The sequence below is a fragment of the Danio rerio genome, chromosome 15 (assembly GCF_049306965.1).
Source record: "Danio rerio strain Tuebingen ecotype United States chromosome 15, GRCz12tu, whole genome shotgun sequence".
Lineage (NCBI taxonomy): Eukaryota > Metazoa > Chordata > Actinopteri > Cypriniformes > Danionidae > Danio > Danio rerio.
Window position 1 is genome coordinate 10,251,229 of NC_133190.1, and position 144,179 is coordinate 10,395,407.

Below are 144,179 nucleotides of genomic sequence, written 5' to 3' on the forward strand. Positions count from 1 at the left end.
GTAGTTTTCAATCCTCATTATCCTGGCTCATCCATGTTGTATAATGATGTTGGGTAGAGGCCATTTAATTTAAGCCTTCAATCGTGCAAAAATCTGTTACAAAACAAACCCATATGCTGCTACGGGGTTAACACGTGTCTTATAAAGCAGATCTATGTCTTTTTGTAACAAAGAAAACATGTAAGAAATTATAGTCTGCCTCGATCCAGCATCCACTCCAAATTGTGTATTAAACCATGATTCTTTCCATACAAAGAGGTTAATGTGCATATAGATAATTCTTCTCAATCTCAATAATATGTAAATAGCATCTCTGGAGTGACAATTCATCACTTGTAGCATTGAAGTGACAGTAAGCAAACGGGTCATGCAAGGGTCACATTACTGCTGAAGATTCTGTTAACCCTTGTGTGGTCTTAGAATTGCGTATATTACAGGAGTGTTGGGGTGTGCATGTGTGTGTCCCAGTATTTTTTATGGTGTAAAAATGTAATTATGAATTATGTAAAAATGTATCCATAATAAGACATCAATTGTTTCCCAAATGTGTACATCCTTGATGAAAATAGAAAATGGTTAATTTTTAAAACGATGGGGTTACATTAGAAAAAAAAAAAAAAAAAAAATATATATATATATATATATATATATATATATATGTATATATGTATATATGTATATATATATATATATATATATATATATATATATATATATATATATATATATATATATGTATATATATATATATATATATATATATATATATATATATATATATATATATATATATATATATATATATATATAATATCAAGATTATATTGTAGGCGATATGGCGATATGCTGGGTCAGTTGGCGTTTCTGTGTGGAGTTTGTATTTTCTCTCTGCGTTCGTGTGGGTTTCCTCTGAGTGCTCCAGTTTCCCCCACACTCCAAAGACATGTGGTACAGGTGAATTGGGTAAGCTAAAATTGTCCGTTGTGAATGAGTGTGAATGGATATTTTCCAGAGATGGGTTGCAGCTGGAAGGGCATCCTCTGCGTAAAAATATATGCTGGACAAGTTGGCGGTTCATTCCGCTGTGGCGACCCCAGATTAATAAAGGGACTGTAAAATAACAGTATGGAATTTTTTTATATTGTGGCAAGTCTGTCTCTAGAATCTTATGGTAAGAGTTCATGTTTTATGTCAATATTTCTTACTCAATTTTTCATGAATTATTATTTCCCTCTCCAGTACTCATTAAGGTATTGGCTGGATCACGGGGTATCAGGATTTGGGATCTGTGATACAGATGCAGCTTTCTCAGCAAAGGTAAATGTCTGGAAACACATTAACGTATCTTGTTTGGTGAAAAAAAAGTGTGTGGGTTTTGTTTGGAAAAGTGATGTGAAGCAGGTTGTTTGGACACCCGGTGCCTATTTAAAAATCAATGTGTATTTATGATTCATAGACCCTAATGGAGTGGAACAAGCTGATGCAGGAGTTCAGCTCACAAGATGATGAAAGGTATCATGTGTTCCATAATGGTGATCAATTCCTAAAGAATAAAGTCTTGGTGTAAAATGGAAAATTGCGATGACTTTAAAGAAGCAGTTCACTTCCTGTTGATGGTGACCATTTACTTCCATGGTATTTGTTTTACCTACTATTGAAGTCAATGATGATAATCAAATGTAGCTTGTGCAATTTTTTTGTTTGTTTTAATTCAGTCCACATAAATAGTTTGCAACCATTTACTTTAAAAAAAGTTTAAGTAAATATATTGAATTATTTTTTCAGTGCATACAGGTAAGGAACAATTACAGGGAAGCAAACTACTCCTTAAATCCTTGTAATATTTAGCCTCTAATCTGAACTTCATAACACTGTATTAATAATGCATTTCAATAAATGTGCAGCGTAAACTGTTTTAATGCAGGTAATGATGATCTTATCTCATTCTTGCAGAATATTGATGGTGAGGCAAACAGGCAACACTCTTCCCGTGCTCAATGTGTCCAGCTTTGCTGGTTCACTAGTGGAGCTAGTAACAAAGTCCCTGATCCCTCCATCGCACCATCCGCTGTCTACCGCTGAGGTGGCGGAGGCCATAGAGGTCAGTCTGCAGATGCCACAGAGAGACTGGCCAAGCTGGACCGTGAGTGGACTATTCACTGATCTTACTTTAACACTTTGGTTGTGTTTACACTTGTTGTTCAGTTCTCTTGGTAATACATTTAGTCATTATTCACTTAGTGTTCACAGTGTATTTCAATTCAATTTATGTTTATATGTATGGCACTTTTACAATGTAGATTATGTCAAAGCTGCTTAACATAGAAGTTCTTGTAAATTGAAACAGTGTCATTCTAGTTTTCAAAGTAGAAGTTCAGCTTCAGTGTGGTTTAATATTATCTGCTGAAAGTCCAAACAATGAAGAGCAAAACCATCGATGTGCAGCTCATAATAATCTTAATGTAATAATAAAAAACTAACCTAAAGTTCTAAGAGAAAGAAAAAAGCTGATGTTATGGCATACATTTTGAGAGAGAATGAAATTTGAGAGCAAACATCCAAACATTGTGTGTTGGATTGAAGAATTTTATTGCATATGTATTGAATATATCGAGAGGCAATTTTAGGATTTTCATTTTAGGGGGGCCTAATATTACTTTTATAAGTAGCAATTTAATAGTAATACACTTAAAAATGTTTGTTTAATATGGATTGTATACTAGTATTCCACTGTACTACATAGGCAGGAACAGCCATTTGAGTGCTGAATATGCCAAACAGGTTCAACCCCCCAATTTACTGTTGTAAAAACCACTTTCTACATTCAAGTGCAATTATTGTTTCCATGTATTAAATAAAAGAAACTTTTCCAATTAAATGTCACACATATTAATATTTATTTTAAAACTTACGGGCTGATTCACATATTTCACGATCTGAATAATAATAATAAATAAGAAGTATTTTTTTTTTTAACTCTAGACAACACTTGATGATGCATCTGTCAGTGCCTCAGTAACAGTTATAACGAGTACATTCTCTAGGTGGTTCCGGCACTGTGTTTAATCCTTTCTATGCAAGTCTGCATGGTATAGTTGATGCCACACAAATTGTAAAGTGTTTAATATTGGTAGTTCATTTTGAAATAAAAATAGCAAAATGCTCGTTAAGAGTTACTTTTTTTCCTGCCTTTTACATATCAAATTAAAAGGGGACTGAGGCTATAATTTTGTCTACAGTTTATGAGCTAATCACAAAAGTTTTAGGGGGGTTCAGTAGAAATGTTGGGGGACTATAGCCCCCCTTAAATAGGCCTAGCGATGCCCACATAAGCATCAATGAGAAGTAAAGCCCTGGCTTGGTGAGTTGCCATTTCTATGTGGAGTTTGCATGTTCTCCCCATGTTGGCGTGGGTTTGAACTGAGTAAGATGAATTGAGTAAGCTAAACTGTCCATAGTGTATGTTATGTCCTTGTCCTCCAGGTTGGGAGTTGAGCTTTGGGCTAATGACCCACCTCGCTAAAATTAGATGTTATGAAACACCAATATGGTGCAGCTAAATATCAACTTCAATATAAACGAGCCTGGGAAAAAATAAGGATAATGCAGGCTTAAGATATGGACAGGCACAGCCACTGCGAAATTTTCTTAAAGACTTATACATAGTCCTTGTGACTATTACAGTTACAAAACTATAGGGAGAAGGAAAGAAATCACTTTTATATAGGGATGTGGTGAGCCTTGTTAAATCAGTAACTAAGCTGAATGAATAGATGAATGAATGAATGAATAAATGAATGAATGATTGAAAGAATGAATGAAAGAATGAATAAATGAAAGAATTAATTAATGGTCAGGTTTAAAATAAAATCCGGCTGAATTTTCATGCTTCTTTTCATGCACATCCGCACATTTTGTAAACATAGTTTTAAACAAAAATTCTGCAATAACGTATACTTCCTGTAATGTTTCTTTTAACTCTGTCTAATATACTTTTGTACTGTTGAATTTGTTATGCTGTACAGGAAATGTAGATTTGTGCATTTTTAACCCAGACTACAGCCATAGATTTAATCAGGAAATACTGACATACTGTATTGTGGTTAATCTTTTTGATAATCTCGTTTATGATCAGCAACACAAGGACTTGTTAATCTGATGGCGCTGACATGTTTACTGACACAAATACTTTTGACAGACACGTTTCAAGAAATAGATATACTACTTTGCAAATATTAGGACATAATTATAGAAAAACAGCAATATTGTATAAATGGGTTCTGACATTTAACCTTATGGCTTTGGGTCTTGTAATCTTGTAAAATGATCCTTTTAATCCAAACATAAGGAGAGTTTTGGTCCTAGTTAGTCTCATAGCCTGAGGTGCAGTATGTTTTCATCTTTAGTAAACTATGAACACACATTCCAGTTGGCGTTTCCAGTAACCAAGCTTCCACGAATAGTCGAATACTTAATGCAAGCATCATTGCTGCTGACTAATCATTGCTGTTCTTAACTTGTGGTTAGATGAGGTTTCTTAGTATGACATGTACACTACCATATATCATGCTCTCAGGCAAAATAAACTAAATATATTTTGTTTGTTAGGTTTATTTATTTAATTTGATTGCTGCTATTGGGGTAAATGGGAACTTAAACATATCATGATTATACCCAACTATTTCTGATATTTGATAACCCTTATAAAAGTACCTTTGCACCCTTTGATGGTCCATTTAAGTATTAGTAGACTGTCTGCTTAATATCTTGAATGCTCCTTCAACAGACATTTAATTAACAATAAGAAACTTTGCAAGTACAAGTCAACCGACATAAACCTTAACCCCAACAGTAACAGTCTACTTATAATCTAATGATATTAGTTGAGGTGTAGATGCAATGTAACTTAAATTCAACAAGCGGACCATCAAAATAAAGTGTGACCAAATATGCTTATCATGTTCACACTGAATTGCAAGGGATAGTTATGGTATTAACAGGTTTAAGGTATAGATAAATTATGAACAGTTAGTGGCATTGGTAGGTTTAAGGGTGCATTAATGTTATATACAATTCTAGTGATATGAAGATCAGGCTTAGAGCTAGGATTCGTGTTATGGGTTGGTTACATTTAGGGCCAGTGTTTTGTTATATAGTAAGATTAACCACAGCCATATCGCTCTGTAGATCAAGACTGGTTACTCAATAAAGCTAAGCAGGGCCTGCAGGAGGCGCCTAACCTGCGGTATGTGTGAGTCCTGATGCCACAGTAAAGTAGGGGATACTATACTGTCAGTGAGCGCCGTCTTTCGGATGAAACGTTAAACCAAGATCCTGACTCTTAGTGGTCTTTAAACAAATCCCATGATATTTCAGTCATTATTTCAGTCCTTACCCATCATGGCCTCCCAATCATCCCAATCCACAGAACTGGCTCTATCATTGTTTCTCCGCTCCCCATATAGCTGGTGTGTGGTGAGCGCGCTGGCGCTGTTGTCCTGTGGAAGTCATTCCAGCATCCAAGTGGATGCTGCACACTGGTGGTGGTGTGGAGAGACCCTCCTCAAGACTGTGAAGTGCTTTGGGTGTACGGCCATACACAATAAATATGCTATATAAATACACATTACATTACATTATGTTACGTTAAGGGTTGGTTAAATTTGTGAACATATGTATTAGTATTATTGGCAGGTCTAAGGCTTGGTTTAGGTTGAAGGTAGGTTTACTGGTTTGAATATGTTTTAAGTCTGGTTAAGGTTAGGGACATTATTAGTGGTAGGAATAGGTTTAGGGGTTACCTAATGTCAAATAAAATGGTTCAAATTAACAATTTGAATGTTATTAGTTAATAAAAATATGTTTTAAATTATTCATTTAAAAGAAAAGAACAATCCTGTACTTTATGTAACAATGTGACATGTTTTGATTAATGATAGGTTGGTGGAGGAGTACCAAGGGAGCTGAATAGAGCCATTCTACTTCTGATCATGACTTTACCTGGAACACCCATCATCAAATATGGAGATGAGCTCAGTTCAGCTCAGGTGAGATGAGAAATATTCCTCAGCACACCACTGATGTAGTTTGAAACTTCAATTTTTTATACTAAACTCTAAAACAGTATAGAATTTCTTCATTGGCATTTGATTATTCAAAGTATTTTTTAACAATCATGGAACCTTTCCACAGAACAAAGCTTTTTATTTTATAGTGGAAGACTTGAAACATTTTCACGCTATAAATGATACACAAAAGTACTTTTCTCTCTATTTACTCAGACTGACGGTTCTAAACTTTGACAACTTTTGTTCCTCTGTTGGACACAAAACAAGATATTCTGAAAAAGAAAGAAAAACAAACAGGTTTAGAACAAGTGGTGGATGAGTAATTAATGAATGAATTTACATTTGTGGGTGAACTATAAACTGAAAAGGGAACTGAAAGTGTTTCTTCTATGGCATCACTACTGCAGGCTAATTTTAAAGTCAGCATAAAACGGAAGTGAAGAAAAGTCCCTTTCCTATGTGAATTTACTGAAGATACTCGATTGTATATACAGTTGAAGTCAGAATTATTAGCCCCTCTTTCATTTTTTTTCTTTTTTAAATATTTCTCAAATTATGTTTAACAAAGCAAAGAATTTTTCACTGTATGTCTGATAATATTTTTTTTCTTCCGGAGAAAGTCTTATTTTTTTATTTCGGCTACAATAAAAGCAGTGTATATATATATATATATATATATATATATATATATATATATATATATATATATATATATATATATATATATATTTTTTTTTTTTTTTTTTTTTTTTTATAGTCTACAGAACAAACCACTGTTATACAATAACTTGCCTAATTATCCTAACCTGCCATTTAACCTAGTTAAGCCTTTAAATGTCACTTTACGCTGTATAGAAGTGTCTTGAAAAATATCTAGTAAAATATTATTTACTGTCATCATGGCAAAGATACTATGTAAATCAGTTATTAGAGATGAGTTATTAAAACTACTATATTTAGAAATGTGTTTTCTTTGTTTAACAGAAACAGGGGGGCTAATAATTAAGGGGGGCTTATAATTCTGACTTCAACTGTGTTCAATGTTATTTTTGTTTTGTTCTTTTTGTACCTTGTTATTTTGTTTTATTTTATTAAAATGTGTGTGTGTGTGTGTGTGTGTGTGTGTGTGTGTGTGTGTGAACACCTGCAAATATTGTTTTGCTACTGAAAATATTTTATGGTGCAACGTTTTACATCTTTGAGCCAAGCCATCTTTCTATTTTTGCAAGTCTATTGCATCACACCGAGGAAATACATTTCCACAAAATAATAAAGTGCACAGATACAGCGGAGAAAATAAATATTGAACACGCAACCATTTTACAAAGAAAACATATTTCTAAAGGTGCTGTTGATTTAAAAAGTTTTTTCTGGATGTTGGTAACAACCAAAGAAATCCAGATACGCAAAGAAAACAAATCTATTTACTTTACAAATTAAGTTTTATGGAATAAAATAAAAATTACACAGGAATAAGGTATTAAACACATAAAGAAAAGGAGGTGTAGAAGGGCAGTGAAAGCCCAGACAGCAGCTGAAATCTCTCAGAAGTTAATCAGCAACCCTCTGCCCTTTCTCTTCGTAAATTAATTTCAGCTGCTTCAGTCAAACGTCTACATTAGCAGGAGTAGACATTTTAGCAAGACAATTATCCAAAACACAAAAACTCTCAAATGTTTCAGAGAAAGAAGTTAAAGCTGTGGAACGGACCAACCAATTACCTGATCTGAATCCAAAAATAGAAAATACAAATTTAAGATCTGATAGACAGAACCACAGAACCATCACAATTTTAACACTCTGTTTAAGTCTGTGAAAAACTCATATGACTTCCTTATCCATATAAGAGTAGTGTTTAAGCTGCCATAACTAAAAAAGCTTTTTATATAAAGTACTAGTATTAAAACGTGGACCAGGGACGGCCAATAGGAGCGCATACTTTGGTCCCCTGGACTCTGCAATGGTTATGGAAATTCGAAATTAAACTAAAACGAACAACTACAATTGGCTTAAGATTGGCTATAAAAATTTTGGAATTGCAACCAGCACAACCTGGAAAGTAAAAAAAAAAGTATTTAATTCGTTTTGGTAGTTCAGTACTTTCTCCTTGTGTCATTTCATTGTTATTATTTATAACAAATTTTTCTGATTTTTTGTTTTGTTTTATTTGTATGTTTGTATAGTTTGTGTTTTTACCAAAATCTGGTTTATTTCCATGTCAGCAGCTCCTTTAGAAATACTATTCCCAGGAAAAATATGATATGTTCAATACTTTTTTACCCCAATGTGCACTGTTTATAACAAGTGAAAATAGTGAAAAGTGAATTGATTCTGAATGTTTATGTGAGACTTGTTTATGTATTAATGTGTGCATTTATTCCAAAATTCATCATCAGGGTTGGAACCGGCTCAATCAACCTCTAGCTCTTTTCCAATCCCTGAGTCAGTCTCGTGCCCGTGAGGAGGCTCTTCACTTTGGCAGATTCACCTTTCTATCCTTCAATACCAGCCTGCCATCCTCGTCTGGTCTCAATACTACAGACACACCTCTGTTAGCTTATCTGCGTTCCTGGGGCTGCGTTCACTTTCTTGTGCTGTTCAATTTGGGATCTGCACCTCACACCATGGACCCAGACTGGGCACCCAGTCTACCTGAAGGCGGAGTGTTTGTAACTAGCACAGGTCTTGACCGATTCGGCCCTGTGTCTCTAAATACAATCAAAATGCAACCACATGAAGCCATTGTCATCAAACTGTTCGAATCTGACAGCTCTTCCTGAGAAGAGATTACTGTGTAAAAGATCGTCTGGAGCCATATTTACAAAACATCTTAATGCTAAAAGTAGCTAGAAAATCTTAAAAATAATGGGCAGTCCTTAATTTAGGACTCATAACATTTTTTGCTTAAAGATTATTTCAGTTAAGACTATAGCTCCTAAAATCAGTGACGTGTTGGGGTAGCAAAGAGTCTCTAAGTCATAAGATCAAAATGCTAACTCTATTAAATTCCCTTTGCTGACAATCTGCTTTGGAGTTGTTTTTTTAACTTAGCCAACATTTGACCACAGTGAGCTTTTATTATGTCATCTCCTTAATCACAGAGTTATTCCCTTACTGTAATAAATATATTTTCAGATTCATTTTGTTTATTTATTTCAAACTACACCACAAACTGACAACAAAAATACTTTAAATATGTATATATACACTAAGGGTGCTTTCACATCTGTAATTCGCTTAATTTGGTCCAGACCAAGAGAAATAAATGATACATTGTTGCATCTTCTGCTGTCTTTGGGTCATTTTCACACCACACTGCTGGCTTTGGTCCGAACCAGTTTAAACGAACCAAAATGCAGTCATCTGACAAAATCCACATCTCTAATTGGCCAGATGTTGTTGAACATATTTCCTGAACTGCTTATTAATTGGTCAGAATTCACGTGCGGGAATATGCCAGTGAACTCCCGCAGGTAAACAAAACCTTTTACTTCGGAGGGACGACTGCGCTGGTTGATTGTATCCCTGTTTTAGACAAACTATACATTACGAAAATAAAGGACGGCCGCGGCTGGAAAACAGTGTTTAATGCATCGCTCGTCACTTCAGGAGGAGACGTGAATTAATTTAGCTAAACTGCGACATGGTCATCTTGCGTAAATATTACCAACGATCCATCAGGTAATGTTTTCCCCTCTCTCTCTATGTTGGTAAAGCACTGTCAACAAATATTTTTCCTCCACATCCCATAATGCACAGCGCATCGGCCTACGGCAGCTGAATTAGTCCAAAACGCGCAGTACTTTTTGCGGTTGGACCTGTTTTAGTACGAATCATATTCTCACCACAAACGAACCACTCCAGAGTTCGTTTCAAAGCTTACCGAGACCACCTCTTCAAGCAGGTCTCGGTACGCTTATTTAGTCCGCTTTTGGTGCGCACTCGAGTACGATTGCTGCATTCTCACCTGCCCAAACGAACTGTACCAAAAGGGGAAATGAACTCCTAGTGCGATTCAATCGAACTAAATAAGGCAGGTGTGAAAGCACCTGCGGCCTCGAGCCAATACACGCCTCCCAGTGCTGATACAGCCACATTGCACTGCTACAAGTGTGATATTGCGTTTATACAGCAGTTCGATGGCATAATTGGGCATATAAAAAAAGAAAATCAAACACAGAGAATCTCACAAGCCATGTTGTTAGAGGGAGTACTTTTTTTCACCGTTCATACACATCTGCAGCTGATGTCAGAACAGCAGCACCATACTTCTTTACAAGTGTAACTATTTGAATGATTCTCTAGAGTAATGTCTAAAATGATGACAAAACAGGTAATTTTTGCGCCCATTTTAAGATTATAAGGCTGAACGGCATTAAATGTCATCAGTCTACAGAGATTTCCCAGTATTTCTCTGCTTTATTCGGGATATTACATCAACTAACCCTGAAAAAGCCAAAGCAAAGCAAACACTACCAGATTACTATGGTATAAATACAGCACTACAACATATGTATAAAACGTGGTAAGAGAGAGAGACTGATTTAGCATGTCGCTTACCTGCTTTATAATGATTTGTTCAGCTGTAGTTTGTAACATACATTGAGAAAGCGCTGAGTTTTTCTCCCTCTAAGGCAAAGATCTCAAACTCAGTTCCAAGAGGGCTGCAGCTCTGCACAGTTTCCTGCAGTAAACTGCATAGTTGCAATCTAAACGACTAGATTCTCGACTAAAAAAGCCTCAAAAGCACATTATGTTGTCCAACAGCAACAATATTGTCAAACTGTTGAGTGTCCTCTGCTTGTCACTGTAAGTGGACAGAGTAATACACAAGGGTGAAGGGTAAAGAGGCTGTACGGGTCCTGTTATTTGCAGAATATCATGTGGCTATAAGATTCAAAAACCAGCTAGAACTGTTAAGTATATATTTATATTTATCTATTTGTATATGTATCTACATGCATCCATGTATCTTATGCTAATATCTATAAATAAAAAAATTGGCCATTTTTAATATAATTTTAATATACATTACCATTTTAATATATATTACCAGGCTATCCAGCGTTTCCTCTAGAGTTTCATCTAATTTCATATGTTTCATATTTAATCTTTCGACTTTTATTTTAATGGAATTTGATACCACATGGCGAACGGAAAGAAAAACCTGAATTTTGTGACTCGGTGGTCAATTAAGGTAATCAAATATCGCTGCATACATGGAAAACTCTTAATAAGAGTATTATCTTAATCATATTAAAGTCGGATTATTGGTGTCCATGTGAAATGTACTCAGTGAAACTCAGATGATGTCGCAAGCTGTCAAAGACAGCACATTACTCTGCCTTTCAGCATGCACCCTCAAATGATGTCTTTCCCCCTACATGCAACTTTTGTAAAGCATCTTCTTCATGTTGATGTATCAGAATCCTTGTAAAATACAGCCATACTTTAGAACGCTTAGTTTGAGCAAATTTGATGTGTGTGTGTGTGTGTGTGTGTGTGTGTGTGTGCGCAACATGAACAAATGCCTAAATGTCGTCGTCCGTATATCCCTCAAAGTTGTTTAAATGTTTGAGATGGTGTGACCAAAGTCCCTGTAAGAATCAGTCTTTGCTGTTACAACGCATACCTGTGGGTGCCTTTGATGTACCCCTTACGTCCTTGTCGCAGCACCAGTGGCAACCAAATTAGTCACTGAAATGCATATGCTGATTCAATGATCCTGCTTGTGAGAGACTCACTCTCAGCTCACATCATTCAAAAGAAAAGGTCCACATTGCCCGGCGATAATGTCAACAGACTGGAATGTTTTAGCAACTGGCTGAATGTAAAGGAGGACGAAGCAAAATTTTAAAATAATATATATATATATATATATATATATATATATATATATATATATATATATATATATATATATATATATATATATATATATATATATATATATATATATATTACAATTTGCAACACTGGAAAAAAAATAGAGAGGGACTTTCAAATTTTTTAAATCTTTTTCAAATATGAATATATATATATATATATATATATATATATATATATATATATATATATATATATATATATATATAATATTGATATATTATCAATGCAGTCAACCTTGCCCTCACTCTTAGCTTAAGGGCCTTGAAACACCCCATTTTCAGCAGGATGTTTTCACACCTCTAGTTTGGAAAAAGCCAGGAAAGTGGGTCTATCTAGCTCTGTTTGGGTGGGAGTGTCGGGGGAGGGAAAATGGGCAGGGTTTGAATAAAAATGGGAGTTGCCAATTGTGCACGTGCTTCTGACCGAGGAAAACCAAACACACATGCAGGGGAGAAAGACAGTGTGTTTAATGACGATGAAATGTTTGATACCGCACGTCGTATAAGACAAAAAAGCCTCTGCATTTCTCTGTAACTCAGATGCACTCAATAGGTCAGAAAGCCGCGTGTGTGTAGACTATCCTGTCACAAAATGCAGCAAAAATTCAACACGAAGGTCGGCAAAAGTTTGCTTACAGTGCTCACGTGTCTCCCCAAAGAGAGCAGCATTTACATTGGATCTTTCAATATTGTAGTGATATTAATGTACTGTAAACTAAGTAACTTAGAAATCATTTTGACTAAGGTCTGTCTTTAAACACAGAAAGAGTACTGTTGACCATACAAACTATAACTTTGCCATCTGAATGAACAAAGAAAGGTTACTGATTGCACACACGTACCAAATCTGTAGACAGGATAATCAACACATACTGGAGCTGAGTCTTTTTTTAAAGAAGACGAGCAGCAAATCCGGATCCCACCATTGATAAGAAATGCTCTCGAGTAAAAAATGTTCCAAACAAACGGTTTTCAGCCGCGCGTTGCGTACATGGATCCACGCGCTAGTCCAGCAGCTCTCTCATAGAGAGAAAACGAAACAAAACCTTCACATTATGAAAGCAACACTGGCGACCTGTATCCCTAAACAATTCTTATTCTTTTCCCACAACTTTTGGCAACACGACGTGTGTTGTCTCTCTGCCGTCTGAACACTGTTTCAGGTACAGTCTAAGAAAGCTAATATGCATATTAATGAAGTTGCAGAGCATACATATTGGTGCGCTCTGATTGGTTTGAGCCAAGCCTTACTTATAATTGAATGCAAGACACTCAGAAATGTAATACGGGACGCTCTGGTACAGACGTCTATGCTACACGCTGGAATACATGCTAAGATCTCATGGCCGTGATGCAGCTTCAAAAATTCGTTTCAAACCAGAAGTACGAATTTGCTCAAAATAACGTAAAAACAAATCAATTTTCACTTTTTAGTGTAATATATGTGTCCTAATAGTGGTTATAGCAGTGTGTGACACTTATATACTGTCAACATTTAAAAAAATTTGTTTTGGTGTTTCGTGACCCTTTAAAGGCACAGTTCACCAAAAAATGTAAGTTCTGTCATCATTTACTCACCCTTCACTTGTCCAAAATCTATTTAAGTTTCTTTCTTCCGTTGAACATAAAGAGGACATTTTGAAGAATGCTGATTGCAGGCACCCATCGATTTTAAAAGTAATTTTTACTTCAAGGGTCCCAGCAACCAGTATACTTCAAATGTCACATGTCTTCTTTTCTATTCAACAGTAAAAAAATAAAAAATTAAAGGTTTAAAATAACAGGAATAAGAGTAAAAATGGATTAATTACAATTTTTGGTTGGCTATCCCTTCAAGACTTCTCCCTGTTTCTTAAAAAAAATTACCTAGTGAATATGTTTTAAGAGAAAACATTTAGCTAAAATCTTTTGCTATCTCATATTAGCTGGCCTTAACTAAAATTAACTTACACTGGAATAAATCATTTGTTACAATGTACTTTTTGTGTAAATACATCTATTTACATTATACTTATGATTGATTAAAAACCTGCATGTAATTACATCTGTCTGTCTGTACATTATGAACACGCACAGTGCATAGTTTGATGGAAGTACACAGTAACCAAAGCCACAATGTTTTGTGAATACAGTTGCTGATGTTTAGTATTGGCTGTAACTACACAAACAGCTGATGGATCTCTGCTGCTTTATTATGTAAACCGTCCCTAGACATTACAGTATGTAACTCTAGACATGCTTTCCTTGCTTTGCATGTTATTTATAGGCAAATGGCCAACATGTCCATTTTGGTCTGGAATAAATTATTGGTTTATTTGAAATAATATAAAATAAAGTGTGCACGAATTTAGCACCAGTAGCTGTCATGTTTCTTCCAAACTGAAAAAATGCTTTGTCCTACGGTGTGTGTGTGTGTTTAACTCATCTTTCTATTTTAGTGTTCATTTGTTTACTTGCTCAACACAGGATGATTAGTAATAGAATATTCAGCCTGCATTATTGAGAATCTACAAATATATACTTCATACATACACTGTAAAATCGATTTGTGTTGAGACAACATGCAGGAAATAAGTTAGCTATAAATTATCACACATTTAAGTGGATTGAACATAAAACGTTAAAAACATAAAAAGTTGTTGCAAAAAACAAAAACAAAACTCAAGAATTGTGTTGTTTCCACTCATTTTAAATGAGTTTAAACTAACATGCTAAATTCCTTCATGTTGTCCCAACACAAATCGAATAAGTTAACTTAATAGTATTTTTTACAAATTTGAATTAAACATGAAACAACTAAGATTTCACGAAAAAAAAACAACAACTCACGAATTGTGTTGTTTCAGCTCATTTTAAATAAGCAGTTTGAGCAAACTGCAAACATTAGTTATAGAGTGTATATTTGACTGCAGTTTTTATGTAAAATGATTGATATGGGGCAGTATAAGGCCAACAATTTTTTTTCTCTTCACAATGATAATATTAACAAGGACACATTATCAACAAATAAAGAATTATTTTCATAAGTTCTTTGACTGAATAAAAACCACAAAACACATTAACAATATCTGTGATTTGCCTTCAAATACAATTACAGTACTTTACCTCTCTATCTCTACTTGGACAACGTGCAACAAAATATGGTTTAAGCAGTGTATTTCAGATTTACAAAAATGTAGAAAGTACCCTCTAATGGATTTTTCATTTGAAACTTCCAACCAAACACATCTGGAAAACACCTGTAAACATACAGACCAGGGGGGGGCCAAGTTAGAGCTATCACTCTGGTCCTCCAGGGCTCTACGTTGGCTCTGCCTAAACAATCTTTTATAATTGACCTAAGATTGGCAAACAAAATGCGGGACATTGCCACCTGCAGTAGCGGGGAACTTAAAATAAATCATCATCATCATCCTTAGCGCAACAATCAATTACTGGATCCTGGCTGCCTCAAGTAATTTCCACCAATGTTCTCTGTCCCGGGCAATAAAAAAAATAATAAATAAATAAATTTAATGCCAACCGTTGACGTTTTTGGCCATCAGAAGAGCTGAATGGAGTGAGGACCTAATTAAAAATGCTCAACTAAAAATGCAGTTCTCCTGTTACATCAGGTAAGTTCACGCTATGCTAAATCATACACATTACTCATTTTTAATTGCAGCAATGAATGATTTCAGCAAAAAACAGTTTCATATGGTTAATTAAACTGCGGACACTGAATGCTAAGAATGAAATGTAAAAATCTTAGTTTACACATACCTTGCCGTACAGGTGCAGTTCGCTCTCAGAATGCAGTAGTTTGCTTGTTGATGATTGCCCAGGCCTTGTACAGATCTGTCTTCCTCCCTTGTCTTTGGCAAGGCAGAACCTAGGTTTTTAGCACTACAAAGTTTTGAATCTGGTAATCATTGAACATTATTTCTTGCACATGACCACACAGAACAGCGTTGTAGGCATCCAAAGACTTGTAGGCCTTTAACTTCTCTCTTGTAAAAACACTTGGAGTTTCAATGAGATAGTTGTATATTTTGCGGCACTGGATGCTTGGCCATTTCGTCTCATCTAATATCCATTGGGAGGGTGCTATCGCAAATGGACCTGTCAGACGAACGCCGCTCACTTTATCGTTATTTTGCAGAATAACTGTGCTTATCACTGGGTGACAAGCTATTACAATACACTGAAGCATTATGTAAATAATATATTAACCACGTAATCAATATAACTTATCTCTAATACAATAACAAACCCTGTACCGAATCACATGTCATTTCCTCACTGTAAATGGTAGTGTAAACCCTGCCGGCCCTACACCACCCAACCCGCTCTGAGCTGGGATCAAACCGGTGACTTTCCACATGGGAGTCAGTTGCTCTAACAAGGAGGCTAAAGACCATGGCCTTTAGCGATTTTCGCTAGAGCACATTTAGAGGTCAGAGGAGTGAGGTTTACATGCAAAGCACTTACTAGCTTGCCTCCGTTACACGCACCCCCCTAAACCTCACTGCCATCGGGGTCACAGCACCAATGCAACCCCACCAGTCCTACACCACCCAACTCACTCTGAGCTGGTATCGAACCGGTGACCTTCCGCATGGGAGTCAGTTGCTCTAACAAGTAGGCTAAAGACCATGGCCTTTAGCGATTTTCGCTAGAGCACCTTTAGAGGTCAGAGGAGTGAGGTTTACATGCAAAGCACTTACTAGCTTGCCTCCGTTACACTCACCCCCTAAACCTCACTGCCATCAGGGTCACGGCACCAATGCAACCCCACCAGTCCTACACCACCCAACTCACTCTGAGCTGGTATTGAACCGGTGACCTTCCGCATGGGAGTCAGTTGCTCTAACAAGGAGGCTGAAGACCATGGCCTCTAGTGGATTTCGCTAGAGCACCTTTAGAGGTCAGTGAGGTTTACCTGCACAGCACTTACTAGCTGGCTTCTGTTACACTAGCGCTCAATTTTTTATTATTTTTTTTCTGCAGCCACAATGTGCACGCATCCTGATTGTTTACAAACCGGTAATTCACCTATTGGTTAGGTATAGGGAAGGAGGTGGGTGGGGGCATTTGATTGGTCGGTCGGTCAGTCAGATTTACACAAGAAGAACAGGCCGAATCGCACTTGTGAGAGAAATTTGTGATCTGAAAAAGCATACAGCAGCCATTGGTGTATTACCGAAAACAAAAACTGCAAAATAAAAAAAAAAATAGGTAGAAGCCTCCTAGAACTTATTTCGCTCTCTCCAGAAATTTATGTATGTTACGCAAATGTATCCATAATAATTAGATTGGTATTTTTAATGAGCTTAGGTTGAAACTTTTAGGGGTCAGTTGGCCATATTAAAGAGCAGCTTATATGGGCTCACTCATTCTCCATTTCCAAAAAAAAAAAAAAAAAATGAGAAAGAGACAAATTTGCTGGTTATAATTGCAAATGATACATTCATTCAATGTATAATTCAATTCAACTGAACACATTCATTCAATAACCTTCGGAGATAAAACATATTTTCTTACAAACTGCTCGTTATATATTGCAATACATATGAGATTGATCTAGAAAAGGAGAACAGAACATTCTGCTTTCATTCAAGAGCTTTATTTCTTTAATGCTTAATAAAGCCAGATCAGAGTGCTGGACTTTTATTGACTTTCATACCAAGTTTTCACTTGACAGGCTCTTCGTACAAGGAATTAATCAAGTCAGATGTTCATAAATCAGACTCTGCGGTTAAAAAACGATTTCTCTGTGAAAAACCACTTCGGCTTATATCATCTGGAGATGGTTTACAGTCTTCAATGCACACACATGGAAATTAATCAATAACTCAAACTCAAAAAAGACTTGTTTGACATTTTGAATGCATTTAGAACGCTGTGTTATGTATATATGTGCCAAGTTTAAATCAAATTAACATATTATATATTTAAATCAATGTGACTCTGAATGTGCCATGGTTGTTGGGACCAGACAGGCCAGTCTATTGCAGACAACTCTCTAGGGTTTACAGACAATAAGAGAAAGTATCCAATTAATTTTCTGTGGTTAAAAATGTCTTGTTGGTCTCAGAGGTCAGAGGAGCATGACCAGACTGATTCAGCTGATCCATCAAAAAGCAAAAACAAAAATCAGCTTTAAATTTGTTTGCAGCGTATCAGAGGATTGCATGCTGATACAGCTACTTCTCTAATGCAATTTTAAGAATGATTTCACTGCTTGTCTTTCAACTAATGCGATATATTTACTATCCTGTCCCTGTGATTTTCAATATCTTGGGATGACCAATCGACAATAAAGATTTTGCATTAATGAAGACAGAAGTCCCATAAATAGAGCTGACAGTAAATCAATTTATATCTTTGTGATTTGGAACCCTTCTATTTTGTTTCTGGATTTACTTGTGAATTATCAAGGAAGTGCTGAATCTTTGATTGAATTCATTAAGTGCACTTGTGTTGAAGAACTTATTAGACAAATGAACAAGTTTCAGTAGCATTTGGGTGATTCTAACATGCAAGGAGTATTTTTTTCCACTTCATTAGAATAAAAAAGGATGCTAGTATCTTGGCATTTAATCTTTTTTTTTTAATACACCACAAGCTAATTTTATTTCAACATAATTCAATTCAATTTATCTTTATTTCTATAGCGCTTTTACAATGTAGATTGTGTCAAAGCAGCTTCACATAGAAGATCATAGTAAAGTGAAACAGTGTAGTTCAATTTTCAGTGTTTAAGGTCAGTTCAGTTTAGCTTAGTGTGGTTTAAAAATCACTACTGAGAGTCCAAACACTGAAGAGCAAATCCATCTATACAGATCTCAAACCATGCAAGCCAGTGGTGGCAGCGGCGAGGAAAAAAATATCACCAATTGGCGAAAGTAAAAAAATAAAAAACCTCGAGAGAAACCAGGCTCAGTTGGGCAAAACCATTTCTCAACTGACCACTTAACTATTATTCGACCCAAAACAGCGGCACCTTAGTGAATATAAGAATTAGAATAATTAATATTAATAAATATTACACCTGCTCAATGAAAATCAGATGATTCACTACATTAATAAATCTGACATAACTTGATTCTAAATATCAAAAAGGGAGAAAATGATTAAGACATCAGTAGAAAGTAATACTGTGTTTAAGAGTCTTGCAGGTAACAATAGGTGCAATACTTATTTTTTCTTCCAAACACACCAGCACAACAGCGGCATTGTGATCCGGTCTTTAGCATGTTGTGTTACGATGCTGCTGACCTTAGTTCGGGACTCACCTGAGTAATTTATTTATTTTTTTTTCATTTTTAGTGTTAAGACATATGATACTGTTTGTGTTACTTATGTAGGTGTACAGTTTTTTTTATTTTATTTTTTTGTGTGACCACCGTTAAAAAGGACTGGATATCTATAAAGAATTTTGCACAGAATATATATTCAGATATTGCAGGAAAGGACATTGTGATGTTTTAAATAATAGTGTTGGAGATTTAGCTCCCCTTTAATCTTCTCATATTTATGAAAAACATTAGTTGAAGTTCAAAAGCAGCTGTGTCCTTAAAAAAGACGTGATAGTTTTATTAGAAACTGAATTGAAAATAACCTTATTTTAATAGTCAGTCGTGAACTGAGGTGGGCCGGTCTAAGGCTTGAAACTCCAAGGCTGAAAAGGAGTCCCACTCCGGCCCTGTCATGAATCCACCATAGACCACTGTGTATGTTTTTTCAGATCTCAAATTTCTCTCGCGAATTCCAGTCCATTCCATTCATGCTTGCTGTTCTCAGGTAAATCCGCCAGAAGCCACTGTTGACTGACTGTCTGAATAATTCCTGCCACCCACCCCCTACCCTAAACCCAACCGATAGTGTTTTCAAAAGCACTGATTGACATGCCCACCCACTTCACTAAACTCAACCGACAATGTTTTATAAAGCAATCCATAAAAATAAAAGCCCTTGCCAGATTTTTACCACATCCTCACCTTGTTATTTACTTGTTTATCTCATTTTTTTGCTTCTGTTTTTGTCTTACCTGCTTTCTGGAACCGTTCTTCGCCAGACTCAAAGCCCGTCGTTGTGGTCAACTCCTCTCTACTTCTCAAGTCTGCTGACATACATGGCAAGCTAACTGGACAAACTAGTAACAGCAGGAAAGGCGCCCATATGGAGGTAAGCGGTCAGTTGGTAAGCGAGAAAAAGAATGGCGTCACACCGCCCTGTATCGATCATTTTAAAGACCAAATGCAGCCATGCATACTTCTGGCTACACAATTCGTGATCTCCAGAAATGTATATAGGGCTACATTATCAGAATGAGTTTAGATTGTCAAAAAGATCAAAATGCATTCTGCTATTCTTAAGGCACGATTCTAGAAAATGTCATAGTTGCAGAAATTTGTAAACAAAAAAAATAAATCGTGTGGTCAATTGAATTCCTGTTTTAATAACTGAAAACCACAATTTTTTAAAATTATGGATCAGCTAAGAGGACGTCAACAGAAACCCACCTAACCACTTTCTTTAACTGAGATGCCCAGGAGAGCATATTTGAACACAAAACACATCACACAATCAGGCAAATGAGTTTCAGCAACTGCAGAAGATGGAAGAATTAGTGCACTTAAAAAGTTAGTTTTCCCAAAAATGAAAAGTGCTTTATTAAATATACCAGTATTAAATATACCACTAAGAGTACATTTTAAAAAGTAATATTAAGCCCCGGTTGAATTTGGCTGGAGGGAGGTGGTAATAAGGTATATTACCGCTATTTCCTCTTAATTATTGACCCTCTTGTGTTGTGTCAACCCCTTGAGACCTTCACTGTTAAAAATGCTGTCTTCCACAAAACTCCTTCATGCTCCAACTCGGATCGGTTAAGTTAACTTAATTGTTTTTAAAAATTTAAGTGGATTGAACATTTAAGTTGTTTAAAAAACAACTCAATAATTGCGTAGATTCTGTCTTTTCCTTTTTGCATTGCAATGACATGGTCTCCCAACAAATTACAGTACAAACAGTAAATGTGAATGCCGTCCAATCTCTTGCAATCAAACTTCTTAACGTGTAACCTACAATTTCGAATAATTATTATCAAAACTGTAGCCATAGTTTTCATGAGAAAATTTCTCCAGAGTACACTGTTATGAGTAAGCTATTTGACTGTTTTTGACACAAGGACTTGTCAGATATTTGTTTTGGGACAAGATGAATTATGGGTTTCTAGCAAAAGACTGGCTTTTGAAGGTAATCCGTGGTGTTTTCTATTTGTATGAGTTGTTTTGAGAGATGCTTACTGTTTTACTCATTCCAAGGATGATTTGAGAAATGTACCAAGCGACAAAAAAAAAAAAAAAAAAACTGTTATGCAAATTAGCCACTGTAACAAATGGGATATTTTTTTTGTTTTTCTCCTGTTGCGCTCAACAAACAACCTATTGAACAGAGAAGAGTCTCATGACCTTAAGGTTAACTTCACACTTTCAGGAGGTAAAGTATTGACCCTTAAGCATGACCAAATAACCAGAGAAGCGTCTCCGGAACTTAAGGTTAACTTTCTAAAATTTCAAGAGGTAGAATATTGACTCTAGATAATCATGCTGACACTACAAACCTCAAATTTGAGCTTTGCAATCAGAAACAATGTGCACCTAGCTGAGAGAGAAGGTGTGCCTGATCAACTCACTCTTCTCTCTTAACTAATAGGTCGACCTTTGGCAGGCACCAAAATTTTGACTATAAAGGTGAGGGTTTCTTGCTTAAACATTGGAAGCTCAGCAGTGGGATAAGCGCGCATCGCCCGGCATTCTCGGACACACGTGTTGGTTTTCCAATGTGACTGCAACGGGCTCCCTGGTGTTTGAAGAGGAAAATGATGGCACGTCTCTGAGGTTGTATATACTTGTATGAAATTGCATGGGGTTTTCATTATCTGTCTTTTATTCATGTAATCTCATCTTTATTTCGTATTATAAGCCTTTTATGTAATTTTGTTGTATTTTGATTAATGATGTTCATAAATATGATTCGGCATCGCAGTGGCGCAGTAGGTAGTGCTATCGCCACACAGCAAGAAGGTTGCTGGGTTGCTGGTTCGAACCTCGGCTCAGTTGGCGTTTCTGTGAGGAGTTTGCATGTTCTCCCTGAGTTTGCGTGGGTTTCCTCCGGGTGCTCAGGTTTCCCCCTACAGTCCAAAGGCCTGCTGCAGGTGAATTGGGTAGGCTAAATTGTCTGTAGTGTATGAGTGTATAAGGGGGACAGGTACATATGACAGGCCGGCCGTAAGGTGTAAAAAAAGTTGTTATCATATGGACAAGTCTAATTGGAGAACTTGTTCCAAAGAGCTGACCCGCAACCATACAGGACTAAGGCCAAAGAATAAGAAGATGTTCATGAATATGATTTATGATTATTGAATACTATTGTGATAATCGATATCAGCTGTGTGTACCAGCAATAAACAGCTGTGTTGCTTGATTAGTATAGTGTACGGACCGTTATTGGTGCCTTCTCTTGTCGATTAGCACCACGCTTGTCTCACTTGCATAAACACAAACCATACTAAAACCTTTTTGGTATGCTGAAACATTTTACATTCTAAAAGTTGGGGCATACTAAAACAGCCACTAAATAAAAAAGGTTACACATTGCTGTGGGGCGACATCACCTATGTCAAACTAAGGCTACAGTATGTTTGGCCCACATACTGTATGCCAGTGCCAGATGAATGCCTGCATTGCCAGCTTTATGCCAAATCTGGACCAGAATTCTTTGTTATCTGAGGATTAGTGCTGTCTGCATTTTTATAAATCAACAGAAGAGAAATAGAGTTGATGACTAGATATAATCATTCTATGACGCTAGGCACAACACAATAACACAATACATTGAAATAATATTGTTGTTGTGTGTGGATAAAATGTACCCGCACTGGCGGTTATACACTCAGGAATAAAAGTACAAAAGCTTTCAAAAGGTAAATTTTGTACCTTACAGGTGCACATTGGTATCTTAAAGTAAGATTTTTATACCTGTTGGCAGTGGTGTAAAGTAACTAATTACAAATACTCAAATTACTGTAATTGAGTAGTTTTTCTCAGAAAATGTAGTTTACTAAGTAGTTTTAAAAATGTGTACTTTGACTTTTCCTTGAGTACAAATTTAGTGCAGTATCTGTACTTTTACTCCACCACTTTCCTTCAACCTGCAGTCACTACTTTATTTTTTCTTATCTATCGGAATAAGAAAAATCAGTCATGTTATTCCTGTCCAATCATAGAAGGTAAACTGCATCATAATGAACTACTTTAAGACATGTGCACTTTACATTGCAGCAAACTGTTTGGAAGCATTAAAAGTGTCCAAGAAGATGTTCAAACTCTTTACACGCATTGACCCAGAGACTGTTTAGATCAGGGATGCCCAAACACAGTCCTGGAGGGCCGATGTCCTGCAGATTTTAGCTCCAACTTGCCTCAACACACCTGATCGGATGTTTCTAGTAAGCCTAGTATGAGATTGATTAGCTAGCCCAGGTGTGACTAATTGGGATTGGAACTAAACTTTGCAGGACACCGGCCCTCCAAGACTGAGTATGGGCACCCCTGGTTTAGATGCATGTCACTGATGAGAAGATGATGGATATTTTCTGTATGATGACCTAAATGGCCTTAAACACCCAGCAGGCAAAAGACGTCAACATGCTGTCAGATTGAAATTGTACCCTAAAGTCATAGAGATGCTGCATTTTGTTTGGAAATGAAAATCGAGTTTGCATCAGAAACCAACGTCAGGCCGATGTCCAACGTCCAACCTAAAACCAACCAAATATCAACGTCTAGTGAAGTCACAGCTTGCATTGTGTGGACGATACCACTACGACAGGGGTGCTCAATCCTGTTCGTGGAGATCTACCTTCCTGTACAGTTTAGCTCCTACCCTGATCAAACCCACCTGAACCAATTAATTAGGACCTGAAATCCACTTGATAATTACAGACAGGTGTGTTTGATAAGGGTTGCAACTGAAATCTGCAGGAAGGTAGATCTCCAGGAACAGGATTGGCCACCCCTGCACTATAACATCTATCAGACGTTGAATTTTGGTTGCCATAACTCAGGGTTCACCAAACTTGTTCCTGGAGGGCCGGTGTCCTGCAGATTTTAGCTCCAGCCCTAATTAAACACACCTGAAAAAGCTAATCAAGGTCTTAATTTACTAGGTATACTAAAAAAACACCCACGCAGGTGTGTTGAGGCAAGTTGGAGCTAAACCCTGCAGGGACACCGGCCCTCCAGGAACAAGATTGGTGACACCTGCCATAACTGATGAATAAATGTCAGTATTTGACGTTAATAGGATGTTGGTTTAAGATGTTGGCTCGCCATTGGATTTTGGTCACTTTCTAACAAACTAAAATCAACCAAATATCAATGTCATTTGATGTCATTATTAGACGTCAATATAATGTTGTCCTTAGACGCTGGCTAGACATTGAACTTTGGTCACCTGACGTCACGATCTAAATCTAACCTAATATTAATGTCTTATGACTTTGTGTGCCTGCTGGGCAATAACTAAATACACTACAGAATGTTACGTTTACACACGCATCCACAAATTACATCTAAATGCATTAACTTTTAACTGCATAAAACTCACTACTCACTACTCATGAGTACTTTTAAAAGGGGCTACTTTTTAGTCCTACTTTGAGTAATATTTTCAACAGGTAATTTTACTCTACTCACACTACATTTTTAGGCAAGTAATAGTACTTTTACTTAAGTATGCTTTTTCAGTACTCTATCCACCACTGCCTGTAGGGTATACTTTTATACCTTTAAGGTGCTATGAGGTAAACCTTTGTACCTTTTAGGTGTAAATATGTACCTTTAAGGTACAAATGTGAACATGAAGAGTATAAAAGTGTACTTTTGAAAAAGAAACGCCCCAGTGGCAGCTTTTGTACCTCTATTTCTGACAGCGTATATAACAACCTGGGGGTTCCAGTGTTAAACAACATGAACACATTGATCCCTCATGTCTTTTATCATCAGTCTAGCCAAGTATTGTTGATGATCATATCCATCCCATTGACCACAGTTTGCCCAGCTTGCAATGGCTCTTGATGTCAAAAAGCTCGAATCATTTCAAACCCGCTTCACTACATACTGTACACAAGTTGTGACAGGTCTTGTACATGTGTTGCATTAAGTGCTTAGCGAGATCCGTTTTGAATTATGTCTGCCTGGCCTTGCAGAACAAACACAAGTCCAGAAATACCCTGTAAATCAATATCACTTTGAAATGATACTGTTTCCACAAACATGCATGAATTGACTTTCAAAGGTTCTCAGATGTTACTGACCCGATGTCCTTAAGCCATCACACATCGTACTTGGACTCAGGACTTTGTTTACAATGCTTGAAATATTTGGCTTGCTTTATCCTACTTTAACCCAAACAATATTTTCCCCTCTTACAATCTTTGAGATGATATGTGTATTATGTGTAATGTTTGAAAAGTGTTTGAAGGATGTTTTATTATGATAACTTTTGTAGTTGGTTATAATACTGTTGATATCAAAAAAGGATAGTATATGTCACTTATTTTTGCTTTAAACCTAAATAAGTTATTTTAAAAATGAAAAACAGACCTATATAAAATTTAATGGTATAAAAGTTTTAAGGGACAACCTTTAGTTTTTTGCAAAATTTAAAACCATTATTTTTGCCCACAAGTTTCGGATGGGCCTACAGTACATGCTAATTCAACATATCAAATGGGATATTGATATAATAGATATTTTTCATTAATTCGTTCATTCGTTCGTTCGTTCATACATTAATCTGTTCAGCTACAAAACAAAAAGAGCTGGGTTTCTGTAACCTGTGAACACAGCCATTGAGTTAAAATGCAATTTAAATGTAATTAAAAATTTAACTCAATGTTGGGTTTGCTGAAGTTTAAGCCTATATTGGGGAACAACAACCTAGCATTTTTTTAATGTGTGACCAGTTTTGCTAAAAGCATTTTATTTTATTTTATTATTTTATTTTAGTTGTCTTTTCTTATTTATTTACTTATTTAATCTTATTTATTTATTTATTTATTTATTTATTACTTTATTCTTGTTTATTGATATTCATTTCTATATTTATTATTTTATTCTAATTTATTTATTCTTATTTACTTACTTATTTTTTTATTCTTATTTATACTGATTTATATTTTTGTCATGTTATTCTTATTTATTTATTTATTTATTTATTTATTCATTCATTATTGTATATTCATTTTTTATTCTTATTTATATATTTAGTTAAATATTTTTTATTCTTATTTACTTATGTATTCTTATTTATTTATTTATGTATTTATTTATTTATGATTTTATTCGAATTTTTTTATTCATATTTATTGATTTATTTGTTTATTTGTTTATTTGTATGTATTTATTAATTAATTAATTTGTTTATTTATTTATTATTTTAATCTCATTTATTTATTCATGTTTATTTTTTTCTTATTTATTTATTACATTTTTTATTCTCATTTATTTATAATTATTTATTCATTCATTCATTTATTTTCTTTTCAGTTTAGTCCTTTTATTAATCTGGGGTCGCCACAGCGTAATGAACTGTCAACTTATCCAGAATATGTTTCACGCAGCGGATTCCCTTCCAACCGCAACCCTTCACTGGGCAACATCCATACACACTCATTCACACTCATACACTACGGACAATTTTTTCTCTGCATGTTTTTGGACATGCAAACTCCAGACAGAAACGTCAATTGACCCAGCCGAGGCTTGAACCAGCGACCTTCTTGCTGTGAGGTGACAGCACTACCTAATGCTACTTATTCATATATTTATCATTGTTTTCTAATTAATTAATTTATTTATTTATTGTTATTTATTTATTTATTGTTATTTATTTATTGATTGATATTTATTTATTAATTTAATTGTTTAATTATTCATTTATTTATTTATTATTTTATTCTCATTTATTTATTCTTATTTAATTACAGTTGAAGTCAGAATTATTAGCTTCCCATTGAAAATATATATATATATATATATATATATATATATATATATATATATATATATATATATATATATATATATATATATATGTATATATATATATATATATATATATATATATATATAATATTTCCCAAATGATGTTTAACAGAGCAAGCAAATTTTCACAGTATGTCTGATAATATTTTTCTTCTGGAGAAAGTCCTATTTGTTTTATTTGGGTTAGAATAAAAGCAGTTTTAAATTTTTAATCACCATTTTAAGGTCAAAATTATTAGACTTCAACTGTGTATTATTGTATTCTCATTTAAATTTATTTATTTATTTATTTATTTATTTATTTATTTATTTATTTATTATTTTATTCTTGTTTATTTATTCTTATTTAATTATTCATTCTGATTAATTTATTCTTATGTATTTATTTATTTTGATTTATTTATTCTTATTTATTTATTTTTTCTAATTTATTTTTTTATTTTTTCATTTTATTCTAATGTGTTTATTCTTGTTTGTTTGTTTGTTTGTTTGTTTGTTTGTTTACGAACTTTTCAATTTAAAATGAATATCTAAACTAGTCTTTCATCTAAACTAGTTTTTAGGTTTTCCTTTAAAGATGGAGCTGAACAAGATGAGTTAGTGGGAAGGAAATTTGCTGAAATATTGGCATCACTTTCATCCTTGGTATATTTTTTCCATTACTTGCATTTCAAGTTGGAACCAATATCAGATAATAAAACGAGAAAATTAGTGGTCTAGATTGTTGTGTTATAGAAAGTCACTATTTTTACTGGCTCTCTTCAGGTTTCAAAACAACGAGGCTGATCTTTGAATCATGCAATTCTCTGTTTTCAATTCTTGATCTGAAGGGAGTTAACAGCTCAGTGAATGAGATAATGCGAATGAGAAAATTTCGGAAAAGCACATTTCTGCCAAAACAGAGCAATAAATCATCCTGCTCACAGTGGAATTTTAATTACAGTAGCATTGCTCATGTTTTATTCAGATGACAATATATTTTAAATTACCCTGCAAATGTAATTCTTAACACCAAACAAAAAGAAAAAACAGACATATTCTGAAAGTAAATATTTCCACCCTGAAAAAAAAAATCATCCACGAATCTCTACCTCATGACCTCACTGAAGCAAAAGCAGATGAGGCCTGTCTCAACAAAGCTTTATGAGACACTTTGAGAGATTTTTTTGCCTTCAGTGTGTTACTAATACAATGTCGTAAAATTCCCCCTCTAAGGGAGACTTACTTTCTTTCATATATGCTTAACCAAGTCAAGTTTGAGCTTTTTCTGCCCCGAAGCAACATTTCCATAATCTGTAAAGGCTTTAAAGGTGAGGCCATACTCCTGAAATCTTGCCATACAGTATGTTAATTTTGATGTTCTAGATATTCTTTTGTAGGTTACCAAGCAAACTATAATCTGGTTTGTACAAAAGCAGAAAATAAAATCAAGATAAAGGAGCAGTTGAAGGAAACCAGGAACGGTCAAAATTCTCCCCAAAATTTAATTTTGCAGATTTAGTCACCCTCAGGCCATCCAAGATGACTTTTTCTTTAGTAGAACATTAGAGAAGAGTTAAAAGTTACCAGCACTAAGAGTAAAAAAACACATACAGGCAAAACAAAATTAACTCCTGATGCTATAATGAGGTTTCACAGAGTTAAATGAGAGGTCTGTTGGGATATATTGAACATTATATACAACATTACTAGATTTAGGTTTAAATATTTTTAGAAATGTTGAAAATGTTCACAGAAATTTACTTAAAAATACACTTTTTTTAAATATAAGCAAAACTTACATTTTAACAATTTAAAAGAATATAAATAAATAAATAAATATAAAAAAAATTTAATATAAATAAATATAAATAAGCCCACCAATGCTATCCAATGGTAAAAGTAGGTACTAAAGACAAAGTAAACATATTAATCACAAGTTTGTAGAAAGGAAATAAAAGGGGACCAAATTTTCAACTTGTCTATTAGGGTATGTCTGATTTTTTTTCCAGATGTAATGTATCTGTTAACTCTCTCAGCCATAATTTAAGAGTTGAAACTTCTTTTTTCTTCCAAAAAAAAAAAAAAAAAAGATTTATTTATTTTTTTTGGCAGAGATCAACCCATTTGAAACAAACTGTTGTACCCGTGTTGGTCAAAAAAAACTTCGAAAACTCCAAATATAATTAATATAGGCTCTGGTCAGAATGTCTGATGTATCTGAAAAATCTTTAAATATTTTGTTTCAGAAACTCTGTAATTTGGGACACATAACATTGGAATGAGGCAGGTTGGAATCAGAAAACTGACATTTGTCACACAATAGTGACACTTATGGAAATATTTTATTAAATTTACACTTGAAATAATGAAGTCCATCAAGCACTTTAAACTAAATGAGACAATGTCTTGCGTTGATGGAACATCTGTAAACAAAGGACTTTGTTTACAAATTTCACTTGGAATTTCTACTGCTAGTTTCCATTTAGCCATTTACGTTCCGGGCACGCTTAACCGTGCAGCCGATGCGCTCTCACGGCAGCTGATACGCTCTGGAGAATGGAGACTCCACCCCGAGTCTGTCCAGCTGATATGGGCGCTATTCGGGGAGGCCCAGATCGATCTGTCTGCTTCCCCCGAGAACGCTCATTGCCAGTTGTTTTTTTCCCTGACTGAGGGCTCTCTTGGCTCGGATGCACTGGCCACAGCTGGCCTCGGGGTATGCGCAAGTATGCGTTTCCCCCAGTGAGCCTGCTCGCGCAGTTTCTGTGCAAGGTCAGGGAGGACGAGGAACAGGTTCTGCTAGTTGCGCCCCTCTAACCCAACCGGACCTGGATATCAGAGCTCTCCCTTCTCGCGACGGCCCTCCCCTGGCAGATCCCTTTGAGAGAGGACCTACTCTCTCAGGGACAGGGCACCATCTGGCACCCTCGCCCCGATCTTTGGAACCTCCACGTGTGGTCCTTAGATGCCAGGTAGACTTAGGTAACCTACCGAGTGCGGTGGTTAATACCATCACTCAGGCTAGAGCCCCCTCCTCGAGGTGCGCCTACACCCTGAAGGGGAGTCTATTCACTGAATGTTGCGTCTCTCGCAGAGAAGACCCCCGAAATTGCCAGATCAGTATTGTGCTCTCTTTCCTCCAAGAGAAGCTGGACAGCAGGCTGTCGCCCTCCACTCTCAAGATTTACGTGGCCGCCATCTCCACTTATTATAACGCGGTAGCTGGGGGCACAGTGGGAAAGCACAACCTCATCATCCGGTTCCTCAGGGGTGTTAGGCGAATTAATCCATCCCGCCCCCCTCTCATGCCCTCTTGGGATCTCGCCCTCGTTCTCACGAGTTACGCGCAGATCCCTTTGAGACACTTGATTCAGTATCTCTAAGTTTTCTGTCCCTGAAGACAGCTCTGCTGGTCGTGTTGGCCTCCATCAAGAGGGTCAGGGAGCTGGAGGCATTTTCGGTCAGTGACTCGTGCCTGGAATTCGGGCCGGACTACTCTTACGTTGTCCTGAGACCCCACCCGGGTTATGTGCCCAAGGTTCCTACCACCCCCTTTAGAGATCAGGTAGTGAACCTGCAAGCGCTGCCCCCGGAGGAGGCAGACCCAGCTCTTTCTTTACTTTGTCCAGTTCACGCCCTGTGCATTTATGTGGACCATACTCAGAACTTTAGATCATCTGAGCAGCTCTTTGTCTGTTATGGCGGTCGGCAGCATGGAAGTGCTGTATCGAAACAAAAATTTTCCCACTGGATTGTGGATGCCATTTCACTCGCTATTCAAGCAGAGGTGAGCCGTGTCCCCCGGGAGTGCGTGCACAATCCACTCGTAGCATTGCATCCTCTTGGGCGCGTGCACGTGGTGCATCTCTAACCGACATTGGTAGAGCTGCGGGCTGGGCGACACCCAACACATTTGCAAGGTTTTACAATCTGCGAGTGGAGCCGGTTTCCTCAAGGGTATTAGATAACCCTTTGGTGATTGAGGAAACAACTCGATAGGGTGTTGAAACACGCTTGCTGCGCCATTCTCCCTAACACGGAGGTACGTGCGCCTTTTTATCTGTCAGTAAAGTTCCCCTTCAGGTGAGCCCTGCAGATTCCTCCGTGGCCCCCAGCACTGACTCAGCGGAGGAGTCACCTGTTGGCCCACTACATTGTAGGTCTGCCTGCTGGTCAGCCCGCGTTTTGGGTATAGGTGCCTGCTATGCGTGATCCCCACTAGGTGATACCATATGCTTATTCTGCCATGGTCCCCCCCTGGGTGGACCCGTGTCTTCCCTCTCATGTCTTCCCCTCGCTAACCACTTGTTTTTCTATGCGTACTCCCCCTTCTTAGGGCTAGTCCATATGTAAATTGGGTAGCGGATGGCCACCGCAGCATCCTCCCTAACGGGATTGCACGCTTCCCAAAGTACTGTCGTATTATCCTAGACTTATCTAGATGCTCACGACTTCCCCAAAAAATATATCTAAATCCGTAAAACTTCTGTTGAAGTAGGATAAATTAGGGCCAGGGACACATTGGAGGACCGCGCCTCCCATGATGTGGGTGCATCACGCTTGCTTGACTATCCCCTCAGGGGGGCGTTGGTAAGGTGCAGTCATTATGGCGTTTTCCGAAGTTCTCCCATACGTGGATTTTCCCAAGATCAAATCCACTGTATAGCACTGAAGTTCCCCAACCGAAGGGGAACGTTCGAGGTTACAGAAGTAACCCTTCGTTCCCCGAGGAGGGTAACGGGAGTGTTATACTCCGTCGCCATAATGACTGTCCCTTAGCTGTTTGAAAGTCTCTTCAGCTTAAAAGGATGGCGTTTGCTCGCTCCAGGTGTGCTTATATGCTGGGATAATTGGCAATGAAGCACACCTGTGCAAGCTTACGCTGCCAATTCATTGCATTCATTGGCCCGTTCAATACTCTTTCAGACAAGCGGCTTCTGAACCGAATCCTCCCATACGTGGATTTTCCCAAGATCAAATCCACTACATAGCACTTCCGTTCCCCTCCTCGGGGAACGAAGGGTTACTTCTGTAACCTCGAACGTTTTTCCACTTACACTTACTTTACGTCATGTAAATGGCAAATGTGCTTATGGTGAGACGCAAGGCTCTTAAAGGGAATTAGAGATGAGACTCTTGATTTTTTCTTCTGAAAACACACCTATAACTTATTAAAAAAATAAGATCAACCCTTTTAGACCATGCGCCACGGCGCAAAGTGGATTTTCCCATCCTTAAATTAGCAAAACTGCATTCTGACACGCCCTGAAAGTGTTTGCGCCCTGCGCTTTTGCACTTGCGCATAGACGTCAAAATAAAGCCCTTAATGTTTATTTGCCACCCTTCAGTAAAAAACTGAAAATACGGGAGAAATACCTTTACGGGATAATAGCGGGATAGAACTGTAAAATACGGGAGAATCCCAGGAAAAACGGGAGGGTTGACAGGTATGCCCCATAAACAAGAAAAAATTGTGACTGGAAAAGTAGTAGAGTAAAAGTATCGATACAGCACAAAAAAATGTACTCAAGGGTAAGTAAAAGTGCACTTTTTTAAAACTACTTAGTAAATTACAATTCCTAAGGAAAAAAAAACTACTCTACAGTAGTTTGAGTATTTGTAATTTGCTACTTTATTGTCAATGACTCACTGATGCTGTTATGTTTTTTTTTTTTTTTTTTTTTGTATTAAGCAAAGGTGGTTCTTATGCCTTTATCAGCTATATCTAAGCCTAAACTTGTTAACTTTGAATGGAAAATTATGTTGGCACATAAAGCAAGTCACACTCATATTCTCAGGAATATGACAAGAAAACCCACTCATATTCTCACAACACATGCAAAAAGAGAAACGCACTGCAAATACCACAGACCACAACAAAAATGTGTCAGGGAAGCTCCTGAAATTGTGTTGTCGGAGATGAGGTTTTCAATTTATTTCAGCATCAAAATCATATTTCTCTTTGTTGTTTGAATATTCTTAATAATCTGACAAATTGCACAATTACGTTAAATGAAATGTTATTTTCTTCTTAATATATTCACTCAGATGTACAGCACCATTAATGGTGTGCTGATCACCGACATCCAGTAATGCCTTCTGTCATTGTGTGTGAGCTACTATGCTTACATTATGAAGTACAAAAATAATATTAACCATCCACATTTGCTTAAACAAACACCCTGGAGACACACGTAGTAATAAATCACGGGACTGCAACACGGTTGGCTAGATTAGAATATGAATGGGTTATTTACTGTCCTATTTAATGTTTCCCATTCTGTGAGAGCCTCCAGGCATGACACACGAAGTGATGCCTAGTCTTGTTTATTTAAAATGCCCACAGTGCTTTACTTTACAGTAAAGTAAGCTAAGTGAATTTCTGAATGCTTCTTTAAAAAGAGCAACACTTTACAAAAAGATTTAATTAGTTAATGTATTTACTAATATCGAATAGGAATAAACAATCTTGTACATCATTAATTACTCATAGTTTAACATGTACTAATGCATTAACAAAACTGTTAATGTTGTATTTGTGAACAGCAGTTAATGCTATTTGAGTTACCAAGAGCTAACACTGAACAACTTTATTTTCATTAAGTAATGTTTTGAATACATACTGTACTAAGTGTATTGTTCAATAGTTTGTTTTTTGTAAATACAATTACTAACATTAACTAATGCAACCTTATTGCAATTATTCATTCGTTTTCCTTCGGCTTAGTGTCTATTAGTAAACTATTTCAGCATATTTTTTACACAGCGGATGCCCTTCCAGCCGCACCCTAGTGCTGGCAAACACCCCTACACAATATTGCGGTGTTATAAAAAATAATAATAATTCCCAATACTGGGTTGTGGCTGGAAGAGCATCCACTGCATAAAACATATGCTGGCATATTTGTCGGTTCATTCTGCTGTGGTGACCTCTGAATTAGAGACTAAGCTGAAGGAAAATTAATGATTGAATGAATAATAATAAGTTGATGATAATGATGATGATGGTGCACCCTGTCTGAATTAATTACCATCTTTATTTCCCACCTGCAAAACTGTTAACGTGTCCAAATAAAAATGTGTTTCATTCACTGATACTCTCTGTGGTTTCCTCAGCAGTTAATCATAACCATGTGTGAGTGTTTTAAGAGCAGTCTGGCAACAGTATTTATCTGTTTGGTGTGTGGCGAGACGGAATTCCAGCTGTGTATCTGTTGGGGTAAAACGGATTTTAAAAAAATGAAATCACAACTAAAAGTGACTCAGACTGACACTCAGACTATAACAAATGTGCATGATCATGTTTTAAAGAGCCCGTATTATGGCTTTTTAAGTGAAGTAAAATATCCAGGCTTAAATCAGAAAGCGCACTATGTTTAAAACTATTGATTCACCTTTAAAAGAGTCGATTCATAGTAGTTCAAATGAATCGCATCAGAAACAAATCTTTAGCCGTGTCAGCATGACGTCGATACGCAACTCAAGCCCTGCCCATTTAATGCAGGCACAGACAGGGGAAATTTAAACCCCTGGCTCTGACCACAAAAACTGTAGAAAGAAAAAGAGGAAGACAAACACTGTAGCAGGCCCCGGTTGAATCAAGTCGCAAAGAAGCTGTGCTCTAAAGTGAGAGGGAAAGTTAGTGTTATTTTCCCTATCCAAAGATGAGGCTGTGAAAAGTCAAAAATACCTCAGCATGATAGACCCAGCCTTGTGCTGCGTTCCCATCATTTTTCTGACAAGTGCTTCAGCAATCTACATGGTTACAATGAGGGATTCATCAGCCATTTGTTAAAGGAAGGATCAGAAAAGACTATATTGGCCTTGACAGAAACTTTACAACACACAATTCGTGGATCAGTTTCTTCCTCTATTTCACAAGTGTAAGTAGGTGCATTTAAATTGTTTACCTCCTTGTTTTCTCTAGCTAACAAATTATTTATTTAATTGTGTTTTGTTACTTGTAACCACTCCATGCGACTTGTACCATATCTTGGTTTACTCTTTATATTCTCATACCCCGTCTAAATTCATGTTGAAAATGCGACGCGTTCGACTCCTACACACGTGTGGTGGTCTAGTTTCAAAATAGTTCAGCTTTTGCCACTGTGTGGATTATTATCGAACGTGTGTCACAGTTTTTACTTTTGTTTAAGAACCTAGCAAAATGCTTGTGTGTAACTGCATTGCTTTAATGCACTCCTGCAGTGGGCTTACACTTACACTCTGCAATCTGACTACTTCAAAATTGTTGATAAGCCGAGCTGGGTGTTTCAAGCTGAACTCAGTCGACCAATCACAAAAGACTGGTTCATCGGACCAATCAGCGCAGATTAGCATCACGATAAGGAGGGGTCTGGGAACAAATTAATTGCTGAACAATTCATATGGGAGTCATTGTTATAATTGGGTAAAAATAAATGCGTATTATAAGACCATTAATGCGTTTTTTGACCTTGTATGCACATCAGCCTGTTGTTGAAGAGCCCCAAAACCAAAATATTAGCTTTTTAATGCATAATAGGTGCTCTTTAAAACTATATAGCAAAAAAAAAAAAATTCACAAAACTTAAAAAGCCATTACTTACCAAAAGTTGACCTGTAAATTCGATTGTTTGTAAAAGATAGCATTTAGGTGGATTTTCATGTAAAAGACTACAAAAAAATAAAAATAAAATAAAAAATAAATAAATTGATATTTGCAGCCATGACATATTAAACAAATAATTATAATGCTTCAGATGTTGGTGAAAGATCCATTCTGTTCTGTAAAGGCAGTGTGCATGCAAAAAAAGGAATTAATTTATGAGCATATTTATCACAGCAAGAAGGTCACTGGTTTGAGTCTTGGCTGGGTTAGTTGGCATTTCTGCGTAGAGTTTGCATGTTCTTCTGATCAAACAAACAAACAAAAAAAAAAACTGCCTTGAGTATATCGATGGACACTTAAGTCACAAGAGATGCTAATATTTCAGACGTTTTGCATTAACATCAGTGATAATGTCCTCTTTTGCTTCTGAATGCGACATCAACACAGTCAATATTCAGGACAAAGAAAATATGATACCAATTTTCTCAAGAAAACTGTAAACAAAGACATGTAAATGTTAGGGATGGAGTGATAACACAGGGCCATTAAGAGAAAAGGGGAAGAATTTTATCTGTTTCCTGTAGAAAGTGCTGCATAGTTATTTCTCGTGGCTCCAGGGTACTTCTCCAATATTCATAATGCATGCTGATGGACATTAATAATCATTATATACCATTGTAGGCAACTCGAATACACAGTATCTACACATGCAAACAGATAAACCACAACAGATGCAGCCAAACATTATCTAATTTTAGACTGTGGAAGTGGTGCACATTTGCGTTAATGGATGATAATGCAGTAAGCGTGCTGTCTGAACATGGAGACAAGTGAAAAGCTTGTGATTTTGATTTAATCTTTTTTTTTTTTAGATTATATTTAATTGCTTTTGTATAACAGTGCTAGCACAAATGAAACAGTTTAGAAGAAAATTTTGGTTAAAAACTAGTTCAGTTCAGAAACTGATAGCCTTATTTTACAGCCAAGATGTTTAGAAACCACAAAGACAAACCCTGATTCAATTTCATTTGACTTAAGTCTCTGATGAATCAGGGATTACCACAGCAGAATGAACCGCAAATTACTCTGGAATACAGTGTAAAAAATGCTTAGTCCGCACAACTGATATCCCAGTTTTTTGAACATAAAACAATTAAGTTTCCCCCTAAAAAATCTAAAAAAAAAGTGTTGTTTCTGCTAATTTCAAATAAGCAGTTTGAACAAGAATTAAAAATAATGTTTTTGGGTGTATGTTTTATGTGGGGGAAACCACAACAACCCATTATTAAGAGTACACTAACTCGTGAACAAACAGACAGACAGACAGACAGACAGACAGACAGACAGACAGACAGACAGACAGACAGACAGACAGACAGACAGACAGACAGATAGATAGATAGATAGATAGATAGATAGATAGATAGATAGATAGATAGATAGATAGATAGATAGATAGATAGATAGATAGAATTCTAAATATTTGTAAATAAATCATCATTATGTAAGTTTTAACAGCGACTATACAAACGTCTGTCTGTAAAGTCCGTCAGTGTGTGTTTGCCTGACGCGCTGCATAAGTGAGGAGTGAAGCTGTCAGATGCTCCTCCTCCTCTTGTTTCTCACGGGCTACTTTATCAGCCACAGAAGGGAAGTCTTAGCAGTCTTGTCTCACTCACTCACTAGTCTACATTACTCTATTCTACTGTTTTGTACTGTACGGTAACTTCCAAACGCGAGCAGTGAATCGGTCAGCGTGGTTCTTCACTTCAGCTTCAGATGCCGTGGACTCCTGAAGAACCTGAACGAATAACTAAACTAACAACTAAACTAACAAAAACTAGACAAGAAAACTTAATTGAAGAAACGAAAGCCCAAGGACTTCTCATATCGACATCGCTGAGAAATATTATGTTTGGTGGAGTGACAGAAATCCTCTATGTGTGCTGCGTGGCGGCGAGGAATGGACGCGCGCTCCAGTGATGGACTCTGCCTGGACAGGTGCGTGTTCAGTTCTTCCAGACTGATGCTTTACTGCCATGACGACTCGGATGATGTGAAATTACCGCTGTGTGACTCATAGAAACATCTGCAATGCATTATGACACATGATACATAATGCATGATTGTAGCGCAAATTTGAGTCTGTAATGCGGATCAGTTTTGCTTTGTTTTCTAATAGATAAACACAAATAAAAACTGTTTGGTCTAATATAATTTTTTTTGCAGCAGCAGCTAGATTGAACAATTGAGTTGTTTCAGAGTGTGTATGCTTTGTTCCTCTTTCGTCTTTTAACTTTTGCCTCTGTCAGCTTAAGTTTGCAAAATTCTGACCGTTTTCTTTAACAAACAGTTCACGATTAATAAAAGAAACATTGGCAAAATGCCAAAATGTATAAAGTAAATTCTTGTATGGAAGTTATTTATATATATATATATATATATATATATATATATATATATATATATATATATATATATATATATATATATATAAAGAATGTTAGAATCGTAATATTTAAACTATTATGTGTTAATACATTTTATTGTATAGGCTAGCTTATTTTGTTTCTTCTGGTTCATTTTAATGTTTAAATGCATTTATTATTTGTTCATTCATTTGTTTGTGTGTTTGTTTGTGTGTATATCATAAACTTATTTTAATCACATTTTCATTCATACAGTAATATTAATCTTATTTTTTGCTATTTCTACTGAGGTATTAGATTGCATAATATTATGAAATAATAAATTAGCATGTTTGTCTATGCAAAGATTTGTCTAATGATAAATTGTCTTTTATGATGAAGATTTGCCACAAACGGCCAAAAGTGATTTCTTACAATATACTAATATAATATATGGTATGATATCTTATTATATGATATATAAAAGGGATCATTATTATTTTCAGACTCACTTTAAACTGTCGTACTCACAAATTTTTTTACGATTCAGTTTGTATTTGTATATTTTGTTCACTTATTCATTAAATTTTTTCTTTTTGTTAGTGTATTTACCATGATTTAGAAAAGAAACTTGTGCTAAAATGTCATTCAGAGTAACATACACAATAAAACGTAATATACAAACAAAAAAGAGAACATAATAAGTAAGTTGTTAACAGGGCCGGAGTGGGACACCTTTTCAGCCCTGGAGTTTCAAACCTCAGACCGGCCCACCTCAGTTCAAAACTGACTATATTAAAATAAGGTCATTTCCAAATCAGTTTCTAATGACACTATCCCGTCTTTTTTTGAGAAAACAGCTGCTTTAGAACTTCAAATGTTCAACAACCCTAACAGTATTATATGTCTTAACAATAAAAATGAAAACAACAAGTTACTCTAACGAGGATCCAACCCGGGCTTGCAGCGTCTTATTCTAACGTGCTAACCGCTGGACCACAATAGCTGCATTCAGAAAGGCGACACAACTGAGTTTTATAATCATTAAAATAGATGAAAAGAAAAGAGTTGCGGTAAAATAATGAATAAATAGGCTGTGGTCAAGTAAATAAATAAATTTGAAAAGTGTGACTGCTGAGAGCAACAGATTCTGCAGCTAGGGACACCGGCCCTCGCGGCCAAAAAACGGACCGGCCCACCGGGAATTCTCCCGGTCCTCCCGATTAGCCAATCCGGGCCTGGTTGTTAAATTCAGATTTGTATTTTTATGTAGAGAATGTGTGCAAGTAGGGCTGTGCTATTTGGGGAAAATAAATAATAAATAATTGCAATTTTTCTGACAGATATTGCAATTGGGATTTTATTTGCAGTTAAATTTAGTAGTCAAGCTTCAGCTCAATAATCTGTATCTTCTTACTGCTAAAATGTTAAGTGTTAAAAAAGACACTAAGCATATATATATATATATATATATATATATATATATATATATATATATATATATATATATATATATATATATATATATATATATATGTATATATATAAATATATAAATATACATACATATATATATATATATATATATATATATATATATATATATATATATATATAAATATAAATATACATATATATATATATATATATATATATATATATATATATATATATATATATAGTATACCGCTGAAGTAAGAATTATTAGCCATCCTTTGTTTTTTTTTTTTATCTTTTCCAAATGATGTTTAACAGAGCATGGTAATTTTCACAGTATATCTGATAATATTTGTTTTTTTCTAGAGAAAGTATTATTTGTTTTATCTTGGCTAAAATAAAAGCAGTTTTTAATAAAAAAAAAAAAAAAAAACATTTTAAGGTCAAAATTATTAGCCTCATTAAGCTATATATTTTTTTCGATAGTCTACAAAACAAACCATCGCTATACAATAACTTAATCACCCTAAGCTGCCTAGTTAACCTAATTAACCAAGTTAAGTTTTACATGTCACTTTAGGGTGTATACTAATAACTTGAAAAATATCTATTAAAATATAATTTACTGTCATCATGGCAAAGTTAAAATTAATTAGTTATTATAAATGAGTTATTAAAACTATTATGTTTAGAAATGTTTTTAAAAAAGTCTCTCCTTCTTCGTTAAACAGTATTTGGGGAAAAAATAAACAAGGGGGGCAAGGACGGTGGCACAGTCGGTAGCATAATTGCCTCACAGCAAGAAGGTCACTAGTTCGAGCCCCGGCTGGGTCAGTTGCCATTTTTGTGTGGAGTTTGCATGTTTACCCCTGTTGGCTTGGGTTTCCTCTGGGTGTTCTGGTTTCCCCAACAATCCAAAGACACTCAGAACAGGTGAATTGAATAAGCTAAATTGGTCATAGTGAATAGGAGTGTGTGTAAGAGTATGTGGGTGTTTCCCAGTATTGGGTTGCAGCTGGAAGGGTATCCGCTGCGTATAACATGTACTGGATACGTTTCATACTGTTGTGACCCCTGATTAATAAAGGGGGGCTAATCATTCCAACGTCAAATATATATTTTTTTTATTTCAAAGTTTCAAATCGTGATTGCGATTCGATTTAGATGAATTGCACCACCCTACTAGGCAATATTTATTGGCTAGAACTGGTTACTGGTTTTCAACATTCTTAAAAATACATTCATCTGTGTTCAACAGAAGAAATTTGAAACAAGTGAAGTTGTAGCAAATGATGAATGTTTAGTTTTGGGTGAACTATTGTTTTGACTATGACTGTATCCCTGCTTTTTTTATCTTCTGTTTATTTTACTATTGAAAGAAAATTAAGCAACACATATTTGCATATTCATCTAGCAGTGTAAAGTGTAGCAGTGTAAAACTGCATTTGTATTTTTATTAGAGTATCACTGGATTTTTTGAATGCCTAGTTATTTTTTTACCCACCCTATAACATCACCTTTAGACACTTTAAGACACCTAAATGGTGAATCTCATCTTTGCCCTATGTCTGTTTGTCTTAATTCTTTTAATTGTTCTCTAGAAGGTGTTTTTACATTGCCATTTCCACTTGTTTAAAGAAAACTGACCTTATACTCTGCCCCATCTTCCTCTTTCAACAGGAAGTACATCAGCACAAAAAAGTCAACATTTTGTTGGCCTATTCAATAAGCAACTCTGGGTGGGATGGTTATATAGACTTTAAAGAAATACTTTCTATTTTCACAGATTCTCAAAGATAAGGAACTGCAAGACTTCTACAATAGACAAAATCGCTGCTGTCTGATCCCTGCGCCTAGGCTCAGGTTTCAAAGGCAAGGCCTTCTCAATATGCTTTCCAACCAGTCATGCGAGAACATCACCAGCATCGAGGCAAATGGGAATCCGGGGACGAGCACTGTGATGTTCATTGCTGGAGTGGTCGGTAACCTAATTGCTCTGGCTATTCTGGGAGTCCATCAGAAAGATCGTCGCACCAAGTCTTCGGTCTTCTGCATCCTCGTCACAGGTCTGGCTCTGACAGACCTGCTGGGAACATGTTTACTCAGTCCACCAGTTTTCATCTGCTATGCCTACAGAACATCGCTGGTGGGACTGACTGGAGATCAGCGGCTCTGCGGACTCTTTGCCTTCGCCATGACCTTCTTCATCTTGGCCTCTATGCTCATCCTATGTGCTATGGCAGTAGAGCGATGTCTCGCCATCAGCCACCCGTATTTCTACTCCAAACATGTGAGGCGAAGCTTTGCTAAGATCGTCCTCTTACTCATCTATCTCTTTACCTTCGTGTTCTGCTTGATGCCTTTCTTCGGGTATGGCCGGCACAAGCAGTACTGTCCTGGGACATGGTGTTTCATCAAGATGGAAGTAGAAGAGGGTGATGATGAGGAGAGAAGATCATTGGCCTTCTCGCTGTCCTACGCCGTACTCATGGCATTGCTCATCGCCATTGTGTTCATGTGCAACGGTTCGGTCATCGTGAGCTTGTGTCGGATGCACCGGAGCCAGCTGACACGCCGGGGATCAGTGGTGTCGGCTGGACGCAAGAGAAGGCTGAGCACCTGGTTTGGACAGGGAGAGGAGGAGATGGACCATTTACTGCTGCTGGCATCCATGACCTTAATCTTCGTCATTTGCTCCTTGCCGCTGACTGTGAGTATGGGACACTTTCTGTTGATTTGCAATATTAGTGTTGTAGGTAACCATTACATTTGCTGTTTTAATGATAGTATAAAGCATTGTTTCTCAACCACATTCCTGGAGGATCACCAACTTTGCACATTTTCAATGTGTCTTTAACTAAACACATCTGACTCAGATCATCAGTTCAGTTGCAGAGACTGAAAGACCTGCAATGGGACAAGGATAGACAAAGGAGACATCCAAAACCTGCAGTGATGGTGGTCCTCCAGGAATGTGGTTGGGAAACACTGTTATACTGAACATATACAAATATTTTCTCAGGCTCTTTATAAGAATACAACCAGAAAATACTGGTTAGGGTTGATTTTTTTTTTTAGGGTCTAATTATTTAAGACGTTAAAGAGTGAGTTGTTGAAAAATAGACTTCATTGAAACATGAAGAAGGCTCTGTGCTAGTTTGAGCTGCATTTCTGCAAGTGATGTTGGTACATGTAATGTATGAATTCATGGAATTATGAATGCTGAAAAGTAGAGACAGGTTTTAATCGAATTTACGGTTCTTTCTAGAAAGCATCTAACTAGTAATGGTAATGAAATCACAATTGGGGAATTTATAACTGATGAAAAACATTGACAATCATGAAATGGTGGGTACAGACTCCACAGAGTACAGACGCTAATATTATTGAGGCAGTATGGGATGACATGTATTGAGAAAAAAAGGTATGACTTTCTTAATGTAAAGGCTGAAATAGGCCTTGCATTACATAGCAATGCATTATTTCAGAAAAAACAGTTTCCAAAAAAGAGCTCAAACTTAAAGTAATAATTTTGTTCTGAGACCTTTTTTAACAATTTGTGTGTATTTTCCATATTTTATCTCAAGAAAGACACTAAAATTAAATATATAAAAACAGTACAGTCAGTATATTACCCTGTCACAGTTCATGTTTGTTCTTGAAGTCTTCCTATTATGGATAAAAAAGTCTCTTCATGCAGTTTGTTGCAGTTCTAAGTGAATGAAAACATCCAGTTAAGTTTCAAATCTAAAAGTGTACAGTGTATAAAGTGTCTGACTTTTAAAATGAAATATATACTCAGAGTTGTTTTAACAAGTTTCTTTTGAAATGGATCTTTAGCCATTTCGTGATCTTCAAACTGCAGGGCTTTATCATTACATTCCTGCATTGGGCTCACATACAGTATATACTGTACAGTGGTTACTTGTTTCAACACTTGAGGTGTAATCCAATAATGTGGATAGGTATTCTGTTTGCAACATGTGCTGCACACAGTAGACCAGGGATAGACAAACTTGGTCGTGGAGGACCGGTGTTCTGCAGAGCTTAGCTTCAACCATTATCAACCACACCTGTCAATACGCTTATTTTACGCGGCCACCATTTTAAAACCCGAAAGCGAGGCTGCGGTGGATCAGCGTGGTAAACATTGCAGCAACATGCTGTGGACTACAAACCTACAGCTGTTGATTTTAAAATGCAGATATGGTGTAAACATCATTTAAATATCATTCAGTTATGTTTCATTTAAACAATTAAAAGCAAATAAGGCATCAAACTACATCACAATCTCTTAAACAGTGTCCTCCTAGGTTTCAGCTCATGGCACAAAGCAAACAGAGTGGGGGCTTCCCTCCTTACTTCAGCCTACAGTATATATCCCAGTGAGCGATAAAACAATGCAGTCCTCTGTACCGCACCCTTGTGTTGTCTGTAATAGTGTTGTACTGAAGTTTTAAAAGCTTCCATTTAGCTAACATTTAAACGCCGCTGACCGCGTTCTTTAGCACAGCTGATTTGCCATAGTATTCATCAGTGCTCAACAGAAAAGATTGTGATTGGCCGGGAAGGTCATCAGTTCACTGCTCTTCACTGATTGCAAGCACAGATGCATGAACACTTGAGCGATTTAAAGCTGGTCAGATCAGTCAAGAGTTTGCACTTGTTAAACATCGGTGAACTGCAGTGAACTGATGATCTCCACGGCCAATCACAGTTATTTCTGTTGAGCACCGGTGAACACTATGGCAAATCAGCAGTGTTGCATTCAAGTTAGTTAGAAATTGGCGGTTTTTATACATTTCAGTGACAAAATTCAATATTGTAACAAGTCTAATATATTAAAAGAATCAGTTCATTAAACTTGAGTATGATAAATGGCATCTAAAACATGTGTTTGGGAAAGAAAACGTTAGCAAACCAGTGCCATTTCCCTTAACTTAGCTGAAAATCAGGTCTAATATCATTTTTTATTTTCACTTACTATTCAGACCGGACCTTTGGGTCAATCAGAACCTGGTGAAATGATAAAATTGTGTCGATTTCTCTTCACTAATAAGATATACAACCAGGTACACAACATTCCTGTGTGACTCAGGTGATAGTTCCTTGTTTCTTCCCACTGCAATCTCGATTTCGCTTTTTTAATGGCGGCCGCATAAAATTAGTCTATACTATAGCATTTTTAGTAAGCTTGAAGACACTGAGTAGCACGTTAATGTGTGTTTGATTAGTAGAAAATTTCTGGACCCAGTTTGCCCATCTCTGCAGCAGAACCAACCATGACAGACTGGGTCATCAGACCAACCACCACAAATTAGCATCAAGCAAAGAAAGGATTTTTGACAAAAATAAATAACTAAGCACATCATTTGGTAGTTGTTAGAATAATTAGGTAAAATACATGCATAATAAAATGGTTGTTTGTCCTTGCGTGCATTTTAGCCTGTTGTTTTGGACTTCCAAAACCATAATATGAGCCCTTTAAAATCCGTAATAGGCACTCTGTAATTACTGTAAATGAACCTGATCCATCAAGTCCCTTAGGCTTATTTGAAAACTGCAGATGTTGTAGCAGGGTGAAAACTAGATCCAAAATTACTGACCCTCCATGAAACCTGAGGTTGAAAACCATGACAATGGAAACCTGAGGTCCTACCAGAGACCCGGGTGTGTTCAGGTCCACATCTTTGATGATGTCTACACAAATCTATACAACATCATTTATACATTCACAGTTCTTTAATCTAGCACCTGGAACCCTGGTGTCTTGCCTATTTTAGTTCCAACTTGCTCCAAAACATGCAGTGTTTGAATGGTGTTTGGGATGGTGCTAAAACTGTTTTAAGCATATCTGCCAACACTCCCATTTTTCCTGGAAGTCTCCTGTATTTCAGACGCATCTCCCGCCACCCACCTGTTTTGTTATTTCTTCTGAAAAACTCCCAAATATTCAGAAACAAAGGTAGGCAGGTATGGATTTAAGACTTCTGCTCTATACAGTAGTTTAGATCTAAGTTTCTATTTTCTTAGGCTGAGGATCAGGATTAGGGGTGAGACTTGTTTCAGTTTTTCAGCAATTACTTCTGATCCTCTTATATTGTCAACTGTTTTTTCATAAGATTCTCATCTTTAGGGCCCTGATGCACATCCTCACACAGCAACAAAAAACTAATAGCAGTATACAATAACTAGTTTGTTCTTTCCTTACGCTGCATTTAATTGGTGTATTTGGTGCATTTCTTCAATTCTTTATTCACAAAGAGAAAATCAAAACAACAGACCATAAACAATAGTGTTTGCTGCTTAATATTTTGAATGTGATTAATGTTACTCATTGTTTACTCTTGGAAACAAAGTGGAAATCGAAACAGAAAGCCATAAACAAATTGGCACTTGCCTACAAGTTCAAATATGAATAATGTTGGTCACTTTCTTGGTAGGAATTGGAGTTTTATTTTCTTTGCAGTAAGTCTATTGATCTTTTTCAATTCAGTTCATCTTTTTTTCTATTGTGCTTTTTAGATATTTTTAATTATACACATAAATTCAAAAAATATATATATTTAATATTATTCATTCATTCATTTTCTTGTCGGCTTAGTCCCTTTATTAATCTGGGGTCGCCACAGCGGAATGAACCGCCAACTTATCCAGCAAGTTTTTACGCAGCGGATGCCCTTCCAGCCGCAACCCATCTCTGGGAAACATCCACACATACGCACACACACTCATACACTACGGACAATTTAGCCTACCCAATTCACCTGTACCACATGTCTTTGGACTGTGGGGGAAACCGGAGCACCCGGAGGAAACCCACGCGAACGCAGGGAGAACATGCAAACTCCACACAAAAACACCAACTGAGCCGAGGATCGAACCAGCGACCCAGCGACCTTCTTGCTGTGAGGCGAACGTGCTACCCACTGCGCCACTGCGTCGCCCTATTATATATTATATTATAAAATATAAAATAGAATATTAAATTTTAACTTACTGGAGTGAATTAAACACAGTAAGTCTCTTTTTTTTAATTTCTTGACGTTAAAATAGGATTGAAATCCCTGCCATTTTTAAGGCCCACCACAACGTGATGTAGTAGTGTGGTTTCCCCGCCCATTAAATTGATTGTCAGTCGCGTATTGTATGATAAAATAATATCAACAAGACAGGACGTGCGCAAAGCAACAAGGATTAAAGGATCTATTTAGATCTTTGTGATCAGCAGCGCCTCAAGAATGAGTTTTACAAGTTTAAAATATTTCTAAAACAGTGCATGTTTGTAATAAAGACAGCAAATTCGATTTGTAATTTATCATCACAGCCGCAAAGTGTCAGTACAATTAGGCATGGGTCGATAGATGATGCCATCGCCATAGCCAATAGATGTCACGATGCTGAGCTGGCAACGTGCCTCAGCCCCCTTTTGCAAACCCCACTCATGAAAAACACACGTTTAGGCCCCGTTTACACTGATACAGCTAAGTTTAAAATGGTATTTTAGAATGAAAACGATCCACATCCACACTGGCGTTTCATCTAGCACAACCCTATGTCCACACTATACCAGTGCCACTTGCTAAAAAAGCACATCACATGACCACACACACACACACACACACACCGTCATGCACCCATCTGAGCTCCAGCTCCTGCTTAGCTCCTGCTTTGTGCAGTGTACGTCTAGACAGTTCATCGAGAATGTATCACTGGATCATGTCTTAACAACTACAGTTGTTAAACGTGATATTTAATTAATCTTTTCTCTATCTAATGAATTTTCGGTCTTTTAAATCTATCAGGTAATGTGACAGCGTTAGTACACTGCTTCAATCTTCCGCTTTCATGTTTGTACTTCAGATACTCAGTTGGTTGGTTGGTTCCTGTTGGTTCTGCACATTTTTTACCAACCAAGTTTGTGGACGCCATTACAACGACACAGATCACTCTGCCTATTCATGCCAGAGTCCCGCGGAGAGGGTAATTTACAAGTGGTAATTTGTGTGTAACTTTTATTTATTTATGATTTGGTTATGGGAAAATAAAGACCATGCGGGTCAGGTAGTTAAAACAGTAGGCCAAACATAATTAATTTATTATGAATTAATAAATTATTCATAATTAATTCACAGATGCCTATGATAACGATGCCATTGTCCAATGCGATGTTTCACGTTAGACATCATACGATGCCAAATTGGTTGGCATTACCCAACCCTAAATTATAAAAGTAACTTCCCAGTTCATGGACTTAAAACAGGCTTATTTTGTACATTAACATAACGGATGTCCATAGAGCAGTGGATATTAACACGTGCTCAAACTTTAAAATGACATTTTGTTTAGCTCACTGTTGAAGAAAAGGCTTAAATTAACTCCACAACAAATATATCAAATAAGCATTGCTAAAGTTCTTACTGTAGTAAGGGAGATCTGCTTCATTCCTGTCTTTCACTGTGCTGCTTATGAGTGACACGCAGCAGGAGAAGCTTCACCCATCATAGCAATAGTAACCGATGTCTGACACACACATGGGAATGGTGGGCGGGGAGAACCAGCTCATTTCCATTAAAGGCCCAGGCAACAAAAACAGCTGCAAAGTCAAAGCAGCTCAAATTTCTAATAAACACAAAGGTATAATAAGTAATCTGATGAGTATTTGAGCTAAACTTTACAGACACATTCTGGAGACATAAAAGACTTATCTTAAATCTAGAAAAAGGGTTAAAGTAGGTACCCTTTGAAGGCTTTCAATTTGACTATGGAAAAGGTGTTATAGCCTTGTGTCTGTTGAAATAAGAGGTTACAGTATAGGACAGAATGAGCTTATTATCCCTCAACACACTGAAAACTTAAATAAGTTTGATTATCTAATGAGATAAAGGCTAACAGAAATAAATGTATGAATTTGGTTTATTGAAGCATGCATATTTATTATGTAAGCTACTGAAAACTGACCCCCTAATATTTAATGTATAATTCGCACCCTGACTACAGTGTATATAATACAAGTTAAAACTAGACAACAGTATAAATTAGGAGCTATAAACTCATTGGAAACAAAGGAAATAAATCTCAAGGATGAGTTCTTTAGGTATTTCATTGATTTAGTAGCCTACTAACTGTATAAATGTCGACAAAAATAGACATGATGTGTTTTGTTCATGGTATAAGATTGAAAGATCAGTGAAGTACAGTACACCATGATCAAAAGTAGACAAAATACTTTTTTTTAACCTAAATGCAACATTTGAACAGAAATTGGTCTCTTGCTTACCTGAGATCCGATCGACCAAAATGTATCTTATTACCCACATTAACATGACATCAGTCATGTTTACACCGCTGTCTCTGTCTCATCCAAGTTGTCTTTGCCTGGTTAGCTAAATGACATACGGTGCATGATCAGAGGTTGAAAAAGCTGTGCACTGCAGTGTACAGGCCTGCAATGATAAAAAAAATAGTTTGAATCAAAAAGGCGTTCAAATTATGCATTGACAAGAAACAATACAACTTGCGGCACAAAACACAATAAAATGTAAGTAACAAGCTTGATTAAAATATGTAAGGAGAAGAAAGTGCAGATATCTTTGTAAAAATGCATACCTGCCAACAATGGGATGTGAAAATAAATCATCTGGAGTGGTTTTATTGTAAACACACATTTAAAACATTCAGTAAAATCATTTAATTATTATTAACAAAGGATAGAATCAATAGCATACATTACAAAAAGCTGCAAATAAATTCAAGTGGTGCTCGCTGCAGAGCCATTTGGGTGAGCTGAGCTCCAGCGAGGGGGAGCTTGAGCTTGAGCTCCACCTTTTTTGCACTTCTTCTACGAGTGATGTCACTGGGGGTAGGGTTAGGGGTGGGGTTGGTGTACGCATTAAAACAGCTTACAGGAGGCAGAGCGAGAGCTCATGCTCCCCCTCGCTGGAGCTCAGCTCTGCTCAAATGGCTCTGCAGCGAGCACCCTCTCAATAAATTCCATTTTAGCCTTTTCAAAGAATAGCTATTATAAAGAAATAAAATTAAGTAATCAAATCTCATTAAACTTGTCTTCCCTGTATAATTAAAACATTCTGATTAAAGAGCAGCGAATAAATCTCTCATTTAGATTTTTCATTAGATTACATAATTAACAGAGGTGTCGATTTAAAAATGCACAAATCTATAATGAAAGCATTCGATTGCTTTCCTAACAGTTTATGCTTATTTAACTTTGTTGTGTTTAAAAGAAAACCCACTGATTGGCATGTTTAGATGTTATTATTATTATTATTATTATTATTATTATTAATATAAGTAGTAGTAGTAGTAGTAGTATATGTCTGTTCAAACATGCACCCAAAACTGACTTCAAAACGCGTGTACAGAATCCATTTGGGAAACAGCATCTATTTATCACTATGAAGTGTGACTGAGTCATGCACCGCTACGTAAACTGACTGTTTTTTTTTAGGATTGCATAAGAGGGGCAACGACATCTGTAATGGAAATAAAGGGAATCCCGCAGATATTTATTTCAAAGTGTTTTCATGCCTAAATAAAATTAAAGCACAGAACAGATTCACATATGAGAGCAAGGGGCATCCCCTGGTTGGCAGTATAGTTTGCGTATAGGCAAGATCAGTTCTTTGATGTTTATTGCCACCCTTCATAGAAGTATAAAAATACAGGAGAAAAATGGGAAAATAGCTTTACGGGATGATTGCGGGATAGAATTGTAAAATACTGGAGAATCCCTGGAAAAATGGGAAGGTTGACAGGTATAAAAATGTAAAAGTAAAAAAGCAGTCAAAAAATAAATCGTGGAGTAAAGTACTAATACCAGAAAAACCTACTTAGGTACAGTAACAATGTATTTGTACTTCATTACTTACCATCTCATGCATGAACTTTGTAACAACATTGTGTGTGACTCATTGTTGCAACTTCCCAACCAATACATCAAATAATTATTGGGAAAGTTCTAACTGTAGTATTTCTCACAAACATAACGTGAGATCTGCTTCCTTCATGTCTGTCACTGTGCTGTATATCTGCCGCAGCCTGAGATTAAGACACACTCTGATAGGCACGTGGGAACAGTGCGTGGGGAGAACTAGTATTAAAGGCACAAGCAACAAAAACAGCTACAATGTGTTCAGAGCAATAAATTCCAATATTCTGAAAGCTGTAATAAATAATCTGATGGGTGTTTTGAGCGGAAACTTTACAGACTCATTCTGGAGGGGCAAAAGACTTATCTTAAGTCTTCAAAATGAGTAAAATAGGTGCCCTTTAAGACTAACCATCAGCATAAAACCACATTTATTAGCCTTCTGCTTTCAAAACCCACTTTTCTAATCTATCAGTGACTCACTTTGCTGTTTTTTTGGCTTCTGGTTGGACTGGTAGTCGTTGCATTATTTCACTGCTGATTTGCATAAATTTGCAAAAAAATTGAGCTTCGCTATAAATCAACAACCCACTGAAATGTATATCTGGTGTCCTTGTTTCAACAAATCCCTGTCCATGTGAATGTTTTTTAACTCTTTCACTGCCTTTGCCATTATTTCAGTCATCTGTGGTGGGTTGTAAAAAGCCACACTTTAACTGTAATAGCTATTAAAACAAATGATTCTGCTTCATCATTTAGGCTTTGCAATTTGGTGGCAAATTATTCACAGTTGTTTACAGTCAAAAATTCAGGATCTCTGTAAGAAACCAAATATTTAGCCTTTCAGTTGCCTACTGCTAACACATGCAAATACTTTATTCGCCTGATTGACTAAACAAGAAGTCTGCGTTTTAAGAATCAGCCATGTGTGGGGAAAACCAGCACATATTTACCTACTTCAGCCCATTCAGAGAGCTGTAGGTCAGGTTTAGTTGTCGTTTTGGACTTGTGTGTGGAGTTCACTGGGTGTGTGTGCTGCGGGGGAGCTGAAACCGGTATTTCGCAACAAAGGCTATTATTTTAGAGTAATCCCAAATGCAGTTGATGTGTTATTTAACCACTTTGTCAGTGTTGGCTTTTAATTTAGAGGCACGTTACAAACTTGCCAACCTTGGAAGACTGGATTAGACTAGCCCAGTTTTTCTTCAACAAGTTTAAAACTGATTGTACAGTAAATGTAGTGCGGGATTCTAAGCTGTTTTAGGGGCACAGTCAAATGTTTACGAACACTTTTACGTTTTTATTTTTGCAAAAATAATTTACATAGTAGGTAGGCCAGTTACAATAATCAATATTGACTAATCATGCAATACTTGGAGATGACCTCAATAATCTTGGTTATTTCAATATATATTTACAAATTCACAAATAAATTTATAGCCAATGGCATTTACATTCTATCTCACCGTTGTCAAAGTTTATTACTGAACATTTACCTAATAGGACATTTAATAGTGTAGATACAGTGCATCCAGAAAGTATTCATAGCGCTTCACTTTTTCCACATTTGTTTATGTTACAACCTTATTCCAAATGGATTAAATTCATTTATTTCCTCAAATTTCTACACACAATACCCCATAATGACAATGTGAAAAAATATATATTTTTAAATTGTTGCAAATTAATTAAAAAATAAAAGACCTGAAAAATCACATGTACAGAAGTATTCACTTGGGCTGCACCGATGGATTTTTTTGCCTGATATCGATAACCGATAACTCTTCAGACTTGGAGGCAGATAGCTGATATATATATATGTTATATTTTTATAACGCAAACTTCATAAAAGATTGAACTGCTCTGATGAACTGAATAGTCTATACTCAAAGCAAAAAAAGCTATAATTTCAAAATTTCAAGGTTATTATATAGACCTATATTCACGATTTCAAGTAAATCAGCATGCAAAAAAATTATTATTTCCTTTTCTTCATAGCAAATTAACATGCAACTTCACTGTTGCATAAAAATAATAGGTTAAATAACAAATTGGGAATTAATCAACAAGCAAGTTAAATATATTTTAAATAAAATGAAAATGAAAGATCTAAGGACTGAAACCAGCTCAAATGTTCTTGAATAAAATGTGCTACAGTAATGTACACATGTACAAATATGTCATGTCCGAAAAAGCCTTTTTTAAAGGTGTTTTGACAGTTCAGAGACAACGTACAAGCGAACAGCTGAATACAGATGTATTACTTCAGAAAATGTGGCATAGATTCATCCTATTTGGCATTTTAGATTCTTTTGAACATAAGTGGGTGCTGCTTGTCAATTAGACAGTACTTCTGCATTCGTTCTTGCTGTCAATTGCAGGAAAAATGATCGATGAAAAGTTAATGATAAACCGCTGTGAGTTTCACTCAACTGCGGGCGCAGATTTGCCCTCGGAGACAGATGACTTTGTGACAAACACAGTGCATAATATAAAGACAGAATGTGCGGCGAGTTGAGGGCCCCTATGCTGGATTCGGTGACAGGTGCACCTCTCCCCTGTGCTGCTGTGAAGGCTGTCAAATAAGTGTGTGTGTGTGTGTGTGTGTGTGTGTATGTGTGTGTGTGTGTGTGCGGCGACAGCCCTTACGCGTACTCGTCATAATCAAAATGACTATTCCGATCAAACTGAATACAATCTTACATCAACAACACATAGCAAGCAAGGTGTTGATAATAACAAATAATCATATTAGATTACAAACAACCCAACGAGTTGTTTAGTACGTGTGCATCGCTGCTGTTATGTTTACACATTTAATATTTTTTGACGATTTAAAGCAAAATACACAATGGCACTCAATCAAACATATATACAATGATAAGGAACATGGTTACTTACTGAGTTGTTAACGTACAGTAATGCCACATGAGGAAAGAATGGACTTTGAAGGAATAAACATAAGGAAAACTCTATTATAGTTCACTGGACAAGTCTGAACAAGTTCTGCCCACGCATGCATGAGGCAGGCAGTTTGTACAATTACGTAATTTATCGGCTTAAAGATATCGGCCTAATTTAGACATTTGATTGATAACGCCATCTTAAAAATAGCATTTATCGGCCGATATATCATGCCGATATATCGTGCAATTCTAGTATTCACACCCTTTGCTGAGAAGCTCCTAATTGAGCTCAGATACATTTTGTTTCCACTGATCGTTCTTGAGATGTTTAGCATGTCAAAGCACAAACCAAGCATGAAGACGAAAGAATTGTCTGTAGACCTCTGAGACAAGATTCTCTCAAGGCACAAGGCTGAGGGAGGTTACAGAAAAAAAATTTTTTGCTGCTCTGAAAGTTCTAATGAGCACAGTGCCCTCCATCATCCATAAGAGGAAGATATTTGGAACCACAAGGACTCTTTCTAGAGCTGACCAGCCATCTAAGCTAAGTGATCAAGGGCTTTAGTCAGGGTCAATAATCTGATGGTCACTCTGTCTGAGCTCCAGCATTCTTCTTTGGAGAAGGGGTAACCTTACAGAAGGATAACCATCTGTGCAGAAATCCACCAATTAGGACTGTATGGGAGAGTGGCCAAACGAAAGCTACTCCCTGCCTGGAATTTGCCAAAAGGCATCTGAAGGACTCTCAAATCATAACAAAATTCTTTGGTCTGATGAGACTAAAATTGAACCCTTTGGAGTGGATGCCAGGCGTTACGTATGGAGAGGCACCCCTCATCACCAGGCTAATACCATCCCTACAGTGAAGCATGGTGGTGCAACATGATGCTGTGGGGATGTTTTTCAGCAGCAGGAACTGAAAGACTAGTCAGGATAGAGGGAAAGATGAATGCAGCAATGTACAGAAACATCCTGAATGAGAAGCTGCTTCAGAGTGCTCTTTACCTTAGACCGGGGCGACAGTTTATCGTCCAGCAGGACAATGACCCAAAGCACACTGCCAAAATATCAATGGAGTGGTTTCACAGCAACTCTGTGAATGTCATTGAGAGGCCCAGCCTGAGCCCAGACCTAAATCCTATTGAACATCTCTGAAGAGATCTGAAAATGGCTGTACATCATCGCTTCCCATCCAACCTGATAAAGCTTGAGAGATACTGCAAAGAGGAAAGGAAAAGACAGGTGTGCCAAGCTTGTGGCATCATATTCAGAAAGACTTGAGGCTATAATTGCTGCTAAATGTGCATTGAGCAAGTATTGAGAAAAGGCGAGAATACTTCTGTACATGTGATTTTTTAGGTTTTTTATTTTTAATAAATTTGCAACAACTTCATAAAATCTTTTTGCACATCGTCATTATGGGGTATTGTGTGTAGAATTATGAGGAAATAAGTCAATTTAATCCATTTTGGAATAAGGCTGTAAAAGGGAAGGCCTGTGAATACGTTCTGGATACACTGTATAATAGATTATTACCTTTTAACGTGAAAATTCAAGAATCTATTGTACAAAACCTTCAGAATGATACATATTGTAAAGAGTTGTAAAATGTGTGAGTCCTTTAAGGGGCGGGGCTGCAGTTTGTGTTTGTGTGTGTGAAGCGGAGGGAGAGAGGGAGAGAGAAGCAGTTTTTCGTAATGAGACAGTTGTTCACTGATGTTCCCTTTTTTATGGTCTGATTTAGTTGTACCAAACGGATAGTAATAAATAATTGGACCAAGTTACATGTGTCCTCGTTCATTCACCGGCTGCAACGAAAGGAGAAGGGAGTTAACCCCGAAACTAATATTATTCGCCCCTGGAGTAATAAGTGAATCTCCCCTGCTATTTCTAATACAGCAAAGGGACAGAAAGGTTAACAAAAGTGTTTATGGCTATATGCATTACATAATCATTATATGTTTATACAACTGTAGTTCAGATTCAACATTGCATATCTTGCGATTTAACTTTTGCAAATGCGCATATTGCGATGTCAATGCTAAAACAATACATTTTGCAGTCCTAGCAAATAGTAACCATCACTCAGGGAGTCATTTGTTTTATTTGGAATCATTTGAGTTATTTGCATCGTCTTCCTATTTCCTATAATGCTCAAGAAAAGGTCAAAGTATTAGGTATTAAGTAGGTAAGTTTAAATTAACAGTGAATTCTAATTATTGTGTGAATTACCCCTTCAAATATACAGTCCTGTAAAGCTCCCTCACTTTTTCCTTTCTAATTTTGTTCATTTTTGTTGTGAGCGTCCATTTATTGCTCTTCAGCACACAGTCTCTGCAGTATATGAAAAGCTGACAGATGACACTAATGGTATTCCCTTTGTCTCACGAGATGCTCTGTTTGTCACCTGGAAATAAACACTAGATACTTTATCCAGAGCAAATAGTTTACATAACCACACCATTGTGAATTTCTTTCCATTGCACCCAACCCTAATGTCATATATAAGCCTTGTAACATTAAACGCTGAAGCACGTCTCTATTAAGGGCAGTACAGCTGGACATTTCCTGTTTGAGACTTTCTATACAGAAGAAGATAAAGGAGGAAGGAACTAATGCCACAATACCAGAAAAGATGCACTTTATGTAACTTTAGATTTAGCACCAGACAAGGAACATTTGTATATGGCCACATTTCAAGGAATTATATTGTTAAATATAGAGCTTGTTAAACCGCATACGTGAAATTTCATTTTCAGCAGCATATATTTTAGGAGATAGTAAAGTCTGGTTCACACTTCTAAAATGTAAGACCCTAAAATGTAGTCTTAAAGGACGGGGTTTTTGTTTTTAAGTAGGCAAATTTTATAACTGCCCTAGAGTTAAATAAAACAATCTACTAAATACTAAGGAATAAATACATGTTAATACATAAATGTAATGTCATGACAACTGGATTGTTTTGTTAAACATCTCCCCTAGAGTTGAATCTAATCAGCTGATCTCTGGGTCTGGTGGGAGCGCTTTTAGCCTAGCTTAGCATAAATTATTGAATCAGATTAGACCAATAGCATCTCAAAAAAAAAAAGAGTTTCAATAATTTTCCACTTTGAAGCTTAAAGACTGTTTGGTAGTTACATGCATAATGACATTGTGCGTGCTGCAGTCATGGTATGGCATCAACTTCACTTGATCATTACGCTGGAATGAGAGTATAATTCAAGAGTTTTGTTGCAAAACGAGATATATCCATTTTGAGAAATGTTGGTTATTTGACATTATTATTTAAGACATCAACAGTCAAGTTCATTCTTAATTTTTATACATTAAACTATCACTTGAGTTTAGTAAAGACCAGGAACACAATATTTTCAAATCCAGGATATTTTTTTATTTAACTTTATGTCCATAAATAGTTCATAAATAAGTAAAAAAAAAGCCAAAATGCAACATATTTATCTTAACATTGTAAAACATCTTAAATTAGTTAAAAAAAACAATCCATCATAAATATTTAGAATAATATATACAAAGATTGATTAATAACAACAAGATTCTGAGTTAATAGTTTTGGGCAGAACATGCACTGTTTATTTATTTTATTTTATTTATTTATTTATTTATTTATTTATTTATTTATTTATTTATTTATTTATTTATTTATTTATTTATTTATTTATTTATTTATTTATTTTTGCAAAACGCTATATATCCACCTTAGGCTATATTCTACTACTGTAATACCATTAAGAAAAGCTAGTAAATGTCAATGTTTTGTTTGACAAGTAAGGTTAAGTTAGTTAGACGACTTGTAGCTTGTTACAGAAAGAGTGGAGGCTCCACACCGCTGCTGAAAACCAAACCTATGATCAGAGTGGGCTTAGCCGCGGTGTCACAGTTCTTGCCTCTTTTGCAGAGTCCACGACACAAGATCGCCTCGCCCCATCATATTTATTGAATTATTTCACTGTATTGGCGCAAGTGATCATCCTCCAATTCGGTATTCAAAGAAATTATTTAAAGAATAAACTTACAAAAGGACACTTTGAAATGTAGCCTTGCAGACAGGTATCTTGTGATGGAGCGCAGGAAAAAAGGCAGTATTTCACTGCAACCACTGGCCTTCTTCTTGACATCAGCAGAGACTTTTTAATCTTAGTCCACTTTTGTAAGGTTTTTGTACATTTTTGTGAAGTTGAAGGCTACATCTTTATCTAATAGTTTATCGGCATGACACAGACCAACATTACTCCAATCTAATCAATCCAAATGTCATAAAATGGCGTTTATCACGTTGTGCAACCAAACTCTTCAATTCTCATGCTGTGTTCACACCATATGCGGCACACTTGGATAAATTGCGCTATTCACTCGTAAATAGACATGTGAACATTTTTATTATACTCGCTTCATTCCTTCATTCATTGACTCTAGCTTCTTTGCTAGATGCCTAACATGATTTTATTGAGAGAATAGCTGTATTTATGTGCTTTATGCAGCTGAAAAACAGCGTTGATTCATTTGGAGCCATAACTGACACCACTAGATGCTTTCAGAGGTGCACCCAGCTATGTGAGTTCATCAACTCCTCAGGAAATTATATCTAATTTATACCTTTATACAGTTGAAGTCAGAATTATTATCCACCTCTTAATTATTAGCCCCCTGTTTATTATTTTTTTCCCAATTTCTGTTTAACAGAGAGATTTTTTCAGCACATTTCTAATCATATCAGTTTTAATTACTCATTTCTAATAACTGATTTATTTCATCTTTGCTATGATGACAGTAAATTATATTTGATTAAATATTTTTCAAGACACTTCTATACAGCTTAAAGTAGGGGTCACCAATCTCGGTCCTGGAGGGCCGGTGTCCCTGCAGGGTTTAGCTCCAACTTGCCTCAACACATCTGCCTGGATGACTCAAGTACACCTAGTAAGACCTTGATTAGCTCGTTCAGGTGTGTTTGATTAGGGTTGGAGCTAAAATCTGCAGGACACCGGCCCTCCAGTAAAAGGTTTGGTGACCACTGACTTAAAGTGACATTTAAAGGCTTAACTAGATTAATTAGGTTAACTAGGCAGGTTAGGGTAATTAGGCAAGTTATTGTATAACGATGGTTTGTTCAGCAGACAATTGAAAAAAATATATAAATAGCTTAAAGGGGCTAATAAAAAACCCCGGGCCCTCCCACAATTAACAACAGGCCTCCTCCACAAAGCCTCGGACTGGCAGCTGGAGGTCGACCTGGGAAAACAGCTGAGGTTTCCTCATCACATCGCTGCAACACGTCTCCGTCCAGACATTATAGCTATCTCAGAAGCTTCAAGACAGCTAATTATTCTGGAGCTTATAGTGCCGTGGGAAGAGCGTATTGAAGAAGCAAATGAGAGGAAGCGCGCTAAGTACCAGGAATTAGTAGAGGAGTGCAGGGAGAGAGGCTGGAGAACTTACTATGAGCCCATAGAAATTGGATGCAGAGGCTTTGCAGGGCGTTCACTTTGCAAAGTCCTCAGTCGTTTGGGCATTACAGGCGTGGCGATGAAAAGGGCCATTCGATCCGCAAGCGAAGCCGCAGAGAAGGCCACAAGGTGGCTGTGGATTAAGAGGGCAGATCCGTGGACTGCTGTTGGGACACAAGTCGGGACTTGATCAACCCCGGCTGGGTCACCTGGGTGAGAGTGTATGATGTTGAGAGACCCGAAACACTCAATGATCCCAGGATACATCACTGATGATGTGTCCCAAATGCATCCATGAGATGTTTCTTGCATAAAAAAATAAAAAAATTAAAAAAAAATCATTTTGACTTTAAAATGGGTTTTAAAAAATTAAAAACTGCTTTTATTCTAGCCAAAATGAAACAAACAACACTTTCTCCAAAAGAAAAAATATTATCAGACATACTGTGAAAATTCCTTGCTTTGTTAAACATTATTTGGAAAATATTTAAAAAAGAATAAAACATTTAAAGGGGGGCTAATAATTCTGACTTCAACTAGATATATATATTTATATATAGTAAGTCACCTCCCACATTTCAAAAGCTACTTGATTTTATGTATTAAATATATTTTACCACATTTTTTTGCACGTTTTTTTTTTTTTTTTTAACCGACTGTTTTTGAATTATTAGGAAAGAAAAAAAAAATAGTTTACTACAAGACAGTATTGTTTAATGTGCATTATTTCCATAGGTTGCGGTCCTGCACATGTAGGCCCTTTTAAAAAAAAAAACGTTTTATTATTTACTTATTCATTTGTTTTGTAATATTGTTAAATCATATTAACATATCCAAATTACATTAATATCACTTCTTACACAATGATGAGTGGATTTTTAGAGAGTTTAGTATTTTATAAAAGTGCAAAAGGTCAAAAAAATTGTGCTTTGAACAGTTACCTAGTTGGCATTGACCATTTGCCAAAGTCAGTGTTATCTAGCGCAGCACGCAATGCAGGAAATGACTTGATGCCTTTTATCAATCTGTCATCTGAACTTCATTTATTGCTCTGAGAAGTACTGTAAGTGTTTGCTTAATAAAGATACAGTAGACGTTAGCCTTGAATTGCATTCGCCTCTCATCGTATTTCAGCACTTCTAACTGTAATCTGTCACCTGTTTCAAGGTTTGAGCTCATATTTGTTTTTATTTTTTCCCCTTTGTAGTCATCAGTCTTATTGCGTTACTGTCATTAGTCTTATTGTGTGTCACAAAGTTAAACAGACTCTGTTTGCTTGAGCTTTCTTTGACCTTCTTCCAGTGAGTTTTAAGAGGCCCCAAACTTTGGTTCTGGCTGAAATAATAGTAGATCTCAGCACACAGAGTTATTTTAATTTCCCTTCCTTTTATGAGAAAAGAATCTACTTTGATTTTATTAAATGTTCGGCCACATCTGTCTTTCTTGAACTGTTTACAGATACAGCCGCTCAGAATGTGGGTCCGCTCATAACAAGCGTATTGTTATGAAGGTTTTTGGGTATGACGCTGGTGGGCTTATCATTAAACTTACTGTCTGATATCTTGAAATAATAAATTGAATGGATTTATTATTTTTAAAAATCATATAAATTACAGTAAGACTTAAAAAACAAAAGGGAGGTAAACCAAATTGATTTTAATGTCATGTTGACCTTAAAGAAATAGTCTTGGTTTTGGCAGCAGTTAAACTGGCAGCACCCAAGGCATAATGTTGATTAGCACAAAATATATACAGTTGAGGTCAGAATTATTAGCCCCCCTGAATTAATAGCCCCCTGTTTATTTTCTTCCCCAATTTCTGTGTAACGGACTAAAGATTTTATCAACACATTTCTAAACATTATAGTTTTAATAACTCATTTCTAATAACTGATTTATTTTATCTTTGTCATGATGACAGAAAAATAACATTTTACAAGATTTTTTTCCAAGACACTTCTGTACAGCTTAAAGTGACATTTAAAGGCCTAACTAGGTTAATTAGGGTAACTAGGCAGTTTAAGGTAATTAGGGAAGGTATTGTATAATGATGGTTTGTTCTATCGACAGTCGGAAATAAAAAAAGTTTAAAGGAGCTAATAATTTTGACCTTAAAATGGTTCTTAAAGGGCCATGAAACCCCCCCTCTTTCGGTTAAAGTCTGCTTCAGAATTTTTTCAAAAGATGCATGATTAATGGGCGTGGAGCTTCGCGAGCATAGGGCAGGAGTGGGCGTGGCCAGCAGGGGAGAAGGGGAGCGAATAACTGTTGTTGACAGTTAGCTCACAAACTGAGACACAAACCGTGAGGAGACGCATGAGTTTTTAGTTCACAAAGTTCAAATGCAAAGAAATAAACAGCAATTTAATGCCCTGTTACATTTGTTATTCGTAATTTCATATACACATAACCACAATTTATATCATTATAAAGATAAGTGTGTTTATGTAAACACTATAAATGAGGATTCTCCCTCGATCCCCGTGTCTAAATTATAGATCTTGAATGCAGACTCAGTGCAGCAGGTCTCCTGACTTGTCTATTTTAACCATTAGCCCTGCTGTTAATAAAGAGGATTAAGTCAAACACAGCAGCACGGCGATGTGTCTAAATGTGAACGAACTCCTGATAAAAGTCAACGTCCGCCATTCTTCAATTCTCGCACTGCTCTCCCGACAAAAATGCTTGCAGCACACACACAGCTTTGCTGCATGATCGGCCCTGACAGGATCGCGGGGAAAAAACATGCAACAAACCCCATGGATCATAGAAACAAACAAAAAAACATGCAACAAACCCCATGGATCATGGAAACAAACACATACGAGCCTTCATGAACGGCTACTGCGTGCCGTTGGTCTGTGTCTCACAGCTTGCTTGAAACTGGCAGGTCTGCCTTCGGAAAGCACGTGCTCTCATGAATAATTAAGTAGCCGGCTCTTCTCATAGGATAAGAAAACTCCGCTATGAATAATAATGAGAAACCGACGTGTCATCATTGCACTTGCAGTACTGCGCTACGTCGCCGATTTTGATCCCGCCCCAAAAATCATTTTAAACCCGGAAGCTGAAATTAGCTGACAAAAGCTCAAAATTATCCAGTTTTCCCCACAATTAAAGCTGACAGGTGCCAATATTGTCTTAACTGATGCTCAACACACAAAAATCTGTTAATATAAAAACAAAGTTCTCCAGGGTGTCCTGAACCTTTAAAAAAATTAAAAGTGCTTCTATTCTAGCCGAATTAAACCAAATAAATCTTTCTCCAAAAGAAGAAATTTGATCAGACATACTGTGAAAATGTCTTTGCTATGTTAAACATCATATGGGAAATCTTTAAAAAAAAAAGAAAAAACAATGCAAAGGGGGGATAAACATTAAACTGTATATATGGAGTGGAAATTGGGGTTGGAGGGGCATCCACTTTGTAAAACATATGCTAAATTGTTATTAGTTACACTCATGTAATTTTAAATCTCTGACACATTTGTTTGTCTCTTATTAAGCTAATAGATTACATCTATGGGCACATAAAACAAAAATAATGACTTTATTCAAGCGTTTCATCCCCTCAGTGTCAGTATATTGCGCATGTTCATGAGCAATGTGCCCTGATGTATACCCAAAAGCACAGGCACATCTGAAGTAATATGACAGCAGAGCAACTGAGCGACTAACACATGAGAGTGTGCAATATACTGACACTAAGAAGAAGAAACTGTTAAATTAAGTCATCATTTTAAAAAGTTATTATTTTAGAAAACTATAGGTAATGTTTACAGATGGATGATCTATGAACATAATATACACTACTGATCACTTTATTAGGTACACCTTACTAGTACTGGGTTGGACTCGCTTTTGCCTTAAGAACTGCCTTAATCATTCATGGCATAGATTCAACAAGGTCCTGGAAATATTCCTCAAAGATTTTGGTCTATATTGACATGATAGCATCACGCAGTTGCTGCAGATTTGTCGGCTGCACATCCATGATGCAAATCTCCTGTTCCACCTGTAAGCTGAGAAAATATGACATATATTTCCTTCTATGCTAATGAAGGACTACTGAGACACTCCAAGCATGGGATGGGTCCTCCTGGTGAGGCAGAGTTCCTCACAGCTCCGATACACATTTCTGCCATTTGCTTACAGTAACCATGTGCTCTTCACCATACACAATTCATCTACTTGTGTTCTTCCTTCAGATAACTTTGTCATGTTTGGTGTCATTTGACAGTTTATGACTTCAGTGTTGTAGTGATGAAATCAACAGAGACATTGATTAATTGTATTTCAATCTACAATATATTTACTATTGTTGGGTCATGGCCTGAGGAGAGTATGTTAATGTACTTCTCCCTCACTTCATCTCTTCAACTTTGCTCTCATGTTCAGCTGGTTTTGGGGGTTGGTTTTTACTCATGTTTGACAATGCTTTGCTCAGGGTATAAGAAAGAAAGGTAACTGTTGATCTGGGAGAATGACTTTTACTCTGCATCTCCCACACACTGGTGCGTAGCCTCATATGCTAACAAAGGCAGTTTCACTGTCTTTGTTGCTCAGCAGTGCATATGTTACAGCTAATTTCTTTATACAGTATGTTAGTTTGTTTCATTCTAATGTCTGTATATTTAAACATGTAACTTAATAAACAACTTTGCCTGCTTGAAGACGTAGAGATTCTTTCTCTTTATCAATGATGATAACAACTTTAATGGAGTCAGATTAATTACAATGGAGTCAGATAAATAATGGATTTAAACACGCTATCCTTCAACTGCTTTCTGTTTCCGACTATTGGTTCAGAATAGCAGCGTAAGTTTCAAACCTTACACACCACATCCCAAAGTTGCTGTATTGGATTGAGCTCTAGTGATTGTGGAGGCCATTTGAGTACAGTGAACTCACTGTCATGTTCAAGAAACCAGTTTGAGATGATTCGCGCTTTATGACACGGCGCGTTATCCTGCTGGAAGTAGCCATAAGAAGATGGAAACACTGTGGTCATAATGGGATGGACGTAGTCAGAAACAATACTCAGTTAGGCTGTGACATTGACATGATGCTCAGTTGATCCTAATGAGCACAAAGTGTGCCAAGAAAATATCCTCCACACAGTTACACCACCACCACCAGCCTGAAGCGCTGATACAAGGCTGGATAGATCTAGCTTTCATGTTGTTGATGCCGAATTTTGACCCTACCATCAGAATGTAGCAGCAGAAACTCATCAGACTACGCAACGTTTTTCAATCTTCTGTTGTCCAATTGTCGTGAGCCTGTGCGAATTATAGCATCAGTTTCTTGTTCTTAGCTGACAGGACTGGCACCTGGTGTGGTCTTCTGCTGCTGTAGCCCTTCTGCCTCAAGGTTCGACATGTTATGGATTCAGAGATGCTCTTCTGCATATCTCGGTTATAACAAGTGGTTATTTGAGTTACTGCTGACTTTTTATCAGCTGGAACCAGTCTGACCATTCTCCTCTGACCTCTAGTATCAACAAAGCATTTGCACCCACAGAACTGCCGCTCACTGGATATTTTCTCTTTTTTGGACCATTCTCTGTAAACCCTAGAGATGATTGTGGGTAATTGTAGGATTGATGATTGCTTTGCACTTTGGACTGTCAAAATAGAGCAGATAATGTTTTTTTTAAATTTACGAATTGGATTTTGTAAATGTGAATTGTGCTGTGAATGTATGAGTTTAATTTTGCAAATATATTATTTTTAGGACTCATCTGCCTCCATCCCGCCTAATGGTTGCACAAAGTTCAGATGGCATCATTTACATTTATTCAAAGTAGCTACATTATCAGAGCACTTTCTCCTTGTTTCAATCAAAACTAAACCTACAAATTGTGAACACACCTTTAAAAATAGCATCGCTGTGCATTAAGGTTAGGCTGCTGGTATGCAGATTGTGTGGACTGAAACATATCTAACATGGCTAAGTGAAACTTATTTATCGATTTAATGGTAATCAGCTTCATGTCGAAATAGTATTGATTGAGCTTAATTCCTATTGAACCAGGTGTATTTCTTTAAGGTCAACAAAAACATTGATCTAAAAGGGTTAATGGTGTGTTGTATCTAAATGATAAAATGTGTGTCAAAAAGATTACGAGTTTAGCTTGATTATTACACATATTTTAACTATAATTATTAATTATTTTAAAGCTTCACATATCTGCTTTGGCATCCTCAAAAATACTTCTCAGCATTTTCTTTTACATCCTCTTTCTTGTGTGGTAATGCCACACTAGTCTAAGGTTAATCTTAACTCGTAACGACAGCAGAACATGATTTTGCTGTGGTTTGCATTCCTTTTGTTTTATCGTTCCCGAACGCATGTTGTTTATGCATTTAAAGTGATGGAAAACCTGGGACTGAAAGCCCAACGTTTGCTAATTACAACTCTTAAACCTTCTCTGAAGTGTGCTTGTCTTTTTATTATCTGAGCTGAAGAAAGTAATGGGCACCATGGAAGGAATGATCGATACTGTGATCAATAGCGGGATAAACTTGGAGTCTCCAGAGGAGCAGGACTGGAGAAAGTGAAGAACATTGATACTTGAGACTCGATGCAGTGACCTCTGAAGCTTATTGAGGAATGGATATCAAATTATATTAACTAGTCTGTACACACCAATGATGGTCATATAAAACCCATGTTATCTTGCATGTTCATGAATCATAGATATTCAGCCAGGCCTGAAATAGGGTCGTAGATATATAGACCAGTAAGAAAATATATTGATTGAAACCATTGTGGGAAAGCTGATATGAAGAAAATGCCTCCTTTGGGAAAAGGTCTAGATTTAATTGGCAAACTGATATAGTAAATCCTTTCAAGGTTTATTTTTATTTTATTTTGTTTTTCATTCATTTTCCTTCGGCTTAGTCTCTTTATTCATAAGGGGTGGCCACAACGGAATGAACCACTAACTTATCCAGCAAATGTTTTAAACAACGGATACCCTTCCAGCTGCAACACAGTATTGGGAAACATCCATACACACTCATTCACACACTTACACTACAGCCAATTTAGATTATTCAGTTCACCTATACCGTTTATTGCCCTTTTAATTTAATTTAATTTAATTTAATTTAATTTAATTTAATTTAATTTAATTTAATTTAATTTAATTTAATTTAATTTAATTTAATTTAATTTAATTTAATTTAATTTAAAAGTATGTTTTAAATAACATACTTTCAATAGAAACTACTAAGGGGCCTAATATACTTGTGCCAAAAGCATTTTTTGTTTTTTGTTTAGAAGTAAAATATATTTACAGTTCTAATTAGCGATATACTTTGCAGTTTTTTTAAACTTCAGGACACTTTTTTTTTTTTTTACAGGACACTTTTACCTTTCTCTTAGCAGTTTTTAGCTTATTGCTGCTATTTTAATTAGTTTATCTCGAGACACTATGCAGTTTATCAGCACTATGATTTAATTTTTTTGTCGGTATGTTTTAAATTCTATGTCCATCAAAACAATAATGCTTTGTTTGCAAAAGAAAACAGAACATTAGACACTACATTACATAAACACTAACCGGCCAATTTACATTTTCACACCTGTCCAACCTGTCCAACTGCTCGTTACCATAAATTTCTAATCAGCCAATCACGTGACAGCAACTCAATGCATTTAGGCATGTAGACATGTTTAAGGCGATCTGCTGCAGTTCAAACCTAGCATCAGAATGGGGAAGAAAAGTGATTTAAGTGATTTTAAACGTGGCATGGTTCTTGGTCTCAGATGGGCTGATCTGAGTATTTCAAAAACTGCTGATCTACTGAGATTTTCACGCACACACAACCATCTTTAGAGTTTATAGAGAATGGTTCGAAAAAAGAAAATATCCAATGAGCGGCAGTACTGTGGGCACAAATGCCTTATTGATGATAGAAGTCAGAGGAGAATGGCCAGACTGGTTCCAGCGGCAACAGTAACTCAAATAACCCCTTGTTACAACGGAGGTGTGCAGAAGAGCATCTATAATGCACAACATATCCAACCTTGAGGCAGATAGGCTACAGCAGCAGAAAACCACACCAGGTGCCACTCCTGTCAGTTAAGAACTGAGGCTACAATTCGCACAGGCTCACCAAGATTGGACAATAGAAGATTGGAAAACATTGCCTGGACTGATGGGTCTCGATTTCTGCTGCAGCATTCGGGATGGTAGGGTCAGAATTTACCTGTTGATCTGGTGTCAACAACATAAAAGCATGGATCCATCCTCCCTTTTATCAACGGTTCAGGCTGATGGTGGTGTAATGGTGTGGGGGATATTTTCTTGGCACACTTTGGGCTCATTAGCGCCAATTGAGCATCATGTCAATGTCACAGCCTACCTGAGTATTGTTATTAGGTATAACTTACTAGTAGCGGGTTGAACTCTCTTTTGCCTTCAGATCGGTCTTAATCCTTCAAGGCGTAGATTCAACAAGGTCCTGGAAATATTCCTCAGAGATTTTGGTCCATACTGAGATGATAGCATCACTCAGTTGCTGCAGATTTGATGGCTACACATCCATTAAATGAATCTCCTGTTCTATCACACCCAAAGGTTCTCTATTGGATTGAGCCAGTCTAAAATGATTTGCGCTTAATGACATGGTGCGTTATCCTGCTAAAAGTAGCCATCAGAAGATGGGTATACTGTGGTCATCAGGATAGACATGGTCAGCAGTTTTTACAATCTTTTAATGTCAAATTTTGGTGAACAATGTGTCAACTGTAGCCTCAGTTATTTGAGTTACTGTTGCCTTTCTATCAGCTGGCCATTCTCCTCTGACCTCTGGCATCAACAAGGAATTTGTGTTCACAGAATTGCTGCTCAATGGATATTTTCTCTTTTTAGGACCATTCTCCATAAAACATAGAGATGGTTGTGCGTGAAAATCCCAGTAGATCAACAGTTTCTAAAATACTCAGACCAGCCAGTCTGGCACTAATAACCAAGCCACATTCAGTGTCACTTAAATCACCTTTTTTCCTATTCTGATGCTCGGTTTAAACTGCAGCAGATCGCCTTGACCATGTCTACATGCCTAAATGCATTGAGTTGCTGCCATGTGATTGGCTGATTATAAATTTACGCTAATGAGCAGTTGGACAGGTGTACCTAATAAAGTGGCCGGTGAGTGTATAGCTTCACCTTATTAAATTCCTCTGTCCTTGCATTTTTTCATTCAATCCTTCCCTCAAATCCTGAGATGTATTCACCCAGTCAGCATACACTGACGTCACTGGTTGTTACTATTGTGTTAGGTTACGTCCTACTCTGAAGCAGGACCTAGTTTAGTCCCCTCCTCCTCAATAAAATTCTAAAACTAAAAACATTCCTGTCCTGACTTCCTGTGGTGCGAACAAGCAAATACCTCTTCCAGTAGATCTCAGAACTATAAAAACATTTCTCTGCTTGATGTCACTGATGTTGTCATGACAGTTGATGACTGCCTCTGAATAAAAAAAAACATATGTACACATATGTTTCACTGTAGTTTATACTGTAGCACCAATGAACTCTGTGAGTTTGTAAAACACACATGTCAAATTCAGTTTCTGGAGGGCCGGAGCTCTGCACTGTTTAGTTCCAACTCTAATTAGGCACACCTGATCAAACTAATTGAGTCCTTCAGGCTTGTTTGAAACCTACAATTAAGTGTGTTGAAGCAGGGTTAGAACTAAACTGTGCAGAGCTGCGGCCCATCAGGAACTGGATTTGACAACCATGCTGTAAAACATCAGCTTTTATTTTGTTTTCCTGAAAATTATGATTTTGGGGCAGAATATCAACAAATATATCCTTCTTTTTGTGTGGTTCTTTGCACAATCCTTTATAAAGACTTAAAAACACCTTAACAACGTGCCTGATTAAACAAATATATTTGCATGTCCATATAGATTATATTTCTTTTACGAATATTGACAAAAAAACTCATAGCCAGGTAAAAAAAAGGTAAAATAGGTATGCTTAAGCACCAGATTTTGATAATAAAACTATTGGCTGGATTTAAGTTATGACACCTTCTTCTGCACGTCCTCTGAACAATGCAGTAAAACTATAATGTATTTCAGGTTTTGAAGAGATGTAAGCTCAGTCACGTATTTCCAACGAGGCTGGCTTATATTTAGGAGTCTCAACATTCCACAGGAAACTTTTGATTGTCGTTTTGGCTATTTGGGAGACTGATGGACTGAGTTTGATGCTAATGATGGATTCATCACAGATATCATTGGTTTTTAATGCATCACAGAACATGATAACACGAGTACTCTTGTGAAATGAATAGCGTTGCATGGATGAATTGATTCAGGCTGTCATGCTTGTCTTTTCAGGCCTTCAAACCAGTCATTGTCTTAATAATCAATAATTCAGATCATTACTATAAGGTCATCAGGGATAAACCTGGATGAGCTGTTCATTAGCGATAACCTATACTTACAGAAGGCAGCGCTGGGTGTAATTATTTACAAGGTAAATAATTAGTGTAATTGAATTACTTTTCCGCAGAAAAAGTAAAGTAAGGGATTACCATTCATTTTCGGGTAATTTAGTTACAGTTAAACTTGTAATGTGCTTCTTGAAGTTCTGGATAAATCACTTAAGAGAAGCAGAGCAATTAATTTATCAAGTAGATTGAATATGCTTGAGAAACAATTAATTGAGTCAGAAATGTATGTCAATATATGGTATGTTTGAAACATTGTGTCATTTATTTGAAGTGTTTTGATACATACAATATTTATAATTCTTAAAGCAGAGACGCCCAAACTAGGGCTTGCAGGCTTAAGTTGTGTGGGTAACCTTTAATTTGGTCCACCATCTTATTTAAGAAGATGATAGAGACGCATAAGAGACTGTCATTTCTTATTTATGTAACATTTCGTTTGTTTATTTTGTTTCTAAGCTACAAAAGTGAACTGAAATTAAGGCTCAATCCCAATTCTATTTTTGTACCTCTATCACTTCCCCTTGGCCCTTAAAACTGAGTGTGAAGAGGAAGGGCTTCAAAATTTAGCCCTAAGAATTGGGAAAGCACTACAGCACCTGCACACATCATCATATGTCATTGTGATCTCATGCTTCATATGAGATCAGATGATGGCGACTGCTGTAGTTATTCCAGTTGGGTTAATAGCCCCTTTCACACACACAGACCTTTCCGGAAAATTACCGGCAATTTTCCGGAAAGGTTGTATGTGTGAACAGGCCCTTTTTGAAAACACCGGTAATTTCGTTCTGGCTATTTTCCGGAAAGAGAAGTTGTAACATTACCGGTAATTTGCCGGAATGCTGCGCTGTGTGAATGCAGAAGGAAGATTGCCGGAAAGAGCGCATCCCCGTCTAAAACGTTATGACGTGAGACACCTGCTTTAGCCAATCAGAACAGTCAGACGCATTCACGTGCGCGCGGTTTATGGGAATAACAGCCTTTGAATATTTTTCCAGACACCTTTAGCTGCTAGATGTTAGTCAGATAACGTTTCTATGTTCCTTCTTAATGCTAACTGTGTAAATAATTATCGATAAAATGTTTATGATAATCCGTTGTTTGTTTACCTTCAAGCTTTGCGTGTGACATGCGTGATGAATCTCGACATATCATGAATGAATCTCGACATGCGAAAGTGTTCCTCTATATGTTTTCATTGGAGTTGTACTCAATACTGATCCATCCAAAGAGTTTGTAATGTAGTCAAATGTTTAAAAACACAAGCGCAGCCGTTTAGAGGTCATTTCTGGTTAATGATGTCAGAACTTAAAGGCATTTTACGATGGATGTGTGAATGCTCTTTTCCGGAAAAATTCTTTAACGTCCTCGCCTGTGTGAACAGCGCCTTTTTGAATTTACCGGTAAAGTCATTCCGGAAATTTTCCGGATATTTATCGGTATCACTGTGTGAAAGGGGCTATTGTTTGGTATTTATCTTCAGGAAATCACTGAAGACTTATATTATGTTATCATAAAGATATAATGTGGCAATAAGATCATAACTGTACTGTGCATTTACACCGTGGCCATATTCATCTTTGTCAACACACCAAAAACAACATTAACATTATAGCAGACACTGTAAAAGGTAATTCCAAGCCATTAAACATTACTGACAGGATATCTGAGAGTCATCGAGTGTCAGAATGCTGCGGGATTGCTGTACAGGAATTATTATTAGGGATTATAGATAGGTTTTTATTTTAGTGTTTTTTAAAAGCGTGACGGTGAAACACAAACGCGGTTATGAATATATTAAATCATGTGCTTGTTTGTTGTAAAAATTTGTAATAATGACAAAATATACTAATTTATGGATCTCCTTACTTCCGGGTACAGCTGTGGCTGGTGTATTCTGGGAAATTTTCTTACCCCTTAGTTTCAAGTGTGGGCTAATAATTCTGACTTCAACTGTATATCAAGTCCATGTGTAAGAATGAACACAACACCAACACAAATCATGAGTAACGCTTGTGTTGTCAAAATATGTGTTTTCTGTCCTGCACAGCTGAAAGGTAAAAGCTATTGCACTAATGTTGCTTATGATTTAGAATATATGTGGCTTGTGGTATTGTGGCTCTCTTGTCAATGACTGAATACTCTGAACGTTTGAAGTATGAGTCTCAGAGGCTTCATAAAAGGCTTCCAGTTATTGCCAAACCCAGAGCCAACCGAGCTCAGGTCACTTTAGTCTCTAAAAATGTATGATTGAAACCATAAAATGTTTGTTTTGCTGCTATATATTGAAGTATATGGGTTGGCTTGCCAAAATTTGGGACTTCTATCTGTTAACTCTTTGTCAATATCAGTTATACAATACAATACAATACAATATATATCAATATATATACACACACACACATACATCTATATATCAATATATATACACATATACATCTATATATATATATATATATATATAGATACATATGTACATATGTATACATACATTATATATATATATATATATATATATATATATATATATATATATACATATGTACACATATATATATATATATATATATATATATATATATATATATATATATATATATATATATATATATATATATATATATATATATATATATATGTATATTTATTTTCTCTTTGGCCTAGTCTTTTTATTAATCAGGGGTCGCCGCAGCGGAATAAACCGCTAACTTATCCAGCGCATTTTTATGCAGCGGATGCCCTTCTAGCCGCAACTCATCTTTGGGAAACATCCACACACACTCATTCACACTCTTACACTACGGACAGTTTAGCTTACCCAATTCACCTGTACCACATGTCTTTGGACTGGGGGAAGCCGAAGCACCCGGAGGAAACCCACGTGAACGCAGTGAGAACATGCAAACTCCATAATCTCTAATTATATATTTTTTTAATAAGTTACACATGCAAGGCGGTACAGTGGCTCAGTGGTCAGCACTGTTGCCTCACAACAAGAAGGCCGCTATTTTGAATCCTGACTGGGCATTTTTGTGTGGAGTTAGCATGTTCTCCCAGTGTTTGCGTGGGTTTCCTCCAGGTTCTCCAGTTTCCCCCACAGTCCAAAGACATGTGGTATAGGTGAATTGAGTAAACAAGATTGGCCATACTGTATGTGTGCAAATGTAAGTGTATAGGGGTTGCCCAGTACTGGATTGCAGCTGGAAGGGCTAAACCAAAGGAAAATAGATAGAAAAACATATTAAAATCCTTAAAGTCATCAAAATGAATTTTTGTCGTATCTAAGTATCAGAGTACACAGGAAGAAAGCAGGTCTTGGGCCTTATCTTGCAGAAGAATCGTGAGCCGACTCTCATTGAAATGCAGATGATATGAGTTTTTAGCCAGCAGTCTTGTTTACCTACAACAGGCTTTTCAAATTTATGGTCTCTTGCGGCACGGCAGCTGTGGTTATTAGAAACCCAAACAAAACAAGTGAATTATGTGTGCTCGCTGGCTTAGAAAAACATGTTGTACGTGAATTTTGATGGAATGGCCTCAGATGTGAGATATTTATCTTGGGGGGCAATTCCTTCATATTTTTATTATTATTATTATTAATGTGAACATTCTTTGTTTGGCACTCTTTGTATGGTACACTTGACCTTACTCCATGTCATGGCCTGCAAGATCATGGAAATATCTACAAAAACATTGTATATTTACAGAGATTGTAAATCGTTTTTGCCTCCAGGGAGTGTAGGCATCTCCCAGAATTGCTTTTTCAGTTTTATGAATGGCCTATTGTGATTTATTATGAAGATATACACATAAATGTTGTCGTTTTAAGGTTTATGCCCACAAAATATTGCATGCCTGCAGCTCAAAATATTCAATACTCCCTGATCTTTATCAATGTTATTTTCTCTTTTCTTTTAGAAGGACAGGCTCAGTATACTTCTAAAAACAAAACAAAGACATGAGAATGATTATCAAGAGAGCTTGTGGCCTTTTTAAAAGGTGATCACAAGGCGATAGCATTTGGGGATTTCCCTTTAGTGACAAGTATTTTCTTCCTCTCTTTTTAAAGCAATTCTTGTGTATGTTTTTCAAAAATGTAGCAAATTACTTTATAATTGTATATGCTCACATCTTCTACCACTGCATTCCTTTCTAATCTATTACACTTTATTTTATTTTCTTAAACATATTTTTTGGCATTACAAGTGGTTTTACTTTGTGTTGCGGTATGTCTTTCATTGGGCAGGTCTTTTATTCATTTTAACCACTTTTATTAGAATTGACAAAGTAACCAGGGGAACTGAAAGTAGGTTATGGTTTAAAAAAATAAATAAATCTCAGAACTTTGGTAATAAATTTTTAACTCTTTACATAGTTCGCCTAACTAACTTTCAGCTAGACATGGCAGTTTATTTTATATCCAAAAAGCACTAAAACTACCAACAAAAAAGCACACACAACAATGACCAAAACAGATTATTATGCAATGACTCTATTGTAAATGTTTTTACCAAACTCAAATGATCATTTATTCTGTTCAGAATTAAATAAAATATGCAGTATGGTAATTATTAAAGTCCAAAATTATTGCTAGTCTATACAGTCTATTGTTTTAGTCGGTAGTCAAATTCCTTAACTAGAATACAGTATGTTTGACTAGAAAAAGTTGTACTATGTGAAGTTTATTTATTAAACTCCTTTTGAGAGGATCATGTGCTTATGATTGACCACCTGGTCCCGCATTAGCTATCATAGGATTTTTCAATCTGACGAATGCAAACGCACATTAATAACCTGATTTAATGAGCGAAAGTTGCAGTCACACTAGAGTTTGAGCTTGCGAAATTTTGTTGTACTGGATTAAACAAGATGATTAGACATTAAAAAAAAGCGAATGATTGTTCCATGTTTTAAATTCCTGTCCAGAGGGGTCATGTTTTGATCCTCGATTGGTCTCACGCAATCACTTGATGCAATTATGCAGGTCAGAGTTCACAGAGCTTAAACTTTCCAATGTAGTGAACTGCGAAACTTGATGTACGACCTTGAGTTTCTGGTCTGATATATTTGCGTGCCTATGAATGAAAGTCTGTGGGGAGAAAAGTGCAGTGGACCGCAGCTTTAGTCATTTCCACCTTGAAGAATCCCTCAGTGGTTCGTAGTGTCGTGTCACAGCAAGAAGGTTGCTGGTTCGAGACCCAGCTGGGTCAACTTCGTGCTCGCTTGGGTTTCCCCCGGATACTCCGGTTTTCGCCCACAGTCCAAAGACATGCAGCATAAGTGAATTGAACAAACCAGTTAGCACAAGTCTGGCCATTAGGTTCACAGAGTTTGCTGGTGTGTTTGAGAAAAGAATTCATCTAATTTAAAAATGTAGTTTGTGAATGCCTTTTGTGACAACTCGATAATAAACATGACTAGATTTGCATAGTCAGAACATTGTTGAGCTCAGTTTCAGAAGAGTTTCAAAAATGTGGCCTGTTTGAAGCCCCATTTAGACAAGATTTTTTGCTGATTTTAGCATGCTTTGCATGACGTACGTTGTCGTGAGAATTTACAAATGACAAACAGGTGTCAAGACATAGATTTATGCATTCCTTCTTGTTTAGTGTGTCAGAGCACGTCAACCAATTTCATATCTGTAATGCTTCACAATGTAAACACAGAAAGTCTAGCACATTTACATTTCATTCATATTGATGACATTGACCAAAAGGAGCACAGAATCTTTTGAAATGGCAAAACATAGGAAAAAGGACTGTACTGCTAGGTAAACATAAAATGGATGTAGGCAACTGTACACTTGCTTGTAATGTATTATCGATGGACTACCGAGACAAAATAAAAAAAAAAAACAGTCTCCAAGTAGAACTTTGCTCAGTATAGTGGTATCTTGGAGAACTCCCAGCAGTACACATCTTGGACGTTTCTATTGCTTGGCCAAACCAATTCATGTTGGAGTCACTTTTATTAAGCCGATGAGGTCTGTTTTATTAGGATGAGTAAAGTAGCAAAGTTGGGAGTTCTCCATGACCTAGATTGGGAACCCATTACTCTTCCTTCACCCGCTTATCTGTTTTCCACATGGAATCCTGGTGTCCATCACTTCCCCTGGTAAACCATGTACATGTCTCATGATGTAAAATAAATGAGATTTGATAAACCAAGTGAACTTCATCCACTGCTCCATGGTCCAGTTATGATGCTTGTTACCCCACTGTAAACGTTTTAGGTACACAAGGTCATCGTTTGCACTTTAATTGGTCTTTGGTTGAACAGTTCCTATGCAACAGAGCGTGATACACACCATCATTAAACAATTTTACAACTTGTGCCACAGTAGATCTCATACTGGCCTTTGTTACCCTAATGCAGGTGTCCCCAACCTCTGAATCACAGCCCAGTACCGGGTGTATAGGAAACAATGTAAAGACATGCACTGCCCAATGCCCGATGTGTGACCCACTAAGATTCAGCTTATACAGCATGTGAGGGAAACAAATATCTAACAAAAGTTAATTGTATTGTTGCAGGGGAACTAGCTTATTGGTCACATTGAATATTATGGTGAGTTATTACTGAGGTAGTATGTTGTTTTAGTTTGTTGTTGCAGGCAACACATGATAAGCTTCATTTCATGACGAAAAATCTTGCTACAGGGTGCCTCAAGGCTCAGTTCTAGGTCCACTTTTTCTTTTCCATCTACATGGCATCACTTGGGTCTGCCATATTGCTGTGCTACCTTCCGAATCTACTTCAGATTCCAGTCGGATGACCTGATGGTTGTTGCACAAATATCAGCATGTCTGACAGATATTTCTTGCTAAATCTCACCTCAATCTCTCCAAAACTGTACTGCTGGTAATCTCGGCCGCCTCAACACTTGGCCACAATATCACTATATAGCTGGGCATCTTAATCATCACACCTTTCAGGACTGTTATAACCTAAAAGTGGTTCTAGATGGCCAGTTCAAATGGACTGACTACATTGATGCGGTGACCTATCTGCACAGATTCACCCCATAACATCATGAAATCAGATAATTTCTAACAATGCAATGTTCTCTTGGCTGGTCTTCCAACCAACTCCATCAAGTCTCTGCAGCTAATCCAGCATGCAGCAGCAAGAGTGGTCTTTAATAAACTGAAAAGAGCAATACACACACTTTTTAAGCAGTCTACACTGGTTGCCAGTTGCCTCTCAAATTCAAGGCACTGTCATTTGCCTACAAAATGAAGTTCCTAACGTAAGTTCAGGAGGAGCCTGATCAGTCAGGTGGGTCAGTCAATCATCACATGTGTATACAGTATAAGCAGCGGCCATTGCACAGTTTCAGTTGACTTTTGTTCTGTCATCCCATCCAAAATGATTTAAAAAAAGGGGTACTGGGATAATAATTGGAGCTTGAGTCTAGGTTTTAGCCACCTCCAAGGACGGGCGGTCTGAGGTGTCTTCGAGGATTGATAGCTCAGGCTCCAGCTTCAGGACTGCAATGCCAAAATCGTTTTGGGGGGGATTCATACTTGGAACTTGAGATAAGCCTCAAGCCTCCTCCAAGGACGAGAGGTCCGAGCTCTATTTGGAGGTTAATAGCTCAGGCGCCCGCTTCAGGACTGCAGCACCAAAATCATTTACCATTTTGATGCAATTGATTGACCAGGTGAACTCATAAAACTGGCTCTGCACCCCTTCACCTGAATCCTCTAATGCAGGCTTATGTGCCCAGCAGAACTCTGCACTCTGCTTAGCTACCAAACATTGCTTTGTGGTTCCATACCATAGGGGCACCAAATCAACTGGAAGGACTTTCACCTTTAGTATCGCATCTAATGACTGGCCATGTTTAAGAATAGAATCTGTTTTATCAACACTTTACTGACTAGCAATAGCACTCACTAGTTATCCCTCTTCTCTTTTTCTGATTAAAAAGTAATAATAAACAAATAAGCTTAATAATAAACTTAGACTATTAAAATAATATTGCCAACTTAGACTTTTCATGCCATTTATTTATAGCTGGAGTGCTTGACCTGAAGTGCTTTCTTTTATTCTTGTTGTGCGTCAATGAGAGTCCGGCGCATGATTTATGTTCTTTTCCCTGTTGGACCACTTAAATTCTCAACACTGCTGACAAGCATTAATTCTCAAACCTTGCTTTTCCAGAGAAACTCTGACCCAGTCACTGTAATGATTTGGCCCTTGTCATGGTAACTCAATTTTATATCATAATGTTGCAGGCAGTGTCATAGAGCAAATCCATAAATGAAAATTCAAAAGTGAAGTAGTTTTCCTTTTATATTAGAGCAGTGAACACTGTGTAGAGCAGGGGTGGCCAACCCTGTTCCTGGAGAGCCACCTTCCTGCAGATTTCAGTTGCAACCCATATTAAACACACCTGCCTGTAATTATCACATGGTTTTCAGGTCCTAATTAATAGGTTTAGGTGTGTTTGATATGGGTAGCAACTGAAACCTGCAGGAAGGTGGCTCTCCAGGAACAGGGTTGGCCACCCCTGGTGTAGAGACTCTGTCAATTGGAACACAATTCATGCATGGAGCTCTTGACTAAGAAACGTGTTACCTAAATCAGATGGGTTAAATAAGAGAGACATGACAAATATGCAGAGTGATGGGGGACAAAGACTGGGATGGAAGACTGGAACTGGAAATAATTTATCTAATTTGCCCTTATGGCATGGAAGCTCAGTGGTTAGCCTCACAGCAAGATGGTCGCTGAACCAAGTCCCGGCTGGGCCAGGTGGTGTTTCTGTGTATGGTTTGCGTGTTTTCATGTTGGCAAGGGTTTCTTCTGGGTTCCCCGGTTACTCCCAAAGTCAAAAGACAGTTGGCGGTTCATTGCACTGTGGCTACCTTTGATAAATAAGGGATGAAGCCAAAGAAAAATGAATGAATGAATAGATAATTGACCCTCGAGTTCCTCTTTCCTGCAAAGTTTTAGATACACCCCTTATCACTGATAAGCTAATAAAGGTCTTCTGGATTACTAAGATACAAGCAGGGGAGTTTGGAGGTAAACAAAAATACAGTATGTGACCTTGTTGGGAGACTCTTGACAACATTCAATCTAACAATGACTTCTTAAAATGTTTTTCCTCATGAGTAAATTGCATCCTGACACATTTTAGAACAGGAGAACGCATGGACTTGATCTTGTTTCAGATCAATAGCAACTGTTTCTCTGATCTCTTTCTCTGAAAACAAAATCTAACATGCTTGCACATAAATCTGCAACTGTGCCTGCATACACTTGCTTTGATCCGATGTTGGGGTCCTAAATCATCTTCTTTGTTCACCATTTAAGACAACCTTAATAATAAATAAAGGGGGAAAGGTCTTCTAAACAGACTTTGAAAGCTGGCTAGCCTGATCATTTACAAAAGCATTAGTTTGTAATTGATTTCAAGGACACAATCTATCTCAGTCTGAATGATCTTTTATTTTGAAAAAATCTTTTGCTACTGCTCAGTCTCTTTAGCATGAAAATTTTACTCAGAAGCAAGCAAAATAAGTAAAAAAATAGACGTCTTTGAAAAGTTTCTTTGAAAAAGCCCCAGTGAAGCACTCAAAGACTGCCAAGGACTGGATCCGCAACCCATTGGTCAACAAATCAGGTGAATCCACCATGTCTGTGAAAGAAAAAGAACCTTTGTTGAAGATTGCAAATGACAGTGGCCTTAGGAATGGGCACCACTGGCAGTTACTGACAGTTGCAATTTTTTGAGAGGTGCGCTTCAACGTTGCCAACGGCCACAGCGAGGGCTATGATGCTTGATGCAGAAGTATAAATCAGCCTTTAGAGGCCATTCATATTTTACATCTTTTCCACGTGCAAGTTCTTTATTTCCAATGGAGGCCCGGGGCTTGCACTCGCATCTTTCAGGCACACAAACAATAGTTGAAAACATCTCAACATTTCAGTACCCTGCGAGCGCACAGCAAGTCACGTGACAAGAACTGACCAATCAGCTTCATACTTTGTATGGAATATACACATTCCAGTTGAAACACTGCAGTGCTTGGTAGATAAACCACCCCCAACCCCGCAGGGCCGTGGAAAAAAATAGTCAATCATTGTTAAAAATTTGCCTGGCACAGCATCGCAGACCTCCCCTACCTGCACACACACCTCACGAAAATGGAAAATGATTTTATACTTGACACGTTCGCCATTGTGATATTCTTTAAAATGACAGGAGGCGGTAAAAAAAAATTGATGGATAACATAGAAGTAGGATGCTTTTGAAACTACGTCATATCTATAATATCATTCAAGATTTTTAAACTAATTATTTTTATTTATTTTTTTAAATTATTTTAATGTTTATAAAGATTTTTATAACCATTCAAGTTTTTTTTTTAATTAAAACTTTTAATGCAATACTTGCTTTTGTTCATTTCATGGACAGTTCTACCTATTAAAGTTTCTTAAAATATAAATAACAACAGAACATGGGTTGCTCTACAAATATATATTTTTATTAGGACACTTACTAAAAAATACTCTTTTTTTCACACATTACTGTCTGGCTAGTTTGTGTTCTCTAATTAAATGTTAATAAGGCAAAAATGGTCCAATATTCCTGACCATTATCACCAATAAAACCTAGAAAACAGGGCATTAGTATATTATAAACCAATAGGTTCAAATATTCTTTTTCAGTTCAAGAAATAAATAATTTGTTACTTAATTTTCCAGAGTTGCTAGTCAAGAATTATTGACCATCAAGCTATCCTCATGATCACATATGGATGGATCATAAAGGTGTCCCTTTTTCTGGCAAAATGTCTTAAAAGTGATTTTTATTTAACTCAAATCAAATGCAATGTGAACTGTTTGCTCCAGTCTCAAAAAATGTTGTGCTCTCCGCCAGCCGAAATCATGTCGTGCGCACCCAAAGCGAACCTTCGCAAACACCCCACGTCACAGTCACCGTGCACACTGAAGCGAACTAGCGAATACATCAAGTATAAATCAGCCTTAAAACAACATTTAAGATGGGCTGCTGAGGCAAACTGACACCTCACAAAATATAATGTATGAGCCATGGGAATCTCTTCAGAAACTTTAAACACAAGCTATCAAGAATAGATGCGAGGTCTTTGTTGTTTTTCTTTCCTACGGGAAACTTTTATTTGGGATTCATAATACACAATGCAAGTAATGGTTTTTGATTTATTGTGCCATGGGGTCAGTATATTGTTTAAAAATATAAAATAGTTTAAAGTTCATAATGCAGTCTAATCTCCCCAGACGTTTGGGGCCTGTGGTAATCTTTCTGTGGAAGTTTGGAAATATTTTATTTACTGTACATCTGAGAGGAAAAGTTGATCCTTGAAGCATTTTATGAGACCTTTGTTTGGTTGGGAGTGACAAAACATTATTCCTAAGTTGGAATTTCCTAAATTCACTATTTCATCTATAAACCTTTTTTTTTTTCAGCTGAAGGGGGTTGCAAAATGTGTTTTGGATGCTGCAACGGAATACCTTGTTCATTATCCCATAAGAGTCAGTAGGCTTTGGCTTTGTGCAAATTGCCAATTACATCGTTAGTAGAATTCAATTTTTATTCGGACACATTTCAGATTGCATGTAACTTAGCTCTTCAATTCACCAGCAAAAGTTGCTTTGATCTATCATCGATCTTCATCTTTGACCCAACTGTGTTTGTGTACTGATTTTGTATCTGATAAAAGTTTCATTCTGTACCATTGTAAACATTAATCCTCTGGGGTCTGAGATGATTTTGGGGCCCCTAAGACGCTTTGACATGCAATTACATTTGTGCTTATTTCAGCTACTTATTACATAGTATATATATATATATATATATATATATATATATATATATATATATATATATATATATATTAAATTCAAATGAATCAATTTGCTATTCTAAACTACTTTTCAGGTTTACTGTCATTTATGTACACGTATGTACATTCCAGACTTCAGGCTGTAATTGACTGCAAAGGGTTTACAACCAAGTAGTAAAAAGTTAAAGTTTAATTTGTGATTATTATTCACTCCAATTATTTTTGGACCCTTAACAAGTGGGAGGAACATAATGTAATGAAATGTGGATTTATATAGCACATTTATCGTGTATGGCCATACACCCAAAGAGCTTTACAATAATGAGGGGGGTCTCTCTACACCACTCCCAGTGTGCAGCATCCACTTGGATTATCCAACAGCAGCCAAAGGACAATGGCGCCAGTGCGCTCACCACACACCAGCTATTGGTGGAGTGGAGAGACAGTGATACAGCCAATTCGGTGGATGTGGATGATCAAGAGATCATGATTGTAAGTGCCGATGGAGGGAATTTGGCCAGGACACTGGGGTTACACCCCTACCCTTTTACCAGAAGTGCCATGGCATTTTTAATGAACACAGAGAGTCAGGACCTCAGTTATTCGAAAGACGGTGCTCAATGAAAGTATAGTATCCCCTTCACTTTACTGGGCATTAGGACTCACACAGATCACAGGTTGAGTACCCTCTGCTGGCCTCACTAACTTCCACTTCCAACCTAGTTTGCCCATGTGGTGTTCTATCCAGGTACTGACCAGCCTCAGCCCTGCTTAGCTTCAGTGAGTAGCTCAACATAAGCAAACTGTTGTAATTCCTATAGTATTCCCCTGATTTGTATGTAAATACCCTCTATTTAAAGCTGGCAGTCTGCAGTTAAAGCACATCTTGTTCGTTTCATTTCAGTTTTAGAATTGTGTCGATGTCCAAATATTTACGGACCTAATTGTATGTATATTTTTAGAAATCCTCTCTCTGTTAAAATGAAATTGGGAAAATATACAGGGGAGGCTAATAATTCAGCAGAGCTAATAAATCTGACTTCAACTGATTGTGCAGAGATTTTGTCAATTGTCTATTGAGCAATCTGACTTTTTGCTAACTTTATTTCTCCTTGTCAGCCAAAAGACATCTAAAATATCATAAACAAAATTTGAATTACAATGAAAAAATTGTGAATTAGGAGATGATCTCAACATAGCAAGCAAACTAAATTTGAACAGTAAGATAAAATGTCATCTGCGATTTTAGTAAAATGCACATATAACGTTAACAGGAATATTTTACGTTTTTTTGGCCCACAAGTATGTTTGTCTCATGATTTCAGAGGGAAATGTTTCTAGTGCGAAACTCAAGATGCTCCAGCTGCCTGCTGAGGCTGCTGTTCAGAGCATGCTCAGCATAATGATCGTGTTGTTTCCCTCGTTTTTTTCATTTCGCAGTTGGCAAGTCGTCTTAGCTTGACATGTGCAGTTTCATTTGATGTTATCAAACAGGGTCATGTTTCTCCTGCTGATGCTTGAGCTTGTGTGGCGAGAAACTGTGACTTCTCTCACGTGAGTTCTGGCTAAGATTGTTTATCTACTGCTCTGTGGCTGGAATTTCAATCGATTTTAACGCGTTAAACCTCTGTCCTCGCTTTCAGTCCTATACTGAAACGGATCATGTGGGTAAAAACTGCTTTACTCATTTCCTGCCTGAACTTCATGTACAGCATGTTACAAAATCACCTTCTATAGACTGGCCCACATTAGCGTGATCATGACAGTCAAATATTAAACCGCATTGTTTGTTTTTGGGGATCAAGATAAGAAGCTGTTGTCTTTTTACAAAACACGATAAATGTCAAAAAGTCAAAAACATTGTGTTGTAGCCCATTTCTGTACCAGGAAAAAAAAGCAATCATAACTTTGTCTAAATAAACTATTTAATTTAGGAATTTAAATAGTTTATGATGCAGCTTTTTATTTTGCAATTTGACTTTATTATTACTTGTACTAACAGCTGTCACAAAATGACTTTTATCTTGTAATGTAGGGTTTTCCCACATAGACAATTTCAAAGTGTTTTGGAGAAAAAATGTATATTTGAAACCTTTTTTAGCAGTGTAATTACAGCTTTTTTATAATTATAAATAATATTTGAGTCAGATTTAGCATCTCAAACTGACTTTTTAAACTTTCACACTATTAAATTTGTTACACTGTGGAACAAATAGGCTTACATAATAAAACTTTTCCCCCCTTTCAATATTTTTTAGTTGTTGTCCTGTCAAAACCACTAAAGTTTTTCCAAGACATGTGAAATATAATCGCTCAAGTGTTCGTCTTCTGAATATTACACGAAATTGTCCGCATATAAAGTCATCTTTCTACTTAGGAACAAAGAAACCACACAAGAATCAGCGTTTGAGTTGAGTAATGGTGATCCAAAACCAATTTCATTGTTGAGGGTTGTTTATTGCCCGAAGGTGCGTGCCACCAGACTGTGCTGTTTTTTTTTTTGTTTAGTTTTTTTTTTCTGAGGCTTTCTTATCACATGACGACTCTGAAATTTACAAGGCAAATGATACTAACAGTAATAATTCAGAAGTGCTAATTTGGTTATTCAAAATTTTTATCCGCTATCTCTCATCTTAACATTTACCCACTTTCAATTCATATTTTGTGTAAAAGTTTCAAAGCTGAGCTGTAAATTCAATCTCCTAATGCACAGATACACAATACTGGAGGTTCAACGACACTCAAAGGAAAATTTTTTTCCCAGAGAAATACTTTATTAATTGGATTTAGTAACAAATAGTGTAATTATATGCAAATTGAAACACAAATCCTTGTTTCAGCTCAATCATTGCTGTTTGAAATGTTTGATTCTTTTCTTCCAATGGGACTGTTTTTTTTTTCACAATTATAAAAAGGCTTGCCAAATCTGATGACCTTACTCAGAAATGTGGCAAGAAAGCAAATATTGTTTTAACCAAAGCTATACATCACGTTGACAGCAGCAGCTTCATTAATCTGGCTTTAGAGTTTAATTGAAAACAGCAATGTTAATTCTTCACAACAGTTCTAAAGAAATTACCATTCTGTGACCGTAAACAGATTAGTGTCTAAATTTTTGTGAGTAAACTGTTTTTCAAAACACTCACTGATAAATCTACATTTTTGGCAGAAAATGTAGTGTTTGTCTTGAGGTTGCTCAGTTTCTATAACACTTTTGATACTTCTGCTGTCAAATGGGCACTCACCACAATCACACCGGAAACAGGAATTATCAAAAATGTCTTATTTATAAACACTTACAAATCTAAACCAGAATTTAGAAACACAGGAATGATGATGAGGTTGACAATATAAGGCCATGCAAAGATTAACTAAAACTCAGGGGAATAAACACACAGGACATGATTAGCTTAATTACAAACAGTGGTGTAAACATATAGCTGGAAGTAATAAACACTAACAAACCGCAGGAAACCGGAACAAAGGAATCACATGATCAAAACAAAAGCACATGAGATAAAATCACATTGGGAAACAGAATCCTATACTGTAAAAAATAAAATTGACTCAATTTAAAATTGTCAGGCAATTTCCTGCACAACTTTTTTGAGTTGACTTTTAACCCAAGAACTCCACTTGACCTGATTTAAGTTGAGTTAACTCAAAAAGCTCTGCACCACACTGCCTTACAAGCAGGGGCGGACTTAAACAATAAGCGAGGTAAGCAGCCGCTTCGGACCCCAGGGAATTAGATGCCCCCGACCAATCCCAAGAAGCCTTTATTAATCATATTAACACAAGCTCTTTTATAAATTTATTATCACATCTTGTAAAATCTGTCTATAACTGTTAAGATGTCTTTGGACTGTGAGGAAAACCGGAGCACCCGGAGAAAACCCACGCAAACACGGGGAGAACATGCAAACTCCACACAGAAACACCAACTGACCCAGCTGGGGCTCGAACCAGCGACCTTCTTGCTGTGAGGCGATTGTGCTACCCATTTCATTTCATCACAAAGTTTATTTAAAATTCTTTAGTTAAATACATAGCTGTCAGAAACAAAAACAGCTGAATGAAGCATATACTAACCTACGGATTATTCAGTCACAAGATGCAAGCATATATATGAATGTGAATGTATTTACTGACAGTAAAGATGATATGTACAGTAGTACCCGGATGAGCTTGCTATTAGTTGCAGAGGTTGTTATCTGGCAGTAACATAGCTTAGAATGTTGTGACTGACCAATCAAAATGAAGAATTCCAGACATTTATTGATTCATTTTCCTTCGGCATAGTCCTTTTTTATCAGGGGTCACTGCATTGGAATGAACCACCAACTATTCCAGCATATATTTTACACAGCAGATCAATGTGCTATCTATGATGGAAATACTCGCATCATGCTTATTACTCTCACTCACTCTTTGTCTTATTCTCTTCTTTATCAGGGGTTTTATTTCTAAAATTACTCGTAAAATCATGTTTTCATTTCATGCCAATATTATTGTTCATGTATGTTAGCATCAAATTAAACTAAATAAACAAGAATATGTTAGCTATTGTCGTCTGCTATTGTTGATAACATAGTATTAAAAAATTACTGACTACTTAAAAAGTAAGATGTTTAAACTTCAAGATTTTCAAAGTTAAAATGTTACACCTGGCTTATCAAGTTTTTCTTACGTAGTTTAACACATTGGGTTAAAGGTTTATTCTTAGTATTAACAAGTAGCGAAACTAAGTAGCGAACCAATTCAAAATTCGAAACCAATTCAGCTCTAGTTGCGAAACCAAGCATGACACAGATAGTAAATATATATATATATATATATATATATATATATATATATATATATATATATATATATATATATATATATATATATCACACCAGCAGCCGAGAGGAAAAGTCACGCCAGCAGGCCACAGAGAGAGAGAGAGAAATGGAGTTTACTTTCATTCCCTCAATCGCAGAGAAACAGGGGCTTATGCTGTAATTGTCAGTGAAAGACTGTCCAGAAGTCACACACAAGCAGTGAAATTGAACACAGTTTCGGCGTTTTTAAGTAGTTGGCGCCTGGAGTGTTGTAAATACCCACGCTCACCTCCCTCGCAACAAAGCGCATATGAGATGAATGACGTCAGTACATAATAACCGGTTATGATTATTATTGTCCGCGTCTGCATCACGGTGCACCAAAGAAACAATTAATTTTGACACCCCTAATATATATAATATATAAGAAGTATAATATATATATATTAAGGTTGGAGCCGAACCCGAATACGGTATTCGGAAAGGCACGAATAGCGTGTTTTTACGAATACTTAATTCGAACAAATACTTGAAAAATTATTTGTATTCGGGAGCAAGAAAAACACTATATCAAAAAGCAGCATTTCCTCATGAGACCGCAGTGCATGCCCGTGTGAGTGAGTGAGTGAGTGAGAGAGAGAGAGAGAGAGAGAGACGCTCAGTCAGAAGTCGGAGGGCGCTTCTCCACAGCAACAGACAGAAGGCTCGGCTGAGCGAAAAAAATACTTCACTGCATCATTATTTTTGTTAAATAGATTTTGTACATTAATTGGGTTCCAAAGGCAGTTTATAAACTTGTAGCGGAGTTGAAGCGGAGTTTGATCGGACGTCTGACGTCTGCAACCGGGTGCTCTGTTTACGCAACGTTAGCTCTGTTAGCGCGGTAATTTAGACAATAGACTGTTGACAGAGTAACGTTAACGTTTGTTTATAAAGGTTAAAACGATGCTTGTGCAGTTGTGTCGAATAGTATGCACTTATGGGAGTTATATGGTACGTCTACATTACTGTCTTTTGCAGACAGCAAGATATATGCTATAGGCTAGTTAACCTTAGCATAGCTTCCAGTCACTTTTTATTAACTTAAAACTCCTCAAATACATTTGGGCACTATGAAAAAATGAGACTGCTGCTGAGCCATTTCTTGGTCCTCCACCAGTCAAAAGAAAAAAAAAACATTCAGTTTCTGTGTGGAAGCATTTTACAGTCAGTGGTGCTGCAGATAAAACAAAGTGATACTGTATAATGTGTGCAAAAGTGAAATCAGCAGAGGCAGAGATATTAAACATCTCTCAACATCTTCTATCCATAATCATTCATTCATTTATTTTCGGCTAAATCCCTTTATCAATCTGGGGTTGCCACAGTGGAATGAACCACCAATTTATCCAGCATATGTTTTACGCAGTGGCTGCCCTTCCATCTGCTACCCAGCACTGGGAAACATCCATACACTCTCTTTCACACACATACAATAGGGAAAATTTAGCTTACCCAGTTCACCTGTATTGCATGTGTTTGGACTAGGGTTGTAACGGTATGAATTTTTTACGGTATGATAATCGTCTAAAACAATACCACGGTTTGACGGTTTCGCGGTATACGGTATTAAATAGTAATTCTCATAGCAAAGACCCTGAAAAGAATAAGAACACGTTTTCTGACTGAACAAAGGTTTTATTTCAACAAACTTTTGAAAGAACCATTTTAATAGAACTATAGAAGTCTTTTATAAAAATAAACTGAAAAATCTCCCATTTTAATAAATTAAATTAGAAGGAATAAACAAGCAAGGTCTTTTAAGATTAGACAAAAATAAACTTAAACTGTCCTTCCTTATAAGCAGGATAAATGGGAGACCAAAAGTGCAATACCAAGTTTATGGCTGTAAACATGTATTTAAAGCGTTTTTTTTTTTTTTTTTCAGTCTAGGTTGTGATGAAGAAATGTAAGCATGTTGAGATTTTCAGGACTTAATCTTGACCGCTGAGGTGAGAGAATGTGTCCACTTGTACAATGAACAAATAAAAAAATAATAAATAATGTGTCAAAGTCCAAATAAACATGGTGCAAATCCTCAGTAAAAAAATAGATATATTTACTATACTATAAATAGTTACATAACGAAACTAGATTCAATATGGAACATCCTTAGGTTTTATGTGCCAGCATGGATATGGTTGTCTATCGATATGGATTTGGATATGGTTGTCTGCAATGCAGACAAACAGCTGCATCTTCATTTGTGTCTTTTGAAAACAGCAAGAGCAGCAGTTCGTCTTTGCTGTGTCACTCTTTTGTCATGTTTCTGTGCTGCTGTGCATGCAAAAGTACTTAGTATGAGAATTATTTCATGCAAAACTTTTTTTTTTTTTTTGCGTTTTATTTAGCCGCGCATAAATGTATGCCTATCTCTCATTCCGTGTTGTTCAAAAAGCTCAGTGTTGGTCCACAAACAAAAGTGAAACCTATGCTTATTGGTTGTGATATAGCGAGTTTGAACCAATCTGGGCATGGAGGAGGGACAATGCATCAATGTATCATGTCTGGTTTGTCCGAAGACACAGTGACGAGCGTTTCTTTGTCAATTCAACGTTGTCAAATTTTGATGACGTAACCGCACTGATTCCGGAGCCTCCGAATGTTATGTGATACAGCACTGGAAAGCTGAGATTCTCTTCTTTATGCCAATCTTTGAATTGTATGAATCGGATCAGCGGATCAAAAGTTATCAAACATTTAAGAGCAATACTTATTTTTAGCCACGGGCGGCTGTCTCGGTCTTTAAGGGTTAAAACCGTTGATATGCAATTGTTCATGGTATGATAATCGTGCACGTTCAAATCGTGGTAAACCGTCATACAGGCATATTGTTACAACCCTAGTTTGGACTGTGGTGGAAACCGGAGCACCCGGAGGAAACCCACGCCAACATGGGGAGAACCCAGTCAGGGCTCGAACCAGCAACCTTCTTGCTGTGAGGCGACAGTGCTACTCACTGTGCCACCGCGCAACCTTCTATGTAATGTATTATCACATGCACTAAAAGCATCCTCTCCTGATACTGTCTGTGAACCCCCCCACAAGCATCAATCCCCTCAATCAGCACAGCTATGTTCTGCTAAATCCTCCACAAGCACCAAACCATCAACACAGCCACATTCTGCCCCAGCAAGTCAGTTTCAAACATAAAAAAAAAAACTTTGTGTCTGTTTTGTGGCAGGCAGATGACAATAGCAGGGCTGTATCTTTTAGTATTATACAGAATACTTTTGTTCTGCCAGATCTCCCAGGCAGGGTTTTATTTAGATTTATTTAGTTAATTTTAGTTTTTGGAATTCTGTCCATTGGAAAGAAGTTCTTTCAGAAGAAGAACAGTTTTTTGAAGTATTATTTGTTTTTATTCTGTCTATTCAGTGACCTTCAACAAGAACGGTGGTGGTGGGGTTCATAATATTCACAATGGTATTTTATTGGTTGTTGGTTTAACCATGGATGAGATAATGGCTTCTATGTTATTTTCTTTTCAATGACATTTTTTGTCACATGTTCAAAAACAACAGCCAATATTGCAGATCTATAATTTATATAATGGGTATAATTAAACAATACTTTCACTATAACGTAAATTAGAAATGTAATAGAAAAAATATATATTTTTGCGCCATTTTGAATTTTACTCGAACACAAATACAAATACTTTTCCCCCCTCAACAAATACAAATACAAATACAAATACTTTTCCCCCCCTCAACAAATACAAATACAAATACAAATACCGGCTGCTCCGCACATCCCTAATATATATATATATATATATATATATATATATATATATATATATATATATATATATATATATATATATATTATACTTCTTACATATGGACAGACAAAAAAAGTAAAGGAGCAAACAGAAAGCAGAAAAATTATGCAAGAAGCCATAGACAGGGATGGTTGTGAAATGACTGGCTGTCCCTTTCTCTATTTGTGAAGTGGTTAAACAGGCCTGGGAGGATATAAGACTTTTCTGTGTTCCTGTTTTGCCGATGGCTGTTTTTTATGGTTGGTTTGCACATGGCCATTCGTCCTTCATTTGTGTCAGTATTTACTCAAACTTTCACTCAACCGTCCAGTAAATGTGTTTCAGATGATTGAATTCCCCTTATAGTGAAACACAATCTAATTATCATTGACAGATGAGCTTAATATCTTACTGAGTTGCTGCTATTTAGGGAAGTGTGAGATGCACATGGTGGGTTAAATGGAATCTTATGAAACTCGAATGAGTTCTAAACAGGTCAGTGTGCATAAATGGTGCAGCGCATGAGCTATGTGCACTTCCAGGCAGCAAGAAACTTGTGGTTTAAGTGATATTGATTTTGCCTCTTTTTAGTCTCTCACCAGGCACCACTGCAAGCTGTTTCATTAAGCCTGAGGCTTTGTTCTTTCTTGTTTTCATTTGCAGTCACCCCTGCCCTATTTATGTTCCGTGAATTAGCAAAAGGGATAACCTGTGGTGTTGGATTTTATTGTTTCATCAAATTATATTAATAAATTTCCTGTTCAGGACCCGTAAATGTTATAATAAACCTGTGAAGGTCCACCTTTTTACAATTTGAACATACTATTGTATTGGAATTTAAAGATAACCATGCTTTCACTACAAAGTAAATCACAAAAATACAGTCAGGGATATTTTACTTCTTTCACTATTTGATGTTTACCATAATATATACACAAATAATAGTAGTTAGTTCAAACTACTTATTTATAATGAGCTAAAACGACTTTTTTTGGAACAACTTTTATGTTCAATTTACTTAAATATGTAAAATTTAATACTGTATGTTAACCTAATTGATGTATGTTGCCCCAACATAAATAAATGAAGTTAACTTAAATGTTTTTACAAATTTAAGTGAATTGAACATAAAACTATTTAGTTGTCCCAAAAATATCAAGAATCGTGTTGATTCAGCTCATTTTAAATAAGTAGTTTGAAGAAGCGGGCATATCAATTATTTGAGTGTATAGATTCATGTAAGTTACAGTACTATCAGTGTGATATTGTGTTTATTCAATAGTTTGATAGCATGACCGTGTAAATCAAAAAAAAAAAAATCGACCACAGAGAGTCTCACAAAAGCTTCGTGCAGCTGAAAGTCTTAGCAACAAAAGCTGTTGCTAATTTAAAAATTCATGGCAATTCATTAGACTTTTCACACTGCACTAAATAAACTATTATTGCTTTATAGGCATCAACTTTTTTATCTCTCAAATTAAAAAAAAGGGGGGTTAGAAAGTGGTCAAATATATTGGAATTTCAATGGAAATCAACAAATTCATTAAGCTGGAAAGAATACTGTTGGTTTTGGTATATATTCCAACAGGTACCAACCAAATATAACAACAAGTTTCCAAAATGTTGGTGTAATTGTGGCTGTAACAAAGCAAACCATTATCATCATATATTTTGGAAATGTATGATCGTTTAAGAATATTCCTCTGGAAAGTAAGTTGTCATATTGTGGCTGTGTAACTCCAGATACAGTAACGGCAGACAATAAATACCTGATGAAACGGAAGGGAGGAGCAGAGAAATTGCGGGAAACACACTAGTGTTTTATTTAGCGGTTCTGAAAAGTTCTCCATTCATTCTAGTACACAGCTAAAAACGCAAATCACGTGACCACACACACTCTGCAAAGAGCTGCAGCCAGTAGTTCAGCGCGGGTGCTTTGAGCATAAACCCCAGGTGAGAGTATAGTGCATCAGTTCATCAAATATCTGCTGCTGGATGTCATCTCACTATAGTTGTTAAACGTGATATTGAACTCATCTTGTTGTCTCTATCTAACAACTCTTCTGTCTGTGAATGAGTGTGTGTGGGTGAGTTCCGATTCTGGGTTGTGGCTGGAAGGGCATCTGCTGCATAAAACATGCTGGAATAGTTGGCAGTTCATTCCACTGTGGCAACCCGTGATAAATAAGGGACCAAGGCGAAGGAAAATAAATGAATGAATAATGTATTTTTTAGAACTTAACAAAAATCTTTATGGACAGTATACAAAAAATTAAATTGATATTAATGTCTGTATTTATTTAATTATTTAATATATATGGCTTTTGTGTTTTATAAAATAGGAGTTGATAAACATATTGGACATGCACAGATAGAGAGCATTTTGAGTGAATGTAGTGGGCCACTCTGGCCCAAAATGCCAGGGCTGATTTTTTTCCCCCAGTCCAGCCCTGGCTATAAACAAATAGAGGATGCTCAACTGATTAATAAATACATGCTAATGTGTGTACACTGATATGGTAAAACAAGTATTTGTTTTTTATCATTACATTGTGTAAACTGTTGTAATGTCCGAGTGGCGACAAAACAGAAAATCTTGTTCACAAACCAAGATTATCAAGCTGAACAACATAAAATAACATCAGTCTACAGCGTTCTCCTGCATAATCTCTCTACATTAAGCCAAAGCAAGCAATTACTACTAGATTACTATGGTTTAAAAGCAATAATAGAAAGAAATAGATTCAGCTTGTGATTTACCTATTTTTGCAATAGTCAAAAAATTGTTTAAAATATCCAATAAGGAAATAATTTGCTCCCTTAAAAACTGTTAACTGATTATTATATAGACTGTGTTGCCAGCTTCACTTGATGCTGTGTTTTGTCCTACAAAGCATTTTAATAAATATTACTGCATAGTTTATTCATCCATTCATTCCTTTTCGTTTGGGCTTTATTAATCAGGAGTCGCCACAGTGAAATGAACTGCCAACTTATCCAGCAAATGTTTTACGCATTTCCAGCCGCAATCTAACACTGGAAATATACTGCAGTTTATTCATTCATTTTCTTTTCGGCTTAGTCCCTTTATTAATCCAAGGTCGCCACAGCAGAATGAACCGCCAACTTATCCAGCGGATGCCCTTCCATCCGCAACCCATGTCTGGGAAACATCCACACACACTACAGACAATTTAGCCAACCCAACTCAACTGTACCGCATGTCTTTGGACTGTGGGGGAAACCAGAGCACCCGGAGGAAACCCACGCGAGCGCAGGGAGAACATGCAAACTCCACACAGAAACGCTAACTCAGCCGAGGTTCGAACCAGTGACCCAGTGACCTTCTTGCTGTGAGGCGACAGCACTACCTACTGCGGCACTGCATCGCCACTGCAGTTTATATCAAATGTAATTTATTGAACAATAACATTTACTGTAACTTACAATAATTTAAAGGTGTTAAGTAAATCACAATTAGTAAGTTGTCATTCAGCAAAATATATTAAGCTGTAAAATGGAACATTGCAGTCATATCTATTTGCTTAAGAGCAAATAGCAGATGACTTCAACCAAATAGTGCCTTCAGAAAAGCCTATTTAATCTGCATTTCACAAAAGATCACTATATACATGTGTCAGACTCTTGAAAAAATGCCACTAATCTTTGGTATGCTTAGCTTGCTGTATGAAAACAATTATAGTTAATTTGACAATATATTGTTTGTCCGTGCCTACACTTTTAGAGCCATGGAAGCTTGTTTCTACCACATATTTAAAAAGTCTGAAAAGATAGTTTTGTACTTTTTTTAATCTCACAATTCTGACCTGTTTTCTTATCAGAATTGTAATCTTGTAATTCATGTCAATATTATCCCAATTTCAAGTTAATTTTCTTTTACTTTTCTTTTATTGAATTAAAGTTAGTGTGAATTAAAGTTTTGGGATATAAACTAAAAATTGCAAGAAAAATAATTGCTTGAAAGAAAGCCTGAAAACTCTTGACTGTGTGAAAATAGTTCCAATTTAGAGAAAAGTCTGACAAAAGTCTTACATATAAGATAAAAACTGGACTGAGAGCAAACCTGGAAACTTGCAGTTATGAGAAAGTTTTAAAATCTTTAAAAACTTTTTAAAATGGAGAAAAGGAGAAAAAAAAAGTCTGAATTGTGAGAGAAAAAAAGGTTTGAATCATGTGGAGGAAACAGGCTTCTGTCCAGAAATGCTTATTTCCACTGGGTTACTTAACAAAAGTTATTGTTGTAGAGGAGAAATCTAAACCTGTTTAAAATTAGTCAAAAAAAATAATTTTTTATGAAAATAATCACTCCTGGCATATTTACAAAACAAGCATATTTATCTAAAGAGTATATCGTCTGCATGGAGAGCAGTTTAGATAAGGTCAAAACTGCTAAAATGGTCAGATAGGGGTACTCATGATTAGACTGATTGCATGATTTTATTTTTTATTTTTTTTCATAAACTGCTTGTGGAAAATGTTTCCCTTACAGTCTGGGTTGCATGATAAACAGATCTGAAGCCACTACATTCTGCCTTTTTAAAATTTGATCGCCAAGTATCTGGAACTCATGTAGCTGATACATAAAATAAATGCTAACAAAGCCCAGGAGGGCTTCTGAGGAGGAGTAACACATTGTTGATATTAACCTCATGGGTCTGAGAGAGAGCGTTATTCCAATTATTATTATATGACTCTCTAGAATACTTGATTTCGATTGGCCAGTCACAGCATTCCAAGATGTGGTATTCCCATGACAACTGATTAAAACTAATTACTTAGGCTAATCCGAGTACTACGGATCATCTTGACTAATATATCATTAATATATTCTCTTAATGCTCATCTGTGACACCACTGTTCTTGACTGTTATGTTGTGCCTGAATAACAATAATTATAATTAGGCAATTAAATGCACTAATGTAGAATTTTTGATCGATACTGAAAGCTAATAAGTCTTTATATTTGGAGGCCAATAGTCAATGTATTGGACGATAAATATTATTGTGTCATTTTCTGCATGGTTAAAAATAAAAAGCCAAAAATATACAGTGAACAACTGTTTTCCTTTTCTTTTCTTTCTCTTTGTTTTCTTTTTTTCTTTTTTCCTTGACTTAATAGTTTGAACTGATCTGGGAACTTTATTTATCAATTATACTTTTCTTTTGTCAACTTTATTTTATACAAATAAAATCTACTGCCTAAAATAATATAATATTTATAATATATTTTAATTTTATATTTAAATATAAAAAATAAAGTATAAAATGTCTAAATAAAGAAACCAAATCACTGACGTGAAAAAAAATCGGCAGTCAGAAAGCATGTGAAATTTTTCAACCAGTGGAAAAATATACAATTTATCAGCTTAAAGATATCTGCCTAATTTTATTTTATCAAATACCTACTGACCAATACTAATATTATTAAAAATAGCATTTATCTGCCAACATTGACACGATCACCAGTGATCTAGCCCTTTTAGATCGCTGAAGAACATTCATTATCACCAGAAATACAGGTCTGCCACGGATATGAACTACAACTCCCGTCATGCACCTCAATCACACCTGTTTCAGATCACTGATGATTACACTCACACAGTTGGAAGCTCATCTAGGACTGATTATACAGACTATGTAGACTCACATTCCCACACAATTTGCTGAGCCCTCTATGCAGGCACAGGACAGATGTTGCATTTTGGTTACTTTCCAACGCAATCTAAAAGCAACATAATTTTAATGTTGAATGATTTTACAGCTTGACGTTGTGTGGACATTACCAATATGACATCTATCGAATGTTGAATTTTGGTTGCCATACCTGACGAAAAAATGTCAGTGTTTGACATCACTATAATGTTGGTTTAAGATGTTGGCTTGACGTTGAATTTTGGTCACTTTCCAACACAACCTACAATCAACAATTTTTTGTGATCAAATAAGTTCAAATATTCAGCACAACTGCATATTCCTGACGTATGACCTTACAAGTAAATTGACACTCTGTCTACAAGTTTGGGTGGTAAATCCAATGAGATTTCAATAGCACTGTCCAACTGGCATATTCTCCTGAGACATCATTCACAGCATGATTCACGAATACCACAGTGCTGGAGGACCATATGAGGTCTTAGGGACATGTAGGGGAATGCTGTGGGGTGTTTTGACTACAACTGATCAGTGACGAGTGATGACATCCAGAACTGGCGGTACTGGGTGGCAAAATTTATAAACCTGAAGACATGAAAACCTACCATGGATTGTTTGACACATCAGCATCAGGGTTAATAGCATCTCTCATGGCTTGCTAATATGTTTTATATCATAATCTCTGAATGAATGGCCACTACGCGCAGCAAAAATACAGATTCGTTTAGCAGAAGTAGTAGTTTTGGCTTCTTCAGATGTCATTGTTGGGTGTCCATATGTCTGAGATGATGGAATATAAACAATAATGTCATAGCAGTGCTGCGGCTGTAGCTCATGATGAAGATTTCTTTTAAACAAAGAACAGTAGCAGCTCTTGCCGGTAAAAGAAGCTGCACAGGTTTCTCAGATGTAACTGTAATAAATGCCTGTGTTTAAATTCAACATCTGTTAAGAGTGTCATTGTTTTACATACTTGAATATGAAGTGTAATTTTCAAATATTGCATAAATTTAAAAAATGTGCTAATAATTCTGTAATAATTCTATGGAAAAGTGTTAGTTTACCATTAGTTCCTTCATTTTCTTGTTGGCTTAGTCCCTTTATTAATCTGGGGTCGCCACAGCGGAATGAACCGCCAATTTATGCAGCACGTTTTTACGCAGCGGATGCTCTTCCAGCCGTAACCCATCTCTGAGAAACACCCCACACACACTCATACACTACAGACAATTAAGCATACTCAATTCACCTGTACAGCATGTCTTTGGACTGTGGGGGAAACCGAAGCACTCGAAGAAAACCCACGCGAATGCAGGGAGAACATGCAAACTCCACACAAAAACGCCAACTGAGCCGAGGCTCGATCCAGCGACCTTCTTGCTGTGAGGCGACAGCACTACCTAATGCGACATTATGTCACCATGTTAGTTTACCCTAAAATGTTATTAATTACTTGCAATGACTCGTTATAATCCTGTAAAACCTTCGGTCTTCTACACAAATTAGATACTTTAGATAAATTCTGAGAGCTCTCTCATCCCTCATAGACAGCAATAGTCCAGAGATGTTTAAAGTTCAGAAAAGGAACCAAAGACAATGTCAAAACATTCCATATGACTTCAGTGGTTCATCGGTTATCATAAGAATCATGGCAAAAAATGAATAAAATATAATTATGACTTTGCTCGCCTATATCTTCTCTTCCTAATCAGGTTGTCAGGGTGTACATTTATTACAGGATGTAATGTATTGCAATTACAGGGGTAGCACAGCTTACAAGCATTGGATTAGCCATAATGCACACCAAAATCTGATATCTAAGACATAGGCAAACAAAGTCATATTTACAATTTCTGGTGCACAGAAATGTTTTTGGAGCTTCATACAGTATGATTCCAGTTGAACCAGAGAAGTCACGTTGAATGTTTTGGGTTCCTTTTCTGGTCTATGGAGGTTGAGCAAGCTCTTGGATTTCATCTAAAATATCTTAATTTGTGTTCAGAAAGGCTCAGGGTATTGGAAAGACATGAGTGCAAGAAAATAATAACATACAGGGCATCCAGAAAGTATTCATATTGCTTGACTGTTTCCACTTTTTTCTGTTACCGCCTTATTGCAAAATAGATTAAATTTATTTATTTCCTCAAAATTCTGCACATAATACCCCATAATTACAATGTGACAGAAGAGTTTCTGAAATTGTTACCAACCGATCAAAAATAAAAAAACATGAATAATCCCATGTACTTAAGTATTCACAGCCTTTGCTCAATACTTTGTTAATGCACCTTTGCCAGCAATTACAGCCTCAAGTCTTTTTGTATATGATGCCACAAATTTGGCACACCTGTCTTTGGGAATTTTAGCCCATTTCTCTTTGCAGTACCTCTCAAGGTCTTGGATGGGAAGCAATGGTGTATAGCCATTTTCAGATCTCTCCAGATATGTACAATAGGTTTTAGAATGGGCTCTGGCTGGGCCACTCAAGAACATAAACAGAGTTGTCGTGAAGCCACGTCATTGATATTTTAGCGGTGTTCTTTGGGTCATTGTTCTGCTTGAAGATTAACTCGCCCCAGTCTGAGGTCAGCACTCTGAAGCAGGTTTTCATTCAGGATGTCTCTGTACATTGCTGCATTCATCTTTCTCTCTACCCTCACTAGTCTTCCAGTTCCTGCTGCTGAAAAACATCCCCACAGCATGATGCTGCCACCACCATGCTTTACTGTAGGAATGGTATTAGCCTGGTGATGCGGGGTGCCTGGTTTTCTCCAAACGTTGTGCCTGGCATTCACTCCAAAGAGTTCAGTTTTAGTCTCAGTTCAATTTAGAGTCCTTCAGATACCTTTTGGCAAATTCCAGATGGGCTGCTATGTGCCGTTTACTAAAGAGAGGCTTCCGTCTGGCCACTCTACCATACTGGCCTGATTGTGGGATTGCTGCACAGATGGTTGTCCTTTCTGTAAGGTTCTCCTCTTTTACAGACAATTCCTTTGTCTTCATGCTTGGTTTGTGCTTTGACATGCACTGTCAACCCTAGGACCTTATATAGACAAGTGTATACCTTTTCAAACCAACTGAATTTATCACAGATGAACTCCAATTAAGCTGCTGAAACATCTCAAGAATGATCAGTGGAAACAGAATGTTTGCCTTAGAGCTTAGGTTAGGCCTAAAAAAATGAGACCCCAGCTAAGCCCGTGCACCTTGTGTCCAAGCCCGACCCAGTCCGACACATAAACTTTAATTATGAGCCCAAGCCCGATTTCAAGCCAACTATCTTTAATACATAGACTGTTATAACAGACATTCTCATTTACAATTCTGAGTTGTTTGAACTACAAAAATTTGTTCGATTTAGAGATAGATAGTGATAGAAAGTGGTAGGGTCTAGTCTGGACTCGGGCAGAGAATCTAAACTTTAGTTTGGCTTAAGGGTTGTGTCACACACAAAAGTGAAGAGCAAGGTGGGAGGTTGTTGACATGAACTAAAGTGATATCCGCGGGTGGTGGAGGGTAGTTTGCTTTGCAGACTAAAGTAAAGAGCGCGGTAACTCTGGGGGCTCCTAAATTGTCCTAATATTCTAATAGTGTAGGTCCTAACTCTACACACACACAGAAACCCTCCCAAGGAGTGCCTTGTATATCATTGTTTTGCTGTTAATTATATGTTTAATGTTTTGCACAACCTAGAATTTTGGAACAACCTGTTACTTTTGAGTACACACAGGTGCTATCTGAAAGTACAGCCTAAAAAAAATCATCAAGTATTTCACAATCACACTTGTCATCCATCCAACTGTGTGTATTTAAGCCCCGAAGCAAAATGCTGTCTCGCTACGAGGAAGGCAGCATCTGGACCACAAATATTGCCTGATACTTCAGTGTCTAATATTGATTTTTCATCAGGACTGAAGCCAGATAGGAGAGAAATTAAATTAATTGGCAAGATTTTTTTAAAATGCAATGAATCTGTTTCCCTGTGGTAAAAAAATAAATAAATAAATAAAAACCAAAGGTTCAGAGGGCCACTTCAATTTCTAAAGATGATTTTTCCTGATTGATGGTTGACTCCCATGTTTAAAATCATAAGTATAAAGTAAAGGTTATTTATTTATTATATTATCCTTCCTGTGAGTTTTTTTCTTCTTTTTCAAATATTTCCCAAATGATGTTCAACGATACTTGGATCGAATGTTGGTTCAATACTGCATATTTTTGCTGGATCGGGTATCGAGTACTGATCCAAATCCGATCTTGTGCGTGAGCTATTTTTTGTTTAATTTATGAGCCAACAAAAGCCACGAAAGTAGCCTATTATAAGCCCACATATCTGAAATGTTGTCATAATAATTACAAAAATAATTCCTCACATTTATAGCACTTTTCTAGGCACTCAAAGCGCTTTACACATAGGGGGAATCATACATGCCTGGATTTCATAAACAGCCTTACTAACACACACTATATTTGTATTTGGAAGAACTTCACGTTTTCCTCCTGTAGAAAAATGTCATAAAAACAATGTTTAGTGTCTCAATGCATTACAATAATGTTTTAAAAAGACTTAACACTAAGACCAAGCACAAGTGGTCAGAACACAAACGAGTCGCAGGTAATGAGGTATAAAACATTTCTCCCAAAGAAACGCCTGTCTAAGCAAAATGCTAGCAGGTGTATGTAGCTCTGCTCACGCTCCGCCTCTTTGCCCTTATTTGGTTACCCCCGGTTGGAGCGATAACGAGCAAACAAATGGGTGCTGGTTGGCCACGCCCACTTGTAGCTTCCTTTGAGCTCTTCAGAAATCTATGGGTGACGTCACGATACTACATCCATATCTTTTACAGTATGGTGTGCACTGTAAAAATAAACAGTTTCTGTATTATGTGTGTTTTGGGTTTATTTCCGGTTGTATGTTGTGTGAGACTCATATTACAAAACAAAATCTGTTCTTATGTTCCATAAATTTGTTTTGAATTATTTTTGTACCTAAGCTAAGGTGAATTTAATAGGAATTGGGTGTGTCTTTTTTTTTAAGTAACAAGAAATCAATAATCTGAATCTTAATTTACACTTATGATGAACATAAACCATATCTGAGCTTTTTCTTCTTCCAAACATTGAACATGTACAAAACAAGTCTGATGCCAAAAGTTTACCGCCTGCTGCTTATATCTGGTGAAATTGCGGGAACTGGTGCTCTTGAGAAAAGTGGAATGGGATGCTCTACAGTTCAATCGTTTCCCCGCAACTAAAGTCATAGTCTAGGATTGTAGGATGTACAAATTATCGCAATAGACGTGTGTTTCCAGAATCCGAAACCTAATTTGTTGAAAATTTATTGCAGAGAATCTGGAACTGATAATTCACAGCTTTTTTTTCAGAGAGAGAATTTCTGTGGGTTCACTCAAAACCTGTTTTGTCTTGAAAACGAGTCCTTTTGACACATCCAGACAGCAAAAACCATGCTGCAAAACAAACGCAGTGAAATCATGTGGTTATAATTATATATTTATTCTGCCGTATGTTTCATTCAGAAAACATTTTCAGACAACAATAGTCTGAGACTTTTGCCAACAATAAAGGACACTTCAAGCACATACCATTTGAAATGTCCACCCTGTCCAAAAAAAAACAACAACATGCTATACAGTGAGAGTGTGTTTATGTGGAGCTAAAATACATCTGAGATTAAAGTATGTATATGTTATTATTGAATAGGCTGGGTGGTATGAAATGTGTACCATGAAAAAAATATTATTTTTACTATTAAGAGGCTGAGAAAGATTCTCCATGGGAGACTGGCAGTGTTGCCAATTCTGTGGTTGCTTATATTTTGTATTTTTAAAGAAAAAAAAAAGTTACATTTTTCTGTAAAGTGTTTGCATATTTATATTCTCGTATAAATTTGTTTTTCCTGTTAATTACTCAGGATATACATTCAATGGCCACTTTATTAGGTACACATTACTAGAACCAGGTTGGACCCACTCTTGCTTTCAGAACTGCCTTAATCCTTCGTGACTTAGATTCAGCGAAGTACTGGAAATATTCCTTTATGGTCCAAATATTCCTTTTTGGAGATTTTGGTCCATGTTGGCATGATAGCATCACGCAGTTGCTGCAGATTTGTCGGATGCACATCCATAATGCGAATCTCTCGTTCCAACACATCTCAAAGGTGCCATTTGAGTAAAGTAATGAACTCATTGTCATGTTCAAGAAACCAGTTTGAGATGATTTGTGCTTTATGACATGGTGCGTTATCCTGCTGGAAGTAGCCATATGAAGATGGTACACTGTGGTCATAAAGGGATAGACATGGTCAGCTACAATACTCAGGTAAACTGTGGCATTGACACAGTGCTCAATTTGTGCTAATGGGACCGAAGTGTGCAAAGAAAATATCCCTCACACCATTACACCACCACCAGCAGCCTGATGCCACATTTTGACCCTACTATTCGAATGTGGCAGCAGAAACTGAGACTCATCAGACCAGGCAATGTTTTTCCAATCTTCTATTGTCCAATTTTATTGAGCCTGTGCGAATTGGAGCCTCAGTTTCCTGTTTGTAGCTGACCAGAGTGGCACTCGGTATATATATATATATATATATATATATATATATATATATATATATATATATATATATATATATATACACACACACACACACAGTTGGAGTCAGAATTATTAGCCCCCTTTTGATTTTTTCTCTTTTTTTAAATATTTCCCAAATGATGTTTCACAGAGCAAGAAACTGTTCACAGTATATCTGATAATATTTTTTCTTCTGGAGAAAGTCTTATTTGTTTTATTTCGGTTGGAATAAAAGCAGCTTTCAATTTTTTATGACCTATTCTATGGACAAAATTAATAGCCCCCTTAATCTATATTCAATTAGATTGTCTACAGAACAAACCATCGTTATATAATAACTTGCCTAATTACCCTAACCTGCCTAGTTACCCTAAATGACCTAGTTAAGTCTTTAAATGTCACTTTAAGCTGAGTAGAAGTGTTTTGAAAAATATCTAGTCAAATATTATTTACTGTCGTCATGGCAAAGATATAATGAATCAGTTAATAGAAAAGAGTTAATAAAACTATTATGTTTAGAAATGTGTTGAAAGAAATCTGCTCTCCGTTAAACAGAAATTGGGGGAAAAATAAACAGGGGGGTGAATAATTCAGGGGGCTAATAATTCTTACTTTTATTATATATATATATGTATATAATAAGTGAGAATTTGGGGAATTTTTAAACTTAAAGTCTTACATTATGCCAAAAAAAATAATTCTTGCTCTATATATACCTGCCAATATTTGGGTGTGTATACTATTGTATATATGCATATGTATGTAAAAGAATTTACACAACGAAATTTTAGCAGGTGCCTTCTATAATCAGAATATGATTCTTGTCATTATTTTTATTCTTATTGTTTTTGCTCATAAAAGATGTAAAATTACAGTACACGTTGTGGGAAAAAAAAAAGAATTCCTAAGACTTGTAAAGTCTTGATGATTGAAAAACCTTTTTTTCATGTTTGGCCTATATTATGCAGTAAATGAATTCAATACAAACAGACACTCCTTTTCTAAATATTATTGCTACAGTTCAAATATAGGTGCTTTATGTTTGAATAATATCCACATTTTAATACAGTCAAGCCCAAAATTATCATAAGTCATAAACCTGGGCTATAAATAATTTCAGGCCTGACTGTATATTATGGCTCGACTATGTGTTCTGCATTTTACAATATAGAATGAAATGCAGAGTGTTATCATTTTAGAAACAATTCCATCTCTAAGCGTATTTACAAATCTTTTGAACTTTTATATGGAAGAATCACGTGAACGTTTTGTGTAAATTTAAATATCTGATACTTTATATGTGTCTAATTTTTATCTGACACTTTTTGTGCTGCCACTTTGGCCAGGACTCCTTGGTAGAAGAGATGCATATCTCAATGGAAAATCCCTTGTAAAATAAGGATAAAAAAATAAATATCATCCTTGTTTTACTTCTATTGCACATTTGCAAAGCTATTAACGAAATGAACTTTATGATTCATCTGGACTTATCACAAAAACACAGCTTGAGACTTGACTTCAGAGACTTGTGAACATCTGAAACTTTCACAATTTGTTTTCCATTCTGATGACAGTTTCAATTGCACTAATTGATCCAAGTGTTCCCAGCTGTTTGGGTGTATGGCATAACATAGAGAACAAACTGCATATAATAGTAATCGTGATTATGTTCCAGTTGTGTTTGACAGGTGACATTTGGCAAGCCTGGAAATAATCTCTTTATGTTCATCTCCAACCTTGTAAAATTGTCCCGCTCCCATGCTAGAGGTAAAGGTTCAAATCCTGCTTGCATGGAAAGCTGAACTAAACTGGTACCGGTGTGAGCGAGGTTTTGAAAGTGTTATTAATGCCATCTAGAAAGAGTTGAGCAAGTAAACTTCACTTTCCTGGCCTCAGGAGGCATGATGGTGAATGATGGCAGCTGTTTAGTGTGCTTCATCCTAGACATTTGGCAATCCTGTAAATAATGCCTTTATGTTGATCTCCAACTCTTCTAATATCTCTCTCTCTTTCTCCCAACAGATCTGTGGCTTTGAGAATGCCATTAGTCCAGTTGGGAATGATCAGCGGAATCTAACGGCTTTCCGCTTCTCTGCGTTTAACCCCATCTTGGACCCTTGGATCTTCATCATCTTCCGTAAGGCGGTCTTCCACCACATCCGGGCTCTGTTCCGCTGCTGCTTCCCCAGAGAAGCAGTGAAGACCACAGCTCAAAGCTCCCAAGAGCTTAAGGCTGAAGACATTAAACACAGCTCCAGCATCCAGAGCAAGATCTACCACAGCCTCCCCCAGTGAGACCTTCAGTAGCGATGAAGGGACTTTTTAGGAAGCCTGAAAAGACTGCATGAATGTGTCGAGTGGTGCCAAGAACCAAAAATAAAAGCACGGTCATCAGAAGACATTGTTAATGGATGATTTGTGACTAACTTTCATTCCTAACCATGTTCTTCTATGCAGTGTAATGGAGACCAGTCAGAAGGAAACCTTGTTAGTATGTCCAACTCCAATGTTGGTAAGAAATTTGCTAGAATGAAGGTCAATGGTTGGGGTTATATTGGTGCCATGACCCGGATGTAGGAGGAGATGATTGTAGAAAAGAGGCCAGCTAGTAGTAACTGAGGAAACTTTGCCAGTGCACTAGACAGGCCAGGTAGAACGACAGGGGTGAGATTGTTGCCAAACCCCAGAAAGGAGTGCAGTTTAGGGAGGTGTATAGGACACTACCTAGTAGGAGACCTACTGAGTAAACCTCTCTTCCTTGGCCACAAAAGATGCATAGATTTGCTGCTATCTTGTGTATCTTGCTATTATGTATCCCATATCCCAATGACATTAGAGGCAAGCAAGTCCAACCAAAGGACAACGATTGTTGCTGTGACCTAGAGGGGTGTAAGGTACTTTAAGTGGTTAGGCTACCAGCTAGTAGGAGCTGTGCGATTAAACCTTACTCGCCTGGTCCAGTAAAGTGCATTAGCAGCTGACATTTGAGGTTACGCTAATTAGTAACCTTGTAAAATTGTCCTGCTCCCATATTAGAGGTGAAGGTTGAAATCCTGCTTGGATGAAAAGCTGAACTAACTGATACTGGAGTGAGCGAGGGTTTGAAAGTTTTATTAATGTCAGCTAGAAAGATTTGAGCAAGTTAATCTCACTTCCCTGGCTTCAGGAGGCATGATAGTGAATGGCGGCAGCTGCACTGTTTAGTGTGCTTCCTCCCATGCTGGTTCCAGCCTCGCTCAAAATGATGCAAGCATGTCCGTAAAAGTTACTCATGTAAACCACAGAACTCAAGTGAGCAACTTGGTGCCAAAAATAATGACAAATGAACAGGGAAGATGCAAACATTTTGGCAACTACCACACAAACCACATGATTGTGAAAGCAGCCTGTTTCTTGAGATCCAGTTCACCAATAGCTACTATGTACAGTCATGAACGTTGAGGACTTATTCACTAATAGATTACTGGAAAGGGAAGACTTAATAATTCATAGCAGAGGCGCTGGATGTATTACCACAAGTTATTAATGACATGGAACCAAGATACAGCATCAGAAAACAATAAGTAGGCTACATTACATAATTAAACCTCTAGATTAATGTCGTTTTAAAATCGAAACGCTTTATGAAACCTTCTTTCAACCAAAAACGTAAGGCACACATCCCAGAAAGCATTTTTTGTTTTTAAAAGATGTCTAATAGATGTCTAATACATGTCTAAACATAGTTGTCTTGGGTAAAACAAGGCTAAACTTGGGCTGTCAGTGAAAATCTAATAGACGTCTAAGAATAGGCCAGACTAGACTAGTCATCAAATAAACAGAAATTAATGACTACACATATAGTCTGTCTAATCTGTCTAGTTAATGACTGGTCTAGTTTTGGCCTATTCTTAGAAGTCTATTAGATATTTACTGACAGGCCAAGTTTAACCTTGTTTTAGCCAAGCTGTCTACGTTTAGATGTCTATTAGACGTATTTTAAACACAAAATAGTTTGCTAGGATATGTGCAACGTATGAGCTTGGATGTTACAGCAAGTTGTTTAGCAGCAGACAACCAAGTGAGAATTAAAAAGTGTTTGTTTTAGTGGATAATCAGACATTTTGGAGTCTTATGCTTGGTTGATTTTCCTAACACTAGGGAAGAAGTTAAAGCATGAAAATTCAAGTGAAGGCAAGATAAATGTAAAAATAAAGTTTATTATTTATTTATTTATTTTATCAAAGCAAGTAGCCCATCGTTTACAAATATAAAAAACTTTTTGAACCCACTTTACTAAATTAAAACACATTATAGAAAAACAGGAAGAAACATAATGAAATAACCAATTATACCCCAACACTGAAGTCAGCCAAGTACAATTCTCTTAGTAACCACCAAACCTCATCCATGATCAGATACAAACAAAGTAGCGTGATTCATCCCAATTCTCCCGTAAGTTCCAAGAGTCTCCCGCGAATGCATAAAGACTCCTGGATGCCTGCAAATGAATCTCCCGAAAATCGTGCATCTCCCGCCCGGTCCTTAAATGCATTGCGCACCCCTCTCAACAGCATCCCTCCCCGCTCTTTATGTACGTCTCGCGCAACTCACCACCCCCTTCTTCAGATACGTCATGCACACACGCCCCAACCGCTCTTCAGATACATTCCACGCACAGGCCCCCACTGTTCTTCAGTTATGTTGCGCACCCCCCCCCCCCCCCCCCCCGCCCACTCTGGATTGCTTACTAAGCAATTTCGGACGCAGCGTAGTAGTCTTGAATACCTTGGATCAGCTGTATTTGATTATTATTGGAGCAAAACTGTGCAGAGCTGTGGCCCTCCAGGTACTAAGTTTGAGACCCATTGCATCCCAAGCATTAAATTGCACATAGTGAAGTAAGGCTTGGATTCAGCTGCTTGGCCATGGAAACCCATTTCATGAAGCTCTCTAAGCATTGTTCTTGAACTGATTTGAAGACCACACGAAGTTCTGAAGCTGTTGACTCCATAGAAATTTTCCCACCTGTGCACAACTGCTGTTGTTCCCAATTGCTTTATGTTTGTTAAAAGAAAAAAACAAAAGTTGACCGTGGAACATTTAGTAGTGAGGAAGTTTCATCTATGGATTTACCTATCACAGTACCATGCATGAATTTACTAAGCTCCACAGAGCAACCCATTCTTTGGTGTTTGTAGAAGCATCTGCATGCCTAGGTGCTTGATTTTATAAACCTGTGGATATTGAAAAGAGAGAAAGACCAGAATTTGATAATTTGGAGGGGTGTCCAAAAGATTTAGCCAACATAGTGTATCTAGTGTGTAATGTGGATTTGTGTTGTATACATGAAGTGTAGAACAAAATAGTTGAGTTCTGAAGTTAAAAGTCCGTTCAATTTCTCCATAGGTAAACCAATTTTTAATAACAATTGATCAATCTTTAAAAACCACAACAAAGGTTGAAGCAACTTTGAAATGCCATGTTTAATTAGTTTGGAAAAATTGCATCCATCAATCCATTATCCATGATGCTGTGTGGAAATTACACCAATCAAAGAGTCACATATCTTTAGCCTCGCCCACTCTCAAAAAGCACAGCAAATCACGAGTTGGTCTCTTAAAGCTCACACTAGAGTTTTTGTGTGCAATATTCTGTCGTGCGGCGCTGCGAAAAGGGGCCGGATTAAACAAGCTTAATAGACATTTAAAAAAGCGAGCGATTGCTCCATCTTTTACATTTCTGTCCAGAGAGGTCATGTTTTGATCCTCAATTGGTCTCACGTAGTCAAGTGATGCGAAACTTAACTTATGACCATGCGTTTCCAGTCTGACGCATTTGCCTGCTTATGAAAGGAAGTCTGTGGGAGGAAAATCCCAGTGTCACCGCAGCTTTATTCTCTGTTTATAAACATACAGAGTCCTCCAAATGTGAAATTTAGCCAACTTTGAATAGATCTCTTTATATTCCGTACATTTTTTTAATTTGATTTTGCCATTAGATTGTAATTTTCCACTTCTTTTTGTGTAAAGCTGTAAAGTACACAGTACTTACAGCAAATGAATAGGAAAGATGCGTCAGTGCACTGCTAAAAGAGTGAGCGGGCGCAAACAGACTGTGTAGGACTGTGGGCAGGGCGACTTAGCTCTTGTAATTTAAACTGAAAAGTCCAAATTTGACGTGAAATAGACAGCTTTCAATTCTTGCCGCTTTAACAAACAACATCTTCTAAGTAAGTGATGTTCGAGGAAAGGCTACTGCATACATGTAAAGTATGTTTGACCATACAGTATGTTTACAATTCAACTGAAGTATAAAGGTCAGACTATAACAGTGCATGTGTGCTTTCATATCTGATGTCTGCTACTGATATCAACTTTAATGTGTCATTCTATGGATATCTGCTTTTACTGTACAGTATATTGTGGTTGTATCACATGTATAGGCTTTGCCTGAAGCTAAGACTGAATGCTTGTCTAGACCAGGGGTTCCCAATTGTGCTCCACTCCTTCAAACTTCACACACCAGTTTCAGATCATTATCTCGTTAACCAATGCTATCTGCATTGGCTATAAGCAATTCGTAACTTCATATAGTGGGTAATTTGTATGATCTCATTAATTCAGTTTAGTACTGTTTGCTCATCCTCTATTGAGGGTGGGTGTAGGGGTGAGGTTTGGTTCCATGCCACATTTTAATTGAATAAAAGAATTAGCCACCAAACTGAAAAAAACATAAAATAGCTAAGTTTTCTTGTGAGATCCTTGCATGTCAAATAATGTTGTGACATACAACATTTGCGGGGGTGGTTTAGGTGTTGGACCGGAATTGGAAACCACTGGTCTAGACAACTGCTATTAAAAATGTCCAATAAAAACAGACAGTTTGATCATTCCATGGTTACATAGTTTGGTTACATTTTTAAATTATTGTAAATACAATTTTTATTCCAAAAGAGGGGTTTGTTCATATCTGACCTGAAATTCAGTTGTAAGTATTTTTCTTTGTTTAGAATTGACATGAATAAATTCAGAACCATTGCCTTATTTGCACCTGGTAATAAGATTTAGTTTTAGTTTAAACTACTAAATTTAATGACATGTATTGGCAGTATAACTTTGGAAGTAGGGTTGGCTCGTTACCATAATTTTGGATACGGTACGATACCTGAATGTAATACCTTAGTACAGGATGCTAATTCAGGCACATTAATGGAGTTTGATCCTTTTAATGATCCGTCACATTATTCTGTTATAAAGTTTACTGGTTTCAGCAGCAAATTGTGAAGCACCTACTGGCAAACTTTAGAATTGCGATGTGAGAAATACAAAACTAAGTAAAATTATGATATCAAATCATTTGAAAAATAATATGAACAATAGAATATCACACATCTCTTTCAGGAAGAGGTCGAAAGTGGAAAATCGCAAGATGTGTCAGACCATGCCTGATCTCATGAGGAAACATAACTATTTTACATTTTGTCAGTTTAGTGGCTAATTTATATGAATTTGTACAAGTTCAGTCGTATGAAAATGTATGATTTTTAAAAGGAGGCATGGCACCCCCCACCTAAACCCAATCTTCATAAACAAATTGTACTAAATTGTACGAATTAAATCATATGAATTCATACAAATCAGCCACTAAATCAAAAAGTTACAAATTGCCGTGAGATAGCGTTGATCTGACCCTGTTTACACCTGTATTTATCTACCATTATCCACTTATGATCAGACTAATGAAAATGTTTCTTAATACCAGATGTAAACAGTGCTAAAGGATCATATTGCTATGTGAGAAAACCAAATTAAGCAAAATTATGATATTGAATCGTTTTAAAATTTATATGTACCAGTATAATACCATGCATCATTATCAGGAAAAGGTCAAAAGTGGAAAAATCGCAAGATGTGTCAGACCCAGCCTGATCTTACGAGAAAACGTAACTATTTTACGTTTTGTCAGTTTAGAGGCTAATTCCTACAAATTCGTACGGGTTCAGTTGTACGAAAATGTACGATTATTAAAAAGGGGAGTAGCACCGTGCACCTAAACCCATCCGTCATTGGGGGATAAACAAATTGTACTAAATTGTACAAATAAGATTATATGAATTCAGATGAATTAACCACTACATCAAAAAGTTACGAATTGCTGTGAGATAGCGTTGGTCTGACCGTTTACACCTGTATTCATCTACCGTTATCCACTTATGATCAGATTAAATTTCTTAATACCAGATGTAAACAGTGCTAAAGGATCATATTGCTATGTGAGAAATACCAAATTAAGCAAAATTATGATATCGAATTGTTTGAAAAATAATATGTATCAGTTTAATACCACGCATCCCTTTCAGGTAAAGGTTGAAAGTGAAAATCGCAAGATGTGTCAGACTTGAGCCTGATCTTACAAGGAAATGTTACTATTTTACATTTGTTTAGTGGCTAATTCATACAAATTCTTACGAGTTCAGTTGTACAAAAATGTACAATTTTTAAAAGGAGGCGTGGCACCCCACCCCTAAACCTAACTGACGTTAGAGGATAACAAATTGTACAAGTATGAATTCTTATGAATTAACCACTAAATCAAAAAGTTACGAATTGCCGTGAGATAGCGTTGCTCTGACCCTGTTTACACCTGTATTTATCTACCATTATCCACTTATGGTCAGACTCATGAAAAATGTTTCTTAATACCAGATGTAAACAGTGCTAAAAGACAATATTGCTATGTGAGAAATACCAAATTAGGCAAAATTATGATATCGAATCGTTTGAAAAATAATATTTACCAGTATAATACCACGCATATCAGGTAAAGGTTGAAAGTGGAGAAAATAAATAAATATATAAATAAAAATAAATAAAAATCGCAAGATGTGTCAGACCCAGCCTATTTTACGTTTTGTCAGTTTAGAGGCTAATTCCTACAAATTCGTACGGGTTCAGTTGTACGAAAATGTACAATTTTTAAAAGAGAGCATGGCACCCTGCCCCTTAACCCATCCGTTATTGGGGGATAAACAAATTGTACTAACTTGTACAAATAAGATTATATGAATTCATATGAATTAACCACTACATCAAAAAGTTACAAATTGCCGTGAGATAGCGTTGGTCTGACCCTGTTTACACCTGTATTTATCTACCATTATCCACTTATGATCAGATTCATGAAAATGTTTCTTAATACCAGATGTAAACAGTGCTAAAGGATCACATTTCTGAAAACAAACTGCACAGTGTTGTGGAGGATCAGGAAGTTTAACTAACTAAACAAACTTATCTCTCGGATGTCATTGAATATGTGGATGGGGTAAATTCACTATATGTTCACTAAAATTGCCTGCATGTGTTTTGTGAATCTGAAGTCCTGTCCTGATGTGATATTCCGTTTTATAATGTCTTTGCAGTGCTGTAAAGGTGGAACTGCTTTGTGTACATTGGGTTTGTTCATTGCAGTGTTGACTCATGCTAGAAACAATGGATACCTTAGTAAAGAACACAACACCCTGTCCAAACTCTGTCTCTTTCTCCAGGTTAAAATGTTTTAAGGCTACACAACAGACATAAATTGTACAATATCAAAATACACATCACTGGATAAATGCTGAAATCTCCAAATAAAACAACAACCAAATTTGCAATAAAATTGATTAATAGCCACCAAATTGATTGAACAAAAAGCAGATGGACACAAACTGGACTTCATAATTCAATGTTTGTTTAAAAACTCTTCTCTAGTAATTATTGAAACTTTCACTGTGAAATCTTACATATGATTTACATCGCATTACAAATATACAATTGAAGTCAGAATAATTAGCCCTCCATGAATTATTATCACCCTTGTTTTTTTCTTCCCCCGATTTCTGTATAAGGGAGAGAATTTTTTCAACACATTTCTAAACATAATAGTTTTAGTTACTCATCTCTAATAACTGATTTATTTCATCTTTGCCATGATGACAGTAAATAATATTTGACTACATATTTTTCAAGACACTTCTATACAGCTTAAAGTGACATTTAAAAGATAACTGGGTTAAATAGGGTAACTATGCTGGTTAGGGTAATTAGGCATGTTATTGTATAACTATGGTTCGTTATGTTGAACATCAGAAAAAAAAACAGCTTAAAGGGGCTAATAATTTTGCTTTTAAAATGGCTTTTAAATTAAAAACTGCTTTTATTCTAGCCAAAGTCAAACAAATAAGATTTTTTCCAAAAGAAAAAATATTATCAGACATATTGTGAAAATTCCCTTGCTTTGTTGAACATAATTTGGGAAATATTTTAAAAAGAAAACAAAAAAACAAAAAAATCAAAGGGGGCTAATAATTCTTACTTTAACTGTATTACATATTGGCCGGTGGCAACGTTTTTGCAAAGTTTGAAGGTTACAGAAGTTAGCATGTCTGCATCCGCATGACTGCAGGCACCACTGGTTTTGTACATATTTAGTATAGTGCAACGGTTTGTAATACGAAGATGCTGTATTCCTAATCATGGAATATTATATTTCCTAAACGAGTAGCCTATGGCGCTGGGGAACAGGTTTATCAAGAGGAGCAGGCTGGGAAAGCATTATAACTCACCTGTTGAGACCACGACCATGAATACTTTGTGATGAGCGTTTCTAAAATGTCAATCATGTAAAAGAACAAACAATAATGACAGTCCTCACATGAAGAGCTTTGCGTCACACTCTTAGAACAACGGAACCAGTCGAGATCATTGTTGTTTTACTTGAGATTTACTAAACGTCCATTTATCTTAACTAAAATAGAATATAAATAGAAGGAAAATAGTAAAATGCATATAATACATTAAAGTGTTTCTTTTTATATATATATATATATATATATATATATATATATATATATATATATATATATATATATATATATATATATATATATATATAAATATATTATTTTTATATATATATATATATAAATATATAAGATATATACATAAGATATAAATATATAAGATATTATATATATAATATATATATATATATATATATATATATATATATATATAAAATATATATATATATATATATATATATATATATATATATATATATATATATATATATATATATATATATATATATATATATATATATATATATATATAAAATATATATAAAATATATATATATATATATATATATATATATATATATATATATATATATATATATATAAAATATATATATATATATAAAATATATATATATATATATATATATATATATATATATATATATATATATATATATATAAAWTATATATATATATATATATATATATATATATATATATAAAATATATATATATATATATATATATATATATAAAATATATATATATATATATATATATATATATATATATATATATATATATATAAAATATATATAAAATATATATATATATATATATATATATATTTTATATATATTATATATATATATATATATATATATTATATATATATATATATATATATATATATATATATATATATATATATATAAAATATATATATATATATATATATATATATATAAAATATATATATATATATATATATATATATAAAATATATATATATATATATATATATATATATATATATATATATATATATATATATATATATATATATATAAAATATATATATATATATATATATATATATATATATATATATATAAAATATATATATATATATATATATAAAATATATATATATATATATATATATATATATAATATATATATATATATATATATATATATATATATATATATATATATATATATATATATATATATATATATATAGTAATAAAAAGGTTCGTTATGAATATCCGGAGTTAACAGTAGCCATTTTTTTTATCTGGGCTACAGAAATTTGGAAATCCAATTGACCCTTCGCTAAGCCACACCCAAAAACCACCACCCACCAATCGTGGCTTAGCAACTGTAGCTACGCGCAGGGCCTCTGTCAAGCTTTCGAGCGAGTGTGTATGGATTGTGCAAATCTCAGACCCGGTATCCTTAAAGTTTGGAATGGATGGTGGAATTTTTTCCCTTTTCAAACCTAAAACCCAAGAGGATACATGCCAGCGTGGATCAAGCTGTGTGAGAGGCACTAAAGGAGCGGAGCTAAGTTGGTTTTGTTTTGATATTCCTGACACATTCAGTGATAGACCGACGGCAATAACTCACACTCCTCTTACCCTAAACAAATCTAAACTGTTTCTCCTACAAAAACACAAAGCTGGTTATGTTTTACAGCTGTTTTTTTCTTTTTTCGCTCAATATTGCGAGTAATGCTCCGTTTGAGCCTTCGCCATAACGTTAGTAACATAGTCATACTAATAGCGAATAGGTCATAATGACGCAAGTTATCGAACCGGAAAATGTAAATCTGCAAATCTGTTGCTAACTTAACTGAACTTCATATTTCCATCTAGTTCAAGCTAAGCAAATTTGAAATTACAAATCAACAGAACAAAACCGAGATACGATCACAAACTGAGCAGCTGTGATCAATTTACTTTACCAGCAGCTGTTTTTCAGTCATTTATAAAGAGCACACAAACATACTGACAGTTATAGGTAACTTGCTGTACATTGTTATGGTCAATGGTGCTGATATTCGGCACAAATCCATCAGTTTCTTCTTTCTGGCTGCTCTTTCTATGAATGAACTATGTAGCAGCACTGTCAAGCATGTTTCCCTGTCAGTAAGTAACGCTATATTTCATTGCACAACAATTAATCTAATAGGCTTTTTGGCTAAAATAGAGAAATCATGATTAAATTTGTTATTAATAGATTATTTTTAAATGTCACCTCTCCTGCTGAGCATGAGCTAAGCTGTTGTATGGTTAGCGTATGAGGCGGCTAAGCTAGCTTCAATTTTGATTGATTTATTCTCTAATCGGTTGCCTATTATGTGGTGAATATACTCCTGAAATGCATACTGTAGTCCTTTTTTGTTTGGCTTTCTCGGATATCTCACCTGTTTGCCAAAAATGACATTATATCCCTGGCAATGTCTGAAACTGGCGCACACACATTGAAAAAGCCATGCCATGCACGAAAGCTTTACAGGTGTAGCAACAGTAACTAAGGAGGGCGGGGCTTAGCGAAGGGTCCATTACCACATCCTTGCACTAATGGTACAGCACACAACACGACCTGCAGAAAACAAAACAAAAAAAAAAAAACATAGAAAATTACATAGATTTCATTTGTGTTTATTCTTTCTAGTGGTGTAAAGTAACAAATTACAAATACGCAAATTACTGTAATTGAGTTTTTCTCAGGAATTGTAATTTACTAAGTAGTTTTAAAAATGTGTACTTTTACTTACCCTTGAGTACATTTTTAGTGATGTATCAGTACTTTTAGTCTATAACTTTCCCTCAGCCTGCAGTTACTACTTATTTCCCTCTCGTCTCTGGGGATTCGAAAAATCAGTCGTGTGATTCCTGTCTAATCAAATTGCACAGAGGTAAATCACATCAATGAGGTTACAATCTTTTTGGGTCTAGGAATGTGACTGCAACAGAATATAAACGATTGGTGGTGGATGAGCAATGGCTGGAAAGTGAGAGCGAGAATTCCTTTCCTCAAACAGAATGGCTAGAAACTTAAACAAAATCAAATCAAGAAAAAGAGAAGTTTTATTTACATATATCAAAATATAACAAAGAAAACAGGGTATTAATTCAGAAGGGGGCAAGGCCAAAACAACAAACAAAAACAAGCTAACTCCCAATATAATCTCTTGCTAATCTGAAATAAAAGAAACAACAAAAAAATGCATAAACTTTTCAAAACAAAATGGCACCCACCTTCCTACTTAACCCTCAAAATAAACAAACAAATCAACCAGACTCACTTCTCTTTGAGTGAATTATTACATGTTAACAAGAAGATCATTGAAAGTAGAAGTCTGACTCCAATAGCTTAACCACACAAGAGCTATTTAATTCAAATCAAATCTTTAAAGCTCTAACAACCAACAGGTCTGTATGTGGAAAAGAGCTCAGCCACTGCACAATCTAGCACTACCAACAACGGTTTGAAGTGCAGTTAAGGTTAAGTACTTTCTCTCCTCTCCCAACAGCCAATCACTAGAAAGATCCAATGATCGCTACCAGGTGGACACAGTTACCTTCAGGGAGAGAGAGACACAGAGAGAGAGACAGAAAGAGAGAGAGAGAGAGAGAGAGAGAGAGAGAGGGGGGGGGGGGGGGGGATTTGCTGTGCACACCAAAAGATAGGTGTCAGGTACCTCAAGGCATTGGTGATTTATAATCGCAGCAAACTGGTTGGAGGCAGTAAAAGTGTCCAAGAAGAACTCCAAAATTTTTACACGCAGTGACCCAGAGACCAAAATGGCCTAAAACACCCGGCAGCCACAAGATGTCAACATGACGTCAGATTGACAAAGGAGCAGCAATATTATAAATAATTTTAAAAAGAAAACAAATGTTGGAAAATGTAATCATATTATCAAAACTCAAAAGGCTATGTTTTTTTTTAATTTATTTTTATTTTTATTTTTTTAGAATATTACAGTAATGGTAATATACTATTACTGGAGCAAAATAATCTGCCAATGGGGTAAGCAAAATAATCGTATTTTTCGATTTGTGATAAGATTATTTTGCTTACCACATTGGCAGATTATTTTGCTTGTTTTAAGGAAAATCTCACTTCATTTTGGCATATTATTTCTTAAAACAGGACAATATGTTTTGCTTGTCTGAAAAATGCTTCTTGATTTAAGAACTTTTAGATATTTGGACTAGAAACAAGACAAAAAATCTAAGTAAGAAAAATTTTTTTTTTTGCTGTGCAGAATGTGTATGTAAAATTTCAGCTAAAAAAAAAAAAACTCATCAGATTTTTTATTATACCTTTTACAAGATCCTATTTTATAAATTTTCCACCAGGGGGCTGTTTTGTCGTACTGCACCTTTAAGGCTAGTCCTCACCGCCTACCGTTTCTACGTGCCTTTCTACGTCCCTTTTAATTCGGTGGGAAGGGGGACCGCACTCCTATTTCAAGTAGTAGCGGTCGGTCTGAAAACTGCTCCAACTGGTCCACTGTTTTTATGTTGGAGTTGTCTATATGTATGTTTGGATTGTGTGTGGGGGGGTACCAAAACCTGGATTAATTTAATCTCAAGAGCTTATTAAGACATATTTTACCCTTAAAATAAAAATCAATACTTAAGATAAAAATGAGTAATAAGTAATATATATTGAGTAGGCCTACACGAAATCTGCGTGTGCATAATTCCGCGGAATTCTGCAGATTTTTAGCCCATCATTGATTCTGTTTATTTACTTGTGTAAATATCATTCATATTTATTCAGTTTTAAAATTAATTTCAGTAATATTACTGACTAATAGGGAAGTATTCATATGATTTATTTACATTATAGTTTGTAAAGTCATATTTTCTGTCTTTTAGTAGATATATTATGTGAGAGACTTGCTTGGTTTATCAAAAAAAGCGGATCTAATTGGATTTGCATTGTAAATATTAAATACAAGTAAAAAGTTTTTACTTTTTATTTCATATATTAAGGTTTTAGTTATAATTCTCCCAAAACCATTCCGCATAAATCTGCAAATAAATTTTTACCAAAATTCTGCTCAGAAATTGCAAAAAATTTCCTCAGATTCTGTCTGGCCCTAGTAATAAGTAATGACCATGGGATAATGTGGGTCGCAAGGCCAAACTAGCAACAGTCACATAAAACTAGTAAACATGAATTAAGACACTTTAAATATACCCGGAACAACCCTAATTATAACTGCTGATAATAAACATGATTTTGTAATGGTTTTATTATATAAATGAGCGCCAGAGGCATTTCAGTATTGTGTGTTCATGAGAGCAACTGTATGTTTGCTCTGTGCTGTTGGTCTAGGCTTTTGCAATGCAGCGATGCATATAAAGCGTGACAGATGTGGCGTTTGCAGTTCCTCTCTCTGTAATGAATGGCCATCCAGCACTTCTCAACAGACGGCCTGTTGTTAATGCTCATTTGTTTGAAGAAGTGGCTCGGGTGTCATTAAGTACTTACAATGAACTAGCAATCTATTGAACTGAATGGAAATTAAGCTTGGAAACTGAACACCGTTTAATCAAGCGCTGAACTTCCGAGGCCAGCCTGAAAACGTAACACATTTTTTAAAATTAGAATCATTCTTTTTATAATACCCGTAAGTTTCAGACTAATTACTCCTGACAGCGGAACACAATTATGATTATACTTAATAAGAGACAAATTATAGGAAGCATGCTGAATGCTAGAATTACAGCTTGTACTAATTGCAGATTAAAATGGGAGAAGTGAATCTCTGGTCTTCGTGCTCAGTTACAGCCAGCATTAAAATTGTAAAGGAGAAAATACGGAAAAGCTTTTTCTTTGCATCTTCTAAAAATTATTTTGAAGAAACAACATTTTCAAAAGGATCCCTGTTCACATGGACGCATGAAGCTACTTTAAATTAGTACTAAACCTAAAGTACAGCTAATTAAATTAATAGAAATTTCATTTTATATATATATAAATGTTATATATATATGTTCTGTCTGGTTCTTGAATCAGCAATATACTGCAAATAACAGCACTCGCCACACTCTTCACCCTTGTGTATTACTCCGTCCACATACAGCACAAAGCAGAGGACACTACAATTTGACAAATATTGCAGCTGTTGGGCAGCATAATGTACTGTTGAGGCTTTTATAGTCAAGAATGTAGTCATTTAGATTGCAACTATGCAGTTTGTTTTTAAGGATAGTGCCTATTTTAAAATATTTATAATTTCTGAGATTGTCATTGAGCGGAGCAAAACGGTTGACATTGTCCATCCACAAGATGGCAACAGAGATAGCGTAATAGGCTCTAATTTCTAAATGCAGCTGATCACATCATTATAAGACTGGTAAGTGACATTCTGGGCTCTATTTTGACGGTCCATGCGCAGAGCGCAAAACGCAGGGCGCAAACGCTTTCAGGGCGTGTCAGGACGCGTTTTTGCTGATTTAAGGACGGGAAATCTGCCTTGCGCTGCGGCGCATGGTCTAAAAGGGTAGAGTTTATTTTCTTAAATAAACCAATTAGAGCAGGGGTCACCAATCTCGGTCCAGGAGGGCCGGTGTCCCTGCAGGTTTTAGGTCTAACTTGCCTCAATACACCTGCCTGGGTGTTTCAAGTATATCTAGTAAGACCTTGATTAGCTTGTTAAGGTGTGTTTGATTAGGGTTGGAGCTAAAATCTGCAGGACACCGGCCCTCCAGGAACACGTTTGGTGAGCCATGAATTAGAGTCTTATCTCCCATTCCCTTAAAGAGTCAGCTGCGTCGCGCCAAGAGCGCATTCGGTATTTACAGGACGCAAAGTAAGTCTAAGTGGAAAAAATTTGCATTTCACAAGCAAACAGTTAACAGTTGAGTTTTTTAACAGAAAACTGTTAAACAGAGCATCTACTGCGTGAGAATGAGAGATAATGAAACTACTTTCACATTTGCTCTTGGATAGGGAAACCTTTACGCACAGACATCAATTAGTCTATAAATAAATACTTTTGTTTGTTAAGCGCAAATATTCGTTTCAAAACTATTTCTAAATTCAGTTCTAATTTCCAGCAAACGAATAAATTAATAATAATAACAAAACCTGAGTTATATCCTAAAACACATGCTGTGCCTCATATGGTCTAAAACCTGACAGGTGGGCAAATCTAAGCTTGTTTTTAATAAAACAAATATAAATATGGTTATAATAAATAATACTGCTAATAATAATAACATTATACAAAAGTAAATTGTTATGAATGAACTGAAAAAGCCTCCCGAGATGAAGAAGACATAAAAACAGTGGTTTTTCATATTTATGTAGGCTAGAAAATAATATTTTTTGTAATATTTTAATCCTTTATATTTATATTCTATATCTATTCTTATTATATCCTATATATATATCCTTAATATTTACATTCTTTCATATGTAAAGATATTTGCCTATTGCTCTCTTGTGCGTATAAAGCAGTGCGTAAGCGAGGCGCAACTCTGCGCCAGAGTTTAGACCGGGTTAGTTTTGGTCTAATGAAAAATCTATTATAGTTTCTTAAAATAGCAACGCGCCAGCAGTCCACCTCAGAACGCCTTCCTTTTTAGACCAGAACGCCTATGGGCGCACAAATGAGCGCTAATACATTTGCTATTTAAACAGCGTAGCCCAACGCCTCAAAACGACTCTTGTGCCAAGCTGAAACTACCAAAAGACTATTGCACCACGTCTTGCGCCACACTGCGCCGGGTGTATGATAGAGCCCTCTAAGTCGGTCTTTTTCTATTGTATATTGCAGTGCTGTAATTTTACCATGGTAATTGTTTTGTATTGAGTGTGAGATGGGACTCATATCAGGAATGTATGTATTTAGTGTGAGCCACTCTTTGTATAACCTTGAGTTACTATTTGGTTAGCCGTCTGTTTGTTTCTAAGGAGTCTTCGGTTTTCGTTACTGCAAAGTAGTTTAGTAAATAGAAAGAACGAAGAAATGCCTGCATGTGTGTAGTGTTTTTCCTTATCGCAAACACAACAGTAATCTAGTAGTGTTGGATTATTGAGACATTCTGATTGCAATAGAGAAATAGTGGGAAATCTTTGTAGACTGATGGCATGTCACGTAGTTCAGCCTTATAATCTTAAAATGTGAGCAAAATCAGCTGTTTAGGCATCCCTTTAGACATTACGCTAGAGAATCATTCAAATACTAGCTCTAAAGAGATGTAGCAATGTGTAAAGTAGCAATGGTTTCTGCTGTTCTGACGTCACCTTTAGGTGTGAATGGCGGAAGAAAGTTTTTCCTAATAATACAAAAGGGTTTTCTGACACTTGTGTTTGATTTTCTTTTATATGTACAAGATTGTGCCAATGAACTGTTGTATAAGCACAATATCACATGAGTAGCAGTGCGATATGACTGTATATTGTCACAGGTGGGACACTAAGGCACTCAGCCTGTAGACTTGTGCCAATGCACGCCTCCTACCAGTGCCAATATACAGCTTTATTACATTGCTACTCATGTAATATTTCTCATGGCCCTGAAATGGCCCTGAAGAGCACAGCATAAGGTAAGAGATGACAGCTGTCTGTGTTATCTGGGGCTGCTTATTGATCATAAATGTGTTGTTGTCACTTCTGCGCCATGGAAACACAGCGATTCATTCGACAACTGTTTGATATGTGAATATAATTGAGTAAAAAGAATGCTATAACCGTATGAGCACCGGCAAGAGCTTTCATTTCAGCTATAACTTGTACATGTGTCATATATGAACCATATAAAAAATATGAAAATGAACCAATGTTCAATTCCCAGCTCGGGTATCCAAAATACTGTGTATTTGAGTGTAAATACCTTTTGTACAGTAGAATAAAAACCAAAGTGATGCATATGTGCATAAAATATAGATTCTACACCTTAAAACGAAACCACTTAAGGGGGTCTGGTGCAACGCTAGCCCTTTAAATCCAAAAGCGAAAGTCGATTAAGTACCGGGTCCGTGAAGTGTAACTGGTTATTTGAAGATTGTTGGATAGATTGCATATCTAATAAAAGACTGTATAGAGTCTAACAGTTTGCACTGAATGATGCCCACTAGGAAGTTTCATATTTGTAAGTTCATATTGATATCATGTTGACAGCCTATGACCACATCTCTGAGCACAAACAAGTGCCTATCATCGTCATCATCATCATCATCATCATCATCAGAAAGAAAGAAAGAAAGAAAGAAAGAATTGGCACTAGTGCTCAATAATTCCCTGGGAAACACAGAATGAAATGCATTGTACAACCTTCCATGTAAAAAAAAAAGTCAAATAAAATTCTTGCCAAATTAGATATGGCAGATAGGGGGAAATTGGTTTCAGATGGGAAAATTGCACATTCCAGGCAGTCACAATAAGATCAGGAATGCACATTAAGCAAATCATCAGTAATCTGATGTTGAACTGACCTATTTTCACAACGTCAGATGTCTTGTTCTTGAAAGAACACTTTGGGAAAAGGTTCCTTTTTCAAGCCCCTCAGAGTTAAACAGTTGTGTTTTACCATTTTTTAATTGATCTCCAGGTCTGGTGGGAGCATGTTTAGCTTAGCATAAATCATTAAATCAGATTGGGCCATTAGCAACTGACCTTAAAATAGATAAAGATTTTTTGCAATTTTCCTATTTTATTTCGTTTTTAATTTCTGTTGTCACATCATGTACTGTATTAAGAGCAACAGGAAATGAAAAGCTGTTATTTTCTATAACCTGTACTCTCATCCTGACGTAATTTAGAAATTGCCTCTAGTACTTAAATTGAACTAGCAATCTATTAAACTGAATGGAAATTAGGCTAAGAAACTGAACATCGTTTAATCAAGCACTGAACTTCCAGGCCAGCTTTGTCAGGCTTGGACAGAAAACAGAGAGATTATAGTTCAAATAGAGAGAGTTTATTTAATAATAATGAAGAACGAATGCAGCTGCCGTTTTTTAATCATCCTTGGGAGAACGCAGACTGGCAGATGAGCAACAGAAAATCCGTCAGGCGAGCGCAGGTTAGAAGCTGGGTTTCAACAGCGAGGAGACTGCGCAGATCACAGGTAAGCAAAATAAAGTTAATCAGGTGTTGGACTAGTCTAGACTGGGGTGAAGGTAAGATTTGCTTAGAGCGAGAGAGAGTGTCCAAGGGCTTTAATGAACACAATAATCTGACAAAGTGTAACAAGACAGGGCAGGTATAAGTAGAGAGGTGAATTGGATCAAATAGAAACAGGTGAGTAATCATGAGTAACTCATGAGGTGAATAACTGATATTCGTGAATGTTGCTCATAGTTACTCATTTTAAAGGGTCACGAAACACCAAAACACATTTTTTTAACTGTTGACAGTTGTATACGTGTCCCACACTGCTAAAAACACTATTAGGACACCTATATTTCACTAAAAAGTGTAAATTGGTTGTTTTTGCGTTATTTCAAGCAAATTCGTACTTCCGGTTTGAAACGAATTTTTGAAGCTGCGTCACGGTCATGACATAATAGCGTGTATTCCAGCGTGCAGACTGGGCGTCTGTGCCAGAGTGTGTCTTATTACGTCTTACAGTGTAATGCATTAATGGATGAGTAAAGCTTGGTTCAAACCAATCAGCACGCTCTGTTGTACAACTTCTTTAATATTCATTACTGTCATAGTGTTTAGACGACAGACACACCACAATGTATTGGTAAAACAAGCGTGAAGTGTTGCTTTTATAGTTTGCTGCCGTTAAGTTTTGTTTTCATTTTCTCTCTGTGAGAGCTCTGCTGGAGTCACACGTGGATTAACAGTGTACGCGACGCTCGACAACAATAACTTACGTGTCTAAGGAGGAACATAGTTTACCTGAGAGCTGTTCTCATCTGTAAACGCTGAGATCCGGATTCGCTTGTAGTCTCCTCTTAATAAAGACGCGGCTCTAGTTGCTGTGGATTGTCCTGTCTCTACAGATTTGGTAAGTGAGCGACCAGTGCTCTTTGTTTATTCAGTTTGTTCGTATCGAACTAAGTTAACTATTGCACCGAGTGTAAACATGTTAGCACTACAACTAAACTTTAACCTCGTGTAGGGTTTTCACCGCATTTTGTGACCGGAATAACACACGCGGCTTTCTGACGCTACCTGCTGTGTGCATCTAAGTTTCCGGGAAACAGGGCCGTGCACAGACATTTTGAGGGGCAGGGGCCTAAACCAAAAAAAGGGGCACTAAGTGGGTGGGTTCTTGCTTATACAAACTTTCTAGATGTTGTAAAAGTACAATTAAAAGAAAAAAAAGTACACTGTAATAATTTCAGAACTATTTACCATTTTACATTTTATATTTACCTGTACCTTTAACAACAAAACTTTTTTTTTGTCCTGAAAGATCTTTATAAGCTCATCTTCCGTATGTGATTCACATTTACACATTGCGGATAATAACAGAAACTATTTACTGTTGGATGGACAATCTGAACATTTTCTGTCTCCATCACCTTTACTTTGCTGAGTTGACTCTGAGCCAGTTTCATCTTAGAATGAATAACAAAGCATTTACAATATTTAAATTATTTAAATGTCCATCTATCTTATATGACACTCTAGCATATCCCTTCCAGATTAACAGTCTTACCTGACTGATTTTAGCTCATGCTCAGTGGTCTCTCCCTCACTTTTTGAAGCTGCTTCTGCCTCTTAATATTACTTAATATTAATATTAAGCTTAATATTGCATTTTTTAAACTATTTATAGGCCTACTATTGACATGGTTTGAATCAAATGATTTGCTGTAGCCTGTGATTATAGTGATTATTATGGAAAATATAGGCCTACTTAATTAGACAAGCACAGCTAAATGTTCCATATGATGATTTACCTGCTGGAGCTTTGAATCCATGTTTTCAGTGTTAAACTACCTTTATTAGCCTTCCTTCGTTCTTTTTCTCTCTGTCTCTCTTCTTTTTTGTAAAGGCATTGTTTTTTGAGAATTTTTTTTGTCAACAAAGTGTTCCAACAACAGAAAAATGTTATTTATTTACAGGCTGAAAGGGGCACCTCAGCCAATGAGGGCAGAGGGGCAGTGGCTCTAGCCACCAGGCCACCCCCCTGTCCACGGCCCTGCTCTGCACATTACTGTGCATTCATGAAACATGACAAAAAGTCTTGGTCTGTTGTAAGTTTTTAGTTGTTAGGATCATACAAAATCATATTCTTCCCCTCAGATGCTGTGAAGTGATGGAGTCCAGATGCTACAGGCACAGAAAAAGATGCAGCAATGGAGGAACACAGCAAGCACCTTCCAGGAAGAGCTGGAGGATAGTAGAAATAAAGACTCTAAAATAAAATTTCACTTGTGTTGTCTATATTTCTGTGTAGTTGTTTTTTTATTTATTCTAGATGTGTCTGTTTAACAGTGATGTAAATCTGTTACTATATGCACAATAAATAGTTTGCTTAATTGTAACACTATTGCATCCTCAAATAATGTATTAATTGTGGTTTACAGGTGACTACAACGTCATAAAGTCGTTCAGGTTTAAGTGGACCGGATTTGACTTTTCATTTTGGTACTACTTTTTAACCATGACGCGACGTGAATTGTTTAACAAAACGAGAAACAAAAAAGTGTCCAGCACCAAAAGCCTTCATAAATCAATACTTTTTAAATAGAGTTTTATATAATAAGTAAAATCCACTGATAATGATAATATTTTAGCGATTATATTTTATGTCAAAGAAGAATTTTACTAATTTACAAGAGAAGCATAAAAAGGGAAGGACATTAATTATTATTATTCAGATGATTTATTATTCAGATGTTATTATTATTTAGATATTATTATTTATTATTCAGATGGCTAATTTCTGACTAGTGAGGTTATTTGTGCCTACCAGTTTGTTATTTGTCCAATAAATCATAATACATTTTTTTCTTTCTCTTGTGGACTGATAATTTATGGACTATTTTAGCCCAACCCTTCATATTTCTTATTCAATCTTTTATGTTTAAAACACTAATGTCCACTTAATATTGACTGTGATAAACAACTTTAATACATGTTTATATGCTTTGGTAAAATATCACCTCACTGATGACAAATTTGTATTATTTATTTTTTAATTTTTTTACTGAATTCAATAACAAAGATACAAAATCCAATTTTGCACAAAAAACAATGATAATAAAAGATCAGGATAAATAACATATATATATATATATATATATATATATATATATATATATATATATATATATATATATATATATATATATATATAAATTTAATTAAAAGAGAAACTATTTTTTAAATTAACAATTAAACAGAGATACATAATTCAGATACAGCAAGAGGAAACAAGGACTTATGTATCCGTGATATTTCCAAAATATCATAATAATCCAAGAATATATAATTTTTTTGTTATTAACTAGTCTAAGAGATTTAGCTAATAAAAAAACATCAATTTCAATCAAAAAATGTGAAAAAGAAGGCTGCGAATTGGAGAATTTTTGTTTGAAAAAATTAAAACATAAAATAAAATAAAATAAAATATTTTCCATACAAAATAAAAAAGTTAATAATGTTGTTCTCTTATATATCAGTTTTACCTTCATAGTAACAAATAATATCTTGAAGTTGTAAGTGTCTGGAAGAAGCAATCTCATGACGAATAAATAGAACGAGAAGAAGGCCGTTACGTCATAGCCGACAGAATTCATCAGAGTGACAAACGAACGAGTACAGTGAACAGTGATTTAATGACTTTAGCGACTTGTTTTGCGTCTCAAATGGAAAATAATAAGTCAACTTTGTTTTTTCATCGAGTTAAAAAGATCACGACTGACTTTGTCAACAATAATCATCAGAGTGACACGATGGCTTCTCCTACACCTTGTACCACGACGAGAAGCCCAACAGGTGAGATGAGAGTTTACAAAAACGGTGTATTCCCACCTATTATTTAATAAAAACTATAAAAAATAATAATATATCGCCATATAACGAAGCTTACAGACTTAAGAGGCAAATATTCAACCTCTCGTGATCGTAATGGTTTCGTGTATATTGTATATTTTCTGACTTTGGGATTGAGGCCTGCTGTCATTTTATGTATTGACATTCTGGCTTTAAAGTTTCTCCTTTCCACTCAACAGAAATTGTGCCTCGCTAACGTTACTGATAAAAACCATTCTAATATTACTTTAATTTAAACTTTATGTGTACACCTACGCAGTAATTTTCTTAGTTTTTGATGGTGTGGAGGAATATTTGTTATATTTGAGCAAACTGAGTGAGAATATTATATTTAAGTCTTTTATTGGTTTAAGCAGGGATAAATTAATACAATTAAGGGAAAGTTGGTTTTATATTCACACATTCTGACTTTCTTCTTAAAAATATAATAACAGAAATATTGTTTTAAATTCTAAATGGGAAAATCATATTAACAGCCAAATTAGTATCATTCTACAACATTGTTTACTGTCAATTAATTACTTATAACGTTGATTTGAAGTCTTACATGCTATTTCACACCCAATGTTCAAATTAGCATGGTAAACAACATGGAGACAGTTAAATTAACAAACATAAACCCAACTTTTCCTCCATAATAATAAATGTGTATAGCTCTGTTTCTTTAACTGAAGTTCTGGAGCCAGACTTCTCTTTTCATTTGGAATTCTAAGACTGATTGTTAAATGTTTTAAGTTATAATTTACTCACAGATTTCTTAACTGAAGATCCAGAGCGCAAGAAATTGTTAACTTTGAGTTTGACGATTGCTAATGGAAAGCTGCAAAAATATGGATTTTGTTTCATTATTTTTTTGTGGTGGAGAAGTGGGGCTTGATTGAAGAATGTCGATGTAGATGTGGCACCCACTGACAAAAAAATAAAAGGCTTCATTAATTTGATTAAACATTGTGATGGTGATTGTTAAATAGCTCAAACTATAACTATAATAAAATATTCTATAACTCAGAATTTTGAAAAATCAAAAAATTAGTTATTATAATAGTTTGCATTTCGTGTGAGCAGGAGTGAAATGTTTATTTTTGCAAAACAGTTGCTTCTAGGATTTTTTCTAATGTCTAAAATGGATGACTTATCGACTATTTGTTAGGTTGTATTTGTCATTTTACGTCATAGAAATGATTCGCAATTCCAATTAATTATTGTAGTTGTCAAACATTTTCTATTATAATTGTACATTTATTGTTGATGTTTCTTTTGTGTGATTGTCTTTTATATGTCTAATTTTTAGCAGTTTGTCTATTTTAAACTTGTGGTTAAAGAGTTTTCTAATGTTTCCCTGTTCATTTCCTTTACTTCAGAAAACCCAGAGAAAAGGAGGAAAGGGAAAAAAGTCTCTGCTTTCTTTAAGAGAGTATGGAAGGCTGCAAAGCGCCCTTTCCTTAGCTGTGACCAGAGCAGAGTGGTTCCCTTTGAACCACAGTCAGATAATGACTATTTCGAGCACCTGCCTGTTCCAGGTCCCTCCAGGACCGTCGCAGCACATGCAGACCCTGAGCCGGTGTTGCTGCCAGGCCAGGTCTGTGAAGAACCTCAGCCGTTGAGTGTTCCTGGCCCCACCAGGATCAAGCAAACAGCAGATGTGCCGAATGCAGATCGGGCCCGTCCTGAGTCCTCAACGGCCCTCACAGGTTATGTTGACACTGAGCAGATGCGTCCGCCAGTCCAGGTCTGCGACAGTCTTGAGTCGTTGGCTGTTCCAGGACCATCCAGGATCCAGTCAACGACCATCGCAGATCATGTTGACCCTGAGCAGATGCGTCCGCCAGTCCAGGTCTGTGAAGATCCTCAGCCCTTGAGTGTTCCGGGCCCCTCCAGGATCAAGCAAACAGCAGATGTGCCGAATGCAGATCGGGCCCGTCCTGAGTCCTCAACGGCCCTCACAGGTCATGTTGACACTGAGCAGATGCGTCCGCCAGTCCAGGTCTGCGACAGTCTCGAGTCGTTGGCTGTTCCAGGACCATCCAGGATCAAGCCAACGGCCATCGCAGATCATGTTGACCATGAGCAGATGCGTCCGCCAGTCCAGGTCTGTGAAGATCCTCAGCCCTTGAGTGTTCCGGGCCCCTCCAATATTAAGAAAATGACGGATGCAGATTCGGTCAGTCCTGAGTCGCCTCCGTCTGTTCAAGACCCCTCTAAAATTGATGGGACTGATGGTGAGTAATCCTGAATTTGGTTCATTTTATTTTGCCATCTGTTATTTTTACTCTTTGTTGTTTTTAGTTTCTAAATCAGACAGTGTCATTTGTTGTACTGTTGGTTGTGTATTAATTATTACAGTGCTAAACATATATGAGTACACCCCCACAAATCTCTCATTTAAATTCATATTTTCTATAGGATGCTTTACAATATTCTATATTCTAATATCTTTCCATTTCTAAAAATGTTCTGTGACTAAAATATTATTTTAATAAATAAATCTGTTTATTAAATCAGTTTTGTTCAAATGCATCAATATATATTACTATATATTACCCATATTCACTGAGAAATGGATAAATGTAAAGCATATATCAGGGGTAAAGTCTAGATCGGATATGCGGCCAGCCGAAAGTGCAATATGCACATTAATAAAGTAGCATTTTTTTTGACACTGTATAACAATAATTAATATTTTTACAGTACTGTGAGGGTTAGGTTTAGGGTTGGGGTGGGGGTAGGTGTTAAAAAAAAAATTTTATTGGGTAATTTAATGGATAACATAACTAATACTCGGTACAACTGCAGTTTTTACATTACTGTGACTGTTGGGTTTAGGGTTGGGGTGGGGGTAGACGTTAATAAAATACAACAAATGAGAAATTTAATAAATAATAGAAATAATTTGCGTTAACTTCCGGCAGCAAACGTATCCGCTCTAGCAACAACCCATATCAGGGGTGGCCAACCCTGTTCCTGGAGAGCCACCTTCCTGCAGATTTCAGTTGCAACCCATGTCAAACACACCTGCCTGTAATTATCACGTGGTGTTCAGGTCCTAATTAATTGGTTCAGGTGTGTTTAATATGGGGAGCAACTGAAATCTGCAGGAAGGTGGCTCTCCAGGAACAGGGTTGGCCACCCCTGGCATATATGAATGTTCTGAGCACTGTAGCTGCAGCTTTGTTCATGAAGATGTTTCTGTTTGTTTTCTTCATTTTAGAAAACCCCAAGAAAGGAAGGAAAGGGAAAAGAGTCTCTGCTTTCTTTAAGAGAGCATGGAAGGCTGCAAAGCTCCCTTTCCTGCATTTTACGCCACAGCCTGAGCCAGAGTCAGAGCCAGACCTTGAGTCAGTATGTCTGCCAGGCCAGGGTCCTGAGGAGGCTTCTGGGCTCACTCGTGGTAAGTCATCATTCTGTAATTCATAATTAATATAGATTATTAATCACTTTACTCCTGCATTTCTGATAGAAGTTACTGCTTTTGGATCATTGCATTAGGTCTAGATTTAAAGGACAGGAGTCATATATTTGATCAGTTTCATACCAGACAATCCAAGTAAATCTCCTTGCTTTTTTCTGTTTTTCAGGACTCGATCTGACTCAGTTTGAAGTCGGAGACCTGATTGGAGAAGGAGCTTTTGGCCAGGTGTATGTGGCATCTCACAAACGCAGTAAAAGAGTAAAGGTAAAGAACTACTTTTTTAAAATTCAGTCAACATTTTCCTCCTGATTAATAAATATAAATAATTTGTTGGCTTTAATTTAATTTGTTGTTGTTTTTCCGCAGGTTGCCCTGAAGTGCATGGTGAAGAGTCAACAGGACCGTTATCTGGAAGTTGTAAGTTGATTAATTCACACAACAGTGAAAATGTGCTGAGCGTTTACTCATCCTTCACTTCTCCCGTACCTGTCTGGACCACTTTAAACTGAACTCAAAAGCAGATATGTTGGAAACAGGTAGCCACTGACCTCTATTGTAGAAAAAGAAAATACTTTTGAGGTCAATGCTTACTGGTTTTCAACTTTCTTCAAAATATCTTCTTTTGTGTTCAGCAGAAGAAATAAACCCAGAGACAAGTTATGAACACATGAATGTCGGGCTGTGGAATTAATTAAAATTCATTTAACATTAATGGAGGTTTTCCCAGAGATGGGTTGCGGCTGGAAGTGCATCCGCTGCGTAAAAACTTGCTGGATAAGTTGGCGGTTCATTCCACTGTGGCGACCCTGGATTAATAAAGGGACTAAGCTGACAAGAAAATGAATGAATGAATTATTGGAGGTTAAAATGATCATTGATTCATATCCCGGCCCCTTGTAAAGCAGTCTGCATTCATTTCTACACAAAGCTGGTAATCAGGGAAATCAAGTAGCGGGACTTTTGCAGCATGGGATGTGCTTGATTTATTCGAGTGTATACGAGTCATTCAGAAGTGCTAAAGAGCTCTTGTGCTGTTGTGTGCATGTGCTCAGCCTCAGAGACGGACAGAACACACACATGTAGAGTCCTCTTTTAGCTTAAACTGCATGACTGAATGCTCAAATGCAAGCAAAAATGTGTCACATAGTGAAGTTTGTGTTACTGTACTTTGTGCCATTCTGCTTTGGTAATGTCTTTGAAATCTGTTTTCTTTCTAGGATGGTCATTCCACACCTGTGCTTGCAGAAGTGGCAATGATGCTTAGGTTGATGAAAGCTCCGCGATGTCCAAACATCATCAGATTACACAACTGGCTTGAGATTGAGGACAACTGTGTTCTCATTCTGGAGTACGCAGAGTCATGCCAGACCTTGCTTCAGTACATCAAAGACACAGCGGACATTGAGGAAAACCAAGCACGCCAGTTAATGCGTCAGTTGATCCGAGCTATAATGTTCTGCACTGAGCGTGGAGTTTTCCATGGGGATATACACACAGCGAACATCCTGGTGACTCTACCCTGACTAGAGCTCAAATTGATCGACTTTGGATGTGCTCAGCCAATTACCCAAAAGCCTTTCAATAAAAGTGACTATCGAGGTGAGTTGGAATTTTGTGTTAGTTTCTTTGCTCACAGTATTGTCTCATGAAATGACTGAATTCTGGAAATGTCTCTCTTACAGGAGCTGGACATGGCATGCCACCTGAGGCTTTGAGGTGTCGTGTATTCCATGCTAACCCGGCATACGTCTGGACAATAGGCATTATGCTATATGAAATAATGCATGGACGACTGGCCTTCAATAACAGACAGTCAATAATGTTTGGCGCAATTCAGATACACCCCAGGTTATCCACAGGTAAGCAGACACCTCTGAACAATCTCAGCCTCAGTGACAGAATCAAACATGTCAGTCATAAGTCAAATGGATTAAATATAATGCTTACAGGACCTGTAGATATTAAAGTCACTTAATTGTGGATGTTTTGTAACATTTGATGTTGTAAGATTTAAAGACGTTCATGAATGTTGAGTATGCAGACATATTTCTCACACTCTCTGTGACACTTTTCAGCATGCGTGGACCTGATTTCCCAATGTTTGATCCGTAATCCAGCTAAACGGCTACAGTTACACCAGGTAGAAGAGCACTGCTGGTTCAATCCAACGACCCCAAATCCTGTGAAGCAGTTATACAAGAGGAGGTAGAGGAACACACAGAGTTTTATTTGACAGCCTTTCATATTACTGCTTAAATAACTTTGTCTTATTTCTGATTGTTTTTCTTCATTTTTAGAAAAAACTAAAGAAGTGAGGAGGAGGAGAGCACCATTTCCAGACATTCACAAGACTGTTAAAGTTATTAATTACTCCCTCATGTCATTCCAAACCCCTAAGACCTCACTTTTCTTCAGTGTCAGTTCATGACGTGTGTTGAAGAGAGCTCTGTCCTGCGCTGTATGTGTGTCGCACTGCTGACGTTTACCTCAGATGTGCCCACGCTTTGTTTAAATGAGAGGAAGTCGCGCAGGCCTCTGGGTTAAACATCAGCAGTGTGACACACATGCAGTGCAGTACAGAACTTCTGAAGTCGTATTTCTGTTTTATTGTTTTTGTGTTTTTCTTTCTGCATGAAAGAAGTTTCACTTAAAAATGACAGCTGTTGCTCCAAACCCCTGACACCTTTCTTCATCTTCAGAAAACTAGTGAAAATATTTGAGATGAACCGCGAGAACTCTCTGATCCTCCATAAACCACAAGAATGAAGAAATGTTTAAATCCCAGAAAACTTCATCAAACCATGAGAGCTCTGTCCTGCGCTGTGTGTCGCACTGCTGATGTTTACCTCGGATGTGCCCACGCTTTGTTTAAATGAGAGGAAGTCGCGCAGGCCTCTGGGTTAAACGTCAGCAGTGCGACACACATACAGTGCACTGTGCTCTTATGAACGTGCGGTTTTAGGGTCAGAGAGCTCTCAGATTTCATTTAAAATGTTTTTATTTGTGTTTTCAATATGAAGTAAACATGAATTTGAACTAAGGACATGAGGCGAGTAATTAATGACAATAATGGTAATTAATGGTGCCTGGACTGCAGCTCTGCACAAGATGTTTGGCCAGAGGAGAAATGGTCGTGCCCAACTGAGCCTGGTTTCTCTCGAGGTTTTTTTCCTTCACTTTAGTCAATTGGTGAAGTTTTGTTCCTCGCCACTGTCGCCGCTGGCTTGCTTGGTTTGGGACTTGTGGAGCTGCGCATCGATGGATTTGCTCTTTAGTGTTTGGACTTTCAGCAGTGACAATCAAACCACATTGAAGTGAACTGAACTGAACTTCAACTCTGAAAACTGGACTGACACAGTTTCAATTTTCTTCTATGTTAAGCTGCTTTGACACAATCCACATTGTAAAAGCGCTGTAGAAATGAAGATGAATTGAACTGAATTCATGCTAAAACTCCATTAGGAAGTCCAGTGCTGTCACAGTTTTCTCCTCTAAAGTGTCATCAAAGATCTGCTCAACTATTTTCTACCTCATCAATGAATCTGGTGTTCTGTCACAAGGGAAAGGGATTGTTTTATAATTAAGTGTTCATAATTGTTTTGTAATGAATTGCTTTTATATATTGTTAATAATTCAAATAAAATCATGTGAATCAAACTGAAGCTCTGCTCATCATTTCTGTGACTTTTCTAAATGACTTTTTACTCAATTAAATTATTTACTCAAGTGTGTCCAACCCTATGAGTTTTTTTCTTCTGTTGAACACTAAAGAAGATACTTTAAAGAAATCTGAAAATCTGTAACCACTGATGTCCATAGTAGGAAAGCAAATACAATGGAAGTTAATAGTTACAGGTTTCCTGCATTTTCCAAAATTTTGTGAAAAAAAATTCATTTTCCTTCTTTTGTGAAAAACAGAAGAATCTCATTGTAAGTCATTTTGGAAGGGCACTTTCTATCCAAGACTAAAAAGGGCATGTGCACTGCATAGGTTCAGCCCAATGTGTGCACGTGCCTGCCGGGAAATGCGGAGGGTTTTTTTCTTTCATTCGCTGTGCGGTTTCAAACATTGCATGAAAAATACACGCTTAGAGCAGTTCCTCGAATCAAAAATCTCATTTGTCGCAAGGGGCATGAATGAATTCCCTGAATGAAAGAGCCAAACTGCAGTTAAAGTCCACCATTTAATAATTTGGCAAATAATTTGACTACAGATGTCCATGTAGGTTAAACAACATCACTTTCTCCTGTGTGTGTGTGTGTGTGTGTTTGTGTGTGTGTGTGTGTGTGTGTGTGTGTGTGTGTGTGTGTGTGTGTGTGTGTGTGTGTGTGTGTGTGTGTGTGTGTGTTTGTGTGTGTGTGTGTGTGTGTGTGTGTATTTTGACTCTGAAACTCGCGCGTGCCCAAATAGACACTCCCACACCATCCCACTTTAGTTCCTCCGACACTCCCCCCTAAACAGAGCTGGACACGCCCACTTTTCTGACTTTTTCCAAAGTAGAGGTGTGAAAACACCCTGCTGAAACGAGGGGGTTTCATGGCCCTTTAAGGCTTAGCTTAGGTTCTTAGCTCACGTTTTTAAAACGCATTCAGTAGATCTCCAGGTCTGGTGGGAGCACTTTTAGCTTAGCTTAGCATAATTAATTCAATTCATCCTTATTTCAATAGCGCTTTTACAATGTAGATTGTGTCAAAGCAGCTTCACATAGAACATTATAGTAAATCGAATCAGTGTCAGTCCAGTTTTCAGTGTTGAAGTTCAGTTTAATTCATTTCAGTATGGTTTAATATTCACTGCTGACAGTTCAAACACTGAAGAGCAATCCATCGATGAGCAACTTGACAGGTCCCAAACCATGCAAGCCAGTGGCGACAGCGGCGAGAAAAAAACTTCACCAATTGGAGAAAGTGAAACAACAGGTTGCTATCAAAAATCACTCCAAATTTTTGACTGAAGATGAAAACTAAACTAAGAATCCATCAAGGATAAGACAGTTAGCATTCAATAATTAGCATTACTAGCCGCGTTTTCACTATCGTGCCTAAAGTGAGCGAGCCAAGGCCAGTCGCGTTTTCACTGTCACTTCCGGGGCTTAATCTGACTAATGCAGGGCATTGTTGGGGGCCAGTGGCCGGCCTTTTTTTACGATCACACACGAGTACATGCGGCAAACAAATAAACAAATAAATAAATAAATAGGGGAAAGAAAACATATTTTTGAAAAAACGTCTTTTTGTGTATGATCGCCCTTATGTTTCCCTTTTAAATGTAAGGCTGTTGCATAACATAATAAAGTTTTAATTCATAAGTGACATTTTTTGCTGCGTCCTCCTTGATGTTTCAATAACGCATAATAATCTTTATACCATATTAAGGACACAGCGAACAGTAAAGGTTTTCGAGAGTTTTTTTTTAGAAGGTGTGTTTGTGCGCGTTTAGATGCCTTTATGTGAATGTTAAAAAAAAAAAGAGCGCTCCCTTCACAGTTCTGTGATGCCAAGCGACATTTTTCTTTTTGTTATTTATTTTGGAGATTATACACAATATGAATACAACAGAAAGACATAAAACTTAACAAATTATGTGTCTGCTTTTGTAGACTCAAAACAATAGTGTCGATAAAATAGTCTGAGCTATGTTGACATAGTTCAAAGAATCACAAAGATCGGATATAATAAAATCACATTACATCAATAAACCAATAAAAAACTAACAAAAGCTATAACAATTTAGGTAAATACAATAAATAAATCAAATCGATGTAAAGCCATATTAAACTTTCATTTTACAAAGGCCTATGTGAAAAAAAGATTTTACATATTTTCTAAAAACAATACACACCGGTGGTTTGAAATATTATTTATTAAGTATTTGGATACGATAATATTAATCAAATCGTGCAAACAGAGCATTCTTTGGGTGAGTGAAAGCAGAAACTAGGCTACCTTTTTTCTGTCATCCAGTCCTGTGCAGAGCTGCTTTATAAACGCATTGGGCGAAAACTGCAAATACAAAATGTGTTCTGTATCCTCAAACAAGTGTTTATGCTTTTATATGATGTGGGAATATTTAAAGATGAAATTTTAAATACATGAAGAGCTTTATCAGTGCATAGCTGCTGAGCGCAATGAAATTTGGCTACATTTACTTGCTTTTATTTGCTGAAATACTTAACACATTCCTTTACGTAAGATATAATATGCAACACCCTTAAATAAAGGGGAATCACCTATGAAGTGTCTTATAGACCAATTACCAACCTACGTCACACATGATGTCACACGGGTCCCCGGTTGCAAAAAACAGACAGATGCCGAATTTGAGTCCAAAAATGGAAAACTTAACTTTTACCATACAATACACACTGCTTTAATACCGACTGCAGACGTCTTTGGCTAAATGGGAGCTGAATGAAGTGAGGAGCTCATTAGAAATGCTGGACTCTGCAGTTCTCATGTCATATCAGGTCAGTTCACGCTATGCTGAATCATACTCATTACTCGTTTTTGACTGCAGAAATGATTTCAGCAAAAACAGTTACATATGGTGAATTAAACTGCGGACACTGAATGCTAATAACGAAACGTGAAAGTTACTTTTATTAAGGTAAAGTTGGTTTTATATTCACACATTCAATCAGTTACAACTTGTGACAAACTCCCTATATTGTTTACCACGGCACTTTGAATATTCGGTCTGAAATAACCCGCAAGTGTGACTCGAAAACAACGTTAACACTGTTTATTTGACTGTGAAACATTTTGTACTTTGATAGTCATTGGCTGTTGCTAATATGATTTCGCTATTTAGAGTTTGCAAAATTATATTTTTATGAAATTATATTATTAAGGAGAAAGTCTGAATGTGCGAATATAAAACCAACTTTACCTTTATGTGTAGGTTCACATACCCTGCCATACAGGTGAAGTTCACTGTCAGAATGCAGTCGTTTTGCGTGTTGGTGAATAATAATTACCCAGGCCTTGTATAACGTTAGCTCCGTCTTGTTTCTTTGTCTTTGGCTAGGCGGTATCTCGGTGTTTACCTCTTGAATCTGGTCACCATGGAGCAATATTTATTGCACATGACCTCAAAGAACAACATTGTTGGCATCCAAAGACTTGTAGACCTTTAACTTCTCTCTTGTAAAATCCCTCGGAGCTTCATTGAGATTGTATATTTGGGGCTGGATGCTTGGTCATTTCGTCTTATCCAATATTCATTGGGAGGATGCTATCGCAAATGGAGCTGTCAGATGAACGCCGCTCACTTTAACGTTAACTTTGCTGAATCACTGTGCTTGTCACTTGGTGACGAGCTGTTATAATATGCTGTAAGCATTATGTAAATAATTTATATAATATGTAAGTAATATATCTTATTGCTAAGACAACAACAAACTCTGCACCGCATCTGATTTCCTCGCTTTAAATGCTGGGGCTCCCGGTTGCTTTCTGCCACCTCCCTGCGCGCGCATCCTGAATGTTTACAAACATGGTAATTGGTCTATAGCCTAGGAAATAATTCATATGTTTCAAGTCTCTCTGGAGCATTTGGGCTGAATGTTTGACTGCGTCTATTTAAATGAGGATGTTATAAAATACATTTTCTACCGAGTTATTAACTGAGAATTTCTGTGGTTTTATATTATGGATGCTTGCGCTCATTGCGCTCGGTCCCTCAGTTAGTGGCGAGACCACTCGATTTCGATGTCAACATTCGGTCGGCGAGTAAATGAATATGATGAATGAGAACACAGGCCATGTAAATATCATGTACTGCTGTACAGTAACGTGTCATTTGTTTGTTTCGGTTGTCTTCATTTTAATAGTTTCGTGATGATGTAATGTGTGCTTTATCTGCCTGATTCCCGCTGAAGTGGCGGCTTGTGTGACGTTAGATTTTAAACTAACCAAAGACTTTCAGCAGTTTTACTATTTTAAGCTTGACAATTCTGTAGTTATATGATCTATTAAGGAAAATAAAAAACGTGTTCCTTTCTAAGCTGACGTGTCTAAGAACTATACTCTCATTCCAATGTAGTAATCAAGAAATATTGCTGACATACTATGCCTGCACTGGGCACAGTGATATTATGCAGCGCATAAAAACCGGTTGCTTTTAGATGACGATTTAAAAACACGAAGACATGATAGACTCACTGCCGTGCTCCATCAGATGGCACAACTAGTGATTTGAAGCCTAGTGTCCAAGTAAAGTTCATTTACAATTCATTTGTATTTTGAGGCTGCACTGTAATCCTTAAATACAGTAAATTATTTATTTAGGGTTGGGTATTGTTTGGGCTTATTTCGATACTGGTGCTAAATCGAAACTTTTAAAATGGTAGTGAAGGAATAGAATTACAGTCAAATGCTTCTTTTGACTTACATATATGTGCTCATGCTTATTTTGCATATGTGTATGTGTTTGCTTGAACCATGATAATCTAATGAGCCCACGCAGTGGTATGCTGAGACATTCTGTTTGACCTGAAAATGAGACAGGAACTTTCCACCCCTATAATGTCAAATAACTAAATCTGTAACAGACAAGTCTTGCAGAAAGTCCCTGTCTGGGTTGCAGCTATGATGTGTGACTTTTCTATACAGAAAGGAGAACTGGAGCAGATGAAAATATACATATGTATATATATATATATATATATATATATATATATATATATATATATATATATATATATATATACAGTATATATATATATATATATATATATATATATATATATATATATATATATATATATATATATATATATATATATATATATACAGTATATATATATATATATATATATATATATATATATATATATATATATATATATATATATATATATATATATATTGCTTTATTGTCTTACTATTCACTTTTTTCTTTTGATATATTTTTGTTATTGAAGGAATATTCTCCCATTTGCCTCACTGTTCATTATTTACAATATGTGTTTTTGTCAGATATGATGTCTCCTGACATAGCGTACTTCTACTTAACCCCTGTTATAATGTGTTTCTAACTAACTGCTAAGACAGATCTGCAAAAGGGCTTCCCCTAGATGGGTGCATACACAGGTCAAGAGTTCATAGACAGGACTAGGAGGAAAAGCAGATGTGGGTAGATGCAGCATTTTTATACTGCTCTGTGTGTATGCGTGATTTATGATGCTTTATTAAAATTGATATTATCCTGATATCTCTATAAGGAAGTTATGACGCTCAGCTGTGCTTTAATGATTTTTTGCTACAGTTGCTTGCTGCACCCCAGATGTCAGTAGTGTCAAGTATGTCAAGGAGGAGTGATACTTTCACTTGCCCTTTTGTTTCTGTGTGCAGGGGTATCTCTGTGTGCAGACCACAGATTTTTGAGAGATGATTCTGCCTGAGAACAGCTGATGGCAACAACAGAGATTGGGGTTAACTGCTCGGAGGAGTGACCAAGGAGATCTGACGCTGCTGATGGATAAAAGGATGGAGGCAAATTAGTTCAAGAGCTTTTGGACATCCGGACTGCTTGGCTGACGGTTCTTCAAAAGCCCAGGATCCTGATCTTCACTTTATTCACTTATGCTCGATAAATAAATTAATTGATTTTGATTTATTGACTCCTGACCGATTATTGAATTGGGGTGGACTAAGGCAAGTGAGAAATAGTCCAACAGTAGCGGTGCTAAAACAGTGCCAGAACCAATACCTTTGAGTCATAGACTTATGATAGACTTTGTTTACATGGTAGACTCTTAATCAGAGTATTGTCTTAATCATATTAAAATCGGAATATTGGTGTTCATGTAAATGTACTCAGTAAATGTGCCAGATGATGTCGCAAGCTGTGTATTCCTCCGCCTTTAAGTTGATTTGATAGGGCCTCAAATGTGTCATTATGTGTGACATGCTTCCCTTTACATGCAACTTTTTTGTAAAGCATCTGCTTCACGTTGCTGTATGAGAATCCTTGCTTGTTAAATAAAGCCACACTTAAGAACACTTAGTTTAAGCAAATTTGATGAACGCGATTGTGCGTGTCTTTGGCTTGCCATACTGAAGGAAATCACTTACTGGATGTGCTGTACTGCGCGCTTGCCTACGTGCGTGCATTCCTCAAGTGTTACACCCCGTGTGGCTCGGAGGATGAAAAAGGGCTTAACATAATTTTTTACAACCCAATATTTTAAGAATTCCCCTAAGATGTTAGCTACTATGAATCAACACAGACAACGATGTGCCCCCCCCCCCAAAAAAAGTGGTTTGCTTTATTACAATAAAGATTTGAATATCATCCAAAATATATTTACAAATATGTACAATAAATGCAAAAAAGTAAACAAACATACCTAATGGAGGGAAGGAGAATAAGCGGTGCCAAATCAAAGAAAATAACAAATTAACATCCGCTAACTAATCCCTCCCCCACCTCTAAATAACTAAAGAGAAATACGTAAATAATAAAAAAAAAACATCTTCAGCGTCACACACCCCTTACGCCCCATTCACACGGGGCGTCAACGCTTCCCATTCACTTTGAATGGGTGACGTCAGGCGTTGCCGAACTGCATTGTGGATCCGTCTGCGCTGCTTCAGAAGCGTTGCTTGCTGCTGAAGTTGGGAATAGCTCAACTTTTCAAGCGCCGACGGAAGCGTCAGCCAATCAGATCGCTGTATGCAAATACACCAGCTAGACAGTGGCCTATTGCTGACTGAATATCATTGGCTGACGCTTCTATGATGATCGTTTCAGCCCCAACTTCAGACACGCCTTTAGTCAAGCGTTGACGCTGAAGCCCTGTGTGAATGGGGCGTTACTCAACTGCACTCACTGGAAAAAAAACATACAGATAGTAGCACCCGCTTCTATCCTAGTGGAATAACATAAAATCTGCTACGTGTGTGTAAAATGTAAGTCACGTGACATACTTCCCTTTCACTTCCCTCTAAGTACTTTTAACTCACAAACTCTATTTAAAGCGAACCAGAGCACACGATAGGCACAAAAGTCACACAAACAAACAAAGCAGCAACAAGCAACATGGATAATTGCAGACGGTGTCCGTAGTCCTTTAGAGTTGTTTAACATTAAACAGATAGAGATAGTGTGTCAGAATGAGTACCAGTCTGTGCCTTTGATGTACCCCTTGATGCTTCTTAAGTCCTTGTCACAGCACCAGTGGCTTCGAAATTCATTTGCTGATTCGGTCTGGTGCATAACGGTTACAAAAGGTTTCTAACTCTAATTTTAATGTATGCCATCAAATGATTAATGATCTGTATATGATGACTGGAACGACATCCGCTGCGTAAAAACATATGCCAGAATAGTTGGCGGTTCCCCTTAAAAATAAGCAATAAAGGTGCTTTGTGAATATGTACCCCTGTTTACATTTCGGGAGAGCAAGAATTATGTAGCCAGAGGTATGTTCGGCTGCATTTCGTCTTTAAAACTAACACTACAAGGTGGTTTGATTCCTTTTTCCTACCAGCTAACTACTTACCTTCTCGTGCTTTTCCACTGTTACCAATTTTTACAGTGGCTCGCCACGTAGACTTGAGATGCATAGAGGTGTTGACCGTGGCAACGAGGCTTGAGACAAGCAAAGAACTGTTCCAGAAAGCAGGTTAAACAAAAACAAAAGTAAAAAAAATAAAATAAACAAGTAAATAACACGGTGAGATCATGGTAAGTTCTGAAAATGTAGTAAAAATCAGGTGGCTGCAATGGCTTTTCTTTTTATGGATTGCTTTAAAAAAAAAAAAAAAAACGCTGTCATTTGGGTTTATGGAAGTGTGTGAGTGGATCAATAGACCCTTTTCACGATGACGTCACTTCAATTCCCCCTATCGGTGTATTTTTAGTTCCGGTTTACCTTTGAATGAATGGGAGACTTCCCAGGAAAACCTATAATTGAAAAAATTTAACATTGTACATTTTGATTTAAGTCTGTTAAAGTATTGGACATGTCTCCAAATGTTTCTCTTTCAATACTGAACTGCTTTCTGAGATAGAAAATAATTTTTTTAAGTTATTTGGAACAGGAATATTCCATTCCATTTTTTCAGTTTCTCCATTTGAATGAATTAAAACCTTTAGACAGTGTCCTACCACCACCTACTGGGTGGTTTAAATGCAATATCTATATACCTTTTACCCTAATTAGTAATAAGTTACCAATAATTTAATAATCTTATAACACTGAATTTTAATCTTATAACTTTTCTGTTCGAAAACAGCCTTAATGACCATCTAACCATATCTTTAGTAAATATACAGCTAAGTCAATTCTCTATGGGGAGACCATGTTATGTCATGTAAAATGGGTCTATTGGTGCTTTTGAAAACACTATCGGTCGGGTTTAGAGAAGGGGGTGGGTGGAGTTATCGGTCAGTTGGTCAGTGAGTCAGTGAGTCAGCGGCCTCTGTTGGATTTACATAAGAAGATAAGTGCTATAAGTGCTTTTGAAAACACTATCGGTTGGGTTTAGAGAAGGGGGTGGGTGGAGTTATCAGTCAGTTGGTCAGTGAGTCAGCGGCCTCCGTTGGATTTACACAAGAAGAGCAGATATGAAAGGCACTTGCAAAAGAAATTTGAGATCTTAAAATGCATACACAGCGCCCTTTGGTGGATTCACAACAAAAAAAATCTTTTGAACTCTCCAGAAATGTATATAGGGGTCCACAATGGGCTTTTGTTGTAAATAAGGGACTAAGCCGAAGGAAAATAAATGAATAAATCTACTGTTGGCATTTTTATAGGTGATGTCTTCTGTAAGCCAAGGTAAAAAGTATAATAATTAATATTTTAAAAGCTCTAGCACACTTGTATTATTTTTAAGCTTCCCAAAAACAGATGTAAACCTCTGACCCGTTGCTGAAACCCTCTATGCAAATGAGTCAAATATTCCTGGGAATCTGTTTCTAAGCCTTTGCCTTAATACCACATTTCAACCTACAAACCCAAAGGTTCATATTACACACTAGCATATTATGTATATACAGTATTCTCAATATTGTATCTGTCTGTTTTGTTTTTCATCCTATTTTGTCAGTTTCCCACAAAGCGATGAGTCTGATGTCAAATGGAGATTTATGATTATAAATCTTCATGTGTTTGATTGGAAGTGAGATGCTCTTTGACGTCAGGCACGCAGCAGATGTCTGGCCTTTTATAGAGTCACGAATCAAACTCTGTTAGCATTTCAACACCACTCACAGCAGTTGCTATTTACGATCTTATTTGTGTATTTAAAATAAATGAAAATGAAACTAATTCTTTCCGACACCACATGATTGCTGTTTGTTACCTAATGAAGTATACTGGAAAAAGGGGTTTGTTATGAGGGCATCATTACTCGTTCACAAATGTGTCAAGTAATGATTTTTATTTTATTTTTTTTAAGTAAAACACTAAATTAAACCTAAAATCCTAAGTGTTTGAGACACGTTTAAAGCTGCTGTACAATAACAAGTACACTATCTGAATTACATTTGCATTTACATTTAATCTCAACCTCAGGCGACATGACAAGCCCTGCCCATGGATGTCTGATGCACATGGCACACTTTTCTGGAAACACTTCAGCAGAAGTCAAACGTGCTTGGAAAAAGTTTGTTTGCATAAAAAAGCTGTGATGTTTACATTGATGACGATGCTCAATAACAGAATTGTATTAAGCACAACATTCTAAACTATGTGATATTTATTAAATTTTAAATTATGGAAAATTCAAATGATTCCATTTTGAACACAAAGGGCTCTATTTTGACGGTCCATGGGCAGAGCGCAAAACGCAGGGCGCAAACGCTTTCAGGGCGTGTCAGGACGCGTTTTTGCTAATTTAAGGACGGGAAATCTGCCTTGCGCTGCGGCACATGGTCTAAAAGGGTTGAGTTGATTTTCTTAATGAGTTATAGGTGTGTTTTGAGAATAAACCAATTAGAGTCTCATCTCCCATTCCCTTTGAGTCAGCTGCGTCGCGCCAAGAGAGCATTTGCTATTTACAGGACGCAAAGTAAGTCTAAGTGGAAAAAATAGCATTTCACAAGCAAACAGTTGACAGTTTTTTAACAGAAAACTGTTAAACAGAGCATCTACTGCGTGAGAATGAGAGATAAATGATCTACTTTCACTTTCGCTCTTGGATAGGGAAACCTTTACGCACAGACATCAATTAGCCTATAAATAATTAATTTCGTTTGTTA

General features: G+C 36.4%; 3 protein-coding genes across 4 annotated transcripts in view; all 3 read left to right on the top strand.

Annotated features, from left to right (window-relative positions):
- The window catches only part of si:dkey-202g17.3, a 16,842-nt gene extending 7,493 nt beyond the window's left edge, over window positions 1–9,349 (top strand). The window contains exons 5-9 of the mRNA XM_001343230.7: window positions 1,240–1,317; window positions 1,457–1,512; window positions 1,954–2,143; window positions 5,940–6,047; window positions 8,465–9,349. Coding sequence (XP_001343266.1) covers window positions 1,240–1,317; window positions 1,457–1,512; window positions 1,954–2,143; window positions 5,940–6,047; window positions 8,465–8,848 — 816 coding nt within the window. The 3' untranslated portion in view covers window positions 8,849–9,349. The remainder of the gene's footprint in view (window positions 1–1,239; window positions 1,318–1,456; window positions 1,513–1,953; window positions 2,144–5,939; window positions 6,048–8,464) is intronic.
- A 12,371-nt stretch (window positions 9,350–21,720) lies between these two features.
- Window positions 21,721–111,456, top strand: ptgir (prostaglandin I2 receptor). Of its 2 annotated transcripts, none has more exons than XM_021466316.3 (3): window positions 21,721–21,843; window positions 41,258–42,181; window positions 103,977–108,830. In XM_021466316.3, exons 2-3 carry the CDS (start codon window positions 41,360–41,362, stop codon window positions 104,247–104,249), a joined length of 1,095 nt encoding a protein of 364 aa, XP_021321991.1. In that variant the 5' UTR covers window positions 21,721–21,843; window positions 41,258–41,359; the 3' UTR covers window positions 104,250–108,830. The 2 variants fall into 2 exon arrangements, with proteins under 2 accessions (XP_021321991.1, XP_689903.3); XM_684811.9 differs by lacking the exon at window positions 21,721–21,843 and adding an exon at window positions 37,286–37,627 and having other exon boundaries at window positions 103,977–111,456.
- A 14,847-nt stretch (window positions 111,457–126,303) lies between these two features.
- On the top strand, window positions 126,304–132,172 carry LOC110437887 (uncharacterized). Its single transcript, XM_068213681.2, has 8 exons — window positions 126,304–126,501; window positions 127,920–128,777; window positions 129,767–129,946; window positions 130,134–130,231; window positions 130,334–130,384; window positions 131,185–131,566; window positions 131,650–131,826; window positions 132,043–132,172. Exons 1-6 carry the CDS (start codon window positions 126,342–126,344, stop codon window positions 131,488–131,490), a joined length of 1,653 nt encoding a protein of 550 aa, XP_068069782.2. The 5' UTR covers window positions 126,304–126,341; the 3' UTR covers window positions 131,491–131,566; window positions 131,650–131,826; window positions 132,043–132,172.
- The last annotated feature ends 12,007 nt before the right edge of the window (window positions 132,173–144,179 follow it).

Coding starts and splice junctions, on each gene's coding strand:
- LOC110437887 (XM_068213681.2), top strand. CDS start 126,342: ATGACTTTAGCGACTTGTTTTGCGTCTCAAATGGAAAATAATAAGTCA. Junction 126,502..127,919: donor CACGACGAGAAGCCCAACAG/GTGAGATGAGAG, acceptor CCTTTACTTCAG/AAAACCCAGAGAAAAGGAGG. Junction 128,778..129,766: donor TAAAATTGATGGGACTGATG/GTGAGTAATCCT, acceptor TCTTCATTTTAG/AAAACCCCAAGAAAGGAAGG.
- ptgir (XM_021466316.3), top strand. CDS start 41,360: ATGCTTTCCAACCAGTCATGCGAGAACATCACCAGCATCGAGGCAAAT. Junction 42,182..103,976: donor TTTGCTCCTTGCCGCTGACT/GTGAGTATGGGA, acceptor TTCTCCCAACAG/ATCTGTGGCTTTGAGAATGC.